Source organism: Tachypleus tridentatus, chromosome 1 (assembly GCF_004210375.1).
Source record: "Tachypleus tridentatus isolate NWPU-2018 chromosome 1, ASM421037v1, whole genome shotgun sequence".
In the NCBI taxonomy this organism is placed as follows: Eukaryota; Metazoa; Arthropoda; class Merostomata; order Xiphosura; family Limulidae; genus Tachypleus; species Tachypleus tridentatus.
The window spans coordinates 118450146-118594324 of record NC_134825.1 but is presented as its reverse complement, the minus strand read 5'-3'; positions in this window follow the sequence as shown (position 1 = coordinate 118594324).

The following is a 144179-nucleotide window of genomic DNA, read 5'->3' as shown; positions in this document are numbered from 1 at the left end:
GTAATGAAGCGAACATTTGTTTATATGTAAAAAGGTCGAGTGGATACTTTAATATTGATGGTATATGAAGTGCCTAAACATATTAACTCTTCAAATATGTAAAAGAGAAGGCAGTCAAGTTGTCCACGACAAAATCAGAATCCAATATTGATCGTTCTACGATTGTTATAAAATGCAAATATAAGGATTTGATGTATAGTAAAGTGTACTTATGAAAGTCATAAGACACAAAAGTAATAAACATGACAATATGGAAACGATTTTATCGGCATGAGTGATTTGTGCAGCTGTGGTCAAAAATAAAATTTATATATAACTTAGAAGTGGAGCAATTGGTTCCTTTCTTATTTGTGATTTTAAGATAATCTTAAAAAGTAAAAGAAAATTAAAGTCCTTAACTCAATACGTTGCTCTGATAAGAAAATAAAACAATATAGATAAAATCGATTATAGATACATTCATTTACTTTTTGTGGGGCTTAAGGCATTCGACTCGTAATCCGAAAGTCGCAGGTTTGAATCCCCGTCACGCCAAACGAGCTCGCTTTTTCATTCAGCAGTGGCGGGTGTTATAATGTTACGATCAATGCCATTATTTGTTGGTAAAAGAGTAGCCCAAGAGTTGACGGTGGATGGTGATGACTAGCTGTCTTCCTTCTAGTCTTACACTGCTTAACTCGGGACGGCTAGCTTTGGGCAAAATTAAAAAAACTAAAAACAATACGAACTGAATCATTCAACATTTTATAGTTTTTTGGAATATTTATTTCCCCCCCGCTAGTACAGCGATATGTATAGGGATTTACAACGTTAAATTCAGGGGTTCGGTTACCCTCGGTGAGCCCAGCAGATGGCTTGATGTGGCTTTGCTGTAAGAAAACACACACACACACTTTTTCTCGACAAATCAATATTTTTCAAATGTTTTTTGCTTCATGAAGGCATAACTTGCATTTATTTTTGTTTCTCTCACCGACTTTACTGTTAATGGACTGTAATATTAGGATGGTTGACACTCTGACTTCGATTCATCTTCATTTTGGGTCGCGGGTTTTGGGTTGTTATAATGTGACGGTCAATTCCACTATTCGTCGGTAAAAGAGTAGCCCAAGAGTTGGCGGTGGGTGGCGATGACTAGCTGTCTTCCTTCTAGTCTTACACTGCTTAACTCGGGACGGCTAGCTTTGGGCAAAATTAAAAAAACTAAAAACAATACGAACTGAATCAGTCAACATTTTATAGTTTTTTGGAATATTTATTTCCCCACTAGTACAGCGATATGTATAGGGATTTACAACGTTAAATTCAGGGGTTCGGTTACCCTCGGTGAGCCCAGCAGATGGCTTGATGTGGCTTTGCTGTAAGAAAACACACACACACACTTTTTCTCGACAAATCAATATTTTTCAAATGTTTTTTGCTTCATGAAGGCATAACTTGCATTTATTTTTGTTTCTCTCACCGACTTTACTGTTAATGGACTGTAATATTAGGATGGTTGACACTCTGACTTCGATTCATCTTCATTTTGGGTCGCGGGTTTTGGGTTGTTATAATGTGACGGTCAATTTCACTATTCGTCGGTAAAAGAGTAGCCCAAGAGTTGGCGGTGGGTGGCGATGACTAGCTGACTTCTCTCTAGTCCAATAAAATCTGAAATGAATAACATGTTTGGTGCGACTGGGATTCGAACCCGCGAACCTCTGATTACGCCTTAACTAAGTGGCTATTCTCAGGCTTGCAGTTTCAATGTTATACTCAACAAATAACTCTCTCAAGTCGGTATGAAATATATTTAATATTCATATTATCTGTATTTCTAGTTTATTTAATAAATATATATTGAAACTGTCTCAAAAGCTTGAATTATACAATACGGAATTTCAAGTTTGTTTTTCTTGTGTATAGAACAAATTAGTCTTTCTTCGCAGGTGGTAAGTTTGTTTTTCTTTAAAAGACAAAAAAACTATTTATTTCATAGATATATCCTAGATGTTAATTGCATTATTTTTTTTCTACTAAAAACAGTATTAAAAATACCCTGAAAAAGAATAATTTTGTTAATTATCGCAATTATATATGGGTTGTAATATTAAGTGTGAGATATTCTTGAAGTAAAAACAAATATTTTAAATAATGCACTAACATGGAATAATTTCTACGCACGACGCGCCATCTATAGAAAAGTGATACAGTGACGTTTATTACAAATAACGCAGAAATCTAATGAGAGCTAACTGTGCTGGTTATCTCTAATTTAGCAGTTCAAAACCAAAGGAAAGGTAGCTAATCATCACCATTCAATTAGGGTTATTATTTTATCAAAGGGTGTTACATTGCAACACCCCCATGGCTGAAAGGGCAAGCATGTTTGGTGTAATGGGATCTTTGTCACCCGCAGATTGCGGGCTTTTAGCGAGGTATGTTTAAGTTTCACTGAACTAAAAGTGTAATATACAAACTCGTAATTATTTAAACTCTTGTGATCTTGATCTACATTTTCAGCCGCGGCATATTAGCTCATAGAAATGCTTTGAGTTTTCTTTGAAGTACAAACGTTTAGCCCGTAACTCCATCACTCGATCGACTTGAGATTTAATTGCAGCCGCGGTTCTTGAAGATTCCCCTTTCTTCCATATGTTTCAGGACTGCCGTTTTGTTGTGAAAACGTGTTCGTCCTATGTGATACACATTTATCGTTTCTGGTAACTGAATATTTAATTCATATCTTCAGAAAACAAAATAAAACCAGCTGAAATTAGGTTTTCAGTCTTCGTCTTTGCTTTATTCGAATAATTTCATTATATTCACTTGTTAAGATACAGCAAACCCATCAAGGAAGAAAAAAATGATATAAAACATTTCTTTATCAAAATTCATAAAATGAAATACATTCATATAAAGTTAACCCTATTATGTCTAATATTCAAGTTCACTTACATAATTTGTCAAGCTTAAAATATTAACAAATTACATTTTGTATCATTAATTTTGTTACAATATTTCTGATATGTAAGTGTGATATAAAATATGAAAATATAACTTCTTTTTTTATATATAACGTAGACAAAGAGCGAAAAGATAAAGATACAAATATTGGATATCATTAGCTCTAAACATTCAAAACGTACTTTGATGACGATTTATTAAGATCGTGATATATCGTTTTAAAGAAAAAACACCTTTCGAGACAGCACTAACTGGATGATACTGATGTTCAATACGTTCACTTGTGTTTAATACTATATGTCTATAGTATTATTGTATTCTCCTGTATCTAGTATTTTCTTTTTTACGTTTACATATATTACTTATTAGGCTTAGAACAGAGAATATTTTTCTATGTTACTCAGAAGTTATTTAAGGATATTTATTCCTCATCTCATAAGAAAAATATATTGGATTTCTTTTTTGCAACTTGACATCAGTGCTCGGTAGGATCTTAATATAAGTCTCATTTGGAGATTCACTAATATTTCTTAATATGAGTATCATTTGGAGATTCACAAATATTTCTTAATATGAGTCTCATTTGGAAATTCACTAATATTTCTTTCTTTGAAATAAAAGTGTTGCTCACACTGTCAGCAATCGGTAGATTTGTTTGTTATCCAGATTGTTTCTTAATGTGAATAATTACCTAAACTGTATTAGTTATTCCCAGTTAAAACCACCATGATTTATGGCTGTTTGCTTGTTAATCACTTCTTGATGCAGACCGTTAACCTATCTCTTATCACCTGACTAATTAGACGAGAATAGACATGTAATTATTTTTTTTAGTTTCTCATAATCTAGATTAAACACCGTTGCGCTAATAAACTCATTGTTCGTGTTTCTAGTTCTTAGTTAAGTTTCAAGTGAGTGTGTAAGGTTTTTAATATCTTCATCAATGAAACTTAAAGCCAAAAATTATTAAAAATAGTTAATATTTTGATTCTATCTTCATATTTTCTGCAATTATTTATTTGGGAAAACTAATTATTAATTAATATTGAATATTATGTAATTTATTTGATTTTTTAAATAAATTCCAGTACATGAATCAAACAAAGCATATTTATTCGTATGGCAAGTTACAATGGTTTTGAAGCGGTTCGAACTCAAAATTAGCTTCATTTAGATCAAAATATAAGGAACAAATTTATGGGTTTTTTTTCTTTCTTATATTTATGACAAATTGGGTGATGATGTGCAACCAGATCCAAATCTTTATTTTGGAGATTAGGGGTTTGAAACAGAATAGGGGATTTATCAATAGATACCTTTACTACGATAGAATATAAAGTGTAGTTGATCATTAAAGGAATTTCATGAACATATTAATTATAACATCTTACTCATATCATCCAGAGAACTCAAATAGAGAGCATGCGTACCACGTAACGTCCTCGAAGTCAAATTCGTGACTCGCATTATAATCATATATTACCATTCCACGCAAAACCTTATTTATAGAATTAGGTATTCCAGACAAAGCTCTGGCCCGAACGACCCTTGGGTTTGTAGTAATTATCCTCTCCTTAAAGGAGAGGGGCACGGGTATTGCACTTAGGTCTCTATACCCACACTATCTCCAAAAATAATAAATCTATTTATGTGAATTTTTGTTACAGGAGATGTAGTCCTTAGGAGGGTGTTCTCCAAATCTGGTCTGGATCCAGTTTCGGATATTAGATACTTTGATACAAGTTTACAAAGGATGTATAGGAGGTTTTCTCAGTTTATTAATAATAAATGTGTGAAGATAAATCACATTAGGATCGAATTTCAGTAAAATATTGACTCCAAAAATCCGAAAATGTACGGCTGGTCGAGGGTTTGTAATTTCTCTCATTGTTCTTTTTTTTATATTGCGCAGTGTTTGTTTGTTTTTTGTTTGAATTTCGCGCAAAGCTACACGAGAGCTATCTGCGCTATCTCTCCATAATTTAGCAGTGTAAGAATAGAGGGAAGGCAGCTAGTCATGACCATCCACCGCCATCTCTTGGGCTACTCTTTTACCAACGAATAGTGAGAATGACCATCACATTATAACGCCCTCACGGCTGAAAGGGCGAGCAAGTTTAGTGCGACCGAGATTTGAACCCGCGACCCTTGGAGTACGCCTTGAACGCCTTAACACACTTGGCCATGCCGAGCCACTATTACAACATAAACAAAATAATATTTTACCACTGAAATCAAGTATGTAATATTTTTATTAATATTTTTACCACTGAAATCAAGTATGTAATATTTTTATTAATATTTTACCACTAAAATCAAGTATGTAATATTGTTATTAATATTTTACCACTAAAATCAAGTATGAAATATTTTTATTAATATTTTACCACTGAAATCAAGTATGCAATATATTTATTAATATTTACCACTAAAATCAAGTATGTAATATTTTTATTAATATTTTACCACTGAAAAAAAGTATGTGATATTTTTTTAATATTTTACCACTAAAATCAAGTATGTAATATTTTTATTAATATTTTACTATTAAAATCAAGTATGTAATATTTTATTAATATTTTACCACTGAAATCAAGTATGTAATATTTTTATTAATATTTTACGACTGAAATCAAGTATGTAATATTTTTATTAATATTTTACCACTGAAATCAAGTATGTAATATTTTTATTAATATTTTACCACTAAATGAAGTATGTAATATTTTATTAATATTTTACCACTAAAATCAAGTATGTAATACTTTTATTAATATTTTACTATTAAAATCAAGTATGTAATATTTTATTAATATTTTACCACTGAAATCAAGTATGTAATATTTTATTAATATTTTACCACTGAAATCAAGTATGTAATATTTTTATTAATATTTTACCACTGAAATCAAGTATGTAATATTTTTATTAATATTTTACCACTGAAATCAAGTATGTAATATGTTATTAACATTTTACCACTGAAATCAAGTATGTAATATTTTTATTAATATTTTACCTCTGAAATCAAGTATGTAATATTTTTATTAATATTTGACTATTAAAATCAAGTATGTAATATGTTATTAATATTTACCACTGAAATCAAGTATGTAATATTTTTATTAATATTTTACCACTGAAATCAAGTACGCAATATATTTATTAATTTGTCTCGAAATTTAGAAGTTTACAAAACTTCAGAAATTATCTCGTTTAATTTCTTCTCATAATGAGAACCAACTTAATATTATTTGAATAAATCATCTGATCTGAGAACACCACAGTTCTAATTTGCAAGCAGTAACGTTTTAGTTCTTTTTACTCCGACAACATAGAAGTTGTGTATTTGTAATATTCCTTGCTCATCAGAACGTTAATTTTAGAGAAAATGAGACAACGTGAGTCTTAGTCTAGTCTGTGATACACTTGGAGTAGGATAATAGGACTGAAATCACAGTTTATCAGCGCTACTTTGAAGAACGAATAAAGTAGCTAAACTAGGCCTCACAGAATTCAATTACAAAATCCAATTTTTATTATTTATAGCCCTCTACGGATCGCTAATACCCTATAACATTTCTGTATAATATATTATTTGTTATGGCTGTACAAACAACAACTCTTATATTTTATTCCTGCTTGCAAAATTGTGTTCTCAAACTGTCTTTATTTTACCAAAAATATCTGTTAAAAATCGAACTAAGCCAATCAGACTAGCCTCATTCGAGATGTAGTTGAAGTAATACGAAACTCGTGATTAGAAACACGTATATCTTAACAAATCAGTTGCTTCAAATATGGCTTTTTTCTTTTATTATCCTTCTTGTGTGATTTTTGGATCATGACGTAACGTGTTTATGTTAAAGAAGCTGAACTGATGAAATGTGTGTAAGTTGTTTCTCTAAAAGAATAGTCCATGTTATTTCTTAATTACTTATGTTGTAAAAGTACAGAAAATGACCATTAGTCACTTCAAACTTTGCTTTTGTGACCTGGATAATGAAATTTAGAAATTAACCTATTTTCTCTGTAAAAACAGACAAATTTGCACATTTTCATTTAGATAAGGTCTGAATAAAACAACATATGAATCAAGATTTTCATGTATTTATACCAAAGTTATACAAAAAATGTTTAGAAGTGAGTAGTTTTTCGAGATTTGCGACTGTAATGTAAATCACTTTCACGTATCAGCCCCTTAATATAGTTTCACATCATGGTTTCGTTATACGCTCCCAGGTCACAAAAGCAAAATTTGAAGAGAAAAACAGGTCTTTTCCATTTACTTTAGGCATAAGCAATTGGGAAATACCACTTTCTGTCCAGGAACAAGAAAAAGTAAAATTTTTTTACACAGTGTAATCAGTAGTAATAATTCTTCACGTATAATTTACATTTTTATCCCCTCTTTATTTGGAACTAAACAAAGATTTGGACTGAGTTCAAATTACTTCATTATGTCCAGATTAAGTAATGACAGTCATTTTCCATTTACGTTGGTATTGACTTAGTCCTACGGGAGAAACCTAATTGTATTGACGTCTTTCTGGCTGTCCTAATGGTCTATTAATTTTATTTATATTAAGACCTTAATTTATGGGAATATCTGTTTTATTTATCTGTAGCTTGAGATGAGGCCCGGACATGACCAGGTAGTTAAGGGGTTTGAGTCGTAGTCCGAGGGTCGCGGGTTCGAATCTCGGTCGCACCAAACATGCTCGCCCTTTCAGCCGTGGGGACGTTATAATGTAACGTTCAATCCCACTATTCGTTGGTTAAAGAGTAGCCCAAGAGTTGGCGGTGGGTGGTGATGACTAGCTGCCTTCCCTATAATCTTACACTGCAAAATTATGAACGGCTAGCGCAGATAGCCCTCGTGTTTCTTGGCGCGAAATTTAAAAATAAACAAAAGTCTCAGGGGTTTATTTTCCTTTTTGTTCTGATATTCCTTTAATGTAAAACTTTTCAATTTTTGCAGTGAAAAGAATAATAGTATCTTAGCATCGACATTTTGTACAATAAAAGTGTTGTAATGTACAAGTATATAAGAAACAAATATGGATGTTGCTAAATACTGGTGATAGCCGACATTTGTTTTCAAAAGTTGAATGTAATGTGGAAAAATTAAGTTTAGAAAATAACTGATGAGTGAATTTGTCTTTAGTTGATTTTGTTGAAGCTTTTATTTTGTTTTATTAGGAACTTAAGGTTCGAATTCTGTAACAACTGTTACATTCATTCATTAGGCTTAGCTTTCCTCCGTAACATATTGCAAATATTATTATTATTGAGCTTTATATAGAAACACAGGTTAACAGGCTTTGATTTTAACAGTTAGCATCAAACAACTTTCAAACGTATCTAATTAATAATTTATTAATAAAATTCTGCATGTATACGAATGGATAACAAATCATTAATATAAGTTTGCATATACAGAAACTGGTATTTTATCTGTATATATATAATAGTACTGTCTGTAGCACGTGCATGTTCCATACATCGCGGCCCGGCATGGCCAGGTGGGTTAAGGCGTTCGACTCGTAATTCGAATATCGCGGGTTCGAATCCCTGTTGCACTAAAAATGTTCGCTCTTTCAGCCGTGAGGGCGTCATAATGTGACAGTCAATTCCACTTTTCGTTGGTAAAAAGAGTAGCCCAAGAGTTTGCGGTAGGTGGTGATTACTAGCTGCCTTTCCTCTTGTCTTACACTGCTAAATTAGGGACGGCTAGCGCAGATACCCTCGAGTAGCCTTGCGCGAAATTTAAAACAAATACTTTTCTACATCGTATTAGTATGAATGGATTTTCACCAAAATTGGTGTGGAGGCTCATCAGGAGGTATAACAAAATTTGTGTGGAGGCTCATCAGGGAGGTATAACAAAATTGGTGTGGAGGCTCATCAGGGTGGTATAACAAACTTGGTGTGGAGGACCATCAGGGAGGTATAACAAATTTTCAGTTCTGCCGTTGATGGTCCTTCATCAATTTCGTCACGAAAGTTTATTACAATTCCACATTTTCTTTTCACTTTCCCAGGGTCGTTTTGTACAATTATTACATATCAAGGTAGCAACTATTAATGCCCTAAGATAATCTTTAATTATTCGTGAATTTACATACAATTAATAAAACTTGTCTCATATGTGAATAGTAAATAAATAATTACTAAAATAACGTAGGATGCTATGTATAGATATGAGAATGGACGATAAGTCATGGACAAAAGTCTACATATAGAGGATTGTAAATGATTTCATTATTGTTATTGTAATGATAAATAACGTGTTTTCGAACAACAGAGTGTAGTAAATAAAGATATGTTTGCTATAGATATTGTTTGTTCTTAATTTCGCGCAAAGTTACACGAGGGCTATCTGCGCTAGCCGTCCTTCATTTAGCAGTGTAAGACTAGACGGAAGGCAGCTAGTTGTGGCAACTAGCTAGTTGTGCCACCCACCGCCAACTCTTGGGCTACTCTTTTACTGACGAATAGTGGGATTCACCGTTACATTATAACGTCTCCACGGCTGAAAAGGCGAACATGTTTGGTGCAACTTGGATGTGAACCCGCGACCCTCACATTACGAGTCGAACGCCTTGACCCACCTGGTCAAAGGATATAAAGCACAATCAAATAAATAAAAGTCCAATAAAGCAAAAGGTACATTGTTGTTAAATGTTGTGAAGAATAGAAATGTGTTGAAGAAAAAGTAGTAAAGTCTATTGTTTATTGTAAAAAGTAGTGAAGTCTATTGTCTATTGTAAAAAGTAGTGAAGTCTATTGTCTATTGTAAAAGTAGTGAAGTATATTGTCTATTGTAAAAAGTAGTGAAGTCTATTGTCTATTGTAAAAAGTAGTGAAGTATATTGGCTGTTGTAAAAAGTAGTGAAGTCTATTGTCTATTGTTAAAAGTAGTGAAGTCTATTGTCTATTGTAAAAAGTAGTGAAGTCTATTGTCTATTGTTAAAAGTAGTGAAGTCTATTGTTAAGTTTTTGGTTCTCAGTTATTTATTATTTTGGAGTTTGTTTGTTTTTTCTTTATGGTTTGAATTAAAACTCAATATTTAAACAGAATTTTAGATGAGGTTCTATCTATCATAAAATGTGAGCTGTTTAGAAGCTATGATGACACATAAGAGTTGAAATGTAATGCGCGTTACACCGATTTTTTAACTACTTTCGCGTGCACTGTTTAGTTAGCTTTAAAATCGATTTATAAAAGATTTTTTTTCATCAAAAAGTGAGATGGCGTTACGTTTAGGGACTTAAACGGTTAAAAAGAAAGAAGTGAACTTAAATATTAGAGTCAGTTGTTAAGCCGATGAAAGATGCCCTTCTGGTATATATTAGATAAACAACCAGATTAAGAACCCCTAAGTCTCAGTCATGGCTATTAGTAAGTTAAGAATGTGAGATAATTGTGACACTTAGTAGAAAATACGAAGTGTATTCAGAGGCACTCTACGTGTCGAACCTTGGACCTACAAATCTAAATCGAGACACGTTAGCTAGTTGGCCAGCCTTAGTGCTATTCTACTTAAGACAATGCCATAAATTAGAGGTTAGAGAAAAATCAAACAGTAGAGTTTGTGATTTGACATTGAAACTAGAAGATTAAAGAAAGAACGAAAGTTCGTCTGTGATCTAGCTTAGTTAAAAAACGTATATCAACAATATTTTTTAGATTAATTTATCGACACAATTTTATGTTTGTTTGTCGATTAATTCTATTGTATTGTTTATCAAAAAATGAAGTTAGAAACCTGGTGACTTCAGTTTGAATTAACTCTAATTAACTCTAATAAGTGCAATTGGAAAACTGTAAAACAGCGCATACATCGTGAGAGGATGAACGTGGTACCACTGTGTGCAGTCTATAGCACTTGTAGGAACAGTCCAAAGAGTGGGATGACATGCTGTACAGCCTTAATCAATAATCGGGACGTGATTTCAATCATTTGTTGCATATAGTGGTATCAAGGGTTTTGAGGTACCTAATATCCAAGCATTTATAAAATTTGAGATTTAGAAGCCACCAAGATGTCACACATACGAGTGTGATGTCAGTTCTACTTGACGTACACGAGTCAAGATACTATAGTTGGCCCGAAACAGTTTGTGCTGTTCAAAGGAAAACTAGCCTAGACTATTTTTTTTTTTTTTAGAGACTAGAGCAGAGTACCGTTAGTGTTCTCTGAAAATCATTTCACGTTAGCTGTCACGTCACTAAGTAAATCAAGGTTTATTCATTGGTCGATACTTTAAATTACTCACGTGTTGACATGACACTGAATCACTGGATACTTAACACCCAAATAGATTCACACAGACAAGGAAAACGTTTTCAAAACCAGTTGTTTCCTGGATCATGTAGAGCGTTGGGTGTGGTGAAGATGACCACTTCATTTTACCATACTCAGTCTGATGGTTTGACAGAGTGGGATATACAGTCTTATAAAGTTTTCTAGTCTTGCTGAAACCAACTGCATCTTGATGAGTTACTACTGTATATTTATTTCAATATTGATGTTTATTTTAGTTAAATATATATTTAAAAATGAGTGTAGCTAATACCATTAAATATGTGTTACGAAAGTCCCGCCTGTTATCTGAATTTGTAGAATATTCTCGAGCATAAGAATCAACAATGTACGATGTGTCTGTTTGTGTAAAATATTAGTAACTGCCATTATTACTTCCACCTCAATTTTAGAGTGAATTAACTTCGAACGTTAGTATTCCTCGGAGGACGTTAAACATCTACGTCGGAGAAAAGTCAGCTTGTAAATGGCGTGAAGCTAGCCATTGAACGAAGTGTAAGAATATCAACATAAGAATCCGCTCCTGGTGAACTGACGATAAAATATTTAGTTCCATACCAGACAGAAGACTCAGTACAGTTTGTAACTTAGTACAACTTTTGTTTGGTTTGTTTTGAATTTAGCGCAAAGCTACACGAGGGATATCTGCGCTAGCCGTCCCAAACTTAGCAGTTTAAGACTAGAGGGAAGGCAGCTAGTCATCACCACCTACCGCCAACTCTTGGGCTACTCTTTTACCAACGAATAGTGGAATTGACCGTCCCATTATAAGGCCCCCACGGCTGAAAGGGAGAGCATATTTGGTGCGACTGGGATTCAAACCAGTGACTCTCGGATTACGAGTCAAGTGTCTTAACAACCTGGCTATGCCGGATCGTCGATATTTGTATTAACTGTTTGTAATAACCGTTATCATAAATTGTATTGTTGTTTGTATATTAAAATATAAGTTAAGAAAGAAACGCTTGTGTATCAATCTTGTTAGCAAATATGAAGAAAATGATACATATTTACGTTCAATTAACTTCTAAGTCTAAATTTCCGACTATTTGAAATCCTAAGACGTACCATACGTAATATAATCTATCGAAGTCTCGTCTGCGATAAATTATATTTTGTAACTCATATAACGAAACAAAGATTAGCTGGGCGTTCGCCACTCGTGTCCGTATTTGGATAGATAATAGTGCTGCTTGTGGGTTTGAAGTACCGCTCTACCACTAAAGCATGCATGTTAAAATGTTTAAAAAATATGTGAAATAACCAATATCTGTGTGCTAGTAATTACGAAAGGCTGCTATATAACAGAGAATTATTAGAAAGAAAGGTCAAGGATTAGAAGTTCGAGTGTATAACGTATGATTTTGATATAAACAAGTTGCATGGAAACAACTTACTTCCAGTTAGACTGATACACACCTGGTACTCTGTCATATGGTGCTACTGATGTTTAAGATATAGTGATCATAAGCCACTGTAAGTTAATTAATGCAACACATTGCAACACTACGTTACAGTCAAACCTCTTGTATCCTGGTTTGAGCAACACATTGACTAGCTACAACACTACGTTACAGTCAAACCTCTTGTATCCTGGTTTGAGCAACACATTGACTAGCTACAACACTACGTTACAGTCAAACCTCTTGTATCCTGGTTTGAGCAACACATTGACTAGCTACAACAGTACGTTACAGTCAAACCTCTTGTATCCTGGTTTGAGCAGGTTTCTGTGTTTGAGACCAAGATGTCACGGTAAGAAGAAGAAAAGCTGAAATGACTATAGTGATGTACAGTGAGTCAAATAAGGAACACCAGATGAAAGATGTGCCACACAGCTCTAATGGAACATTGAATAATAATTTATTATTATTACAGATGGGAGTAGTTGTACGATCGTCACCTTGTTTTATTGATAATGTAATAACTGAAAGAGATTTGTAATATTGTCCACAAGGACAGCATCTTGTGATCGATTATTACAAGTTAGGATGGTTGTTAATCATCAAAGATTCGAGACCAACTTGGCTTTGTGAGACATCTGTGAAAGATATTTTAAAATTAAGAGATCTGATGTCAGACGATAGGTGCTTGATTATAAGAAAGTTTGGAATGGCTGATCCAGTAGATGTAATTCCTAGATCCAAGTAAAGGAGACTGTTAGGAATTTGAACACTCACCCATGATTACATTAATAAATGAAAAGAAATTTCGACACTGGGGCTTTAACCTAGGACTTTTGACTATCAGGGCCAATGTTTATATCCAACATAAAGAGCTCTTGTCTTCCTTCACCTACAATGCTTTTCAGCTACGAGTATGAAATGTTTTAATAGTTTTATTTCGTCTAAGAAATGATTAATCACCAATCATAAAATTTGTTTATGATGTATTATCGTTAAATAAGATACCTGTAGCTTTACGTTAAACACAGTATAACACACCAGATTATCACACAGGAAACAGTCGTTAAAACAAACCATAACAAATCCCAGATTTGTAACTAGTCCCTAGGTTTCCCAGACTTCGTATTAGAAGAATTTGTTTTCTACTGTAAGCATTTTTGCTAGTCGCTGTCTCACAAATCACAAAATACTGTTTAGCTCTCTTCACTTACTCCGCATTGAGTTAAATAGACAGGGACATGTTAACTGATATTATTATTTGATTCTAAGACTGAGATGTAACATCATAAAAACATCACTATGTAGGGTTGGTGAAATAAGATTACTGAGAAGAAAAGTAAGTCACATGAGAAACAAAACCTGTATAAGTCTAGAGAATTTCACGTTCTGAGTAAAATACAAACCTACTTCTTGGGATTGGCATAAATACTTCTAAAATCGTATAAAGACGTTGTTTGAAAATTACATTAAATAAAGTACGTTAATTTATAAACTATCAACTGTCAAATAGTTTTGAATGTATAAATATGTTTTAAAATAGAGTTAATGTTGTTATTTTAATTTAATTGTAAAATTGAAACGTACATTTCATTTATGTTATAATAATTTTTATTATAACAAATTTTATTTTATTGATAAAGTTAGAAACAAAAACGAACTTTATTTTCCGGAAAACTGGGAAAAATAAACCTTTCAACTGTTGTTTATTTATCGTGACTTCACAAGGACTAGTACTACAATAATTGTCACGAGCCTCTTTTGATATTGTAATATTCCACAAGCATTGGCTTTTGTGAAAGAACTAATTCTGAAAGATGGACCCGTGTTACAAACAGTAGCCAGTGTCATGTCCACATGAAGAAACGGAAAGCTTAATCCATCAATACAATGCCAACAGTGAAGACAGCAGCCGTCATTAATAATTAGGCATTGACTTCCATCGCTGAACTAGTGAAGACCTAATAAATGTGGTTGGACGAACTGAAATCACCAACCAGCCACCTGTAGATCATGGCTGTAAACACCCATGATTAAGATCAGGTGGTCAACTTAGATGGAAGAATGGGTGCAGATTCGATAGGTTCTCCAAAGACCCCGAGAGTTGTCCACCAGACCACTACGTCTCACACACGTTATCTTCATTTGAAGACCTGGAATTAGGTCTTCCATAGATAAATGACTCCAACTTCTTTAATAGTTTGTACATATTTGTATTATTTATATTGCCTATTAGCCTATTTATTGTTTTTATGTAAACATATGTACTTTTTCATACTTCGTAAAGGTTTTATTTAGATTATGAAGGGTTTTGTTTATAACTTTACGTATTTTAAGAATGTGTGTGTTTTCTTAGAGCAAAGCCACAGGAGGCTATCTGCTGAGCCCACCGCGGGTAATCGAACCCCTGATTTTAGCGTTGCAAATCCGGAGACATACCGCTGTACTAATGGGGGCATTTTTAAGAATGACTTAATATTGTATCCTTTATGTTACTAAGGTAACTTAAATTATATTGGTTCATTTTGCTTAAACTTTAAATGAATATTTTTTGCTTTTATTATGAATTGTTTTCACAGTATTTGCCTGAAATACAGAAATGATGTTTACAATGTAATATTTTAAGTTCGTATAAAACGATCTTTAATTCTTGATGTGCTCCGTACTACTGTTGTGTTGAAGGATGTGTATGTGTGACTGGAGTTTGTATCAATACCACAGTTTTTATATTTGTATTGTGTGTATTTATTGTTAATTATTCCATTCTTGTATTGTCTATTCTTTCCTAAAGGCCCCGGCATGGCCAGGTGGTTTAAGGCGTTCGACTCGTAATCTCAGGGCAATTAAGGATAGCTAGTGCAGATAGACTTCGAGTAGCTTTGCTCGAAATTCCAAAACAAACAAACTTTCCTAAAAGTTGTAGTTTACTGTTGTTAATATATTTGTGCTTAACATGTTTAACTTGCCTTGAAATATTTAGGACTAGTTTTTATAACACGTGTTTCATCGATTTCCTTTATTTGTATTTTAATTAATTTTAATGAAATGAGAACGAATTACGATCTCTTGATCAATTTAAGTTATCTTTAAATTTGGTTTTAACTTTTAAATGTAGATGGACAGGATCAGCTTGAATATAACGAGGGCAGGAAAAAAATCAGTCAGTGATGCTACACATGTTTTCTGTCTGGTTTGTTTTTTTTTAAGTTCAGAGTACTTTTGTTTACGTTACATTAGAACATCTCTAAAGAAAGCTACTACGTTTCTATTATAAGACAGATGAGTCACCAAACAAATCACAGCCTTCTTCTATCACAATACATTATTGTAATATGAAACACGATAAACTGTAACAATGGTAAACGGAGATATGTCTTAAGGTCTTGAAATTACCTTGCTGACTTGAGAGCGGCCTTCTGTCAGGTGAATAGGGCGTGGACCCGGAGTAAGCGAGTGTTTACTGTCGACAGTATAATGCTTTCGCTCACCCTTGAGATTCTAGGAGATTATGAAACTTTAACTAAATTGATTCTCTTTGGCTCACTTGTATATTTTACTTTATATTATTTTGTTGTGAGCAGTTTAAAAGATTGACCCTCATTTGCTAACATGTTTATATTGATGCTTAATTTTAAGTTAAAATTGTTGAGAAAGGAATATTAGAGGTCTCTATCCCTATCTATTTGTCTTCCCATGTTGGTGAAACTTACAAAGTTTAGGTCCAAGGTTTCACTCCGCGTCGTGGTCAAAGCACATATAACTACTAAAAGCCACCCACAAAAACCATCTCTGTATATCCAGCTCTTAACAACACGTCAAGCAGTGCTGTTTGTATTTAATTTTAACACTGTTTTTATTTTGTGCAGTTTTGTGTTCAGTCTCTTACTTTGCGTCGTACTCGTTCAGCGTCAAGGAACCTCAGGCCTTCACCTCATAATATATTATCTAACTGATTTCCTTTTTCAAGACAAACAAACCAATAATTTTGAAAAAAAAAATGTTACAAAGTTGCTATGTTACTAATTACAAGTTCTTTAAGAGAGTGACTATTGTGACAGGAGACTGAAATCACTATATACGTTGTACTGATGAAACATTTTGGCCCGGCATGGCCAAGCGTGTTAAGGCGTGCGACTCGTAATCTGAGGGTCGCGGGTTCGCATCCCCGTCGCGCCAAACATGCTTGCCCTTTCAGCTGTAGGGGCGTTATAATCTTACGGTCAATCCCACTATTCGTTGGCAAAAGAGTAGCCCAAGAGTTGACAGTGGTTGGTAAAGACTAGATGCCTACCCTCTAGGCTTACACTACTAAATTAGAGAGGGCTAGCACAGTTAGTTCTCGTGTAGCTTTGCGCGAAATTCGTAAAACACGCCAATACTTTTATTTATCTTTAGAGACCAGAGTAAGACTTTACTTGCCTTTGTCAGAGGTGTAATTCAATCTCCGTTAGGTAATGCTTGAAAGATTTACTGACCTTGATACTAAGACTGTGATGTACCTTATAAAATGAATTATCGATTTCCTGTGAGCATTTGTTTGATTTTGAGTTATATCTTACGTCTCTTGTTCGAGTAATAGAAAGAAAGAAAACTGCGCTGAAACTACACGTGTTAGATATACTTAAACAAAATATCCAAGTTCTAATGACTTAGACAAGATTATATACACTTTCACTGCTTCACACATTACTGTTAGAAGAAACGAATTTCTACAAATGTTACTATTGTTTCCTTATATCTCTGCCCCCCAAGTGGCTCAGCGGTATGTCTGCGGACTTACAAAGCTAAAATCAACGTTTCGATACCCGTGGTGGGCAGAGCACAGATAGCCCTTTGTGTAGCTTTGTGCTTAATTCAAAAACAACAACTTATATCTCTTTGCGTTCATATGGGAATTTCTAAACGTAAATCACTGACAAATAAGCTAAAAAATATATATATTTTAATCTCAGCTTCTCTTTAAAGGTTTGTTAACCAATTCACAAAGTGAACATTTTGTTGGTAATTAGACAATTAAACCGTTTAACACAAGTGACAGGTTTTAGAAGCGTTCTGTGTAGACACAGATATTCCACTGAACAATTGTTAAATCGATTGAAACTGTAGCAAAGATTTTAGTGATGCCGAGAAAACCCAATTGTAGAGAAATATATATGTAAAAACGACTACTCTACGTAAAATATTTTCTCAACCTAAACGAGCCGTTTTTACATATATATAGCAAAGATTTGTTTATGAAATTTTTGAGATAAAATAATATTATCGAAATGTCTAAATAAGTTCTACTTTTGCATAAAAGCTGATAACATAATCCATTGTTGTTGTTTTTGAATCACGCACAAAGCTACAAAATGGACTCTCTGTGTTCTGCTCACCACAATTATCAAAACTCGCTTTTTTGTGATGTACATCCGCAGACTTGCCGCTGTGCTACTGGTGGGGGTCAATTGTTCATTCGTCAAATATAAGGCCTCAAAAATTATCTCAAGACGGCTGGTATGGGTATTAGAACTTTTATTAAAATAAAATAGAGAACAACGTTTCGATCTTCTTAGGTCATCTTCAGGTCATCTTTGTTTAATACCATTACCAGCCGTCTTGAGATACATTTTAGTTCAAGTGGGTTTCTCGTCATCACGAAAGATCCCAGTTTATTCTACAAGGTTCACCATAACGAAATTCACGAACAACAATAATTATAGAAGATGTACATCTTACTCTTTAAGTAATTTCCTCATAAAACATGAATATATTTAACTTTAATTATGTTGACAGTTTCGTAACTTATTAAAAATCAACAAGTGCTAGACAATTATTTGACTACGAATCTAACCCTAAAACAAATAATGAGGAAAGGTTTAGTCTGATTGAATAATATTTGATGACAATAAATACACATAAATTAAATGTTCTTAAGCTCCCGTTATGAAACATCACAAGCGTTTCTTAAACAACTCGTTATTTAGTAGCTTAATGGATGCATTAGTGGAGTGTTTGCAGTGATTAGAAAGAAGTAGGTATACACTAATGAATAATTTATTTTTGTTCAAGCGTACATTTAATTTATATAAAATGTTTAGATATATTTCGTCTCTGCTGTTTATATTAGAGAGAAAATAGAATATAAACCAAAAGAGTATTTACTTAAGAGTTTATCTACGCACGAATATATATATATATATTTGACGTATTTCATTCTCTATTTGAATATATATTTTTCTTAAGAACATAAGAGTTACATTGACATTGGATACTTACAATTGATAGATGTTAACAAGAAACGAGATGTTTATCACAGCCGAAAGAAGTTTTAGTTCTACTTTAAAATTAAGTTTATTTTTAACTGAAAATGCGTTATTTGTATCGTTATTAACGCAATATTTCTGTTTCAAAATGGAGTAAATTAGTGTTATTATTAAATAACATCATACGCGCTGAAAACGACTCCAAGTGGCTCAGCGGTGTGTCTGGGGATTTGCAACACTAAAAACCGGGTTTCGATGCCCGTGCTTTGTGCTTAATTCAAAACAACATCGTCGTGCTGTAAAATGAAAATAAACTTTAATTCTATGTTTATTTTCCAATACACTAATTAATTATATTTTTCACGTCTGTTTTTTCATCTTTGTCGAGCGCACATTTTTGTTTAACTCGTATGAAGCTATATCGTTATAATACAGCAACAATTGTACAAATCCTTAAACTGATAGTAGCCTAGAAAATACAGAGAGATTATGCTATTTTTTTATTTCGCGCAAAGCTGCACGACAGCTATCTGCGCCAGCCGTCCTTAGTTTTGCAGTGTAAGACTAAAGGGAAGGCAGGTAGTCATCACCACCCACCGCCAACTCTTGGGCTACTCTTTTACCAACGAATAGTGGGATTGAGTGTCACATTATAACGCCCCCATGGCTGAAAGGGCAAGCATGTTTGATGTGACATGGATTCGAACCCGCGACCCTCAGATTGCGAGTCGAGTGTCTTAACCACCTGGCCATGACGGGCCATTTGTTCTTTAAATTTCGCGCAAAGCTACACGAGGGCTATCTGTGCTAGCCGTCCTTAATTTTGCAGTGTAAGACTAGAAGGTAGGAAGATAGTCATCACCGCCCACCGCTAACTCTTTGGCTACTCTTTTACCAAAGAAAAGTGGGATTGAGAATGACATTATAATGCCACTATGGCTGAAAGAGTAACCATGCTTGGTGTGACGGGATTCGAACCTACAACCCTCAGATTACGAACTGAACGCCTTAACCACCTGATCATGTCGTACCCGGATTATGTTGCGCTTATATTGTGTTAGTGTATTTAAATCATAGCGTATATGTTCACATACCATTACGACTTATCTGTTTTTCACGTACACTCATTATGTTCTATGTTTTTATTTACCCCCACTAGTCCACGTATTTACAACGTTAAAATCAGGGGTTCGATTCCCTTCAGTGGGCTCAGCAAAGAGCCCGATGTGGCTTTGCTATACGAAAAACACACACATGCATACACGTTTTTATTTTCATGGTAAGATAAACGAACAGTATAAAATCTATTTGGAACATAAATCTTCAATGTAATAAAACTATCATTTAGATCCACAGAAAAAATAAAACATCGATATAATAATAATTTGTTTCTCGGTAATCATCTCCATAAACGTTCATTGCAAGTCTCTACGGATTACGTTATGTTACTCTTCGTTTTCCTTGTCCGAACGTTTCAGTTGAACTACTTTGCACTCGAAACCAGATTGCGAAGAGAGTAGATATTGAGGCATCTCCATCAATGAAAATTCTATTAATAGCAGGTTGTTTATAGCTTATTATTCACTGTGTAGTAAATAAAACATTAGATTTAAAGTAATGACGAAAAGTGGCTAGTGTGATCTTTGTGTAGATAGTGGAGAGGTCTAGATGAATTTATTCAGGTTTTATGGCAACTCAGTTCTTTAAAGAGTAAACAGAAACACATACTTCAACAAAAATTAATATTACTCGATATTTTGTGAAATGTGGAAGTTCCTTCTTTGTTTTGATGTTTCACATTAGAAAATAATTATTGTTATTTGTTTTCATTGTTTTCTTTCCTACTGAGTTCACATGATATTTCTGTAGATAAAATATTAACCTACGAACAGATAAGGCCCGGCATGGCCAAGCGTGGATAAGCGTTCGACTCGTAATCCGAGAATCGCGGGTTCGAATCCCGGTCGCATCAAACATGCTCGCCCTTTCAGCTGTGGGAACGTTATAATGTGACGATCAATCCCACTATTCGTTGGTAAAAGAGTAGCCCAAGAGTTGGCGGTTGGTGGTGATGACTACCTGCCTTTCCTCTAGTCTCACAGGGCTAAATTAGGGACGGCTAGCGCAGATAGCCTTCGAGTTGCTTTGCGCGAAATTCAAAATAAACAAACGAACAGATAAGTATTATTCATTCTTGGTGTGTGTTAACTGACAGACAGGTCCTGCATTTTTTAAATTAGTGTTAACGTTATTATTAAAATGTAAAAGTTAGACCTGAAGACTGGTGGTCTATATTAATATAAAGTAAATTTTAATGAAACAGGTAAATTTCGCTTTCTTTTTGGCTCAGCGGCAGCCGTCCAACGTTGATATAATATTTCAAGTTTGTTTACTTTGTTTTGAGTTTCGCGCAAAGCTACACCAAGGTTATATTCGCTAACCGTCCCTGATTAAGCTGTGTAAGACGACAGGGAATGAAGCTAGTCATCACCACCCACCGCAGCTCCTGGGCTACTCTTTTACCAACGAATAGTGGGATTGACCGTTAAGTTATAACGCCCACACGGCTGAAAGGGCGAGCTTTATTTGGTGTGACTAGGATTTGAACCCCCGACTCTCGGATTACGAGTCCATTGCGTTAACCACGTGGCCATGCCAGGGCCCTCTGAAATAATAGCAAGATAATAATATCACGTGGAATGTAAGTGATGAATTCTTAGTTTTCGACGTTAAACCCTAGTGCACAGGTCTTTCGATCAGTTCGTATACTTGACAGCTTTGGATCCATTATGGTGCTAAAAATCAGGGTTCGATTCTCTCAGTGGCGACAAAGCAGGTAGCCCTTTCCGCAAGTTTCCTCTAAAAAACAAACTTGATAATTTTATTACTTTTGGCCTTAGAGCAAACGATCCTTCAGTGATTCCAAGAACAGTTATTAATATCTATTCATTCTTATATTAAAATGGAAAATGTTTAAATTCATCTTTAAGATAAACAGTTGTCAATTTTATAATAGTCTCAAACGTCGTTAAGTCTTCGGTCAATCCGTTTCCTTAAAAGAGTAGCCCAAGAGTTGGCGGTGGGTGGTGATGACTAGCTGCCTTCCCTCTAGTCTTACACTGCTAAATTACGGACGGCTAGCACAGATAGCCCTCGAGTAGCTTTGTGCGAAATTCCAAAACAAACAATCTTACGCCACCAAGTGTTGTTGTTTTTTAAACCAGCAGTTGCTGACATGGTGACGTAAAAAAAAAAAAAAAAGATATGGAATTTCTAGTTTCTGATAAAATATAATCCCTCAGGTAAACATGTTGAAGCCAAAAGTGGAAGTTGTTTTAACTCGTGGCAACATTTACACAAGACAGTCGATGCTTCCCAAACGTCTCTATTATTATTGTGTTGACAGGGAAAACATAAGCCTAAGGTATAAAAATAATACCAGCTCGAACCAAGACAGGTCTATAATATTTAATATTATAAAACACAGACTAGAAAACAATAAACTGGAACGACCAAAGCCTCAGAAGACTCGTAAAAATCAAACTGGGCAGTGTTTTTCTATTATTATTTATTTCTACTGTAACTATAGCAAATAAGGCATGACTGTTTTCTTTGAGACACATAACTGTAAGCAGTCATTAATGTAGTCATAAGTCAAGTTAAGTTTTGTTGTTTAGCAGATTTTCGATGAGCTCTTGCATTCTACACATATGTTTATGTGCACGAGCAGTTTCATACTCACGTTGGAAAATAGATTCATTTCCAATAATGCTACTTTGTCTTTAACCAATGTTTGAGTTTCGTTTGTTTCAGAACAAAGCCTCAATGGTCGATCTTCTATAGGAACTAGAATCTCGGATTTTCGCGTTGTAAGTCCGTAGTTTCAGCGAGGATTGTTTGTTTGTTTGTTTGTTTAATTTCGCGCAAAGCTACTCGAGGGTTAACTGCGCTAGCCCTCCCTAATTTAGCAGCGTGAGATTAGAGGGAAGGCAGCTAGTCATCACCACCCACCGCCAACTCTTGAGCTACTCTTTTACCAACGAATAGTAGGATTGACCGTCACATTATAACTCCCCATGACTGAAAGGGCGAGCATGTTTGGTGCGACCGCGACTCGAACCCGCGACTCTCAGATTACAAGTCGAACGCCTTAACCCACCTAGCTAAGCCGGGCGCCCAACAAGGAACAAACTGCTTCCTCTTTTTCTATTCCATAAACAATTCTTCGAAAATAATTCACTGAATTTCTACCATATTTACACTTCGGGACGACTAGCTCAGATAGCCCTCGAGTAGCTTTACGCGAAATTCAAAAACAAACAAATCTGTAGGGAATTCTAGAAATGGACTGTGGAGGTAGTGGTCGAGAATATAGCTCTGTTTTCTTGACAGAAAACGTGGTTTGGTATTTACTTAACTAAGGTATACCATATTAAAGTCGACATGGTGTCTTATTGGTTTTGTAGTTTTCGAAAGTTTCTATTCCCTTTCTGTTCTCTTTATTCTCCAAAGTATGATTATTATTCTATATTATTGTATGGTTATCTTTATTGTATGGCTATCTTTATTGTAAAGATGAGCTATTGCAGAGACTTATTGTACACTCATACAAAGTGTCTTGTATGTCTTCTCTGCCTCTGAATTGTGTGCACGATTTATGAAAATCCGCACTCAACAGAGATGTTGTAAATGATGTTTTATTTTTATTTACTTGAGACTATAAGTGGCTTATGTAACTTAACTGTGATCACATTGTCTTATGAATTATGGATACTGTTCTGATTTAAAATTTTTATTTACTTGAGACTATAAGTGGCTTATGTAACTTAACTGTGATCACATTGTCTTATGAATTATGGATACTGTTCTGATTTAAAGGGAACATAGATGTGTGTCACTAGGTTACGCCCAGCTAAAACTTATGTTCGTGTCATAAATGGTATTGCTCATCACATACGAAGGCTATCAATTATTAATGTAGACTGTTATATTGTGTATTTCCTGAGCTCACTCTAGCATATTTTTTATTACTAATATTATTATTATTACTGAAAACTATGCACTCTATGATGTCAGTCTTTCCAACGTTAAGGTAGTTTGGTTTTTAGTACAGATATTTTCCGATATATACAGGCTTCCATTTGTGTCTTAACGATCACCATGTTTGGAACTGGGAAGAAATCAAAGGTAAACAAAGCCTTCTACTCTATATAACTGATAATACCATCAGTCAACTTAATGTACAAATAAAAAATTAAGTATGTCGTAGAGATGGCAATACTAAAAAGACCAAAAGCAGATCCCCAGATTCCCCCTGATGAAGAATGGTCCATCTTGCGATATCGCTCGGGTTATAAGGGTTTCTATTTCGGTTTTATCAAACTTCTTGGACCTACGTATTTTTAGCACATCACGAAAAGACCAAAAGTAGTGATGCATATACAGAAACGTACAAAAGTCACCACACCCAAAGTTTTTTAAGTATAGCTTTTGTTTAGAACAAAATGTTTAATTCAACTCAGTTGCACGAATTCAGGTTTCAGCAGAAAGAAACTAAACAGTCTTTCAGTGGCTTGTGTTCTTCAGGTTGTATTGGCTAACTTATGTAGTGATTTTTGTTTGGCTTTATCTATTTATATCTTTCTTCTTGTTCTGTACCTTTTAACATTTGAAGTGGGTTGATAGGTAAATGTGTGTTTTATTTTTGTTTATTCCAACGATAATATACGTTGTTAATTTTATGTCAACGTATCTAGTTTTTGATTACACTAGAGGCTAAATAAGCTGAAATAATTCCTCCAGGATAGTATAAAAACCCTAAACCGATGGACCAATGTTAAAGGGATAATTACAGGACCTATATCTTCCAAATTAACTAAATTTGCCTCATATGAATACAATGTTAAGGGAATAATTACTTGCTGATTTATAGCGAAGACATCATACAGATCCCAGGTCACGCAGTATGTTTCCATGCATACACAGATAAAATGTTCGGCTCGACACCAGAGAAACTTCGGAAAAAAATAGACATTTATTGTTTTGATAATTAACAAATCTGTGTTTCCAAATACACGCGTCAGCGTACACACATCTGTCAGCTGTGTATGTACTTCATCTCCTTGATACAGATAATGGTAAATTCGATTAATATTTCCTTCTTAATTTATTATTACTGAATCTTTTTTCGGCAGATATCATATTTATGAAATGAAAAGTCACAAACTGTTATGATATGAGAACAATTTGTAGTTTCATTCAAAATTAACAAATCGGTGTTTCAAAACACACAGATCTGTCAGTTGCATATGTACTTCATCTCCTTGATACCGTTAATAGTAAATTACATTAATATTTCTTTTTAATTTATTTTTACTGAATTTTCTTTGGTAGATATCATGTTTATGCAATTAAAAATTACAAACGGTCACGATATGAGAACAATTTGTAGTTTCATTGAAAATTAACAAATCGGTGTTTCCAAATACTCAGATCTGTCAGTTGCATAAGTAGTTTCATGTAACGATCAGGAATGAAATTTTTATTTATAAAGCATGGAAATAATATATACTTACAATTTGAACCACAGTTGTAGCAGAGGCATTTTTATTTTTCTTATTACTCCACAAAAGAACATAAGTGATGGAAGAACAGGATAATATAACTGTTATACAGCTGTGAAACACTCGATAATGAAAACTGTGTGCTAAAAAAACGCTGTAACTCAACTTTACCAGTTATTTGTCAGCATCACATAGTGATAAATCGAATGCATCAACCATTTTCTTTTTCCTCAGCTCATCTGTACCTCGCTTAATGATAAGTCAATAAGACGTTCCTGTCCATCTTGAAACCATTTAAAGAGTAAGTTCATTTTATCTCCAAATGAAGAATACACCAGATGTATATATATATATATATATCAGGCATTCTATCAAAAAGACGCAGGTATTCGACCCATATTATTATAGTCCTTCACATAAGTTCCCTAATAATAGATGCAGATTAGCAGGCGAAACACATTTCTTGGTAATAATTATTGGTAACAAGGAAAAAATAATGACTAATTAGTAATTAGACTTTCGTAATTTCATAGGCTACTAAGAGTAACAATGATTAATATCTGAGTACCAGAACCGAATTGTAAGTGCTTGACTTTGCAATACGACTTTATCACTAACTAAACCCTTCTACCACACAATGCACTAATAAATCTTTATTAACAAGACTGTAGAATATAACAATATAGATTTGGCAGTTATTTACTGTTTCTGACAAATAAAGTGTCCATTCTCAACTCTTTTAACACCACAACAAGAAACTGTTTCATAACCTTTAGCTTGTCTGTGTTTACACCTGGCATTTTGCCTATAATTTGTTAACCTGGTCACAATGGTTGTCTGTTTCTTATGTGAACGTCCACTTGTTTCATATGCTGTTGCAAAGCTAAACAAGTCGCATTTGTGCTCAGCATTTCTAATTTAGAAATGTTAGATACGATTGAAAGCAGATAATCAACAATACCTATTTCAAACACTTGGACAACTCTAATCAAAAACTGAAACTCACAACGTGGAAAGAAAATTTGTAAGAATAAACCCTGAACCATGAACACTGAAATTTACAATTCGCCATCCTGACAGCTGAGCAATGACAGATTTATTATATGAGGAAAGAAAAGACAAAAGTTTTGTATCTCATTTCTATTAATGTAGCTTTCTTGGTAGCTAAGCTTTCTAATATTATATTCACATTTTTCTTCATCCTGTAAAGTCCAGTTTTTCATTTATTTTCATATCATTACCTTTACAGAGAATCCAGCCTCGGGTAATTCGACAAGTGTTTTAACTGTAATAAACATAGTTTTATGTTTTCTAAAGACGACTGGTAAGTGTATTAAAACTTTGATTAAAATAAAGTACAGAACACCCCCTTGGACCTTCTTAGGTCATCTTCAGGGTAACCTGAAGCACTTTTAAAATGGCAGTGTTTAGAATAGATTTTTATTTCAAATAAATTTCTCGTCATCATGAACAATTTCAAGTTACATGTTTAATTCTGAATATTCTCAATAGATTTGTGTCCATTTCCTAATAAAACATCTATTTCCGGTTACATACATCTAGTCTTATTGAACTATTTTATTTTGTACAAACATTCCGTAATTTCTTGTTCCGTATAACCAATTCTTATCTTCTAGTTCATCTTAATTATTGAATGCCAAAGCCTAAGATATAAAATTATAGTTTTTACGTCGCACGTGATGAAAGTTTCAGAACACGAATCGAATCATTTCCTTCTGTTCATTCCATTTTGTTTTGAATCTCACGTAAAGCTACACGAGGACTATTTGCGCTAGCTGTCCCTAATTTAGCAGTGTAAGACTAAAGAGAAGGCAGCTAGTCATCAAAACCAAAACGCCAACTCTTGAGCTACTATTTTACCAACAATTAGTGGGACTAACAGTCATATTATAACGCCTCCACAGCTGAAAGGACGAGCGCGGTGGTGTGATGGGGATTCGAACCCGTGATCATCAGATTACAAATCGAACGTCTTAACCCAACTGGGCATGCCAGGATAATTCTTCATTCTTACAAGAAGTGGATGTAGTTTCTAATTCTATCAGGTTACATTGGCTCGACATAGCCAGGTGGATAAGGTACTAGACTCGTAAACCGAGGGTTGCGGGTACGAATTTCCAGCACACCAAACACGCTTCGCCCTTTCACCCGTGAGGGCGTTATAATGTTCGGTCAATCCCACTTTTCGTTGGCAAAAGAGTAGCCCAAGAGTTGGCGGTGGGCGATGATGACTAACTGCCTCCTTTCCAGTCTTACACTGCCCTCGAGTAGCTTTGTGCTAAATTCAAAACAAACAAACAAACACTGCAGTGCACTCATATCTGTTTGAGATAATGTTTTATCTTGGTTATGGCTTTAATTTTGAAAACTCATTTATTTTTCTCTTACACCTAATTATGTAGTTTCTCACCAGAGTTTTTTTTTTAATTTAATTATAACCTGCTCATAACTTTCATTGCAGTTCCATTATTATGACTAAAATGTGCCTGTTCATTCAATACGTTAAAACTACACGTACATGAATTGGATACTGAAAACAAATCTCTGGTATTTTTTTTTCTGTATTCGAGATGTTTTGTATGCATTTAGTTTATGCCATTGGCCAGCCTGTGTTATGCACCTATAAGATTCATGCAACTGATGGAAATAACACTTATGAGGCTTGTAACGTGAGATGAACTATATTTAAATAGATGAAATACTTATATTGTGCTTGTTATTCCAATCTACTGAGAGTTTGAGAACAGTGTGCCAATAGTTAAAGCAGGAGAAATTGAAACTGAAGCCACTTTCAGGTAAACAGATGAAAATTCTGAATCACAACACGTGTAAGGTCTTTTGAAGATGATAGTAGTTAACAACTATAATAAAAGATCAAATGTTTGCAGGCTGTTTGTCACATTACTAAAGCTTTTTGTACAATTACATCAAAAAACTGCATTACTGACTGGTCTGGAAAACAGGAATTTTCGTTTTGGATGGATTAAAAGCTGTGACCAATATTTTAATCCATAAAACGTACTTCAATTGTAGCTTTTGAAATGGTGCCATAATTTAATGTTTGTGACTATGGAAAGGGAAAAACAATCAAACGTGCAGGAAGTTATGTTATCAGTCATCAGTCGTATGTAGTTAGCTTCAGATTGAAAATAATGCATGATTCTGTAAATAACTATTTGTAGTATTAGTGAATCGTACAACAGCGAAGTGACTGATGTATTTAAAAACCCATAAAACATGTATACACGTTAGAATAAACCTTTGAAAACAGCGTCATTCATTAGGGCTAACAATTCACGGTAATCTTTTGTTTTTCTGCACCCATTGTCAGAAAGGTGTCGAGGGGTGACATAAATATTACACGATGTGTGCTGCTTGACAACTTTTACAGATTATTTCAGGTTATCCATCACTATAAATAATTCTGCATGTTATTGTTGTACATTTCAGAGAGAGATGACAATAATTGCAACTTGTTGACCTTTATTGATTACTTAACCAAGTAAATTCAAGTTTATCTATTGGTTAATACTCAAGTGAAGCCGAATCAATAAATCTAGGACGAAACCAATAGGCAGTTAGGATAAGGTATGGAAGTTTTGTCATGGTACGAGCTATAAAAAATATTTTATCTCGTGCTGTGGAGCAGACATGGAGTATCCGTATTTGAATAGAGATTTGGGAGTATTCCTACTTGTATTCGAATACTTTGGTAGAGAAAAGTTAATTATCCCTATATTTGTTTGTTTGTTATGTTTTTTAAATTTATCTTAAAACTACATGAGGGATATCTGCGCTAGGCGTTCCTAACTTAGCAGTGTAAGACTAGAGGGAAGACAGCTAGTCATCACCACCCACCGCCAACTCTTGGGCTACTCTTTTACCAACGAATAGTGAGATTGACTGAAACATTATTACGCTCCCACGGCTGAAAGCCTAATTATCCTTATACATTGAATGATTTAATGAATACTTAACATTATAATATTAAGCTTCAATTCCTGTACTCATCAAATTACTAGATTGTCATTTTTACATCTGAAATACTTTATTTTCGATTTCAGTAAAAGTTTCGATCCCACGTAACAATGAAGTGTGTACTGAATGAAAATGAAGACTTTTTAATATAATACGTCATTTGATAAATGGAAACTTGGCTCTCATTTGGTTAAAAATTATATAATATTGATAAATCCTGAAAGAGATGATGTGACAGATGGTTATGGCAAGAGGGCTCTGATTCTGAAAGAGATGATGTGACAGATGGTTATGGCAAGAGGGCTCTGATTCTGAAAGAGATGATGTGACAGATGGTTATGGCAAGAGGGCTCTGATTCTTTTTTATCTGATTGTTATGTAGTCAAACGACACTGAAAGCTGCGAAAATACTTGAACGTAAAAATGAAATTCAAAATAACACAAACCAATTTCACAAGTGAATATTTAATCAGAATTCCTGTGGATTTGAGTCTCACATGATTTTACTGAGTTTAAGCAGATATTCATGAGTGATTGGTTTATATCCTTTTTTGAGTACTTCAAAGAGTTCACATTACGTGATCGACTTGTGATCTTTCATTAATCGGTTTAACTCAGCCTATAAATTTGTAATCGGATTTATATGTAGTGATGCACCTGACCATTCCATACCATCAAATGTCTTATTACTAAGATAGCTTTTAACGACTTTTCAATCGCGGAGAACGGTCAGGCATGGCCAGATGGTTAAGGTGCTCGATTCGCAATCTGAGATTCGCGGGTTCGAATTCCCATCTTGCCAAATAGGTTCGATCTTTCAGCCGTGGGGGCGTTATAATCAGACGGTCAATCCTACTATTCGTTGGTTGAAGAGTACCCAATAGTTAGCGGTGGGTAGTAATGACCAGCTGCATTCCCTCTTGTCATACCCTGCTAAATTAGGGACGGCTAGTACAAGTAGCCCTCGATAGCTTTACGCTAAATTCAAAACCTAAACTGATCGATGGTGACTACCTCTGCTATTTTCAGACTTCCTGATTTGCAGGTTAAATAACACAGTTTTTTGGATAACTTTATCCAATAATACAGTAACATTATCAGCCTTTGTGACAAAATAATCTGACTGTATCTTTAGAATTAATGATAAAGCTATACAATGGGCTATCTGTACACTGCCGACTACGGGTAACCAAACCCGCTTTTTAACAATTTGAGTTCACAGCCATCCCGTTAATGTGATTAATCGAGTATTCTATTTGCAAATATAAATCAATTATCCAAATATTCAAATCAATGTGTTTACACTTTTTCGTTATTCAAAATCATACCTAAAACGATTGCTATGGAATAAAAATATATTTATCTTATAGAAAACGTTAGCTTTACAAATCAATCGTATTATAAATCTAATAAAACAACTAACGTATATTTTAAATGTAAATATGTTAAATTATAAACAAAAAAATCTTTGATCAGGTAATAATTAATATTGTCTATGAATATAAATAAACATGATTGTTTCTTTGTTTCTTGCGGTATGTCTCCGGATTTACAACGCTAAAATCAGGGATTCGATTCCCCTCGGTGGGCTGAGCAGATAGCCCTTTGTGGCTTTGCTATACGAAAAAAAAACACACACACATTCTTTGTTTCTTTGAATTTCGCGCAAAGCGACACGGGGGCTATCTGTGCTAGCCGTCCCTAATTTTGTAGTGTAAGACTAGAGGAAAGGCAGCTAGTCATCACCACCCACTGGCAACCTTTGAACTACTCTTTTGCTAATGAAAAGTGCGATTGATCGGAACTTTATAACGCCCCCACGGGTGAAAGTACGGCCTTGTTTGGTGTGACGGGATTCAAACCCGCGACCCTCGGATTATGAGTCGAGTGCCTTAACCGTCTGGCTAGGCCGGGTTAAATAAATTGTTTGAATTTTTCCTGTTGCACAAATTGATTTTCGTTTAACGATTTCGATTGGAAAGTTTTTTCTAAAGAACAAACAAAAAACGTACCATAGTTACACGTGTAGTATCTTTATTGCTAAGAAGAATAAAAGTTCACACAAGCTTTTAGGATGTTTACGATTCCCCTGAACACCATATTTTAGGAGATAAATGCTGTATCAACGTTTATTTCTTTGTTTAAGAAAGAAATTGTTAGATTCTCTTTCTACTGTTGTTAGCTTTTTCTTTACTCTGTATTAATGTTAGTTCACTACCACGAGTTGTTCAGAATTAATAAAACTTTGAAGAAAGACAAGCTTTCCAAAATGGCGAATTTACTGAAACTTATAACAAAGGAAACAATTGTGCAATATCTCAGAAGTTTTGAAAATGACCCTCATAAAATCTTTGAGTTTTGGTTACAGACACAACTGTAGATGTTATAATTTGTTGTATTCGTTGATATATCATTCTATAGAATAAAGAAAAGGTGGATAGTCAACAATATTCAATACAAAATTATGGACTATTTTATTTTGCAAACAGACGGATTTATCAACAAATTTTGACGCTTTTAAAGGTAGTGGACTAACATTACATGCCCCGAAGACTGCAAGTCGAGCACCATTACCATGCCAGGTCATGTTGTAGGAGGACACACTTAAGTTTGTTTGTTTTTTTTTAATTTCGCGCAAAGCTACACCAGGGCTATCTGCGCTAGTCGTCCCTAATTTAGCAGTGTAAGACAAGAGGAAAGGTAGCTAGTCATCACAACCCACCACCAACTCTTGGGTTATTTTTTTTACCAACGAATAGTGGGATTGACCGTAAATTATAACGACCCCATGGCTGAAAGGGCGAGCATGATTGGTGTGACGGGGATTCGAATTGTTGATCCGCGGATTTCGAGTCGAGTGACTTAACTACCTGGCCATGCTGGGCCATCCATACGTTAAACTAGTTGTTCTACGCATCGCCTATAATGAATTGAATGGATGAATGCGTACTCTTTTGTTGAGTGTGAAATATTTCACACCAAAAATATGTGGAAAACGAAACGCATACAGAGCTTCTTTTTGAAAGATTTTTATGAAAAATTATCGGTAACGAACGAGAATCAGTGTTAATACCGTCGATAATGATGAAACAGTTCCAGATATATTAATTAATTATATTAATTATATATTAATTTTAAATTAGAAGTTTTCTGATCATTTTTGAAACTTAATTTTTTTTTTTCTGATAATAGATGAAGTACTTCTAGATAACTTTTTGCTAGATGTTCAGTTGGGAAGTGATGAAACGGAACATGAGCTCTGTAAGAACTTGTAATCAGTTTGAAACGGAACATGAGCTCTGTAAGAACTTGTGATCAGTTTGAAACGGAACATGAGCTCTGTAAGAACTTGTGATCAGTTTGAAATGAAACATGAGCTCTGTAAGAACTTGTGATCAGTTTGAAACGGAACATGAGCTCTGTAAGAACTTGTGATCAGTTTGAAACGGAACATGAGCTCTGAAGAACTGATCAGTTTGAAACGGAACATGAAAGAACTTGTGATCAGTTTGAAACGGAACATGAGCTCTGTAAGAACTTGTAGAACATGAGCTTTGTAAGAACTTGTGATCAGTTTGAAACGGAACATGAGCTCTGTAAGAACTTGTGATCAGTTTGAAACGGAACATGAGCTCTGTAAGAACTTGTGATCAGTTTGAAACGGAACATGATCTCTGTAAGAACTTGTGATCAGTTTGAAACGGAACATGAGCTCTGTAAGAACTTGTGATCAGTTTGAAACGGAACATGAGCTCTGTAAGAACATCAGTTTGAAACGGAACATGAGCTCTGTAAGAACTTATGATCAGTTTGAAACGGAACATGAGCTCTGTAAGAACTTGTGATCAGTTTGAAACGGAACATGAGCTCTGTAAGAACTTGTAGAACATGAGCTTTGTAAGAACTTGTGATCAGTTTGAAACGGAACATGAGCTCTGTAAGAACTTGTGATCAGTTTGAAACGGAACATGAGCTCTGTAAGAACTTGTGATCAGTTTGAAACGGAACATGATCTCTGTAAGAACTTGTGATCAGTTTGAAACGGAACATGAGCTCTGTAAGAACTTGTGATCAGTTTGAAACGGAATATGAGCTCTGTAAGAACTTGTGATCAGTTTGAAACGGAACATGAGTTCTGTAAGAACTTGTAATCAGTTTGAAACGGAACATGAGCTCTGTAAGAACTTGTAATCAGTTTGAAACGGAACATGAGCTCTGTAAGAACTTGTAATCAGTTTGAAACGGATCATGAGCTCTGTAAGAACTTGTAATCAGTTAGGTCTGTCGATTCTACGTCACAGTAGCTAAAACTTGGAAAAAAAAAATTTTAACCCTAAAGCTTCAGAAAGACTGTCTGTCCTTGGCTTGTCGAGGGTATCGAAAACTGACGTTTTTATCGTTATATAAGATTTTAGACTTAACTCTAAGCCATTGGGGGCAAAACATGGAGAATTACAACTTATCTTGCATTTATTAATTACATCCATGTTACGAGCAGCAAATAATGGATTTCATATAAAACAATACACATTTTTATAACAATACATCCTAACATTTTTATTCCAAGTCTGAAACTACCCATATTTCTCAACAAGAAGAAAATCCCTTTCTGTGTAGTATTTTGTAAACTTTGATTTTCACTGCTACTTAGTCTAGATTACATACACCTGATGTATTTAGCACAGATTTATTAGTTCAGATTACCCGTTAGAACTGTACTGATACTTTACATGTCATGTATTCTTATAACGTATGTATATATATATTGATTCAGTTTTTATCTTGCTTCATCCTCATAGTCGCAGATGTAGGCTACAAAATATGTGAATTTTCTTGAATCTCAACACCACTTACTTTTATAAAATACTCACGATCTCAGATGTAACTTTGTGGTTTTCTCCATAACGACAAACGAAATTTTCTGTCTACACAACTTACTCAAACAAACTTCCTGTTGTAAATTTTAAAATCCCAAAATCCAAAGTATATATATATATTTACAAAATCATGTGTTAGGACGTATGTTGCTTCACACATAAATGTTTTGCTCGGCTAAAATTCGTATATATATATATATTGTTCTAGGTTATGAGCTGTGTAATGCTCAGAGAAAAAACCCTGTAGAATCACATTATACAATAAATACATTTCAGGGAACGTTTAGTTAACATCTTATCCTATGTTTTTTGACAAGGACTCTAATACCAACAAATAGAACATACTGTTTTCTGTCTGTGGTCTTGTAGTGAGTAATATATATTTTATCATTAAAGTACAACGCCTCAAGTATTGGCCGATATATTTTCTCAGAGAATTAACCGAATTTTCTTCAACGTCTGTGGAAGTTGGTTTATATTATTCCTTTAGTATACATATAACTAAAGGTATTCTAGATATTAACATAGAATACAACACAACTTACCATGAAGAACCAAGTCGCATATTTTGGTTTGGTTTGTTTTGAATTTCGCACAAGGTTACTCAAGGGCTATCTGCGCTAGCCGTCCCTAATTTAGCAGTGTAAGACTAGAGGGAAAGCAGCTAGTCATCATCATCCACCGCCAACTCTGACGCTACTCTTTTACAAACGAATAGTGGAATTCACTTTAACATTATAACGCCCTCACGTCTGAAAGGGTGAGCATGTTTGGTATGACGGAGATTCAAACCCGCAACCCTCGGATTACGAGTCGAGCGCCTTAACCACATGGCCATGCCAGGACGAACGAACTGATCGACGCAGTTTAAAAATCAAATCATAAAATGTGTTTTTTATTAAAGAACACTGGTCCTACTAAACTTCAAGTAAACCTAACTAATCAAAATAACTGTTAATTTGTCAATCTGGGACAAAGACATTTCCTTTGGAGTTAATGAAAACAGGCAAATTTCATACATGATTCATGTTAAATGCTACAAGTTTGCTGCTACAGAATGAGTTGTTGTTTTTTTTTCACTTCGTAAATGTTTGAAAACAGGATTATGGCTAATAAAAGATCACCGGGAAGACTAATTGTGCCAGAAGTGAGCATACCAGAGAAACTCAGAAGAAACTGTTTGTTGAACTGGCACCCAGCCAGACAAAACATCTTCACAACTGATGGGTAATAAAGATTCATCACTTCTCCCAAGTGAGTGTAATAGTAAGAGGCTTTTGTGCTAGAAATTGAGATGAACTCAGAAGTATGCCCTGAAATTGATTACATGGTAGCTATCACAGGTCTTTCACTTTCTTCCTTCAAATCCGATAGGAATTTAAAAAAAATAAAGGAAAATAAAAGAACTATAAACGTTGACGTGCAGTGATAACGTTAGTAAAGTAAAAAACATGAAGAAGGAAGAGAAGACGTGCTTTTTTAAGACTTTAATTAAAACCATTTCATTCATTTCGTAGCTTGAAAATAGTCGACTGTTTTCTTTGTCAAGATTTGTTTTATACATTTCGAGACTTCTTTCCTGTGGAATATTTTTCCTTCAACTTTTATAATTTTTTTTAAGCGGAAAATTAACTTTTGAGAAGAATACAAAGCACGTTTTTTTACTTCGTACAGAATCTAATTATAATTTGATTTCAGTATGGAAGTTTCACTGTCATTTCCAAACAAATGGAAACCGCATATTTCATTAACTTGCTTTTTAGAGACAAAATTAATTTATTGTTATTGAGTTTTGTTTGTTTGATTATCGGACTCTAATCGCGATTTTGAATGTTGAGTACTATTATTAACAGAGTGAGACGAATGTTTACATTATTCTTGGGACTCGTAATTTGAGGGTCGTAGGTTCGAATCCCGGTCACACCAAACATGCTCGCCCTATCAGTCGGGGGGAGAGCGTTATAATGTTACGATCAATCCCACTATCGTTGGTAAAAGAGTAGCCCAAGCGTTGGCGGTTGGTGGTGATCACTAGCTGCTTTCCTTCTAGTCTTACATTGCATAATTAGGGACGGCTAGCGCAGATAGCTCTCGTGTAGCTTTGCGCGAAATTCAAACCAAAAACCTTATTATTGTTATAAATAATTTTTCAAATTTATTATACATTCTGGTTTGCCTGCTGTAACTGATTGCCATGTTATGGCTGAACACTAAATATTGTCTCTCTACTCAAAACAATGCTAAGCCTATTCCTAACCTGTCATTGAATTCAAAATATTCGTACCACCCAATATCTCTACTTCAACAACTGCTACACTGGACTTAGATCAACTTACATCAACTGTCGTTGTTTTTTATGAATCTGCTATCATGTCATTCTCTAATAAAGTGACATTTCGTGTACTGCTTGCCGTTTTTTCTTCTGTTATAACAATACCAAACAATTTATATTCATTCATACCGTTTTCTGTGCTCCATCCATTCAGTGCAATCTGTCATTGACTGTTATTGATTCCAGCTCTATTCCAACCTACCAGTATTATTTACTATCTGAAATAGGCCTAACTACTATATGATTCATAAATTCCCTCATTATAAACTGTACAAACCAGCTTTAACTCAAGAAGCAGTGGGTTTTCTGGATTTTCATCTTCATTAGTTAAGTACTTTAGTGGTTTTCATGACACCTTTTTTTTAATTATATCATAAAAGTCTTCAATTAATTGCTGAGTAAGATGTCATAAAAGTCTTCAATGGATTGCTGAGTAAGATGTCATAAAAGTCTTCAATGAATTTCTGAGGTAAGATGTCATAAAAGCATTCAATGGATTGCTGAGTAAGATGTCATAAAAGCATTCAATGGATTGCTGAGAAAGATGTCATAAAAGTATTTAATGGATTGCTGAGTAAGATTTCATAAAAGTCTTCAATGGATTACTGAGTAAGATGTCATAAAAGTCTTCAATGGATTGCTTAGTAAGATGATATAAAAGTCTTCAATGGATTTCTGAGTAAGATGTCATAAAAGTCTTCAATGAATTTCTGAGTAAGATGTCATAGAAGTCTTTAATGGATTGCTCAAAAAGAAGATGGAAATGGCTCTAAGTTGCAACCATTTTCAACATTCCCCAAATCCTCTCCCATACTGGAACAAATTTAAAATCCTGAACGTTCCTTTAATGATCCAATTACGTATATGGTACTGTTTCTTCTTACTCACTTGAAGAGGCTAATAATTTATCCTATAAAATGAAAACACCTTTACGTATCCTGAATAAGATCCTCTGGACTCCACAAACAGAACAAACATGCTTGGAATGATCAATCAGTATTTTCCTGACTCACCTCTAGTAAAGGACATGATATGGATACTAATTATGTGAATGATTCTTTAAATCTACTGGATCTCCAACTGCCTTTAAGGGAAGACACAATAATGCTTCTTTTCCAGATGGTATGAGGTTGATGGTAGCATTGCTTCTGGAGGGTCGGCTCGGATTGCTCATCATTTTAAATATCTCATCAACAGGTCATACAAGTTCAAGGTCATAAATATCATAGCAGATATATTGATTTTTGAGGTATCATGTAATAAAATAGAAGCAGAAGAAAGAATAACAAGAAATTTGAAATTGGTTTCAACCAATTTCACTTAGGTCACAGTTTCAAATAGAGTGTCTGTTGTTGTACGTATTATTATTAATTTAAACAAATCATATTTTCAAAATTCTAAAGTAAATGATGTTCCTTGAAGTTAGCTTTTCAATATCAGTCCTAGAAAAAACAATGCAAATAACATGGTAGGGATAACATTTGTCTTATCACAACATAATGGTACAGGCAATAATTAACATACAGTAATATATTCAACCCAGTCCAGCTTAATTAATTTAATTTGTTTTTCTCTGAATACATTTAACTACAATGTGGGCCTGTGGTACTATGTATGAATGACACAAATGCCACCCCCTTCTGGTTTCCTTGTTACATAAGGTCGTTTCACGTTTTGTGCTTATAATGTTTTATATTTTTCTTGTTTTTTTTGATAATTTTATTATTGTACTATGTGAATAAATAAACCACAGTATATACACATGATGAAATACAAACCACAGTGTGGACACACTGCGTTCTGCTCTTTTGGAACACAGCGTGTACTTCTCCATACTGTTTTTACAAGTGTGTTTTTTTTTTCTCGAGCGTTTCGCAGTGTGTTTCTTATGTGTTTTTTTTCCTTCATGGAACTAACTCATAAAAGTAGATTGCAACGAGATGGCGTTGAGAACTGACTTTTTGTTAGAAATATTGTAAACCTACAACTCTTTTATCTGAAATATAACAAAGATATGTGACAGAAAAGCTCACTACAATAGTTCTTTAGAACTATCACAGCGATAGTCTTATGATTAATTATCTAATAAATATAGAATTAATAATTTATTGATAAATTCAAAAAATATATATATTCGTAAATGAAACAAAATAGGGCCCGGCATGGCCAAGCGTGCTAAGGCGTGCGACTCGTAATCTGAGGGTCGCGGGTTCGCATTCCGGTCGCGCCAAACATGCTCGCCCTTTCAGCTGTGGGGCGCTATAAAGTGACAGCCAATCCCACTATTCGTCGGTAAAAGAGTAGCTCAAGAGGTGGCGGTTGGTGGTGATGACTAGCTGCTTTTCCTCTAGTCTTACACTGCTAAATTAGGGACGGCTACCACAGATAGCCCTCGAGTAGCTTTGCGCTGAATTAAAAAAAAAGAAACAAAAACAAAATATTTAAATTATTATATGTAAGGAAGAATTATTATGAGTGGCATTGACGCACATATAGATCTTAGTTAGTTTCTATTAATGGGTGTAGAGTTGAAGAAATAATAAGTGGACAACTTATCAGAACCCAACAAGCTTTGTAATTCCAATAATAACAGGTAAGACAAACTTAACACATTGTATTACGCAGACATAGCCTCATAGCTAGAATCTGCATTCTTTTCATATAGGCTCGGCATGGTCAGGTGGTTAAGGCACTCGAATACCACCTCGCACCAAACATCTTCGCCCTTCAAGAGTTGACGGTGGGTGGTGATGACTAGCTGCCTTCCTTCTACTCTTACGCTGCTAAATTAGAGAGGGCTAGCGGAGATAACTCTCGTATAGGTTTGCGCGAAATTCAAAACAAACCAATCTTTCCCAATTGCCTTAAAGCCAGAAGGCAATAAGTGTATACACCATATGCCTTTATAACTAGGTGACTTCCGTTGCTTTCACTGAAAATATATAGTTTCCTATATAGTCGCTGATGGACGAGCTAGTTGACACGTATAGCAAGACAATGTGTAACAGCTTTACCCATTTAACGAGAGTACCACACTAAGAATATATCTTCTGACACAAAGAAAAAAATTTTTTTTTTGTATGGTTGATAAAGTAAAAAGACAGGGGAAGCAAATAGATACACTTTTCAAAATTTATTTTTTATATTGTAGAAACTAACAATAATAGACACAAGTAATAATAAAACTAGCCATATGAATAAATAAATAAATTCTGTCATACAAAATTAACCCACTTAATTCGATAACAGAATATTTATATCCGAGACAAGCAGATACAAATATTTTGCAATGTATTCCGTTAACTTCGGAATTCGCTAAAACCCTTACTTAGAACAAAAAATTGATATACAATGCATTGTTCACTAAAACCATTACTTTTACTAACAACCATATTGTTCGCAATGATGATCTACATTTATCAAACGCAGTTTGGACTGAGATGATAGATAACATATGGATCCAGCTAATACACAGCGTTGACTTTCATTATTACAACGTTTGCAATTAATCATTTTCGTTGTTTACACAAATCGGACTCAGCAGAAAGCCTGATGTGGCTCTGCTATAAGACAATACACACACCATTCAAGGCCCGGCATGGTCAGATGGTTAAGGCACTCTACTCATAATTCGAGGGTCACGGGTTCGATTCCCCGTCGCACCAAACATGCTCGCTCTTATAGCTGTGGGGGCGTAATAATATTACGATCAATCCCACTATTCATTGGTAAAAGAGTAGTCCAAGTGTTGACGGTGGGTAGTGATGACTAGCTGCCTTCCCTCCAGTCATACACTGCTAAATTAGTGACGGCTAGCCCTCACGTACCATTGGGCGAAATTTAAAACAAAACAAACCACACTATTTACACAAATAAAATCTCTCTCTCTCTTTACAACCTACTCTCTTGAGAAGTGTAGGAAATACATAAATATGTAAGATACGTTTTGAGATAATTTCAAATATAAAGAATAAAAATGTAATTTCATAAGAAGATAAAGGAATCATGTTATCCATGGTATGACAACGATAACAAGTTAGGGAAAGAAAGAGAAAAAAAATGATTGGATTGTGTCTTCTAAAAGATCAAACTTAGAAGTTGAAGAGACCACTTCGACATGGCCATGTGGTTAAGACACTTGACTCGTAATCCGAACGCCGCGGGTTCGAACCTCATCACTCCAAATTTGCTCGCTCTTTCAGCCGTAAGAGCGCTATAATGTGACGGTCAACCCCACTATTCCTTGATGAAAGAGTAGCCCAAGAGTTGGCGGTGGATGGTGATGACTAACTGCCTTCCCTCTAGTCTTACACTGCAAAATTAGGGAAGGTTAGCGCAGATAGCCCTTGTGTAGCTTTGCATGAAAATTCAAAAAAAACAGATCAATCATAGGAACTTGCTAGGAATACTAGGTTGTGTCTTTTTGGTACTCGTATTAAACTGTTACACGAAAGAAAGACCTATTTGAATTATTGTTGCACCAAATAAACATTAAAATAGAGCACAAAACAGTGTAAATTAACTGAAACTTATGGCGGTATAAAGATAAAACAATTATATTTTACGCTACACGATTTTGCGATATAATTCATGTGCTAAATATGACATCCATAGTTTGTAGCCTAACAACAATTAAACAAAGTAGTCATCGAAACGAGATATGATAATAAAATAAGTTAAATAATGACAAATGAGTAACAAGATTTCTTTCTTATATTAATCTTTCATTAATTTCATGTTAATTAATTAATTAGAGTTGGTTTGTTTTGAATTTCGCGTAAAGTTACACGAGGGCTATCTGCGCTAGCCGTTTCTAATTTAGCAGCGTGAGACTAAAGATAAGGCAACTAGTCATCATTACCAACCGCCAACTTTTGGGCTACTCTTTTACCAACGAATAGTGGGATTGGCTGTCACATTATAACGATCCTCCGGCTGAAAGGGCGAGCGTGTTTGGTGTGACAGGGATTCGAACCCGCGATCCTCGAATTACGAGCCGAGTTCCTTAACCACCTGGCCATTCCGGGTCTTAATCAGAGTTATATCATATTGTATATTAGGATCTATTTACTCTCACTGATCAGAAAATCACTGCAGTATGGATAAAATAACAATAAATTAAGAGATATTTCTTTTGGTATTTGAGTAATACTCAACAACTTACCATTTTTGACATTTTTTTAGATTGTGTGCCTTTTATTTAGCATATGCCCATTGAAATAAATTTTGGAGAAAAAATCTGGCCATTCGGAAACGTTGCCATAACTTTACGGATGTACGTCATTCATGTAGTTCTTTTCCTGTTGCAATACTTGCTTCATTGGTTCAAGTCTGCACGAGCAGAGCGAGCCAATGAGCCGTTCTGAGACAAATGACGCAAGGATAAGATATAACCTCTACACAGCAGTTAATTTTCACGACGTGTCAGCTTTATTCCATAAATCAAAACTGCGCTATCCTAACAAACACAGTTAGATGCTTTGAGAAATAGAATTAGTACAGAGAAATAGTTCGGGATAAATCATTCGATACGACAAGATGTTTATTCCTCGAAGTAATGAAACTTTATTTTTATTATTATTTGTTTAAGGCTTAACTATAAAATAGTTTATGTTTAGGTATAAAGATAAATCTTGTTTTTTTGTTTGATTGTTTTTGGTTTGTTTTGAACTTCGCGCAAAGTTACACGAGGGCTATCTGCGAATTTTTGTTTGAAAGAAAAAAACCTATAAAAGGTATTAAAGAGCACAAGGGCTAAAAACTACAATAACCAACTTATGTAAATGTAGGTCAGAAACATTTTTCTTTTCCAACAAATAATTTCATTTTTAACTGTATTTGTTAATACTATAAGTAATTGATTTCATTTTTAACTGTATTTGTTAATACTATAAGTGATTAATTTAACATTAATGTCTTTAAAGTGATAAGGTCTTTAGTTTATTATTTCAATATATGATTCAATTTACAATCTTCAAACTATGAGTTATTTATTTAAGAAATATTTCTGTTAATATAATGTTGGATTAAAACTAGAGTGTATAATGTTTGTTTGAAGTTAATTACAAGCTATCTGTGCTCTCCCTAATACAAGTATTGAGATTATCTGTGCTCTCCCTAATACAAGTATTGAGATTATCTGTGCTCTCCCTAATACAAGTATTGAGATTATGCCAATACGGCGTCCATGTATTAAGCAGGGAAAAAACACTGCTAGCGATTATTATCTGGGAAATGTTTTATTTTGGCGCCAAGCTACACGAGGGCTATCTGCTCTAGCCGTTCTTAATTTAGCAGTATAAGACTAGAGGGAAGGCAGCTTGTCATCGCCAACTCTAGGGTTAGTTTTTTATCAACGAATATTAGGATGGATCGTACATTATAATGTCTCCACGTCTGAAAGTGCAAGCATATTATTTGTAACAGGGATTCGAACCCGCGACTCTCAGATTACGAGTCGAGCTACGAGCTCTGGGGAAGTGAATAAACTACATTCTACCCCGAAACTCAATTAAAGGTGAACTAATAATTATTATTCATGATGTCAGAAAAATCAAGTGATATAGAAGTGATATCAAGTTTCGATATAGAATAATAAAAACCCTCTAACCTGAGCGTGCGCTTTCGAAAGGTGAACCTTTCTTATCCAGAGACAAACTGGATTACTATTATTTTATTAATTGAGCAGTTCTCACAATGTCATAACTTTGATCTTGTTTATTTATGAGACCGTTGATCGTCTCATGTTAATATCTTATATATTTCTGCGTTAAGATACCAAATGTTTGAAATGTTCTTGTCGCCTGCCGTAATGTTTAGTGTGTAGTAATTTATCATAAAATGAAATACCACATTATCCATCACTCTTTCTAAGTCGTTCAAAATAAAACACTATGTTATTTCACGAAGATTTCATTTTTAAGGTATTTTTAGTGGTTATTCTATAATATATGTATGTATATATACACATAGTGCACTATACAAATAAATATGTAAATTTATTTTACTCTATATGGTACCCTCCATATGTGCGGGGTGCCATTGTATCATGAACTGTGGTATCATAGAAAATCAAATGTGGATTTCGAAAGAAAAGCACACACAAAAACAAGAGATTAAAATCAATCAATTCACTCGAAGGATTCATTGCATAATTACAGAATCTCAGAATGTATGTTATTCGTAAAAATTTCTGCACCTACAAAAACTGACTTAAGCGACTGTTTGTGTGTTTTCCTTATCTGGTGAGCCCATCAAGGGGAATCGAACCCCTGATTTTAGCGTTGAGTTCAGTTTATTTACACTATAATGTATAAAATATCCCGTCGCACCAAACATGCTTGCCCTTTCAGCCTTTCAGGGACGTTATAATTTTACGGTCAATCCCACTATTTTGATGGTGGTTATACTTACTGATGATTTAACCTACGTTTATTGAGCCAGGCACACACAAAAAAAAAAAAACATAACATGTCTCTCATAAAACTCTACACTAGAATACAAACTATATTGTGCAAAGGCTGAAAGTCCTTAATAAGAAAGATATTACAAAACTAAAGCCTTTCCGATGCTTGGGTTCATTAAAGTTCATTAAACATAATGTTTACTCACGCACCTTAAACATGAATTAAAAATAACAACATGTTTAAAACCAAAGAAATAAAATAAGAAAATAAACAGGTTACAACTTCTGTAACCCTTCGTTTCTTTGAAGTTAAGTACAAAACTATGCAATGGGTTATCTCTGCTCTGCCAATCACGGGTATGGAAACCGCAGACATATCGCTGTGCCACTGAGCGGGATTTAAAGGTCTTACAGGTAAAGAAAAGCAATTATAACCACGAAGAACGAAGAAAACTTTCTAGTGCCACTAGGGGGCAACATTCTTGTCACTAGGGGGCGATACGTAAAATATATATATTGTGAAACTGGTGTTACTCCTCCATTTAAATCGCGTACTTTTACGGACAGCGCAAAGAAACGTAAGACTTCTTAGTCAATTATTACAACTAGTGGAAAACAAAAGATTTTATTTAAAGTTTAGGCCCGGCATGGCCAGGTGGGTTAAGGCGTGCGACTCGTAATCTGAGGGTCGCGGGTTCGCATCCCCGTCGCACTAAATATGCTCGCCCTTTCAGCCGTAGGGGCGTTATAATGTGACGGTCAATCCCACTATTCGTTGGTAAAAGAATAGCCCAACAGTTGGCGGTGGGTAGTGATGACTAACTGCCTTCCCTCTAGTTTTACACTGCTAAATTAGGGACGGTTAGCGCAGATAGCCCTTGAGTAGTTTTGCGCGAAATTAAAAACAAACAAAGTATAAGATATCTTACAAAACGCATTACAGCTACAGTATAACAGGTGTTTCTCCAGTCGATATAGGAAGTTATCACAAAACTTATTCTTTGCCGTTGTTTCAATATACTAACAACACAGTGTTGATTTTACATTCATGTATGTGTTTGTTCTATTTATTTTAGTACTTTTTGTTCGTCAGTGTTTAGCTGCACAGCTGAGAACCTACAACACAAAATTCCTAGGTTCGAACCATTATTCCAATATCTTACCAGTCTTCAGTCTTATCAGTCTTCTGATGACTAGCTGTCTTTCTTCTATTCTCACACTGCTAAATTATGGACGGCTATCCCATAGAGCCCTCGTATAGTTTTAGGCTAAATTCAAATTCCGTACACTTGATATATCACTCGGTGTTAGGAATTTTGGCGATTAAATTAATTTGGTACTAAGTACTGATTTCTGTTGATTAGTTTATGTACTAGAAAGAAAATTAATATTGAACTTGGTAAATGACGGACTTTTTCTCATAACTTGTTGATTATTAGATATATTAAAAACGACTTCCAAAAGTCAACATTTTGTTCCTTTGTTTGTGTAGTACAAACATATAGATGTGAAGCCTGTTTAGTTTTGAATTTCGCACAAAGCCACTCGAGGGATATCTCCTCTAGCCATTCCTAATTTATCAGGGCAAGATAAGAGGGAAGGCAGCTAGTCATCACCATCCACAGCCAGCTCTTGGGCTACTCTTTTACCAACCAATAGTGAGATTAACCATCATATTATAACGCCCCCATGGCTGAAACACACCTGGCCATGCCGGGCCGGAGGTGAACCAACAGTGATATTTATAAATATAAGATCCACAAGAGTTTTATGAAATTGATACGAATAGTAATCAGTTTCTAATTTATTGATTATTATTTTAACAGGTGCTCACGTAAGAGCTAAAACCTGCATGAGTGTTTTGCAAGACAAATGTTTTACCATTATGGAATAATACTTTAGTTCAATTGCATTATATCTACTGTGAGGTCGTTCATCAGCTGAAGAAACACATGGCAGTGTATATATTAATATATACTAATTCATAAAATAGAATTTTATTATTCTTTTAGATAGAATTAGAGAGATTCAAGTACTTAAACAGTTTTTTCATTATTGTGATACTAATGCGAGTACCTTTCATTAACAGAGAGCATATGTATACCTAACACATTCAACAACGTAATACTTATCACTAGTCTTGGGGGATTCGAAGTTTGCTGTGTTAAATAATTACTTGAATTTATATAAAGAAAAACGACAGTAGTTTAGTTTGTTTATATGTTATCTAAAATCAATATTGTTGGTAGAAACTTTAAACTAAGCAAAGAGAAAAGACCATTAATGAGGAATAAGAAATCGATGGTTCTATTGCTGGACTAAACACTTTCCGTTTGTACCGCTTGTGTCGCTAAAATGACCATTAAACCAAAAACTGAAGTGTGTAAGCTCCAGCTAAATTATTTAAAATTGGTTTCACTTTAAAAGTTGTTGATAACAAAGAAAAATCAAGTTATGTTATTTGTCGGTAAATTTTAATTAATGTTAGTACGAAACCAAATAAACGTATAAGGAGTGTAGAAAAACATTTTGAAGGTATGGATAAAAGCGACAAGCGAAACAACTGAAAGTGGAAAATAACTTTGGTTGAAATTAAGGTCAATGTTTTATTGTAAGCATCATATTTGATTGGAAAATACACACATGATATAGAAGAGAAAATAGTTTTAAAGATATATGAAATACCTGAGATCTTCAATTATATCCTTTTTCTTTCACGTGGCACATTCTCGAGGCAGAAAGATGTAATATATGCTGACGTAACTAAGCAATTAATAACACGATTCAGACTTGATGAACTCGCAGATGGTGCAAAAGTTAGCCCATCCTTTGGTTTGTTTGTTTGTTTGTTTTGAAATTTCGCGTATAGCTACTTAAGGGCTATCTGCACTAGCCGTCCCTAATTTAGCAGTGTGAGACTATAGAGAAGGCAGCTAGTCATCACTACTCACTGCCATATTGTGGGCTACTCTTTTATCAACGAATAGTGGGATTGACCGTCACATTATAACGCCCCCACGGCTGAAAGGGCGAGCATGTTTGGTGCGACGGAGATTCGAACCCGCGACCTTCAGAGTACGAGTCGAACGCTTTAAGTCACCTGAACATGCCAGGTATGATGACTTTTTCACCATAGACAATCCTTTTTAGATCAATTGTGTTTGAATATAAATTGATAAGATAGCTACATTAATGGAAAACAAGAAAGGGGTAATACATACAATAAATACGATTCCTTCAGGTGTAACATTTATATATCGTATCGTACAACTTCAAAGAAAGTTCAGCCCGAAGCAGACAAAGTGCCTCAAGATGTTGTGAATATTGCAGAGTTTGTGTAACAAAACCAGGCTGCTTGTAATTTTTAAGAAAGAAATAAGATTCAGTAACACATGTCTATTCAGCATACAGACGTGTGATGTGTGTCTCTTGGGAAAGTATTCATTCAAACTGTGCTGTTGAAAGACGAAATACATGTTTGTTTGTTGTTTTGTAGACTACAATCTCGCTGTAGCAGTATATTTTATACACGAAAAGTGGCTTCTAGTACTGTGCTGATACTCTGATATGTTTATTAAACTATATTACCTTAACTTCCTATTACAAGCTTGAAATAGTAATAATTCACAACTAAGTAACTAGTTTTCTCTCTTTTGCAAAACTAGTTTGAAGAAGGAACATGTGAATTATATATTTATTCGTGACCTTCTTTCTATTTATCAGGAAAACTACCATTTCAATTTGCAGCTAAGTTCTGAGAATCAATGGGAAAACACGATTGTATCTAGAATCCACTGACTGGAAACGTTTCTTCTAATCTGCCAATGGAAGCGCTGGAAATAGCCATAGAGCTATCCAGTGATAAAACTCTTCAAACAGAATCTAAGTCAAACCTCTTGGGAATTTCTGGATACTAGCTCATAAAGAATACCCTGACCTCTCAAGATAGAAATGGGCATGTATTATCCTTTCACATCAGGGTACTTGTGCGAGTGAATGTTTTATACTTTCATAGCAATCAAAACAGAACGAAAGAAAAACAACGACCTCGTGTGCCATTAGGTGGAATTTTCAAGCTACTGCGTTAACGATTCAGGCAAATACAAACTTCATCTTGTGTCAAACTCAAACGTTGTTCAGTCTAAATTGACGAGTAAACTGAAACTGTTTGCCTTATATTATATAATACTTTGAGACGTTTTTTTTTTATGGTGTGCGAATAAAACATATATTTCAAATGTGGAAATAGTATAAGAGCACAACTTATCTACAGTATCTTAAGGAGATAGATTTGTTTTACTCTACAATCAACATATATAGAGGCTTACACATGTACATAGAGTCAGAATATTTAAGATTTGTTGATTTATGTTGAAAAAAATAAACGCGTAATCTTAATCCATGTTGCACATTCTCAAACATCGAGTAAACGTAATACAGAGAATCAGTTGAGATTGTTGCTTGGCTTGTGGTTGTTTGTAACTTTATCCTACACTTACTGTTATGTTATAACATGTGTTATTTTGATAGAATGACAATGATCGAACATAAACTAATATAATAAATTCATGTAATGTAAATGACGAGGTCTATCTTCAAAAAAATTAAAGTGTTAGAGACATGCCAAATATGATATCCACACACAATTCATGGGTCATCCACAAATTGCCCTATTTTTATGTCCATCTAATAATCATTCAAAGTCAGAGCAAAAGTATTAATTGGAGAATCCTGGTGTTGTTTAGTGGACCAACTAAAGGTCCATTCACTTCTCCCATTTTATTTTACACTCTCCAAAAAATATGCAAAGATGGACTTTTTGCCATTTAGGTAGTGTTAAGTGGTTTTAAAAAAACATAACTTCCAATTATTCTATATTCATTGTTTAGTATCTTTATTCAGGAACAATAATATGAATATAGGCTATTGTATGTTATACCCCATCCTCTAACTGTGAAAACACTGCTTTGATTCCAGCGTTAATATCAAATAATAATTAGGCCACTCCAGACATTTGTTTTTGCTGATATGCATTGTTAAATGTAACGCTATCAAAATACTGAGAGAAAACATTGGTAGAAAGATCTTGGTGGAGCTGGTTATGTAGTTTTTGTTATATGAAGTGCAATCAGTAATTTGTTTTTACTGTTTCTCATGTCACAGGCCGAAAATATTCCTCAACAATATTATTATTTAGAGTCATAACCGAAATTTCTCCTTCCTACCTACTCTGCGTAGCTCCATCCCTCACAGTAAGTGGAGTATGTGTTTGTTTGTTTTGAATTTCCCACAAAGCTACACGAGGGCTATCTGCTAGAGGGAAGGCAGCTATTCATCACCACCCACCGCCAACTTTTGAGCTACTTTTTGCCAACGAATAGTGGGACTGACCATCACATTATAACGCCCCCACGGCTGAAAGGGTGAGCATGTTTGATGTGACGAGGATTCGAACCCGCGACCCTCAGATTACGAGTCGAACGCTTTAACCCACCTGGCCATGCCGGGCCTATGAAGTATCTATTAAAGAGAGCAGAATCATGCGAAATGTAATGTTTCTTGAGGCAACTTTTCTGTTTGTTTTACTTTTCACTAGTTTTTTTTTCGTAAGAAAAAGACCAGACATAAATTTCTACACATGATAATCTGTATTTTAACAATCAAAGGCAGGTTTAAAATGTGAACAAGTTGCTGTGTGTTTTACTTGAAAAGACAGAGATCCTTGTTTCTGTACTGTAAACAACCTGCAAGTGCAAAACCTAAATATGCTATAATGAGAGGCGAACTAAGAGCTGCGAATACTAAGCTTAGCTTGAAACACAAAGAAAAAAATACTCTTAGCTCTGTCAATTTCTCTGTCAACTTTGCAATCTATATAAATCTATTTCAGTCTATACAACAAATAAAATATGGCAACATATATATTAAGTTTCCTCACTCTTTACAGGCACGTACATTATTCAAGTGACTGGGATATTGTCTAGAAGGGTGTTATACCCTTGGGATATCACATGAGTTGATAGTAGAACAGATTACTATTTATAGTATATTTCATGTTATAATAATATCCTATGATGGATATTATCACCTTAGTGATATCCTTGAGGCATAGCTAGTTACTGTTTGTTTGTGGAATTTCGCACAAAGCTACTCGAGGGCTATCTGTGCTAGCCGTCCCTAATTTAGCAGTGTAAGACTAGAGGGAAGGCAGCTAGTCATCACCACCCACCGCCAACTCTTGGGCTACTCCTTTACCAACGAATAGTGGGATTGACCGTCACATTATACGCACCCACGGCTGGGAGGGCGAGCATGTTTAGCGCGACGCGGGCGCGAACACGCGACCCTCGGATTACGAGTCTCACGCCTTACGCGCTTGAGCTAATTACTGAAGGAAAATAGAGTTAATAGTCTTGTTGTACGACTTATACATCAAGAAAACCTAAAGCACTTTAGAAATCTGAAGAAATTATCGAATAACTAAAGCACAAAGGTTGTGGTATACCTACAAATCTGTCTCATTTGTTGCTTAAAAGAAAAAAAAATAACCTCGTATCTTTTAAATAAAGGTAAGATATTATTTTCCCTTGTATTAAGATTAATTAGCTGCTCTAACATTTACTGTTCATATTTTTGCTTCAATAAATTGTTAAAGTGAGCTTGAAGTGAAATTTATTTTACACTTTTTCTATATAATATACTTAGTTACTATTTGTTACATATAATATACTTAGTTACTATTTGTTACATATAATATACTTAGTTACTATTTGTTACATATAATATACTTAGTTACTATTTGTTACATATGATATACTTAGTTACTATTTGTTACATATAATATACTTAGTTACTATTTGTTACATATGATATACTTAGTTACTATTTGTTACATATGATATACTTAGTTACTATTTGTTACATATGATATACTTAGATACTATTTGTTACATATGATATACTTAGTTACTATTTGTTACATATGATATACTTAGTTACTATTTGTTACATATGATATACTTAGTTACTATTTGTTACATATGATATACTTAGTTATTATTTGTTACATATAATATACTTAGTTACTATTTGTTACATATGATATACTTAGTTACTATTTGTTACATATAATATACTTAGTTACTATTTGTTACATATGATATACTTAGTTACTATTTATTACATATAATATACTTAGTTACTATTTGTTACATATAATATACTTAGTTACTATTTGTTACATATGATATACTTAGTTACTATTTGTTACATATGATATACTTAGTTACTATTTGTTACATATGATATACTTAGATACTATTTGTTACATATGATATACTTAGTTACTATTTGTTACATATGATATACTTAGTTACTATTTGTTACATATGATATACTTAGTTACTATTTGTTACATATAATATATTTGTTACATTAGTTACTATTTGTTACATATGATATACTTAGTTACTATTTGTTACATATAATATACTTAGTTACTATTTGTTACATATGATATACTTAGTTACTATTTGTTACATATAATATACTTAGTTACTATTTGTTACATATAATATACTTAGTTACTATTTGTTACATATAATATACTTAGTTACTTCACAGTTCTTTTCCATTGAATTGCAACAAAAATACAAAGACCAGATGCAAAACGAGATTGTTAAGTTACAGATGATATTTGATACTTCCAACCTGAACTTTATATGATGAGACAAAAAAACTAAATATCTGAATAACGGAACCATTTTTATGTAGAATTATAATCAGATGAAGAACAATCACTCAGTAACACTATAATCAGGGTTAGTATTAATTGAATAGCAGGATGTATTGTTGTATTTATCGAGCCCGTAAGTTGCAACTGTGTATGAAAAACAAGTCTGGCTTGATTTGAAATTTTGCTGATAGTGAAAGGTATCTAGGTTGTCAGACCATCCTTCTAGAAACTTGCTTTGAACCACCTACAAGACACAAGAGGACAAGACCAATCAGGGGAACTGAATAGCTTCGCCTCGTTGATCCTTTCGAGATTGCATGCGTTTATATTGGACGACATCAAATTTGGTGTAAATCCAATCACACTTTACAGAGTTATTAACCGAAAACCACGAATATCTTCTTCTTCCCATTATAAACCAAGAAAAAAAAGGGTTCAAATTTATCCAGAATCCAGATTAAGAGATGGAACCGTACTAAATTTTAGGAGGATTGTCTCATATTATTGTCCATTTTACTGAATATTTTCCAGTATTTCAGTCTTTCAACTTTTGAGATAAGCACGTGAAAACACAGACAGATTAGCACACAAACAGACGTCTTTAGTTCGACGTATTAAAATAACAATGAAGTACTTGTTTCCAAATGCTCTTACAGAAGTGAAAAAAAACAACAACATAAATTCTGACTCAAGTATTAGAATGAGCAGGATGTACAGAGGGTTTTATGGAGACTAAATCAGAATGTTACTTGTTATATTGTTTATAATATATTAGCATATTCTATGTTTTGTTAATGTTTGATTACGCTTGTTAAACCTGTGATTTTTCATTGTTGTTGTAATAATACAGAGTTAATATGTTGGATTTATAAATATGAAAGAATAATTACACGATGTTTTATTATAGGTCATTTTTAGACTGTGGTTGTCAAAGGTTTCTAAGACGCGAAATATGTTTGCTTGAGAAAATGTACTTCATGTATTGGTTAATTATAAAGACTAGATGTTATAGTGTAATGTAATTTATTATTTGCAAATGAATTTATATTATATGCACGTTAATCATTTTAAGATAACATGACTTTAGTTTCGTATATGTGCGTGTGTTATCTGCATCGGGTTATCTGCTGAGTTCACTGAGGGAAATCGAAATCCTGATTTTAGCGTTGTAAATCCGTAGACTTACCGCTGTACTAGTGGGGACAGTTTTGTACATATCATTACAACTGGAAGTAATATATTTAACCAAAAACAAAAATGTTTGTTTGATACAATTTTTTTTTCATATAAGATTTTCCAATACCATTAACCTTCTATTTTGCCAGTATTATCACAGACCTATTGTCGCTGAACACGTGCCATAATTGCTCGGATAGGTGAATGGTAGAAACACAGGTGTAGAGTTCAGTTACTTAATTAAAACACATGAAACTGACAAAGTACCTTCAGACTAAATAAATAAATACTGCAAAATCGTGGCAGATAAACGTGTCTCATTGCATTGCTGACTTCGTGATGGTATTTCACGTTTTTATACAACTAATAGCAGTGTTTTAAAATATTTTATTTATATTGCTAATTTAAATTACTGATAAATTTGACGGTTTTAACTAACACATATTACGTTATTTATGTTTGATTTTCTTCTTCTGAAAAGTTTCGTGCAAATTCAAAAGTAACACAACTTTTATATCTGTGAAAAACGTGTTCTAGCATACCACGTGCGAAGTTTTGTTATTATTATAACTTTTTCTTTTTTCTCTACAATGGAGAAGCACAAGGAACTTGAACATCAGATTTTCTGTTTTTGACGATTACGAGTCGCACGCCTTAACACGCTCGGCCATCGTACGAATGATCAAAGAAAAGTCTTCACAGACTGTCTTAATAGGTATAAATTAAAGACGAAAAACCAAACTAAAAATAGTCAGTTTTATAAAATCAAGGCCACTTAATGTGAGGATCTTCAGTTCACTCTATGAGGATATTGGAAGTTTACATAAAACTTTGCTGCTTTATACGGAAGTCCGAAGAAAAGTGCTCGTTCGGTCTTCTTGAACTGCATAAGGAGATTGAGGGACAAATGATGGATACAGAAAGTGGCTTACCTTTCAGACGTATTTACCTACAGAAAGTGGCTTACCTTTCAGACGTATTTACCTACAGAAAGTGGCTTACCTTTCAGACGTATTTACCTATCTAAATGAAGTGAATGCTACAATGCAGGGTACCAGGGTAACGTACTTCAAAGCTCAGAGTAAAATGGAAGCGCTTCAACATAAGCTGAAACTTTGTGGTGAATGGAGACGTATGGAAGATCTTGATTGCTTCGAAAATCTCAGTGGTTGTTTACTTATGAACAAAATTTCCTTAAGTGAAGATGCAAAAGTTTCAGTCTTGCAACACATATCTGATTTGTATACAACTACTGGGGAGAACGTCTCTCCTCATTTATAAAAACTACTGTGGATTAAAAAATCTTTTTGTTGACTCTGCAAATACGAACGATTTGCCTTTGAAAGAGAAAGAACAGCTTAAAGAAATTTCAACTAATTACACCCTAAAAACAAAATTTCAGCAGGAATAAATTACACAATTTTGGATTCAAATGACCATAGAATACTTTGGAATAAGTAACATGGAATACCTTGGAATAAGTAGCATGGAAAACCTTGAAATAAGTAACATGGAATACCTTGGAATAAGTAACATGGAATACTTTGGAATAAGTAACATGGAATACCTTGGAATAAGTAACATGTAATATCTTGGAATAAGTAACATGGAAGACCCTGAAATAAGCAACAGAGCTTTGAAAAATTTGATGCCTGTTCCAACAACATATCTTTGTGAGCAAACATTTTCACTGTATACAGCTACAAAGACCAAATTCAGAAACAGGATAAATATTGATGATTTGCGCTTACAGGTAACAACCATAACTCCAAATACTGAATTACTTCGTGAACAAAAGCAAGCCCATTCGAGTCACTAATAAATGAATACTCTGTACTTTTACCAATACAATTTTCTCAAGCAGAAATTTTTGAACAAGTAGAAGAAAACAATTTCTATAAATATCGATATGTTTAATACATTTATATTTTATATAAATATATATATTTATATTCTAAAAGCTTGAAATAAGCTTTATCTGGTGCTAGTGACCGATTGCCCCCGCTAATAGAGCTGTAAGTCTGCAGATTTACAGCGCTAAAATCTGGGGTTCGAAATCCCTCAGTGTGCTCAACAGATAGCCCGATGTGGCTTTGCTATATGAAAACGCAAGCGCAAGTGACCGATTGTTTCTAATTTTAGTGTATTTTTTTTATTAAGGCTTCGAGATATTCCTTCTTATATGAAGCTTCGCAGGTCCAAAGAGTGAAGAACCCCTACCTCATCATATCATAAGGCATTAGCATCAAGTGGTCACTGATTGCCACTTTTCTCAAGAAATCCAACACAAAATCAACATACTCGGGTCTCGGCACGACCAGGTGGATTAAGGCGTTCGATTCATAATCTGAGGGTCGTGGGTTCGAACCCCGGTCGCACCAAACATACTTGCCCTTTCAGCCGTGAGGGCCTTATAATGAAATGGTCAATCCAACTATTCGTTGGTAAAAGAGTAGCCCAAGCGTTGGCGGTGGGTGTTGATGACTAGCTGCCTTCACTCTAGTCTTACACTGCTAAATTAGGGATAGCTTGCGCAGATGGCTCTAATATAGCTTTGCGCGAAATTCAACAAAGAAAGAAACACCAGTTCGCTTCTTTACACAGGTTTATGTTAGTTGAATTAAAAATATTATTAACAGAGATTACAGTTCAAAATATAGTTTAGCATGATCTTAATATTGGAATGTGTTTCTGATTATTATAAAATTAAAAACCTAACTATAATGAAATTTATCACGTAATATATAGACAGAAATATATAAAATAATATGTACAAATATATTTATAGAAATGGAAGACAGGTTAGAATAAAAGATAGGCATACGGTCTGCCTAGACAAGCTAATACTTCAAAACTATGGACGGTAAAACCTGAGCCTCAGGTTACGCTAACGAATTTTGTATTTTATTGTAATCATCAAAGTAATTATAAAATTAATTAAAATCGGAAAAACAAATGTAAATGTAGCCATCTCTTCTATTGTTAACCGAAATATGACTGTTACGCTTATTATGTCCCTATTAACGAAAGTGCATATAGTGTTCACGACGCATAAGGCTCGAACGTTGGATCTTCAAATTTACAGCAGCAACCAGCTAACCATTAAATCAAACCAAGTTCTGTTGCCATAAATTTAAATTTGATCTGGGATAACATGACAGAATGAATACATCATACATATTAAAAGTTTAGTGATCATACACACTTACTTCGTTCAATTAATACCGTCTTTTTCATATATTTTAATTTAGCATTTCAACATGGTGATGGTGGATGGTACCATTTATTAGATTAAAGTTATAGCCTTTTGCTTTTTCAGGCTTGACACAGTGAATGATTGTTTATCGCAACTTCTGTTTGTCAACGTCACATTCACAGTACTATTGGCGCCATCTATAGTGAATGATTCACTATAGATGGTGCCAACGGTATTAGGTTAGTGTCATGGTGCTGCCAGCCTGCCACGGTGCCACCTACTGTTTATTTGTGAAGTTAATTCTTGAAATCCAGAGAACCTGATATTTGAATATTGATTATAGACACTATACATATATTTTTCACTCTCCTGAGTGACTCTACATTTTATATACTTACTAAATATACTATATTTAGGCCTACTTTGCTGGACCTGATAACTTAAAGTTATATATTATATATATAGGTCTATATATTTATTTATGATTTAAAAAAATAAGACAAACACCTCAGTGTGCCATTCTGAAATTTGCTCAAAAGGTTGTCTCAGAATGTATAATTCATGCTTTTTTTTATGTTTTTATTAAAAAATTTCCCGGGGGGGGGCATGCCTCCGGGCCCCCTGGCTTCACGCCTGCGGCAAGAACTCAAACTACCTCTCCCCCAAAATAGCCATTTCTGGTTACGACCCTGTGGACAGTTACAAAGGGTCACGAAAAATTATTCATTTAACGTCAACGAATTTCTGCTACTTCACAGTACTCTATATCTTAATTATTAATATATTATGGCATGGTAGGAGAGTTGAACTGAACCTCTTTCTTTGTGTTCTCTAAATGGTTCACGTAAAACGGACCCATTGCACGTGTTTTTCGAACTCTTGAAAGCTATTGAGTGGAACATACGTAGCATACAAACTGCACACTTACACACTAAAACAATGTACAGCAACGTTTGAGAACACCTTAGGTTGTAACAAACCAAAATCTCTCGTATTGTACCACACTGATTCTTGTTCATTTAGCTACTTGAATAACTATACTGTTTCTTTGTCAGTTTCAGCTGATTTTGGCAAATTGGTGGATTCTCATTCGTTTGATAGCTTTAAATATCAGGGGAATGTAAACATGTCTTTTTTCATGTTTAACTGCGACTAAAGAACGAGACAGACCAATTTACTCTGTTTGAAATTAACGAGTGGTTATTCATTTGTTTGTTTTGAATTTCGCGCAAAGTTTCGCGAGGGCTATCTGCATTAACCGTCCATAATTTAGCAATGTAAGACTAGAGGGAAGGCAGCTAGTCATCACCAATCACAGCCAACTCCTGGACTACTCTTTTACCAACGAATATTGGGATTTATCGTTACATTACAATGTCTCAAGTGTGAAAGCAATCATGTTTAGCGTGACGGAGATTCGAACCCGCGATCCTGAGATCACGATTCGGGCGCCTCAGCCGTCTGGCCGTGTCGGGCCTAAGAAACGAATGAAACGATTTTATTCAAGACAATTATATAAAGTATAGGAAGTGAATTTATGGTTCAAAGGTATATTAAAATATTAATATTGTTACCGAGTCAAAACATTAGAAGAGCTTCTAATCTGTTTGCTTGCTAAAATCGAAATCCGTCTCTTCAACAGTATACAGTTTCTTTTACGTATAAAGAGGATTTTTTTCTTGTTTTTCATTAATTCGAACAAACTAAACGATAGGGCATTAAACCACAAATGTGATGGCAGAATTCGAAACATTTTAGAAGTGGAAAAAAGAAAACGTAAATGAAAACCACAGCTGATTGGTTATTTCTAATAAAGACAAACTATTTGAAATAAAGTTAATAATAATAAAAACAACAAGTTAAAAGAACTCACCTAATTCTGAACTCATAGAATCTTCATGAATCACGCCATAACTTCACTTTTGATATTTTCGGCTAATAGATCTTGATTCATTCCCATTGTAAATTTCAACAACAGTTAGTTTTACAAATTGCACCCCGCTAGTACAGCGGTATGTCTCCGGATTTACAACGCTGAAATCAGGGGTTACATTCCCCTCGGTGGGCTGAGCAGATAGCCCGATGTGATTTTGCTATAAGGAAACACACAATTACACTTGTTGTAATTATACTTCATATAAATATACTTTGTGATTAAAACAACTCATATTCCCTCTATTTGCACCACAATGTTTCAAATTTGGACAAGTTTCAGCTATGACATCATGTTTCATTTTGCTTCATTTCGTTCGAGATTTAGCCGCTAACACAGTTGGCATCACTACCCATGGTTGACGGATATTTCTCCAGTGAGGCATTCAGTCTTGAGATGGTGTCATATCTACTAGCAAACAATAGTGCCACTGTCGAAGATAATTGAGATTGTATAATACCTTCATCGTGAGAACTTCCCCTAAGCTAAATAAAATCGTCTGGCATTAGGCAGAATAAAATATTAAAAGGCCCAATACGCGATAAACGTGTTATATTAAAGATATATTTTACTTTTTGTACAGCGTATTATGTATCAATTTTATAGTTTTAGGACAAAATATTAACGTTCTAAGATTTCCTCGCGGTGCCCCAGATAACAATGGAGGAGTCCAAGGGCTCCGCGGAGCATAGTTTGAAAAAACAAAAAGTAATAAGGTACAACTCATCCATCTGGATGTGTCAATTCATTCATGTTCAATGCAAGTGACTTTCTTGTTGGGCTCCGAATCTGCAATGTTGCACAGTATGGTATTATGTTGTTGTAGCAACGTGGACACTTTGGTTTTCATGACCCTTTCTTTACTGATAACCTAGTGAAACACTCCATATGTTAGCACTTTCAAGACAGAACCAGTTTACCTCATTTTCTCTGTAACTCATTCAATAGACGTAACACCAAGATTTTCTGGTTGTAGAGGAGGTTAACTGATGTTACATGTAGGCAATCTTCGAACAGTTCCAGACATCAAGGATGCGATTGTACGGGAAGTGACAAGTATACCATACTAAATGACCGTTGCTGGTATCATGACTGTTGTCACACACAAGCTATTCATTTTCTATACTGTAGAAATACATGATTGATCGGCCCGGCAAGGCCAGATGAATTAAGGCGTTCGAGTCGTAATCCGAGGGTTGCAGGTTCGAATCCCTGTCGCCCCAAACATGCTCGTCTTTTGAACCGTGGGGGCATTATAATGTACGGTAAATCCCACTATTTGATGGTAAAACAGTAGTCCTCTATTCTTACACTGCTGAATTAGGGACTGCTAGCGCAGAGAGCCCTCGTGTAGCTGAGCGCGAAATTAACAAACAAGGAAACAATACGTTATTGATCATCGTTTTTGTGGTATTCCCATATAAATTGATTTTCGCTAAAGTATGAGGTACGAACATTTATAATGTAATTAAACCTAAATGTATTTAAATGACTGAGATTTTAGCCAAACAGACTGATCACCGACATAAAACTAAACATGATATTTATTCATTGTTAAAAGCTAACAAAGAACGCGCGTGTTCACTTTCTCGCACACTGGACGGTCGCCTTCGAAGTGAATTAATTATTACCTCACACGAAGTCTCTCAGTTTATCATATCACGTCTCTATCCAAATAAAACGACGCATGATTCTAGTGAGACTAAAACTTACATTGTGCTAAATAAGAAAACTCTGTTTCATCTATAAATAGTGAGTGGTCCGGCATGGCCATGTGGGTTAAAGCGTTCGACTCGTCATCTGAGGATTGCGGGTTCGAATACCCGTCGCACCAAACATGTTCGTCCTTTTAGCCGTGGGAGCGTTACAATGTGACGGTCAATACCACTATTCGTTGGTAAAAGAGTAGCCCAAGAGCTGGCAGTTGGTGGTGATGACTAGCTACCTTCCCCTCTAGTCTTACACTGCTAAATTAGGAACGGCTAGCGAAGATAGCCCTCGAGTAGCTTTGCGCGAAATTAACAAAAAAACAATAAAAACAAACAATAAATAGTAAGCAATAGCACGCGACTTGTCACACTTTGAAAATCAGACAAAGGCTGTGAACTACAGACATCGCATGTTTCAAGATAAGCTGTGTCGTTACAGCGACATCTATGTGCTAAAGATAACAAAGAAACAAAGCAGCAAGAACGAAACAACTTCAAGGGCTTTTATGGCCGACATAATCACAACAAAAGAAACTATATATTTTAAAAGCTCTTATATCAACAAAAGAACGCGTGATAGGCATGGCATATTTGCATGCATTATCCATATTTGGGCACAACGGGTTCTTTGGTTCACCAGTTATAAGCTGACAAACACACACATATTCAAAACCGGCTTTTATAAAATAATCATGATAACAATAAGATGATGTTTTATAGATGATGTTATTTCATTTGACTTCCTGGATTACTCAGAATTTTTTTCTACTTACAACACAGACAAGAAACTTAAAAATTTACTCTATATTTTGTACCGGTTGATTCACGTTCGGAATATCTCATAAAAGTAAAGTCAAAAGTAGTTTGCCTCTTTCTTTTTGTTTGTTTTGCATTTCGCGCAAAGCTACACGATGGCTATCTCCGCCAGCCGTCCCTAATTTAGCAGTGTAAAATTAGAGGGAAAGCAGCTAGTCATCACCACCGACCGCCATCTTTGGGCTACCTTTTACCAACGAATAGCGGGATTACCGTCACATTATAACGCCTCTGTGGCTGAAAGGGAAAACATGTTGGGTGCGACGAGGATTCAAACTCACGACCCTCGGAATACGAGTCGAGGGCCTTAACCCACCTGGCCATGCCGACCCGCCTCCTTCCATGAAGTAGCTAATATGACAAAGTTAGTTTGATTATTTTATCCGTTTAAAGGTTCGTAAAGCTTACTGTAGAGTGTACGAGCAGAGTAATATCACTAAGAGAAAAGTAAAAAAGTTTTATGCTGTATATGTATGTGCTTTTTCCCTGCTGAGATTATATTCCAGTCCAGAAGAAAAGAGTACTTTGATTGATGACAAAGAGTTTTCTGAGTTCATAAAGCGCATTAATTCGTCCATAAAACCTAAAGGAAAATACACCACTCATTTGCTTCTATGAAAACTCTAAATATAGCATTATTCTTATTATATATTTGCTGTCAAATATCCCTAATGGATCTATCTAGCTAGTCGTTATCCAGGCCACTGAAAACACAGGGACAAAAAAAAATTTGCCTTTCATGTTTTAGTGCTAGTAAGAATAATATTAATAATGTATCATTTAAGTTGATTGCATTTAAAACTTGGTGTTTTCAACATGAAGTTATACTGATAAAATATAAAGATGTATTACAATGGTAAAACTGCATTTTTATATTACATTTATAATAACAACAACGCATAACAAAGTAAAAGCATTGTTTCACACAAGCTGTTGGAAACTCGGATCTACTCACTGAATCCGATTGGCGTGTATTAAATATGTAAAATTCTGCAACTATAATGTTAAAATTCTTATATGAAGTGACGCGGCCTGTGATTTATGTTTTTGAGTGTAAAAAGACTAGGTCTAGCCTGAGATGAAATTTAGGGTTGACGTTTACATAATGGAAAATAGTTTTTTATTTAATATTTCTGTCGTATGTTTGTTTGTTTTTTGAATTTCGGGCAAAGCTACACGAGGGCTATCTGCGCTAGCCGTCCCTAATTTAGCAGTGTAAGAGTAGAGGGAAGGCAGCTAGTCATCACCACCCACCTCTAACTCTTAGGCTACTCTTTTACCAACGAATAGTGGGATTGACCATCACATTATAACGCCCCTAAGGCTGAAGGAGCGAACGTGTTTGGTGCGACGGGGAGTCGAACGCCTTAATCCATCTGACCATGCCGGGACTTGAGGTATGTAATTAGGTAAAGAAAAAAAAAGGCAGATTGGAGTATGAATAGGTGGAAGGTGGTGAGGGTGGAACTTTTTTTGTGAGTAAACTTGAAGGCTAAGTGAGGCAGAAGGAGAGATGTGTAGAAGAAACTTAGGAACAGTTTAACGTGACAAGAGAACGAAAGTTTTGGTTCGGGGTGAGTTAATTTAATTAGAGAATCTGTCGGATATTAAAAATAGAGTTTAGAAGAACTGAAGATAAAAATGTAAAAATTAGTGTTAAAGTCTGTTTACTATAAAAGGAGTAAGTGTTTATCTTCTTTCGAACCCCAGATACCTAGGAGTATAATCAATTTATCTCATACGTGAACTTAAAATTATTCGAGGTTTAAGCAAGAAATCTCTGACCCTGACATTCTAGTTGTATAAACATCATGGAAGCATTGCATTAATATAACGGAACACGAATGAATTTGTGTGGACAGTTTTCTATCCAGTTGCGTCCGTGGTAATAAAAGAAGTCGTTGGCTAAAGCTGGCTCCATGGAGATTCTATCTATCGGGTTATAAACGGCCTTAATAAAGAGGAAATGTTTCAGTCTCGTGGTGAGGGCAAGGAGTTCCAGGAATTGTTTTGAGATGAAACCTAAATACGCTCAAAGATTGCACTGAGGGAAATCTTCACGATCAAGTTTAACGTTTCATCAACGGGAAATTGGTGTAGATATATTGAATATCAGAGCTACCCATGACATTTTCAGCAGCGAAGGATCTTCCCGTAATTTCAGAAGCAAAGGCGAGTCAGTAAAGGTAAATTCCTTAGAAGTTAAAGCATTGAGATTGTGAATAATACATTTATCGAGGTTGAAATTACAAAAACTTACCAGTGAGAATGGAACTCGCAGAATACCATTTTAACTTCTGTGATTTATTCGAAGGTCGTAAAGGATACCAGTTATGTACCCCATGGGATAATTTCGTGGAAAACTGGTTGCGAAAGAAAATTATGATGTTTTACGGACTTTATTTAAAGGCGCCGGCATGGCCAGGTGGTTTAGGCTTTTGACTCGTAATCTGAGTGTCGCGGGTTCGAATCCACGTCAACCAAACATGCTCGCCCTTTCAGCCGTGGGGCGTTATAATGTGATTGTCAATCCCACCATTCGTTGGTAAAAGAGCAGCCCAAGAGTTGGCGGTAGGTGATGATGACTAGTTGCCTTCCCTCTAATCTTACACTGCTGAATTAGGGACGACTAGCGCAGATAGCCCTCGAGTAGCTTTGCGCGAAATTCCGAAAAACAAACCAATCCAACCCCATGCCACACTGTCCACAAATTACATAACCGGTTTATCTTATTATATAGGCTTAACTGAGTAGTAATATATTGAGGTTGGTATTTGAATCTGACCTCTTTAATCGTGGTTTATATTTTGTACCACGTGATTTGTTACTCTCGTTTAACTTCCTATTATTCGAATATTTGTAGTTCCTTGCTTAATATAAAACTACTTAACCATATTAAATACAATTGTAACTTCCTTTTCACATTACATTCCGAATCGTTTAAACCTTTTTGTAAATAAAAAACGTTTATCTAATCTGCGGTCTTCAATACTGAACTTGATCTATAGTTTCAAGAGAGCAAGATAATATAAGTAGCTTTGTTTTTTGTTTTGTTTTAATATCGCGCAAAGCTACTCGAGGGATATCTGCGCTATTCGTCCCTAATTTAGTAGTATAAGACCAGAGGGAAGGCAGCTAGTCATCACCACCCACAGCCAGTTCTTGGGCTACTCTTTTACTAACGAATGGTGAGATTGACCGTCATATATAGCGCTCTCACGGCTAAAATGGCAAACATTTTTGGTGTCACGAGGTTTCGAACTCGTAACCTTCAGATTACGAGTCGAGTGCATTAACTACTGGCCTATATACAAAATAAATGTATATTATACTAACAAGTGTATTCACTTTTCTGTTTCCCTTGAGAAATGCATCCACTGTTGGGCCAAGATGGATGATGTATTTTTGTTTAAAATAAATAATATCATACAACAATCTGCTTCTTCACTCCGGCCATTGATGACGTAACAACTTGAATAAGAACTCTATGTATTTTACGTATTTCATTTAAGTTTCTTGGACATCATGTTGGTTTAGCAAGATTACAGTAAACTCAATTTCAGAATGAAACTGGTTAACTGTTCTTTCTGATTACTATATCTTCCTATCTCCTTTTTATTGAACATGATTTATCTACCATTTAACATTTTGATGTTGTTTTGAATTAAGCATAAAGCTACACAATGGGCTATCTGTGCTCTGCCTACCACGGGTATCGAAACCCGGATTTTAGCGTTGTAAGTCCGCAGACATACCGCTGAGCCACTAGGGGCTTAACATTTTGAACAAATATCTTCAGCATTAAGCTAACTGGAGCTGAACTCCTTTGCTGTAAAATTCTTCCAATGTGTGGTATTTATTTCTTAGTCAAGGTTGTAGATGAATGATTAATTTTTGGTATGTGGTAAGAAGCTCCAAGGCAGGCTGTATGTGCCAAACGATTTTGTATTTTTGATTATATTAAAGTTGATTTTATTTTCACAGAAGTTTCATTTCAAGATATAATTTATGTCGTAAAATGTCTGACGCATTATTTGATTTGCTGCCTTGTTATTGTGAACTGAAGTTTCGTCAATTCAAAACTCATCAGCACAGCTTGAGCCAGTGAACAAAAGAAATACAGCTAGGCCTTTTATGATGGCGATATGTGGAAATTATTTATACATTGTACAAGCCCTTCGTAAATCACTGTATAGTCACCTAATTAAATTGAAGTGTGAGAACAATACTATGTCATTGCACCTATTCTTATATTATGCAGAATTCCAGCTGTTTAATCATTATATTACCAATTTACTTTCTTTCATCTAGGGTATAACTGAAAATAAAATTCTAATGGCATTCATTGATTGGCCTTACTCTCTGTTGTGGACTGCAGTTTCGTCTATTCAAGGCTCATCAATACATCTTGGGTCAACAAACCAAATAAATACATTTAGACCTCATATAATGGTGATGTTTATATAATCCTCTTAATTCATTATGTAGTAACCTGAGTTAATTTACTGAACTCGATCTACTGTACTGAAGCTTTTAGTTAACTGGTGTCCCTTAACGAATAGATCTTTATAAAAACACAAAAAACAATACGTGTTGCAGTTGAGGTTGTTTTATACAAAACACCAATAAAAATAAGTATTGACCAGCCATTCCAAAACATTTTTTAGACAGCAAGTCAAAACAATATACACCACTGGCTAAAATCTTAAGGCCAATTAACATAAAGAAAAAATATGCATTTTGTATGGTCTTGTAGCCTAATTTCATAGTGTTCATATTTTCCCTAATAAATACTAAAACGATATATGTATTAAATGGAATATTGGGACCTTTTTTAAGATTTAGAAAGTGGTTTAAATATCATAATGACATAAATAAGGAGCTCTTATTCTTTGTAAATTTAGTTAAAATGGATAAGACGAAGACTGAAAATGGCAGAACAGAGGTGACACATCCTGTCATAGTGTGAACCATCTGATGAGAAAGATGTACTCCTTGACCCATGTACAGCAAGTTTGAGTTCCACAGAAAGAGTGATATTTGTAACCAATGACACGATCAGAAGGAAAATGGATTTGGATTTTTTGTCCAGTTTATGACAGCTAAGAAAGCAAAAAATATGGAAAAAGAGCATTAGAAGGATATTGAATTACATGAAATTCTTGATCACATAGATGCCATATTGAAAAAAGTTGGATGCATGATTCTCATTTTCCTCTGTTCCAAACTACATTGGAGTAGCTGTTGTAAGACATAATGAAAAGGATGATGGAATGTTGCTTCCTGTTTTAACATCTGTGCTATAAAGTGTACTTGCGAGATTATTTTTGGAGGTTTTGAAGTAGCAAATGATGGGATAAATCTGAAAAAAAAATGTCATTCTTGATTCTGTGCCCACCAGGACCTTTGGCAATCTGGAGACCTTTATTGACCAGAATATCATGGAAAACAAATAAGGTTTATAGAAACATTGACTAAACATTTTGGACAACGTAATTCCATGTTATGGCAGGTCAAAAGGAACAGCTCTGAGGCATAAAAGTTGGGTGACATCAACTGTGTCTCACAAATATCATGTTAGGCACAAGATCAAAAGTCCTAACCTGTACATCTGCACATCCTAGCAGTGAAAATCGAATTTCCTCAATTCGTTCTGTATGCCACAACAGGAATTTCTTTCGAACTACTGTTGACATGGTGTCTAAAAATTGTTTTTTGTTCTTATGTTAAAAATATGAAGAAAATAGTTCCTCTCTATTTTCTTGAAGCCATTTTGTTGTGAGGAACATAGAAATAAAATTTAAGCTGTCAATAAACCTTGTCTTGAGGCATTGCAGCTCCAATGGCATTCAATTTCCTCCACTGACGAAGACATCTGATTTAGTACCTTGACAGATCAAGTAATTCAATATAAAATGCCAGTTAAATCACCACATGCCCCTGGTGTTCGAAAAAAGAAAGTTAATGATGTCACTACGTTCACAATTACCTTAAAATTAATAAAATCATGGATAATAAAATGGCTGACTTTTTGTTTTTTCATAAGTCTCAAAATCGAAAACAAAATATTCCCCTGAATAATCTTTGACGTCTCTAGACTGAAGAAAATGTAATTACTTTTGTGTTGTGCTGTAACACAAGTGTTAGAGTCTTGCACACTTAATTTTACCACATTAATGATTGTTTGAAAAATCTCTGCAGGATGTTTTAAAAATCTGGTCTGCATTGAAAACTTTTCCCTAAAACGACAGAGTTTGGTTTTTATTTTTAGTTTGGTTTTACGTCTTTAATTTATATCTATTAAGACAGTCTGTGAAGACTTTTCTTTGATCATTTGTACATTTTTTAGAGTACTAAACATCGCATTAAAATATAGCAATTATGATAGTTTAAGTGTAGAAATCTTTTATTACAATCTGTGCAATAACAATTGAACAATTGTGCAATTGAACCCTAAATAGTCATTGTGATATTCGCAGAAAGGACCTTTGTATGTAGTAGGACTCAAATTATAACATTGCACAACAAAGTTTTTTGCTTCTTGAACACTGTTGGGTGTTCCGTATAGATTTTTGGCTGCTGATTACGAAAATCACATCCAAATTTGCCCATCACGTACCGTTTCATCGAAATCTTCAGTTTTGTTACAATGGAAAAACGATATCAGGACAACTGGAATCCGTCAATGTTTGCTGACCACTGTTGGACACTGCAACGTGATGCACCGGACGTTGAATACAAACGAAAATCAGGAGCAAAACACTTTTAATTACGTTGAACTTAATAGCGTATTAGAAACATAAACGCAATTAAATACGTTATTGCCGGTAAACAGTTAACTCTCTATTTCTCAGAGTTTCTACGTTATGAAGTAAAACCAAAACTATATTTGTACATACCCACCAGGTACCTGTTACAATCAGCAAAAACTTTTCAGGAAGCGAAACTTTTCACAAAAATTGTTGTGTAGTGTTATTTAATATTTCCCTCATCTGGTCTACCTTAAAGTTACTGAATTTATTTCTTAAAACACGTCTTGAATTTGGACCACTAGATGATGCTCGAACTTGGATTTCAATTCAATAGCTTTCTGGCCCAACTAGACTTATGCTGCTTCATGTAGATCCTTAGCAATACGGGTTGTCAAAGGCTTACATTTGTTTTTAATGGATGTACATTTAGAGTTCATTGCGAGAGAAGTTAAAATAACATTAATTGTTTTAATACAGCAAAGCCATCATTAATAGAAATGGTTACAATAAAACGTTATTTTTATATCATTTAACCTGCGCTAATGTTAACGAACTTATTACTGTCACCTTCAAAAACATAATTCTATGTTAGTTAGGGCAGCTGGTTATGGCAATTTGCTGATCACATGATCGAATCCCTTTCCCACCAAAGATGTTTGTTTGTTTGTTTTGGTTTGGAATTTCGCACAAAGCTACTCGAGGGCTATCTGTGCTAGCCGTCCCTAATTTAGCAGTGTATGACTAGAGGGAAGGCAGCTAGTCATCACCACCCACCGCCAACTTTTGGGCTACCCTTTTACCAACGAATAGTGGGATTGACCGTTACTTTATAACGCCCCCACGACTGAAAGAGCGAGCATGTTTGGTTGACGGGGATTCAAAACCGCGACCCTCAGATGACGAGTCGAGCGCCTTAACCCACCTGGCCATGACGGGCCAAGTTTATTAAGATGAAATAAAAATAAGTCATTCGAAAATACTGCTTTATTTTTGTTTTATTTATGGGTTATTGTATTCAGACTTGACTTCATTCCTTAAAAAGGACATCTATTTGTTTAGAAAGTATTTAAAGTAGGCCACTATGATGACATTGGAGATGCAAATGTTATCAAATGAGGAAAGGTTAATACAGCTGGCCCTTAAAAAGGACAGTGGTAAGTATTCCAAGTTACAATATTAAAACCTGGGATTCGATTCCCGGCGACGGGCACAGCAGAAAGACTAAAAATTCTAAAAATCAAACTAATAATGCGCTGAAATGGTTTATAATAATACAAGAAGAAATATAGATATATATCATTTTCAGGTTAAATAATTTTTATTTTCTAACAGTGTAATTAACCTTTGAAATATTTTTCCCCCAAATATGGTGGATACAGTAAATTGAATGTAGTGTGATGTGAGAACGACATCAGCCCTACAACATCGTTGTTTTCCCTTAAACGCAATGTTACGTTACATATTATCAAACACTTCCATTTAACACAATCAAGCCTAACAACAAACTGTTTTCACTCACGCTTTATCACAAAGTTCTAACTACACATTAAATCACACAAACTCTCCAAGTTGGCCAGGTGGGTTAAGGCGCTCGACTCTTATTCTGAGGGTCGCGGGTTCGAATCCCTATCGCACCAAACATGCTCGTCCTTTCAGCCTTAAGGGCATTATAATGTGACGGTCAATCCAACTATTAGTTGGTAAAAGAGTAGCCCAAGAGTTGGTGGTGGGTGGTGATGACTGAATGCCTTTCTTCTCGCCTTACACTGGCAAATTAGGGACGGCTAGCGCAGATAATCCTCGTGAAGCTTCACGCGATACTCAAAAACACACTTTCCGTTCACTTTATGTTTACACTATTTTTTATTCCTATACATCTAGAGGAACAAGATAGAGTTGAGCTTTTATCAAATATTTTATTTCTATGATTAGATTTAACTGGTATACCCCATGTGATATCAAGGCCTTCTGGTACTATAGTATTCGTAGCAGCCATGCCTTGAAGGCAGTGACAATCACGTGACAGAGTTGACCATTTACTGTCTTATCCGATTCGATGGCTAATCCAATTTTTTTCCAATCAAAAACATAGACACACCAAATTTAGCTATCACGTGTTTCCGTGCAACTTAACAAACGTAACTTCCTGTTGTTTTTTTTCAACCAAATATTCGTCACTTCCAAATTCTTCCAATTATAAACATAGACCCACAAAATTTAGCTATGACGTGTTTCCGTACAATTTGACAAACGTAACTTCCTGTTTTTTCAACCAAATATTCGTTATTCACAAGCGTTTAAAAATTAAGGTTTTAGGGCAATGGAACAGTAAATAATCAAAGTTAAAAAAATACTAGTAATTATTCTTAGACAAATCATACATTCATGAACAAGCATTCGTTCTCTCAAGAAAATATATCAAACAATGAATATGCCAAACTTAAGATATGTTTGTTTCGGCACAAAGCTTCACAATGGTCTGTCTGATTGGCGTCCACTTCAGAAGTTTACCTACCAAAATAAGTTTCAAGTCACCAGGTTACATAGTTATTTATAGTCTATTTTTTAAGTATTAAAATAACTCCCAAAACCATTTTGCAAATTCGCTGTGAAAACAAATTTCTATCAGAGTTGTTGCACTAAGACAAGTACTTCAAGTTTTGAACTTGGAAATTGTATTTATACTGAGGTAAAACATATTACATATATCAATGCGTTCTACAATATACAGACCAGCATGACGGTATTACATATACTACACCTTATTTGTATATCCAAAGTGAGGCTTAAATAAGATATTTTTAAAGCACAAATAAAAATATGAACACATAATCTTAAAGCCTGAAATAAAGTTATCTCAAAATTCTTAAGCGTTGAATTTATTTTTACATTACGTATGGATTGCTATGGAAGTTCAATTAATTCTGCATAAATTATATCCTATTGATTATTATCTCCGATATCTTGTTGTATCCTAATTAAAATCTCATAACCTATAAACTAAAGACAAATAGAAACGGCGAACGTCTGACAGGCTTTATTTCTCATTACCCCCCACGCATTGCAGCCTGAGCAAAGGCTCAGAATGTTATAAGCATATAATGTTTGTTCTCTTACATTGAAAACATGTTCGAGTCCCTGTCACACCAATCAAGTTCGCCCTTTCAGCTGTGGGTGCGTTATTATATTACGGTCAATTCCGCTATTCGTTGGAAAGAGAGTAGCCCAATAGTTGGCGGTGGGTGGTGATGACTAGCTGCCTTCCCTTTAGTCTTACACTGCTAACTTAGGGACGGCTAGCGCAGATAGCTCTCGTGTAGCTTTGAGCGAAATTAAAATCAACACATTGAAAATTTTCAATCCTGAACATAATTAAAAAATATGGTTGTGTGATCAATAAATATTTGAAGGGTACAGAACCTATTGCAATACACAATAATTTCTTTGTTTGTTTTGAGTTTCGCGCAAAGCTATTGAAACTAGTCGCTCTTAATTTCAAAGTTATACCCAGCCAGTAAACACCGCCAACTTTTGGACGCGTTCCACCAACGTTTTATAGAACTGATCATCGCTGTATAAAGTTCACACTGCTAAAAGGGCCAGCAAGATGCAACACGAGATTCAACCCCGCAAGCTTCAGATTGCGAGTTGAACGCCCTAACCATCAGGCCACGCCACCTCTTTCATTAAGTGAAAACTATTGCTTAGTAACACCAGTCTTCCAACATAGTTTTGGGAACGTTTGCGAGGAGGTTTTTACACTGCGATAAATACATTAAAATATATTATTATTAATAAATATATTATTTCAAACTTCAAAAACACTCTTGAATTTTCAAAATTCAAAAAGGTAAAACAATTACTCGAAGCTCAGTTTATAATGAGTTAATTTTTTTTGACTGGTTGGACCATGATGTTATGTTCTTTAATTACATAACATTTACTCTGAGTGAAACAATTAATAAGCGGTACAATGATATACAGACATTTTTTTAAGAGAGAGGAAGAATTGTGTCATATTGAACTTGAAACATCCACAGTGGAACATATTTGGTGATAAGTATGAGCCCAAGTCAATGTCGTGGATATAGCAGATTTATGGACGCAGTTTGTAGACAATCAAAACTGACGAACTGAGAACTGTCGCGCTACTTATGAGAACCTCTGACTCTTGTTAAAAGCAAAACATTTGATGAGCTCTCTTGGAACAAATACCCCACCATTTATTTTTATTCCAAGAGAAAACAGACACTTAAATTAAAAAAGAAAGTTTTCTAAAGTTGGAAGCTGGTGTCAATAGCACTTACTTATGGCAGTAAAATAGGTCAGTCTTATGGAAGCACTAATAAAAGGTTTGGTTTGTTTTTAATTTCGCGCAAAGCTACTCGATAACTATCTGCGCTAGTCGCCCCTAATTTAGCAGTGTAAGACTAGAGGGAAGGCAGCTAATCATCACCACCCACCGCCAACTCTCGGACTACTCTTTTACCAACGAGTAGTGGGATTGACCGTCACATTATAACGCTCGCATGGCTGAAAGGGCGAACATGATTGGTGTGACAGGGACTCGAACTACCTACCCTCAGATTACGAGTCGAGCGCCCTAATCACCTGACCATGCCGGACCTTTGCCATATGAAAACAAAGACACACACAAACTCTTTACAAATAAAATTTATATTCTATAAGATACACTTATAACAAAGAACAGTAACCAGAATTTTAATTGACACATTTGTAAAAACTATTTATTCCAGTAGAGCTGATTTCACTAATTTAGCAACTTATTTCACAATAACTTAGCAGCAAACCTTTTAAATATTTCTGGATGAGATGAAAATTCGACCATTCAAAACAACGAAAAAAAAAATTTCACAATGTTCTAATTCGTCATGACGTCCATTAAATGCAACGAAAACAGATTAATAAATAGGTGTTCTATTAAAAACAAAACAAATTATTATATGTATACAACGCTCTGAAGGTTAACCCTGATTCCCATATGACTGATTAGAACGAAAATCGCATTTCAACCATATTAAGTATGTCAAATCCTGTACCAGGAACCGACTACTGAGACATGACTTATTATGAAATAATACTAATATGAGTCCCCTAGTGGCACAGCAGTATGTCTGCGGACTCATACCGCTAAAAACTAGGTTTCGATACCCGTGGTGAGCAGAGCACAGATAGCTCATTGTGTAGCTTTGTGCTTAATTCAAAACAACAACAACAACAACCTCCTTGTGGCACAGAGGTATGTCTGTGGACTTACAACGCTAAGTACCGGGTTTCGATACCCGTGGTGGGCAGAGCACAGATAGCTCATTGTGTAGTTTTGTGCTTAGTTCAATACAACACATCTGTTTTTCGTGTTGTTGTTTTTTTCCAAAGACTGAAGTTATACCTCTGTGTTTAGAATACCAAAAAAACGTGGCTCGGTGCCCTGAGGTGATCATTTTTTTTTGTTTCCGCTACTTTGTTGGTTATCTACCATGATTGAAGTATAATTTATTCTAACCATAATTTTAAATTACCTAATATTTCTTTAAGTTAGAGATAGATGTTAGCGCTGTGTTTTTAATCAGAAGTTTTAGTGGACAAAAGTTCATTTTTTGCGTAAAAAGCTTTAAGACTAGCACATTAAGATGCGCTAATGATTTAGGAAAAAGACACTAAGAAAAGACACTAAGTTAAAAAAACAACACTGTTGTTGAGTGACTTTATAAATCACATTATATAAGTGCTTATATGGCACTCGTTCAGCAATGGTTGAATTATTAACATAAACGTTTCGGTAACTTGTGCTTATAATTATCTAAATAAAAACAAAATTTTCAAAAGCGAATGAACTGGGAATTCTAAACAATAAATGTATTTTTCTTTTTCTTTTCCCTTAGGGAAATAAATTAACTGAATAGAGCAAGCATGTATTCTAAAAACGGATGATATGAGTATTGAAACTTTAATCAAATTAGAGTACAGAACAACCTTTTGACCCTAGGTCATCTTCAGGTTAACAAAGAGAGTTTGCAACTGACTGAACACGTGTCTTAGGGGAGAGAGTGTAAACATGTACGGGGATTACAATTGTAGGGGTCGTTGCAGTCAGATGTTAGGTTATTAATTAGTGTGTGTTTTTCTTATAGCAAAGCCACATGGGGCTATCTGCTGAGCCCACCGAGGGGAATCTAACCGCTGATTTTAACGTTGTAAACCCGAAGACATACCGCTGTACTAGCGGGGGGCAAATTATTAATTAGCACAGGTATAAAGGCGTTCCTTTATATTGCTTTCAGTTTCGGTTTTAGTTGTTATATAAGTAAGGCTTCTTTGATATTGTGTTTGTTTGTATTTGTTTCCCTGCCTAGCATGCTGGTGTTTAAATTGTTACGTTGTGCTTATTTGATTTGCAGTGTTCAAAAATGTGCGAATGTGTTTTCGTGTGCGCGTTAATTGAATATAGTTTCTATTTTTCTTCTTGCTTCTCCAATATAGAGGTCGTGGCAATTGTTACATTGCATTTTATAAATAATATTGTTGTGTTTGTCAATGTAGTTTTTATATTGTATTGACTTTAGTTTTATAGATGAAGTTTCAATAAATTTGGCTTTTAATGGAATGTTGTGTTTTGTAATAAGTTTTTTCAAATGTTGGTTATTTTTTCGCTTAAGTCGGGAACATATGGTATGCGGCAGAGTAAGGTTTTGTAGTTTGTTGTATCTTGGGATTTATTGTTGTTTGTCTAGGTGTGTGCGTATAATTTTTTCAACGGTCTTTGGTGGAAACTTGTTGATGTTGATAAAGTTTTGTTTTATTTTGTTAATTTCATCAGGTGAGCATAGTTTTATGGCTGTATTTATTTGGTTTCTTTATACGTTGAGTTTTTGTTTTGTTTCATGTGCTTCGTCCCAGGTAATGTATAATCCAGTATGAGTGATTTTTCTATGGATTTCTGTTTTGAATTGTGTATCGGTTTTTGTGACTTTGAAGCTAAAAATACTATTTGGTTAGTTTTCTCCTGTTCTCAGGTGAACTTAATGCTGCGCTGTATCGAGTTAACGTTACTGGAAAACCTGAGTGTGTTTTCTGTAGATGTTAATCCATCATTTGTATCATCAACATATCTGTACCAGTATAGTAATGGGTGTAAGCTGAATTGATCGCTTAAGATTCAATCTATGTCATAAAAATGTTGGCTAAAACTGGTGACACGGAACTGCCCATACTTAAGTCATTTATTTGTAGGTAGTTTTTGAAAATAAAGTTAGTCTTGGTGGTAAGGGATGCTAATTTGTTTCTGAGGATCAATGAATGGGGCTTTGATATAAAGTTCTAAAGCTATTTTTGGTAGTCGGGACTTTAGTGAAGAGGGAGATTGCATCAAAACTGGCCATTAAGGTTTTAGGTTTAGTTGATCAAGAATACACTTAAGGTTAAAAGAGTATTTGAAAAAAAAAGGCTGAAGTTACATATTTAGAAAATCTCACGCTCCATATTTACCAAGGTATTGGAGAAACAAGCATAACAATGGAAACCAGATTCAAATAATACAATAAAAACACCTTCACACCTTTTTGATTATTTGTTTTTAATTTCACGCAAAGCTTCACGAGGGCTATCTGTGCTAGCCGTTTTTGAACATTGCAAATTAAATAAACACAACATAACCACAGAAAACACCCAGATACTAAAAGGGGAAACAAATATAAACAAAATGAAATCATTATAAAGGAACACCTTTGTACCTAAACAAATTAATTACCTAACATATGCTGCAACGCCCCCTACAACTCAATACCCTTTTATACTCTCGTCCCTCCATCGATCAGTTGCAGTCTCTTTTTGTTAATCTGAGAATGACCTCAGAAGGTCAAAATGTTCTGTACTTTATTTTAATAAAAGTTTTGATTTGATACCCAGAATGCAAACCCATCTTTTGCTATATCGTTGAAGAACACCATAGCTGACAATTAGTGTCTGGTACATTTTCAAATAGTTAGGTGAATTACGTATTGTACTACCCCGAGAACTGTTCCAAACGCGTTCTTTCCTCCATAGGTAATCGAACTCTGGGACTCATTTTTGCAAATCGTAAATTTACAGTTCACGTGTCAGTGAAATAACATGGTAAAACACAATATTGGAAGTACGAACAGAATAACCAATTTTTGCAATGCGTAACACCTTTTTATGCCTACAAATGTCAATAACATTCATGTTTCTACACTGCAGTTATTTATATATTACCATCAATGATAATATATAAATTGACTCTATTTCTTTCATATTCGTAGACCCCAGTGGCTCAGCGATATGTCTGTGGACTTACAACGCTACAAACCGGGTTTCGATACCCGTGGTGGGCAGAGCACAGAGAGCCCATTGTGTAGCTTTGTGCTTAATTCGAGAACAACAACATATTCGTATATTTCTATTATCCAAACTGTCTCTCTTGATATTACACAAATTGAGTCTCTAGATCTGATTAGTTCTTACTTGTTAATACTCGTTTGTAATTATTCTAAGTACCTGGTTGCAATGGTTTCCATAAAACTTACACCAATAGAATCTACATTCCAACAATAACATGGATCAACACTAGTAAACGAAACCAGGAAAACAACCCATCTGATCTTCTTGAACTTAATTAGTATTTTATTTTCTCGTAAACCTGATCAGCAACCAATACGTGAGATGGGTTCAAGGGCTAAATCAGAGACCTTAATAACTTTTCCTAATTTTAGCAATTGACAACAGATAGATTAACCAAACAGTTATACCCTTAACCAAATATGGGAAATGACATCTCAGTTAAAAATTCTTTACAGTTAAAAATTTAAAACGTCTTCAGGGTTCTAAATTTCGATCCACAGTTCAAAATCAAACACACTAACAACTAGGCCTCACCTGACCTGTCCAGCATAACTGAACTGTTATTAACATTTTTAGCAACACCCCTTATTATTTCTGGCCAAATGGTTAGGGCGCTCAACTTGCAATCTGAGGGTTGCGGGTTCGAATTCCCATTTTCTCAAACAACTCGCCCTTTGAGCTGTATGTCAGTTATAAAGTGACAGTCAATCCCACTATTCGTTGGTAAAAGAGTAGCCTAAAAGTTCTTGGAAGGTGTTGAGGACTAGCTGCCTTTTTCTATTCTCACACTTATAAATTAAGGACGGTTATCGCAGATAGCCTTCGAGTAGCCTTACGCGAAATTCAGAACAAAACAAACAAGCCTATGGTACCTGCCCACTATTGAAGGACTGGCAAGAAAGGTAAGAAGTGGCTCACATATCCTATTTTTAATCTTCCTCAAAATCCTTGTGGAAATATTATCTTGCCCAAGAACCTTATTGTTTTTCAAACTTCTTAATTGTTTCTTAACCAGCTTCGTTAGTAAAAACCAAGAAAAAGCAAAATTTAGTAACTCAGTCATTTCATAATCATCAAATACAAACCATCTTTTACCATCTCTCAAGGGTCCTACCACCATCTTTCATCATCTCTCAAGGGTCTTATCACCATCCTTCATCATCTCTTAAGGGTCCTACCACTATCCTTTATCATCTCTCAAGGGTCATACCACCATCTTTAATCATCTTTCAAGGGTCCTACCACCATCTTTTACCATCTCTCAAGGGTCTTACCACCATCCTTTATCATCTCTTGAAAGTCCTACCACTATCTTTAATCATCTCTCAATGGTCCTATCACCATCCTTTATCATCTCACAAAGGTCCTATTACCATTCTTTATCATCTCTCAAGGGTCCTATCCCCATCCTAACATTTTGTTTACCCTTAATTCATTTAAATAAACCCTTACTGTTAATTTTTTACCTTTTCAACCAACCTTTTTTCACAGATCCTATCTGATATCCTAATTTTCTGTTTCAACAAACTTTATTCAGGTTCTATTGAATCTCCTGTCATCCCATTTAAGAAGCAACTTTGGTTTTGTTTGTATCTACCATTTTATTTCTATAAGGAATATGTTTATAATGAATATTAAAAAAAATTCAACATCTGATCAATATCTATAAATAACTCAGCTTCCCAATTCTTGTCGCATTCTTTAAAAATTTACTTTTTTAAATATTTGTAACCAAAATACCATTGTTCCTTATCTCCATAGGCCCGGCATGGCCAGGAGGGTTAAATCATGCGACTCGTAATCTGAGGGTCGCGGGTTCGCATCTCTGTCGCGCCAAACATGCTCGCCCTTTCAGCCGGGAAGAGTTATAATGTGACGGTCAATCCCACTATTCGTTGAGTAGCCCAAGAGTTGGCAGTGAATAGTGATGACTAGCTGCCTTCCCTCTAGTCTTACACTGCTAAATTAGGGACGGCTAGCGCATATAGCTCTCGTGTAACTTTGCGCGAAAAATCAAACATATGGAGAAAAACATTGAACCTAATGGAGCATCTAATAATAATTTGCACCCAAATGTTTCCCACGTTCCACCAACCAGTTTATTTGTATATGTAAAGTTAACTATAAATCTAGAATAGCATTGTTTCTAGTAGGTTCCTTGGCTAATTTGTGAAGAAATCCATTATGAACAGTTTACAAAACCTTTGTGCCTCATGGATTGACGCTAGCATTTCACAATCAATATGCCTGTGATTAAAATCACCCCTAATTATGACTTTATTAACAGCTGCAATCTTGACATCAGTTCTGAAGTTTCTCAGAAATTTCATCAAACAAGAGCCCCGGATGTACATATTGAAGATCCATAGAGAATGAAGTTGAAATACTAAGGATAATATTTAACGATAGATGTCGTTATGTTTCACAGAAAATAATTAGCCATCTGAGAAAAACAAATTAATTGCTAATTGCTTGTTCCTCTACTTCAAGAAAGTGCATGTGTAATGCTTGATGCACAGTACTTACACATACACCCACGTGTATATTTATTCCAATCTTATACACTTCTATAGATGTAACACACGAATTTATTAAAAAAATAAAAAATATTAACAGACCTTGTAAAAAAAATTCTACCCAGAGTAAGTGGTAAAAGCCATCATCACAGAGTTATGTTTTATTAAACATAATAACATGCTCTATACTACCAACATACACTTAGATTATTTCACTATACTTTAAAGACATGTATATTTAATAATAATGTTTGTTTATTTGTGGTACGTAATTAACTGGATGCTTTAATTCCATAATACGTAATTGGTGTTGGTTTGAACTTAGTGCAAAGCTACACAAGGGATATTTGCTTTAGTCGTTTTGTAATTTAACAGTGAAAGATCTGAGACAGTTAGTAACTCGGACCCACTACGACATAGTTGGATTGACGGCTCTAATCAATATCTCCAATTTATCACAATTAAATTTATCACAGTTATTGATATAAAAAAGATATAATAAACTAAAGAGAAACAATCCCAATGTACGAAAAAAAATTCATTTTTTTCGTAATAAAATTTCGTTAATAATTATATTACGTTAAATGTTTAAATTTGAGTTAATGGAAGGCTTGCTTGTTTGTTTGTTTTGGTTTTTTGAATTTCGCACAAAGCTACTCGAGGGCTATCTGTACTAGCCGTCCCTAATTTAGCAGTGTAATACTAGAGGGAAGGCAGCTAGTCATCACCACCCACCGCCAACTCTTGAGCTACTCTTTTACCAAAGAATAGTGGGTTTGACCGTCACTTTATAACGCTTCCACAGCTGAAAGGGCGAGCATGTTTGGCGCGACGGGGATGCAAACCCGCCACCCTCGGATTACGAGTCGCACGCCTTAACACGCTTGGCCATGCCAGGCCCGAAGCTACACAATGAGCTATTTGTGCTCTGCTCACCACGGGTATCGAAATCTGGTTTCTAGCTGTGTGACTCCGTAGACATTCCGCTGTGCCACTGGGGAGCATTCATGGAAGCAAACTTTGAAAATGTTTACTTGTTATAACATTCAATACAAGTGAGGTTTGTATAAAGACATTCCAATACTTTTGTTCGTAATTAAAATGTCATATAGTAAATACAAAAAAAAAAAGACATTTTCTTTTAAGAATTTGTTACCACGATATGATGAGAAAACACCAAACTGTTTTATTCTGCATCGTACGTTTCATTGCTTTCCAATAAAATTAATAACATGTATTTTTAAGACGTCTTAAGCTCACGTGTTTCAGATTGTAAGCACGTTTTGAAGTCAGAAATTGCCAGTTTAAACAAATATTTCCACAAACGTTTAAACATTATATATATCTCATGTATAATTTATCAACTATTTTGTTCTTAAGTTTTCACGACTCCAAATACGATCATACCTTCCGAAAGATGTCACCCAATCGACTTTTACAAAAAGTATAATTTCGTACAGTTAATAATGACCCTTACTTCTTATATACCAAAAGTTCTGCATTTTAGGATTTTATTTTTTTCCAAATATTATGCTGGAAATTTTTGAGAGACCTTCAACAAGAAGACAATGCTGCCTGAATTGAAGTTAAAATGAACAGCTGGTGCGAGTTTACAACGATTGATAGCATGTGGCACGTGAACAAGATGTGGCACGTGCGAGGTACATATACAAATAAGGATGGGGAAGAAAAACAAAAAAAACTCAATTTTAATGATCATTTCGAAAGCGAATGATTATAATCTTGAACTTAGGCAGTTTTAAATGTCGCTTTCATTGAACGTATGTACACACTTCTTTCAGGCCCAGCATCGCCAGGTGGTTAAGGCACCCGACTTGTAATCCGAGAGTCGTGAGTTAGAATCCCCGTCACACCAAACACGGTCATTATTTCAGCCAGGGGAGCTTTACAATGTGACAGTAAATCTTGCTATTCGTTGGTAAAAGAGTAGCCCAAGAGTTGGCAGGGGATGTTGATGACTAGTTGCCTTCCCTCTGCTAAATTACGGACGGCTAGCGCAGATAGCCCTCGAGTAGCTTTGCGCGAAATTCAAAAACAATCCTACTAGTAACAATAACATTAGAATACAGACTGAATAGTTGGCCTAAACTTAAGAGCAATAGGAATGTAGAAAATACCGGAAAAGTGCTGTCTCAGTTTGAAACACAATGTCATTTTCATTGTAAAAACAATACGTCAATAACACTTTATGCGACAAAATAATACCTGTTTATTTTGAATTCGCACAAAGATAGCTCTCGTGTAGTCTCAACACTGCTAAATTAGAGGAAAAGCAGCTAGTCATCACTACCCACCGCCAACTCTTCTACCAAAGTATAGTGTGACTAACTCGGCTGAAAGGCCGAACATGTTTGGCGTGACGTGGATTCGAACCCCTAACCCTCAGATTACGAGCAGAGCTCCTCCTAACCAGGAGCCATTACAAGCCACGAGAAAATGTTATTCGGCTGTCTCTGAAATTATGTTTAATATGAAAACTCTCGCATAGAGGCTTTTGATCGTAAGATAAAATTTGCCTAAACATTATATAGTATAAAAAGTATCTTATTTGAAAACGTTCTTACAAAGTACATAATGCAAAAATATAGTACTGGGCTTTCATTTTTCTCAAAATAAGTCACAAAAATGTTGACACTGTGTAATTAATTAAAGCTAGAAAGAATAATGGAAGATAAAAACCGAAACTTTCTTATGATTTGTTGTTATATTATTATGTTGTCAAGAAACTTTCAGTGTTAGATCAGCCACATAGGTATCAGAAAAAATACAATAGAGATTTCAAACACATTATTTGTTTTTTTAGAATTAAGCACAAACTATACACCGACGTCGAACCACGATTTGTAGCGGTGTGAGTCCGTAAAAATACCTCTGTACTACTGGGACACTTACATATAAGCTCAGTGGTTTTATTAGCTATTTCACACTAATATTACTTCATAAAAGTATATATGTATAACAATTAATGATAAAGTTTTATTATTCTTTAGGAATTTATCAAGTTACTCCGTAAAATCGAAACTACAGTAGTTCTGCATCAATTGAAACTAGGTGAATAAAACTACACCGTTAGTTTTTATAATGACAGTAGATCGGAAGTTTAAATTATAAATAAAGTTTTCTGTCCTGAACAACTATCATTGCGTATGAAATAGCAATACATTTACATAAATGTGCCGTATTAGAACTTGCATAATTTGTCTGTTTTTATTTCAACACACTGTGATATAATGGGCTGTTCTTGATGTTCTCTCCATACGTAACGAACCACAGTTTTTCGTGGCATGTGTTTCCTAGCATACCGCTTTGCTAAGGACGAGAAACTTAGGAAAATTACTTTCAATATATAAAGCAATATTATGCAATGTAAACATGACACCAAAATGAATCTAGAGTACGTAATTAAGAAAGTGATGTGTCAAGATGTTGACTATTATTATAGGAGATTCTGGTTTTCCACATTCAAAACATTTTTTTTGAAAGAATAGACCAATGTAAAACTGGACACGACGAGGCTTACTTTAACTACGTATGAAGATAAAGTGTTTGATATATATGTCGTGAATGACGGCAAATATCAAATAACGTTATCTATTTTTGATTAACAATACAAATTAAAGAAATAATTTTGACTTGCGAATTACTTTATATACGGATGTACCAGTCCAGTAACAAAGAAGTTTCATTTTCAATGACAGACATAACAAAAACGGATATTCATATAACACCTAAAAATTCGTTATTCGTTTTCGTTCCATTTCAATAAGATTAATGTATGGGGATAGCTTGTTTGACCCGTTAGTACAGCGGTATGTTTCCGGATTTACAACGCTAAAATCAGGGGTTCGATTCCCCTCGGTGGGCTGAGTAGATGTGGCTTTGCTATAAGAAAAATAAACAAGTAGCTTGTTTGCTTAGAACTTTGGCGGAAGGTTACAAAAGACTTGTGTGCGTAAACTAACTTTAGTTTTGAACTAATAAATGGGCAGAAGGCATCTAGCAGGCAGATCTTATGGCTGACTATTACACAATTATTCTCTGAACGAACGAGGCGGTTTGATTGTTAGCCTTTTGGCTCACTCACAACCCGATACTGCGGAGTGCGTTTTCGTACAATCGAAAAGGAAATCAGAAGTCCTTGAATTCACAGCTTGAATTCAGGACTGTCTATAACGTAGCTTAAATATTTGAAATGTGCAGGTTGTATATAAATGAAAAGTTTGTTTTCTACGGAACGAACTTTCTCTCACGATAAGGGGATAGGCGGAGGTTTATCGAAAACCGTATTATAAAAGTTTTGTTTGGTTTTGAATTTCGCGCAAAGCTGCACGAGGGCTATCTGCCCTAGCCATCTCTAATTTAGTAGTGTAAGATTAGAGGGAAAGCAGCTTGTCATCGCTTTCTACCGCCAACTCTTGGGCTACTCTTTACCAACGAATAGTTAGAGTGACCGTCACATTATAACGCCCCCACGGCTAAAAGGGCGAGCATGTATGGTGACTCGGATTGCGAGTCGAGTGTCTTAACCACCTGTTCATGTCGGGCCAAGCTTTTAATAAGGATTTCTTCAAAGAATAAAGTAATTATAAACAACACGTGGTTGTTAAAGCAACTTTTATTAAATTAGGAGTAAAATCGCTGTTAAGTCCCGTTGGTAATATTTGTTAAAATCAGAATATATATTTTATTTTAAATGCATTATTTAAAACATATTTTTCTCTGTGATTTATAGTACAATCACTTTAATCAATAGATTAAAATATCAGTATAATGTAACATAAAGTTTTCGACCTATAGTAACAACACTAAATACCATATTTTTACATAATAGCATAAACTTTCAATGTTCAATGAGCAGTTATTTTACTATTTTAACTGTCGTTTTTAAATTCAAAGACAATTAATTAAATAATCTAAAAGAACTATCATTGCGAAACGAAACATGTGTGGGATACTTATATAAATATTTTTCTTATAAATCAGAATAAATATAATGGTTTTGGTTCAGTGACAGCACTTTCAATAAATGGAGTGCTCATATTCAGAAAGCGAATGCTGATGTATATCTCCATTAAAAAGTTTAATGAACCTTTATTTCATGAATTTATGTCAATACGTTTGGTATCAAAGTATAGATGGTATAAACTTTAATATTGTTTATGAGGTTTTGTTACTTTAAAAGTAGTTATTAAAAGAACACACCTAAGTATCGAATTTTGTGAGTCACGTGGTATGTTGAATGCGGCACTGCTTAAAAATACATGTATCTTATATCAAAATATTAAGTCTATACTTTCGTACAATTAGGAACTAGCATTACCATTAGTGACCAGATGGGATATAAAATAAGAACCACATATGTTTTTATTTTGCTGAGATATTGCTTATGTACTGAATGAAACACAATGGCACTTTTACCTTTTCATTTTTTGAAACGGTCCCTTATATACACTTACTTTAATATATTACATGTGAATAATCAATGGACAGCTTAGAATGTCACCTGGTAGTTTTTCAGCCATTTTATTCTGTAAAAGTTTTCCACGTTTTTTCGAACATAGATTGCAATGAGATAGATTGTGTCTTAAGTCTGATCGAACTTTCCCGTGTTTTAACCCTAACTACAGTTTAGTTTCTACGTTTGATCAATTATAGCAGAACTGTATGCTATAAATATATTAATTTATGATTTTTTTGGTTATTCAACAGTGTGTATAAAATCTATAAAACGTTTTGTTTCATATCCTCCATGTGTTCTTTTAAAAGGCTTAGCAACCTCTGTCCAGCGCCAAACGAGTTCAAAAGTCTTAGCTGAAAGAGATAATTGTTTTCTTTACCTTTAGGGTTTTTGTTCTATAATTTCAGAAAAATAAATTTAATAACTTATTTTTAAATAGTAATAATTTATATATATGTATATAGATTTGTAAAGACTAAAAATCAGTTTTATATTACTGGATACGGTGAAGGCAAATTATATAATTTTATCAAGGCACGATTGGAAGATCATTATTCTAAAATAATACACATATATATATAACATTATGAGACTTACAATAATTGTTCTAAATATTTCAATTTTCGTGTTATAATACGAAGTCAATCCAGGACAAAACAAAGCCGAATTTATGTTTTTTCCTACTCTTTTTGTTTCTAAGATTATTACGAGGTCGGTAGAATTGACAGACCCCACATACTAAGAATAAAGAAAATAACAGAAAAAATATATAAAGTTTCAAATTTATTTAAGAGCTTTGAGATATTAATATGTGTGCGTGTGTGCTTTCTTACAGCAAAGCCACATCGGGCTATGTGCTGAGTTCACCGAGGGGAATTGATCCCCTGATTTTAGATTTGTAGACTTACCGCTGTATCAGCGGGGGACTTTTGAAGTATTAAACATAAATATTTGATATTATTGTTGTGAGGAATAGGTTTTTAAACCATGACATGAAATCACTCCGCACTTGAACTTATAACGTAGCAGGATCGGTACCTTAACAAACAAACATTCAATATAAATACTCTGTTAAAAATTATTATATTTTTTACTTACAAAGAACTTGTAATCTTTACTAAACGCCTACCAAGTGTTATGAAGATACACATACTGTATCACAAATTGTAGTATAAATACTTAACGAATGCAAATGCGTATACGAACTCGTGTATAAAATAACGAGCCTGGTGCGAAAGGGTCTGGTTGGTATACACGCTAAAGTCATGATATAATGTTACTGTAAATCATGATTTTAGCGAAACTTTTATGGCTGTTCCTCAAAAATTTATAAATATACATGAACTAGAAAACAGGTACCCATTATGCCTTTAAATTTTTATAATTTTGTTGCAAGATGTTTAAAATATTAAAACACTTGGAGCTAAAATAAATTAATTTTTTTATTCAACTTACGTGGAATGTTTTCAACAATTACTCTCAGCCGAAAGCTCTCAATGTGAAATAGCTAAAGTTCATATGTTACTTTTTGTTCTGGTATAAGGTTTGGTTTTTGATTCTCACGCAAAGCTGCACAAGGGCTATCTGTGCTAACCGTCCCTAATTTAGTTGTGTAAGACTATGAGAGAAAGCAGTTAGTCATCACCACTCACCGCCAACGCTTGGGCGACTCTTTTGCCAACGAATAGTGGGATTGATCGTCACAATATAACGCCCTCACGGTTGAAAGAGTAGGCATATTTGGTGTGATGGGGATTCGAACCCGCGATCTTCGTATTACGAGTCGAGTGCCTTAACCGCATTACCATACCGCACCTATGATATATAAAAAGTGAAATGGTAGAGCAGTCAGAAGTATTTAGATGTGGTTACTTTTTATGTGTTGGTTATCAAGTGTACTATCGACAAGGAATGTAACCATCATTGTATTGATACGTTCTTTCTGTTATTAAGTAGTCAATTTTAGTTGTCTTAATTTATTAAGGAAAGTGTGTGTGTGTTTTTCTTATAGCAAGGCCACATCGGGCTACCTGCTGAGCCCACCGAGGGGAATCGAACCACTGATTTGAGCTTTGTAAATCCGTAGACTCATTGCTGTACTAGCTGGGGGCATTTAGGAAAATCAGTTTTATACACATGCAGATAATTAATCAAAGTGAGTTTGTAAGTTAAATAGAAAATACCGAATTTTATTCGCCTAATAATAATGATTGTTAACTTAGATGTCCAGGTTTTATTATGTTGTTAATATCGGCATGTAGCTGATATATAAGCTTGAAATAAAAGATGTATTTTTAATTATACTTATAGTAAAACATTACTATAATATAATTTTAAACACTGTACTCTTTATCGAGTTATTTAAACATATCCAAGAATTAGACGAGTGTAATAACAATATTCCACACATTGTATTACCATATCCATTGTCATAACAACTGTAACACATATAAAGCGAAACGTCAGCAACTGTTATGGCGAACACTCAATTTGTTCTTAAAATGCACTGAGGAACTGGATAAAGAATTCAGTATTTAAAAAATACTATTAAGGCAGACAGTCATCACCACCCACCGCCAACTCTTGTGCTACTCTTTTACCAACGAATGGTGGGATTGATTGGTACATTATAACATCTCAATGACTGAAAGGGTGAGCATGTTTGGTGCGACAAGGAGTCGAACCCGCGACCCTGTCGAGTCGAACGCTTTAATCCACCTGGCCATGCCAGGCCTTAAGTTCCATTTGTATATATATATACTGACGCATGAAACTTCTTACGAGATATGAATTTCATACATAATGAAGCCTCACTCTATATTCAAAGCTGCAGATATTCCATTTACTAAAGTAGAGTTACCCACTCCAACATGGTACTTTGTGCCAAGTTTCATTTGCGTTTTTTGTCATGTCAACCAGAATTTGTTTTCCGCTTGTTGTAAGAAAAAAAATATTATATACAAACAACAGAAGTTACAGTTTTTAGTCTATTTTTCTTCTTTAGATGTTAAAATTAATATCTCTATACATGTCTTCATTTTTTATACTTTCTCGTACCTTTAATGGTCTACCACTGGATCCGGCATTGTCAGGTGGGTTTAGGCGTTCGACTCCTAATCTGAGGGTCGCGGGTTCGAATCCCCGTCGCACCAAACATGCTCGTCATTTCAGCCGTGGGGGCGTTATAATGTTATGGTCGATCCCACAATTCGTTGGTAAACGGGCAGCCCAAAAGTTGGCGGTGGGCACTGATGACTAGCTGCCTTCCCTCTACTCTTAAAATGCTAACTTAGGGACGGCTAGCGAAGATAGCCCTCGTGTAGCTTTGCGCGAAATTCAAAAAGACAAAACAGATAGTCTACCACTGATCTTACTGTTGTGAGGTTCATTGAAATTATGATTAAAAGAGTTGCTAGCGAATAAAGTAGTAAATCTTTGGTGTTTCATCCCGTTGAATATCGATGGAAGGGATTTAAAAATCTAACCAAGAAAACGTATTATGAATATATATATATGATATAGCTGTGTTTGTCATATTAAGCAATCGCTCAATCACTATATACAGTAAATGCCTTATGCCACCCAACGTTATAATCAATACTGAATAATACATTTAAGAAATTATGAGTAAATTGTTTGCTTTGCTGAATTTTATGGCTGAAAGCAAATTTGTTCTTCATGGTTGATGATTTCTTCAAGTAAACGTTAAAGGCATTTGTAGCCTGAAGATTTACTGTGAAGGAAACAGAACCTTCATTGATCGTAAATCTATTGACTAGATCGTTATAACAGAGAAACACAAGGAACTTTCGCAGTAACTGTTATCTACCAATTTAATCTAGAGATAATGTACAGTCCGATAAACAGATGTTAAAAGTGAGTTATATTATTAAGTATGTATAATATAAATAAACGCAACATTTCAATGACATCTATAATTAAATATACTCCAACAGTATATTCAAAGTTCGTAAAATAATGACAAATAATATATATAGCAATGTATCATAATGGTAGAGAATATGCTAATAAAACTGAAATGTTATTTTCTTTGATAGTTGGCAGTTGTCTTCCATTGAAATACGTTTTGTCATTTGTTTGTTTGTTTTGAATTTCGCACAAAGCTACTCGAGGGCTATCTGTGCTAGCCGTCCCTAATTCCAAATAATAAACAATTTCCCTAAACAGCAGATTATTGCTAGTGCAATATATATTAGTTACTTGTCTCGTGGTCGTTTGCTTTCGATAAGTTAATTCAAGTTAACGCATTGCTTTTGACGAGGTTTATCCTAATTTAATTTCGTATTACCAAGCAGTATTTATGTACAAACATATCAGAAAGTTCGATGTCATCTTTCTACAAATTTGATAATTAGCGCAGCTGACGAAACGTTGCGACACAGACGAAACCAGTTTCACTATAGAACGTTTACCATAACATAAAAGGTAACGAACGAAATCGGCTTACCAGTCTTTGGCCTTATAAACTTTTAATACCATAGAACTTGCTGAAAGCAGCATACCAGCAGATAAGTGTCTGTATATATACACTGCAGTTATAATCACCCATAATCACTTTAAGTGTACTTATGTTCTATACTGCATGTGTTAGTCTGATCTTGCTCAGTTTGAGCCACAGAGAATTTGAATATTTCCAGTCTGAAAGCTTATACAAATAAGTGATATGTGAATGATATTAAATTCAGACATATTAGTATCATACAATTGATATAATAACATATTTCAAGGCTTAACAATCAAGTGGCAAAAAGGATACTGATATAAAACAGATAGTTTGTCTGTGTAATAACTCTTGTTTTTTTAGATTATTACTGTTAAGGTTACAGATATTTTATTCGTTTTCAAAAACTCATAAGACCCCAAGAAACCCAGGAAGAATCAACTTTAGTTTTTATAATCAATAATATTTCTCGTATCGGTATTTTAAAAATACTGTGTTCGCCATATATGTTGTCGACGGCGATCTTTGCTCAATACAGAGGTCATCAAGTCAGAAAGATTGTGTTTGTTTCTTTGATTTTGAATTTCGCGCAAAGCTACTCAAGGGTTATCTGCGCTAGCCGTCCCTAATTTAGCAGTGTAAGACTAGAGGGAAGGCAGCTAGTCATCACCACCCACCGCCAACTCTTGGGCTACTCTTTTACCAACGACTAGTGGGATTGACCATAACATAATAACGCTCCCACGGCTGAAAGGGCGAGCATGTTTGGTGCGACCGGGATTGGAACCCGCGACCCTCGGATTACGAGTCGAACGCCTTAACACATTTGACCATGCCGGGCCAGCAAGTCAGAAGAACCATAGTAGTGGTCAGGTAATTATTGTTTATATAAGCTGTCTGTTACAGCAAACTTTTTATGACGATAGCCATCCTAAACTGACGAAGAATTATCATAATTATTCATTCTGGCCTTAAGTCATTAGTATTAATCCTAAGCGATTAAATAAATATTGTAGTGTTAAAAATGTAAAAGGCCCAATAATGGTGTCCTATGATAAGTTATAATTGAATATAACAACGCTACACCAGTTTGGTAATACCTTTCACTCTACCGTTTGTCCTCATTGTACTTAAGTAATAAGCAAACTAGATGTTAGGTGCGGATGGTAATAAAAATCTCAAGATTGACAAAACATTGTAGTTTACTCATGTTTTATAAAATATAGATTTTGAAATATGTTTAATGAACTGCTTTGACCTAACATCTTTATGACAAACAATGTTTAGTTATATTGATTAAAATTCCCGTAATGTACTCTAACTCTGAACTGTCATGATTCGAGGTTCGTTTCCCACAAAAAAAAACGTGCTCAACACGTTAGGTGTTGCATCCATCGCGAATTTATCAACGCGTCTGTTTGCATTAAAACATTTTTACAACTGTGGTCGTTACACGTAACATGTTTAACACTTTTTTTTGTTTTTATGGGAAACGAACCACGAATCGTGACAGTTCAGATAAAGTATTGGACTCTATACACAGATAGTTTCATTTCGTAGCCTTGTGGAGTAGATCTGAAACAAATAATCAATCGAGCATCTGTAGAAAAACCACGTCAACTTATTGAAAGCTCAGAAACAGGCAATTGAAAATATACCTAGAATACTAGGCAAAAAATATCTCACCATTATATCATGTTTAAGATAATAATATACAAAATCTAGCAGTAAATTATGTTTCTGTTTACTAATACCTAAAGATGGAATATCTTAGAAGTTAGGTAGTATTTTTACCTGCTCTCAGGTTCTATTTTTATCCTTCATTTTCGATTTTACTTTGAAAACAAACAAAGGTTTAGCAAGATTAGAGACTAACGTCCCCAAACAAGGAATGTGCGCGTACACGGTTTATGTTGCTGGTATTTGTTGAATTGAAAGGAACCATATGCGCAAATTGGCAAAATAGACACATATGAGACCTGTATTATTGTATCATTGCCTGATTTTGAGATAGAAAGATAGACATTTACCCGCATCCGTCATCACAATAGCTTTTTGGATCTTTCAAGCAATTAACAGGATTAAGTACGAGTTTTATTATGTGCTCACAGCTGAAAGGACAACGTGAGTTCACTAGAACTGGGCTCATTTCGAACCCTAGACTCTTGAAACCAGGAGCTGATATTCTGGTTCCTTGACTGCTCTTTGTAACTTTTCACACTGAAACTGTGAAGGGTGATATAGATGTGGAACGTTGTGAGCTTGAGCACCCACATCTCGCTCTCTTTATTTCTAATTTTCTTATGTCAGACTAGCGAATTGGAGGTTAAGATTGATAGACGGTGTATCCCCACCGCATTGTGGGTCCTACTTCCCTGTCACCTCCAAAACCTAGGATACATTTCATAATCCCACATTGTAGCTTGTACCCTAGGATCCTTTTTAAAAATATGCAGCGTATTTTGTTTCATGTTGATGTGTTTTTTTGTTTATGGCTTTAAAATATTTAATTTGGGGATCTATTAAAGCTTGTTTGTTGAATAATTCGATTAATATATATATATTTTTTCCAAATCCATTATAAATATAGTTTCATGTTGGTGAGTAAAAGTCAAACAAAACAGATATACATACAGTTCAACATTTTAACAGAACTGTTTTATTTAAATAATAATAATTTGTCTCTCTTACGCCGTTAAAATTCCCTGAAATATGTATAACTTGATGGTAAATGATATCTCAATTTAATCAATTTTTAGCTTGGTCTTCATATTACATATATATATGTGTGTGTGGTTAAGCTTAAGATATTAAACACCAAGTAAAATGGCTTATTTATAATAAAAAGACGAGTTAAAAAATGAAATAGATTTAAAAATTTTTGGTATTAAATAAAATAACATGATTTATACTATCCAGCTTCAAGATTCGAGGTTAAGCCTAAATATAGAACATGTTAATCCAAATTCTAAATATTTTTTGTAACATACTCAATATACTGTAATACTAATATTCTCAAACCACTGATAATTTTGTGTTACAAGAGCAACTTTAAATATATTTAGCCAAGTTAAACTAAGACTTTTCTTTGAAGCAATCTCTTATATATATCTATATAAATTTTGGATTACCACATTATTCACTTATTATCCAATGCAGTCGACTAATAATTGCACTATTGTATTTGCTGTGTAACAGAATTAGTTCTTCGGAAATGAAATATAAAATGGCTCCACCTACTGGTTACTCTGGATAATTTTATTATAGTACTTTTTCTATTGTTTTTCGTAATTGAAACGAATATATAAAATAAATTCATATTCTAGTTAAAGTATTTTCACTTCCAATGCGTCTTCTCTACCTTGATGTCCAATTATTTTAGAGTTATTTTATAAAAATGGTATACATAAAGGTCCATTTCAATATTCATAACCATTTTTGCACAATCATATACATATATAAAATCATAGAGAAATAAGGATGAATTGGTTCGGCTGTTATGGCCTTCTTCGTATTCAAATGAACCTTCTTGAACTGGTAACACTATTTATTGGCACTTTGTTCACGAGATTTTGCACTTATAAAATGAAATGGAAGTACTTCATAAATATACAATGTAGATACTTGATGGCTTAATTTAATGAATGTCAAATAGATGCGTTTCTAAGTGTTTATCAGTTGAGTAACTGGAAACATGTTAGTTATAACCACTAAGAACCCATTAACGGTAAAGCAGATAAAACGTTGTTGTTGTTGTATATTTTTCAGATTGGCCATTAATTTCAGCTTTAATGTTCTAATATGTTTAAAAATTGTTTCACTTTGACATATTAGATATCCTAGATTTATGATAGGTAATTACATTTGTGTCTAAATTTACAAAAAAACACTCTCTAAACTACAAATATATTCGATAATCTTTATTTGTTTAAAAGAAAAACTAAATAATACTCTACATACATTACTATATAGCCATAAAACATTAAGAGCCATAGATTAGGCTACGTATTTCTTATTCTTCTTAACGACCTCAACTTATTAACAGCAGTAAATACATAATTATATCATTACAACTGAGGCCTAGTTCAGTCCTTATCTCTTAATATTTCCTGTTTACAGCAACATTTAAGATTTTAGTTTCTATACGAGAATAAACACTTTAATCAAAAGCTGTAAGAAAGATTTTACATGTATAAAATAACAAACACTTATACAGATCTATGTGGACCCGGCATGGCCAGATGGGTTGAGGCGTTCGACTCGTAATCTAAGGGTTGCGGGTTCGAGTCCCCGTCGCACCAAACATGCTCCCCCTTTCAGCCATGGGGACGTTATAATGTGACCGTCAATCCCACTATTCGTTGGTAAAAGAGTAGCCCAAGAGTTGGCGGTGGGTGGTGATGACTAGCTGCATTCCCTCTAGTCTTAAACTGCTAAATTAGGGACAGCTTTGCGCGAAATTCAAAACAAACCCAAACTAACTATGTGTATTTTATTAATATTTTAATTTCTAATGTGAAAACTGTCACTACTCATTAAATACTTTCATTTCTTTTAAAATTTTTCATTTAATAATTTTTCTATGATTATATGGACATAGAAGTATTTCAATGAGATTTGAAACATAAACGCATTAGAAGTTCTTGAGTTCAGAAAATAAGTGTTTTCCCTTTCACTGTAATATGTGCCAACAGTCTTTCAGGCATTGTTGAAACATGTTTAATCAAAGTGTCCTTTGGCAGTTTACTGTAAGTGTCTCTGATATACTTCCATTGTTTTTCTTTAGTTGTAACTTTTGATTTTGATCTTTCAAATTCCAGTACTGCTCCATTTGGTTGAGATCGGGGGTCGTTGTGTCATTTCAGCAGTATTTGTCTAAGCTAATTAATTTATGAATATGTTGGATGAGTGCTTGGAATCATTATTTAACTGGTAATAAGCAAAACACTGTACTTACCATGACGGATCAGAATCTATTACACTTCCACTAGCGAATTATGCCATCAATTTTGTAAATATCTTTTGTCGCATCAACAAAAAATGAAACACCTCCAAATCATTACACTGCTCCCACCCATGTTTCATGGTAGGTGCTATAAATTGAGGCGAATATATATAATTTTTTTTTTCCACTGGAAGTACAACGTACGATATTTCAAAGTTGCACACATCCATCTATAACATCAATCACCTATAATCTAATTTTCTTTTATTTAGCAAATATAAGCCTCCAGACAATATTTGGAGATCGAAGTAAATGTTTATTACCGGTTACACGAACAAATATTATATGACATACAATGATGGATCAATATCTGATGGTTCTTGTGCTGATCAATTATTCCATCTATTTTACAAATATCTACTGTTGGCTCAGAAGAAAAACACCCCCAAATAATAACACTCTTTGCTTTATTGTGAGATACTTTGCAAAGAGGTCATACTTTCCAAACTTGAACTCATCTGTCCATAATACCCATTTCCCAATTATCAACAGTCCAGTTTTTGTACTTTTTAGCAAATTTCGATCTTTTTCCAATATTTGGAGATAAAAGTAACTTTTTAATCTGCTACATGACCCAATATTCCATTCTCATTGGGTCTTCATGATACTGCTACACTACCCAATATTCCATTCTCATTGGGTCTTCATGATACTGCTACACCACCCAATATTCCATTCTCATTGGGTCTTCGTGATACTGCTACACCACACAATATTCCATTCTCATTGGGTCTTCGTGATACTGCTACACCAACCAATATTCCATTCTTATTGGGTCTTCGTGATACTGCTACACCACCCAATATTCCATTCTCATTGGGTCTTCGTGATACTGCTACACTACCCAATATTCCATTCTCATTGGGTCGTTGTGATACTTTAGGTCTGGACACATTTCTGTCATGTGGTACATGGTTGTTTATCTCATGCTTGAGATCAGTAGCAATCCTCCTTCTATAAGGTTGCATACAGGAAGCTACTTAACATCAGTTTAGGTGTTCTGACTCTTCCTTCACAATTTTCAAAGTTCCTTGTATCGGTCTAGAGTGTAACCAGCATTAGCCCATGGCACGAAAACAAAACACAACACATAGTGTTAAACACTATTTTTTATCACGGTTTATTTGTTGAGTGCTATTAAAATGATTTCTTCTAGCGTATACCAGTACCACATGCTACCTTCTTTCTAACTATTTTCTATACAGTTAAGGCCCTGTAGGAAGTGCCATGACCATTATTTCAGACCCTAAATCTGTTCCATTGAACCAGAGTCCTTATGATATATACCCTTGATTCAAGTCTATGGGAATACTAAATATAATGAGCATTTACACTCTAGTTCATTCAGTTGTCAACAGGAGTCAGCGAAGCATTACCTTAGGGTTCAAATTTACTTTCTGTAATGCCATTTGTTTGTTTGTTTTTGAAATTTCGCACAAAGCTACTCGAGGGCTATCTGTGCTAGCCGTCCCTAATGTAGCAGTGTAAGACTAGAGGGAAGGCAGCTAGTCATCACCACTCACCGCCAACTCTTGGGCTATTCTTTTACTAACGAAAAGTGGGATTGACCGTCACATTATAACGCCCCCACGGCTGGAAGGGCGAGCATGTTTGGCGCGACTCGGGCGCGAACCCGCGACCCTCAGATTACGAAGCGCACGCCTCAACGCGCTAGGCCATGCCAGGCCCTGTAATGCCATAGAAGAATTAGACTCATGAAATAGTGATATATATATATAAAATACTATTTTTTTCTTAACACTTTTATACGGTGCTGTATATATATTCATATTCAAAAAAACGAGTCTGTCTATTCAAATTGCGGTTACTAAAATACATTTGTCACACTTCATCCGTTCTTAGGGAGAAGAAACCTTTCTTAATATATAACGCTATTCTCCAACTTCAGTTGCTACATTGAGCGACACATCTGAATCTGACAGTTTTAACTGAAAAAAAAATCGTTTATCGAATTTCTCGAGTTAAAGTTCAGCGATTTTTGCATTGAAGACTATATTCAAAATCGCATATTAACGATAACGACTAAAATGGTTTTCGCGAATTTTACGATTCAATGTCGTAGAATTAAAGCAAATAGAAAACTACCAAGCTGTAAAATTATATGAATAATAAAATTCACTTTGATATAATTCTTGGTCTATCGATTGGCAAGCACATAAGTAACTCATTCTCTCTGATATTTGTTTATGACAAGGTTAGAGGTGTGTGTGTGTGTTTTCTTATAGCAAAGCCACATCGGGCTATCTGCTGAGCCCAACGAGGGGAATGGAACCCCTGATTTTAGCGGAGACATACCGCTGTACTAGCGGAATGCAGGCTTATAGAAAGTTGACTTTTAACTTCTTTCAAAACTGAATGCTGATTTGCTGGCTGCATTATCAGAGAGAAACATTCTATTACATTTCTGTTATGAATCCGATTTGGGAAAGAGCAAAGATAAAGTACGCTCTCTTAAAGACTCGATTTTATGAAGAATATTGAAGATAAAAATTATTATTTTTTCTTTAAAAGCGTTTTATTCGAGTATATCGTTTTGTATTGGTAATAACCAAATAATTTCAGTAATCTGAAATAACTGCTTCAATAACGAATAACAGTACTAGAGAATATTTTGTAAACACAAATTCCAATTGATTCTGGGATTTGTTTTTTTTTCTGGTACATTTAATACGTGTACATTAAGTAGTATATTGTAACAAATATTTACAATTATATATGAGATAGATATATAACTCTTTAAACTTATATAACAATTCCTAAAAATAATGAACTTGATATTTTCTATTGTGTTTTGTTTCTATTACAAGTTGCAGAATAAAAATCTTTAAGTTTCCTTCTATTCCATTATATATTAAGACAATTTAAATTATATGACAACAATACAAAATGGTTATTAGAAATTTAGAAAGCTTAAAAAATATTATTATTATTTTTTAATGAATGTTATTTGTGCTCAAGTGAGTTACAATTATTGGATTTTCCTTACTATACTAATCGTTATATAGAAGGTTGAAGAAACTAAAGGCAAAGAGAGAAAAACAGATTAAATCAGGTATGTCTTATTTTATAAGTAAAGCTAAACGTATAGAAGTATTTATAATTCTTTAATTAGGCTTAGAAATTCCAAATTTAAATAAAGATTTAAAGGACTGAACGTAATATATAAAAAAAAACAACAACGAGTGTGAAACTTTTCAAATCCGTCCAGAAATCACTGCAATATTTATATTCCTACAGGACACGAATGTGTTTTTTAATTAGCTTAAACGTTAAACATACATGATTAATTATTCAACTTTTAAGGATTTAAAACCTACTTTTTTATGAGAGCAAATGCCTTAGGGTTGAGTAAATGTTTAGTTTTAAAACAACCCGTAAGTTTAGAAAAATAATCAAATTTTTTTTTCACCCATCAAATGCATTTATGAATACGTAAGATGTGTCAGGACCACTGGCTTCGATTTTTCCTCGTACAGCACTTTACAGTTTAAATTTAAAAAGTGCATTTTTCTCTCTGTTAATGAATGTGCAGTAAGCTCCATATGAGATGCTTTTAAATAATAATTAGCAGTCAGATGAAACAGATTAGTTCTCGATAGGTAGCAAAAACCTCATACAGTGACGAGTTAAGGACCATACTTTGATTAATATGTGCTCTCAGCAACCAAGGTATGTCGACCTGACTGCTCAGAATTTATTCCATGGAGCTATTACTAAAGAAAATTAGAATAAATTGAAAGGTAGGACATATGTAGAGTAAATATGATTCTTTCTGCAACACTATACTTCTCATGTCAACTATGTACAACTTTAACTAACATTAACCTGTTGACTGCCAAGTATTTCAGCTGCTACAATACAACTCTAATGCTTCTTCATTTTGTAACTTTTTTCGTGACGCCATTTTGGATCGAAAGTGAAACTATTTGTAAGTAGTTCAAATGCATGTATGGTCCTGACATCTAGCGTTGAAGTTAAGTATTATTGAGAACTGTGTTACCTATCAGCTTGGACGAGTTATCTCGTCTACGGCACTGAACAGGTTAAAGCTTTAGTATTATCGCTACTTTGATTTCTGTTTCCTTGAATCAGACACTTTAAAAGGGCTCAAAATGTTCGTTAAAATTACGTTTATACTATTATTTTTAAAAACATAACATTTTTTTATGAAGTACATGATCACGTTGTCTCTGTATTTCCTTGTTGTTCGGTGGTAAATTTTGTTTTGTAAAACTAAGCCAAATTAGAAGTTATTGGAAACATTTGATCTCGTTTTTTACATAACTTTTTGTTAGGCCAAGCCTAACAAGAATTTGAGATAATTAATAAAGAACCATACCAGCAAATATGGTTATAGTTGGTAATGAGAAGATATGATTTACAAGTTTTGTGTGAAACTTATAGAATTTATTTGACAGAATAGGGTTATTTATCCCTACATCGAACTGGCGTAATAAGACCCAAAATAGTACGGTTGGTTTTCGGTTGAACATTATGGTTTGATCTGTAATTTAACTTAAGATTATAATGTATACTAGCAAAAAACTTTTGCTTCGCATGTGAAAGAATTTTTAGCTGAGGTAGTTCGTTATTGAATGAATAAAAACAATGAAATATAAGACAGTTCTGTGTAGTTAAAATAATTAAACCAGTTGACTGACGTTCCAAGAATATATTCGCATAAATTTAGGTACGCAGAATTCTTAATGAATATCATGGCCGTGAGGGGCGTTTCAATGACTGTGAGGTTAAACTTAAGTTAGTTACGCCTATTCCATCACTGATAGTACCCATCAATCACGTTTAGTGGAAAAATAAAACACCTTTAAATTCTGGCCTTTGGGAGAAATCACTAACACTCAAAGTGCTTGTGGCAACGACACTCTAAGTGTTTGTAAGCAAATGAAGAACTTCACACATACATTATTAAAACACATTTCCCTTTGCAATGCATAATACTATATGAACTCACACCGTGTAACACATATAGCAATGTTGTCCGAATCCCCTTGCAACAAATTTCAGTTTTGTATATTTTAATGAAGTTTAACATTTTTTTCACACGTTACCAATTTAACCATATAGATGGCGTTATATTAAATAGAAGTAAATAAATAAGTTTTTTTTTTTTTATTTCGCACGAAGCTACACGAGGGCTATCTGCGCTAGCCGTCCCTAATTTAGCAGTATAAGACTAGAGGGAAGGCAGCTAGTCATCACCACTGGCCGCTAACTCTTAGGCTACTCTTTTTACCAACAAATAGTGGGATTGATAGTCACATTATAACGCCCCCCACGGCTGAAAGAGCAAGCACGTTTGGTAGGACCGGGATTCGAATTCTCGACCCTCGAATTACGAGTCGAACGCCTTAACTCACCTGCCCATGTCGGACCCTAAGTAAATAAGAAAAATTTATCTTGAAAATCGCGAAATAAGTTCTAAAGTTAATTGTATAAATTTAAAACATTTAACAGAAGAAAGAGAAATCATTGTAATTGTTTAAGCATGAAAATCTTTGATTGAAAACAGCTGCAGTAACTGACAATTTAGCATTAAATATGTTTCAGAAAGTGTTATTACAAAATAAAAGAAAAAAAAAACTTTAGTGAAAAATCAAGGAAGTGAATGAAATTCCAACAGCGAAAAACTTAGGAAGTAAAACATATGCGTGATTTTTCCACCATTTTCAGTCATGAGAACTTGAAAATTAGCATTTTTAATCAAATAACGATGTCATATTGATTATGCAGTAAAAAATTGTTATATATCAAACTTTCAAACGACACGTTTAAAATTTATGCACGAATAACTTTCTATTTGTCGGACGTGTATTAATTTGCTGAAGTAATTTCTTCGTCGTATTACTCTTTCAATAGACCACAGTAAAATTACAACTCTGAAGTGATACTACACGGCCCGGCATGGCCAGATGGGTTAAGGCGTTCGACTCGTAATCTGAGGGTCGCAGGTTTGAATCCCCGTCGCACCAAAGATGCTCGCCCTCTCAGCAGTGGGGGCGTTATAAGCGACAGTCTATCCCAAGAGTAGGCCAAGAGTTAGCGGTGGGTGGTGATGACTAACTGCCTTCCTTCTAGTCTTACACTGCTAAATTAGGGACGGTTAGCACAGATAGCCCGCGAGTAGCTGCGCCCGATATTAAAAAAAAACACAAAAATACTGTTACTATATAATCCGAATATCAAACCGAATCGAAACAAAATGTTTTACGTTAGTAAATTAAAAAATTAGCCTGTGCGATATAAGTTTCCAAATGAGAGACCTCAGTATTGAGGTTTATGCTAATCTAGTGCAGAACTCCCAATTAGAGGAAATACAAACACGTACAAGCAAGTGGTTTTCGTATAACACTTCCATAATAGCATGTACGAACTGTCATCAGTTGTATATTGAAGCTGGAGCCTTGAATCACCGATGCGCAACTCGGCATCTATCCAAATATAACAAATGAAGAAGCCTATATAACAACGCTTCGAAAATAGAGACGAAAAAAAATTCACCAACACTTGAATTCACAGCTTGTGTTGTACTTCCTGTCTTAAAAGACGATGGTCATTCCAAGTGCGTCATTTAAGCCTTTGAGTCCAAGAGATTTGTTTGCTGTATTGGGTTTTGATCTTTTAACATTTTCCTTTCACTAATCAGTTATCTGTTTTCTTATTTGTCTGCTTATGTCAAGTCAAAACTCATGTTATAAGAATTAGGTTTTTGTACTGCATTGTGCAATGTATTATATATACTCGTATAAGCAGTAAAAACAATATATATATAAAATTTTCCTATGGTGTTCAATAAGCTTGATATCTAAATATAAGTTTAGATTTTATAAGCCATCACGTTTTTCAACTTATTGAAAATGTATACTTAGCCACACAACAAGTTATTTGCATTCCTTCTTCCGCAGGGAGTCGAACCATGGACTATATCCTTGTATGCGCCAAACTTTCCGTTGACCCACTGGTGGACAGTTTTCCTTAAATTACTAGCTGGGAAAAAAAATTGACTTATTTATATTTAAAGTTGCTGATATACCATTATTTATTGAGCGAGTTTAGTGTAATAACTTATGTCTCCAAATGTACTTTGGAGTAGTTCTAAGGGCAAATGTATTTATTTATTGCTTTTCCCCGCCTCTCTTCGATTTGTTATATGTAATGAGTGTGTGGGTACGTTATAATGTGACAGTCAATCTCACTATTCGTTGGTAAAAGAGTAACCCAAGAGTTGGCGGTGGGTGGTGATGACTAGCTGTCTTCCCTCTAGTCTTACACTGTAAAATTAAAGGTAACTAGCTCAGATAGCCCTCGTGTAGCTTTGAGCAGAATTCAAAACAAACAAACCTGACCAAACCCAGGACAAATAATTCCCAGTATCTACGTTCACGCGCCACTCTTAACCGAATAGTAGGATTGGTTGTCATGGTAATAATTGCTTCACACTTTAAAGTGAGGTACTTGTTCGACGATATATTGTCACTTCCACCAAGATACATTAACCATTAGGCTATACTACACTACAAAATAAAGGGTAGAACAAACTTTCGAACCGTTCAGACACATCTACAGGCTTTCAAGTAGAGGCTTTAAAGTTACTATGGTAACTGACGTAATTTGTAGTGAAGCATTACTTGTTTGTGTACCTTATTCTGACGAAACAAGTACACGATACTGGTGTTTTTGTTTGTTTTCTTGTATTGATCAAAAATGATTGTATAAACAAATAACTGTTTTAATATATATATATATATTAATGTCCTTATTCCGAACGTCGTATATAACGGTAGGTTGTTTGTTTTAGCGTAAAGACACATTTGGCCAATTGTTGTATATTGGACATACTTTTATCATTTATTAATAAAAATGTAAATTTTTTAAAAGGTAACATAATGATAGAAAAGTTTTAAACCAATATTGCTATGCACAATTTCTCATATCATTTAGTAATTATCGTAGAGAGTTTATTTTAATATTCTATGCTATGGATCACTTTCATAAACAAGGAAAGACAAATAGCTACGTAAAATAGAAATAGAACAAAGACGAATGACGTTCAGTTATTATGCTAATAACTTTTGACATGTTTTCCACGTGTCATTTGACGTTTACACCAGTAATGTAAAACATGAGAGCATTGAAAGCAGTACCCTAGAAGTTTTCACATTGTGGTATGGTAAAAATATAGTTGATTTTATGTTAACTAAATTAATTTAATAGGTGAAAAGAAATGTAACTAAGTCATGTGTCTTAAAACAATAACATTTCGTGCATATAACTTTATCATAAATAAAATATCTTAATTCTATATTTTAGAAACGAGGATGGTTCTTCTGGTTTAAAAGAACCTATTTCTAGATGTTCATTAACAAACCTAATGTTTAATACAACGTAGAAAGTAATTAATTATGTTTCGCATGCCGTCACATATTGTACGTATAATTCCATTTACATATATGTTTAAGTTTGTTTGTTTCTGAATTTTGCGTAAAGCTATACGAGGGATATATATAACCTCGTATATATATATATAAACGAATGACAATAATTTGTTAATATTTAGCAATATTAACATGTGCTAAATGTTAATTTAGCAATCTAAGACCAGAGAGAAGGCAGCTAGGTAGTCATCACCAACATAGCCAACTCTTGGGGTCTTCTTTATCAACGAATAATGGAATTGCCAGTCACTTTATAACGCCCCACGGCGGAAAGGGCAAGCATGTTTGGTGCGACAGGGATTCGAACCTGCGACCCTCAGATTACGAATCAAGTGCCTTAACCACCTGGCTATGTCGGAACTGAGGGTTATAAGGAAAACGTAAAAATCGATTTTACTTAATGACTATTTATCAGAAAAACGTAATTTAGCTCGAAGTTAACGAGTTAGAAGTGCCTCAAAATTACATTAAAAGTATGTTCTTATAAGGATTCCTGGACGTAAAACTTAACTATATAAAATGAGTTATTTATTAGACAGATTACCTCTTAAACATTCTCTTAGAATTCAATATATATATATATATATATATGTATGTGTAACTAATATGACAAATATAATTCTATTAAACAAATAATGAAAAAAAGATATTATATTTATTAGTTACCATAAAATTCTTTAGATTTCAGATATAACCATGTGACAGATATATCAGGCGTATGCTATTGTTTAGCAAGTCTAACTTTAGATCCAAGGGATACGCACTTTGCAGGTATAGATGCATTACTAGACTAATTTTCAAAACCCATTATCTCAAAAGTTGAAAGTTGATGATTCTGATTAGCTATGTCCCCTGTGCTTTGTCAAGTATAAATTGGGGTCGTCTAACCCTCATGTAGCTTTCCACGGATGCTCAAAGGAAACAAACAAATTGTACTTAAATATACCACATAGTAACTTCATTTCGTCTCTTTACATGCGCTGTTTCATTTTCTACCGAAACCTCTTTTGTTAATTATAACTTTCACTCAACTGGGTGTCAGCCAGAATAAGGACTCCACCAAAAATTATGTATTTGAAAGTTACGGGAAAACAGAACAAAAACTAGTTACAGAGTTACGATAACTATTATAACATCTCTTCAGATGTATCCTCTTGGAAAACTTCACAAACGTTCTGTGCCGACAATGCTTGTGATATTATATTTTGTTAAGATATAAGTTACTGGAGATTCTTTAGTGAAAACTAATTACAACACTTTATAAAATATTATATGTTTAACAGTTGAAATAAGTGAAGTTTCATACATTGTCCAGATATCAGCTAAAATCTCACTGATGTATCACCGGGACAATCGATAATGTAGACAATAAAATAACAACTACAAGGTAAGTTTTGAGATACTGGAGAAAATGTTTTCAGCTGTTCTCAAAATGTAAATAAAAATTACATACTAGTTGACAAGTAGGAATAATAACAAAATAGATGTAATCAGAGATAAATATAAAATCATTATGTAATAAATAAGGGTGAAACACATCCTAAACTATCATAATGCTTGGTGAACGGTATAAATGCCCAATTAGAGACCTCAATATTTAGGCGTATTTTGGTATGATATAGAGCTCCCAATAAGAGGAAAGACAAACAAATAGAAGCATTGTCAGCCTACACAGCTGCCGTTAAAGAAGAACGGTGTTTGCTTTAACGCTTGGAACACTTTCATTCTAGCATGTGCAGTGACTTACAAGATCTATGTTAACATAAGTAAAGCAAAGAGATGCAGTGACAGCTGCAACATACACAAAATAACAGACAGGTAATCTATTAAATATTGGATTAACAGTAAATATTATATCCTAAACAAAATACCAGAGAGGTTACCTATTAAATACTGGATAAATAGTAAATATTATATACTATACAAAATACCAGACAGGTTACCTATTAAATACTGGATAATTAGTAAATGTTATATCCTATACAAAATACCAGACAGGTTACCTATTAAATATTGGATGAATAGTAAATGTTATATCCTATACAAAATACCAGACAGGTTACCTATTAAATATTGGATGAATAGTAAATGTTATATCCTATACAAAATACCAGACAGGTTACCTATTAAATATTGGATGAATAGTAAAGGTTATATCCTACACAAAATACCAGACAGGTTACCTATTAAATATTGGATGAATAGTAAAGGTTATATTCTATACAATATAACAGTTGGGTTATCTATTCTATGTAAGTTTTAACCTTATAAGTTATCCGATACTTAATATCTAATTTATGTGATATTTTACGAAGGTTGTAGACTTTACTATTCATCCAATAATGAATAGACTACACGTTAAGATTGAGTTGAGTAATCGTTTTAAATAAATAAATCTTAAATGATTTTGTTTTGTTTCTAATTCTGAGTTATTCTATCTTTACAACAAACAGAAGGAGAAATCAAATTGTGAAACAATGCAAAAATTCTCAGAAACATACCGCGCGCTATCTGTTCAAAGAATTAGTGTTATTATTACAGACTCATCGCTTGTTCAGTGTGTTCTGTGTGTTTTCTCATAGCCAAGCCACATCGGTCTATCTGCTGAGTCCACGGAAAGGAATCGAACCCCTGATTACAGCGAGTAACCCCGTAGACTGTACTTGAGGAGGACGGATTTATCAGAACTCTGGTGGGGGTTTAACTGACCCCTACAGCTATAATAATTTCTCAAGGTGTGGAATTTCTACCAACATTAATAGTGTAGCAGTGCAAGACACAATATGTAATTCAATGATGTTTTTTACTGTTATGAGGTTGGTATGTTAATTCTCATCCTATTATAAGTACCTATCTTTAGACAGTCAAATGTTTGTAAGGTAGGTATAACTATTTTTAGGTGTAAAAACTAAATGCTTTATTCAACGAGTCAGAAAAAGCAAAAATTAACTTGCCTAAAGGCTCCAGCGTAGCCAGGTGGGTTAAGACGTTCGACTCGTAATCTGAGGGTCGTGGGTTCGAATCCCCGTCCCACCAAACATGCTCGCCGTTTCATCCGTGGGGCGCTATAAAGTTACGGTCAATCCCACTATTCTTTGGTAAAATAGTAGCCCAAGAGTTGGCGGTGGGTGGTGACGACTAGCTGTCTTCCCTCTAGTCTTACACTGCTAAATAAGGGACGGCTAGCACAGATAGCCATCGTGTAGCTTTGCGCGAAATTTAAAACAAACAAACAAAGCCTAAACTAATAGAGTAAATTAAATAATTATACTGGTAGAATTTGGGAAGAGTTGAAAACAACAACTCATAACTACCGTATGATACCAAAATTAGATTGTTAGGACTATAAATAACAGCGAGTGAAATGTTAGAAAATCTACAAAAAAACAAGATTATTACGTAACAACAACTGTCGAAGTCTAAGTGTATCATTACTGAGTGGACTGAGAGATTTATATCTAATGGAGTTCACCCTTCTTACTGTGGGGTAAAGAATAAGTGTTTACTTTAATTTTTCTTTGGTAAGTCATTCCAATATAAGCATTAGACCAAGTGAAATTTGAGAAACGTTAAGTGAACCTTGCAAGTACCAACCAATACCAAATCAATAATTTGTTTCGTGTGAAATCCCGTGATTGTAAATAAAAGAAATAACTGGTCTGAAATCTTGTAATTGTTGAAAAAAACGAACAAATATAGCAATTGGTTTTCTTTTATTTTCACAAAATGTATTTACTGCAAGTAATAGAGTAAATATCACAGGCACCAAAGCTTATTACCCTTGCCTAAGGGTTTGCAAATGCATCTTTTTTCCTTCTGTGATCTCTGAGGGTCGTGGGTTCGAATCCCCCTGCCTAAAGTTTTTCAAGTGCATTTTTTCCCTTCTATGATCTCTGAGGGTCGTGGGTTCGAATCCCCCTCACACCAAATATACTCGCTTTTTCAGCCTTGGAGGAGTTATAATATTACAGTTAATCCCACTATTCATTTGTAAAAGAGTATCCCAAGAGCTATCGGTGGGTGGTTATGACTAGCTGTCTTCCCTCTAGTCTTACATTGCTAAATAAGGGACGGCTAGCGCAGATAGCCCTCGTGTAGCTTTGCGCGAAATTCAAAATAAACCACAACCTTCTCTAATCATGGCCTTAAGTTTTTTTCAGATCTTTTTCCTTCTCCAAACACAAGTATGATTGTTATAACACTCTAATTTGACTGAAGAATTATGTACATATACAAATATCCATTTTGATAGTATATAGATTTCCTCCATAGGTATATTTGCAATACATTATTAACAAGCTATGGCGTCGCCTCTGCCGCCATCAGCCAAGCTATAAAGTCATAACAACGTATTGTATATTTGAAGGTTTGCGGCAATGTAAGAAAACGTCGTATTTTCACTTAAGCGGTATTGAGTTACAATTACCAACTTATTTGGTTATTAAATAAGGTTCTTCTAGTCAGATCCGATTACAATAAAAAATAATTCTTATACAAACACTTTATATCACACAAAAATACATGAATAATAAATAAACTATAATTGTTTACTTAACGAAGTAATACAATTAACTAAATACATGAATTAATTAATAATTAATATTACAGATTTTACAAGGAGAAGTTATGTTTTTTATTTTTGTGCTTATGTATAAGAAGGCTCGAAACGTCGAATTTTTATTTCACTTTATTCATGCTCTAAGAACATTCTGTAACACATTCTGTTATTTATCTTAAATGTTCTTTTCCTCGATAACATGTTAAGAGTAGCATTGTATTTATAAACGTTGGTTACACATTTTTCAAACTTTCACGCAATATATATTAAAATAAGAACGGAAAAATACATTTTATGTCGTGTGGTTTGGTTTATTTTGAAGCTCGTGCTCAAAGCTACATGAGGGATATCTGCGCTAGCCGTCCCTAATTTAGCAGTGTAAGATTAGAGAGAAGGCAGCTAGTCATCACCACCCACCGCCAACTTTAGGGCTACTCTCTTACCAACGAAGAGTGGGATTGACCATCACATTATATCGCTTCCACGGCTGAAAGAGCGAACATGTTTGGTTGACGGGGATTCGAACTCGCGACCCTTGGATTTTATATCGTATATGCTAAGTGTCGTTCGTAATATTGAAATTGTTTAGTTTATTAAAAACTTTGAGGATGTAATAATGAAATATTGCATAAGACATGACGCCTAATAATAGAATATTTTAATTCACAAGGACAGCTAAAAGCAGGTATTTAGGAAAACCAAAAATATTATTTATATCTTTCTCAAAAAAGTTCTTTTAACGCGAAATTAAGTCGTAACTTTCTTACTTTGGATATTAAATAAACACTAAACGAGTGTTAGTATTTATGTTCATGGAATTATTTGTTCTGATAATATATTTCTTAGGCCCGGCATGGCCTAAGGCGTTCGACTCGTAATCCGAGGATCGCTTAATCCCCCTTTATCTCAGTTGAAGAACGTAAGTATCACTTGTTATGTAGGTAACTGGTTTTAGTATTGCTTTAGGCTTAACACCTAATCTTGAGTAGATGAAACGCAAACGTTCATAACTGTTTTAACGTTTGTTGTTTTTCAATAAAATGACAATACTTGAAATATGCGAAATATCTGAGGGATCCTTGTCAGTGTTAAGTGTTTTATATCCTTTAATACGAAACATTCGTAGGACTATATATCTTGTGTTCGAAACTGCTTTAGTGTTTCATTCAATTTAAAAGTAACTCTGATTACAAACAATAAAAAAGGGCCCCGGCATGGCCAGGTGGGTTAAGGCGTTGGATTCGTAATCCGAGGGTCGCGGGTTCGAATCCCGGTCACACCAAACATGCTCGTCCTTTCATCCGTAAGAGCGTTATAATGTGACTGTCATTTTGTTGGTAAAAGAGTAGCCCAAGCCTCATCGCACTAAATGTGCTTGTCCCTTCAGCCATGGGGGCGTTATAATATAATGGTCAATTCCACCATTCGTTGGTAAAAGAGTAGTCCAAGAGTTGGCGGTGGGTGGTGATGACTAGCTGCCTTCCCTCTAGTCTTACACTGCTAAATTAGGGACGGCTAGCGCAGATAGCCCTCGTGTAGCTTTGCGCGAAATTCAAAATAAACAAACAAACAATATATTTCTTGATTAAATTAATTTAATATTTCACAAAACTTTTCTTAGGAAAAGTAGAAACACTTTTTATCTTTAACTTATTTTACCGTTTTTTTCTTCTTGTAAATGAAAATGGAAATAAATAAGTATTTATTATTATCTGTTTAATCCGTGGGTCCTTACAGTGTTATGGTCAATCACTCTTGTCGTTAATAAATTGTAGTACAAGAGGTAGCTGTGGGTGGTGGTGATCAGCCACCTTCCTTCTAATCTGGTACTTTTAAATTAGAAGCAACTAATGTGTATAGCCCTTCAATGGCTCTGTTGGAAATTGAACAAAGACAAACAAACAAAACTGAAAGACACACAAACTATTCTCAGAAAATATTTCTAATAAAGTTACCGTGAACACTAGACTATATTTATACTGTCACAATGTAAAGTAAGTAGAAACTGAAATCTTCGTATCTGTTTATAAGGTGAGCTGTAAATAAGTAGGTCCACAGTGTGATTGATTACTGCTTCACTATAAAGTAATTCAACCACAGTGTGGTTGGTCCAGTGGGTGTTCACAGTAAGAATGTAATGTAAGTCAACCGGGGTCGTTGTTCCTCTGGGTAATAAGATTGATTGTTACTTGAAGAGCACTTAGTTTTATGAAATTACTAAAAACACGAACTGTTGAAAGAACACAATATTATCAAAATAAGTTAAAACCACTTTGTTTAATTGAAAGGTTTCAAAGGAAACGTGTTTTTTTTTGTATTTTGTTTCTGTAATACTTTCTTGGAAGTGTGGGTGCATAACCGTTCAAGTTCTAATTAGCACAGTGTGGTCGTCAAAATCATTTAAATTTGCTTCCCATAGGTCTGAATACTTTTAATATAACGCTTTTATTATATAGTCATAAAGTCTATGTTCTATAAAATATTATAGAGTAGAATCACAAACATGTATATTTTTTAAACTTATTTCACGTAAGACATCGTATTACAGTTTATTAAATTAAGTACATGAATGCGACTCTTCAATAAATAAAACTCGTAATATTTAGTATAATTTGCTTGTAACTGAACCTTTAACTGTCAGAAAGAACAGTACCCCTCTGGCACAGCGGTAAGTTTGCTGGTTTTCAACGCTCACGTAGGCTGTTCGATTCCACTCGATGGACTTTGCAGATAGCACAATGTGGCTTTGCTATAAGAAAACATACATATTGTTTCTTCACAGAATATTTTCAGGAAACGTTAACTATTTATTTTGATATAATTTGTAAATGTAATATGGTATATTTAAATTAAACGAGCACATGTAAAAAGAAGGAAAACACAAGTAATGTACTAATAATCGAATTGAAAAGTGTTTTAGTTAGCATTTTAAAATAAGTAGTTCACACATGTGAGTTCTTTTTATCTAGTCTCAGTGGCACAGCAGTATGTTTGCAGACTTATGCTGCTAGAAATCGAGTTTTGACAGCCGAGGTGGGTAGATCACAAGTAGCCTTTTGTGTAGCTTTGTGCTGAAATACCAAACAAGCAAAACAAACAAATAATTCTTCAGGTGTATAAACAGCATGAAAATCTGTTTCATCACAATGTGAATTATCGTGTGTGTGTTTTTTTCTTCAACTAAATACATAGTAAAATATTGTGTTATTTCACGTAGAAACAGACGACGTTGAAATAACATAAAGTTAAACAAACACTTTTTGAAACAGTACGTGTGATGTTTTCAACTGGAGTTCTGTTGTTTATAAAACAAGAGGACTTGTATTTTTTCTTTCTGTGTTAAATAATAATTAACAATTTTTACTTATTTTGTGTGTAAAGTTATTAATTAAATGGCGAAGAACAAACGTACAGTAGTTTGTGTTCTTTCTGACGTTCGCAGAAGACTACACCTACATTATCTATAAATAATTTTGTGCTGAAAAGCTAGACTCCAGAAGAAAAACAATCAACAACACTCAGCGCCATCTACTGCGCTATTCTACCCCAGTATTAGGATTTGACTATTATCCATATAACACACCCATAGACATAAAAATGCAAAACTCAATTTATAGGAACGGAACACGAATCATTTACCCTCGAATTCACATTTTGACTGGCTAATCAATAAGCAACAGACGCATTTTTTTTTTTTTTTACTGAAAAGAAAACGCTCAGACGTTTATTCGTTTTGGTTCGGCACGGCATGGCCAAGTGTGTTAAGGTGTTCGACACCTGATGCGAGGGTCGCGGGTTCGAATCCCGATCGCACCAAAACATGCTCGCCCTTTCAGCCGTGGGGGAGTTATAATGTGACGGTCAATCCCACTATTCGTTGGTAAAACAGTAGCCCAAGAGTTGGCGGTGGATGGTGACAAATTGCTGCCTTCTCTCTAGTCTTACACCGCTAAATTAGGGACTGCTAGCACAGATAGCCCTCAAGAAGCTTTGCGCGAAATTCAAAACAAACAAATAATTTTGGTTCTTTCAAGTATGGATTTTTTGTTGTAAGATTCTTTCGCCTTCTGAGGCAATGTAAATATTTATTTGTTCTGATTTTTAGCTAAGACATAAAGGTTCAACTACGTGTTAGTCCATCTCTATCAAGAAACAGGATAGCATGAGACCCGCATAAAGTAAAGCTAACTTCTGGATCAAGATCACCCATCAATGTTTGAAAATGGATATTAGGGAAAAAGAAACAACAAAAAACATTGATGTATTCAATATACCGTAAGAATAGTTTTTGTAAATGTAACCCAGAATGCTACACGTGTTTGTTCCCTGTGAGACATCGGTAAGTACATGGATTTACAACGTTGTAATTAGGTTGTCCTTTGGGAGACATAGCAGATAGTTAGGTGCAGCTTCGCTATGCAACAAAACACATATGCACGTGTTTAAATATACTTTAACTCTATCGATTCAGTAGCACACGTGAAGGCTTATAATGCTAAAATAACGGGTTTTGATACCCGACGTGCATATCACACATAACCAATCGCGTAGTTTGCTCTTAACAACAAACAAACAAACAACTTTAATAAGAATCTGGTATTCAAATCATATGCTTTGACTCGTGTTAACGATAAGAAATGGAAAGTTATATAATGCATTTGCGTGGAATTGACAATTTGGTATTCTCAAATTAAAGGGCACCTACTGAGACATACGGACTAAGCTATCCCAAGTACAATACAACTAACGACAGGATGGGAAAACAGTCTTCAGTATAATCCGCCTACTCAATAGTAAAAGTGTTTGTCTCAGTAATAATTCGTTCACATGAAACACAAAGTGTATATTATGGCACACGTGCACTATTTTATGCTGCAGAATTTTATTATATTTATTTGTAAAAATTTTTCATATGAATAGATCAATCAATAACAGCGAGGTAGGATAGGACATTGGTGGAGAAGTATACAAATGAAAGCTTGAATAAACATTAAAATATAAAAAACTGAAAGACATTTAACACTCTTAGGTAGGTGATATTTGTTTCCACAGCTTTCACGCTATCAGGATTGATATCTGCTAATACAAAATTGAGTGATCTGATAATACAGTATTCTCTCCTACAGGACATGATGGGTCGGAGAAATATTCACTCTTTTTTTCCCATCTTAGGTACAATAACTTTATGGCAGTTTGAGATACAATAATGTTGTTAGTTGGATGCTCAATGGCGTCTCAAACTATGATAAACATCTTTGCCAAACAATCAAATTCATTACGTGTGTCAAAATGCGTGTAAGTGGTGGAACTGAACTGAAAAAAAAATTGAATTAAAAAGATAAAATACATTTCTTTATCTAGCTAGTGAATCTCTCAATATGGGTTTCTTTTGTTACTGTAATATCTCTTACATATTATATAGAGAGCAAACAACGAAAGAAATGTGAATGGATTTCCACATTTTGTATAACAACTGCACAGAGCAAAACGTAAAAATGTAAAATCATTCAATATAAATAAAGAGACGAATAAAACATTCAATAAAACATGCATATCTCAGGCTTGTTCTCCAGCTCAAAATTAAACTTAAAACCAACAGCTTTTAAACTTATGTCTTGGCCAGAGAGCACGTTATGTGTTCTTTCTCGTTAAGAATGTGTACTCATTACATATATGACACTGTCCTTTAGCTAGATTTGGTCTGTCGTGAATTTCGCGCAAAGCTACACGAGGGCTATCTGTGCTAGCCGTCCCTAATTTAGCAGTGTAAGACTAGAGGGAAGGCAGCTAGTCATCGCTACCCACCGCCAACTCTTGGGCTACTCTTTTACCAACAAACAGTAAGATTGACTGCAACATTTTAACGCCTCCAACGGCTGAAAGGGCGAGCATGTTTGGTGCGACCGGGATTAGAACCCGAGTCGAACGCGTTCACTCACCTAGCCATGACGGGCACTTTACAAAGAGACAGACTAGCATGATACACCAGATTGCCACATATAATTATGTGTCTTTAAAATGATTTCCTAGACGAAAATAAAGGAGGCCCGGCATGGCCAAGAGCGTCAAGGCGTACGACTCGTAATCCGAGGGTCGCGGGTTCGCATCCCCATCGCGCCAAACATGCTCGCCATTTCAGCCGTGGGGGCGTTATAATGTGACGGTCAATCTCACTATTCGTTGGTAAAAGAGTAGCCCAAGAGTTGGCGGTGGGTGGTGATGACTAGCTGCTTTCCCTCTAGTCTTACACTGCTAAATTAGAGACGGCTAGCACAGATAGCCCTCGAGTAGCTTTGTGCGAAATTCAAAAAAACAAACAAAACAAACAAACGAAAATAAAGTAAACTTTACAATATTGGTATCAAAACACAAATAAACAAACATCATTGTGACTTATGATCATTACAATGTATCACGGTAAAAAAACAACTAAAATGCTTACAAAACAATAACACAACAAAACACCTGTCCCTCAATGGTAAGCTAATGCTCTTAGAATGCTTAAATTAGGGATTCGATTCTCCGCGGAGGACACAGCTACATAATACGCATTTTTAAATTTCAATAAATTTATTATGTCTAAAATACATACTTACCTCAAAGTGCATCCAAGATCTCACTTATACTCTAAGTCTGTCATTGTCTTGCAGTTTGTCACATTGATGTCCACAGATCCACACTGATATCAACAGATCCACTCTGATGTCAACAGATCCACACTGATATCAACAGATCCACACTGATGTCAACAGATCCACACTGATGTCAACAGATCCACACTGATGTCGACAGATCTTCCTCTAATTTACTAATCACATGCACTACACGTTTTTATCTTCTTGTACTTAAGAGACTAATCATTACATCTGTCAGTCTTCTATCATTACAGAACATTATCACTTGTGGTGATTTGATTGGAAGGTTCATCCTTGTCAAGTTACTTCTGATGAATGCATATATCCTGTTTAAGCAACTAGTTGTAAACATAAATACCGTTAATCAAAGGCTCCCTAGTCGATGGCTGGAGCTCGACCATGAGTTTTGTTACTGGTTTAAGTAAGTGTTATTGGTTTCTTAGATTCAACCATACGGTCGTCTTATTTTTTCGATGACCTACCCCACCCATGGTTATACTCAGCATTTACCATCTGAATTAAACAGTAACATCAGTGTTGGTGAACTTGTCTGTATTTACTGTGTTTTCAGGTTTTATACGGATTAGTGGCCTTTCAAATTCCATTTACGTTGTAGATTTTCCTTGGACTTGAACAACAACAGAAACTTGAATTTCATATTTTTGCACGCATCATTTTTACCTAGTACACTTTATACTATGATGTATTCTTTGTTTCATTTGTAAAAAAAAAATTATTAAAACTGATGCAGTACTCGTACCGTACTCTCAAACAAATAGGTTATGTTTCCTAAGAGCAAAAAAGAAATGAACACGAGATCTGTCGTATGCATTAACTTTATTATAATTGTGTAAATATTTCGTTTATTAATGTAAAAGTAACTACAATTAAACAATAAATTAATTAGGTTTCGTAAGAAAACATAATTGAAATTACGCAACACAAAATATTTCATAGTGAGGTATTCGTGTAAGCTCCCCGTGTGTTATGTCATTCAATACTATAACTTGAGACATGCGTAGTTTAATAGTTTGGAACGATTTAAAGAACAGTAAAACAATAAAAATAGATTTAGATTATTATATCACTAAAATTCCACAATATTAATTTTCTGTGAATAATCTGCAGTCATTAATGAAAGAACAAAGGGATAAAGTAGATTTATTTTCAGTTTTTTGTGACGAGGTCAGTTACATTGATTGAATCTATACAGTGTCAAGGTAGGGAAAATAACACATCATATATACAGCCTTTCTAAAAAAAATTGATGTTGTAATACTGAGCATAACTAAGAGAGCTGAAAACTAGTCATTTTCTCAAAATCCTGCCTATTTTTTTAGTCTTTCTTAGACAGGTCTTCTGAGACTTCATCTTTCCATACAGCATGGCCCAGATACTTCATTATTATTTATAAATGTACATTTTTCTGGTTTCAGTTTCCAACCTGTTTTTTTACGTGTTTGAATACCATCTACACGATCTCAGATACAGACTCCAAAATGTAGCCAAACAGTAAAATGTTGTTGATATGGATCAAGCATCTCTCTCATTGCAGGCCCTAAAATCTAAGCTTTACCTTTTTTTCTCCAGCTCTAAGAAGAAAAAAATACTCCTACTCAAAGGTAGCTGTTACATTACTCAGACAGTAGATGTACCGGTTTGACCTAACAGGAACAGTTTAGCGCTAGCAAGCGGTCATCAAGTAAAACGCAAAAAGCGAGTTTCTTCTGTTTAAAACCAACACAGAACCGTGTCACACTTTTCTTTTTTCTGATAATAACGTTTATAGACTACGAGGTCTGTTCAAAAAATACGCGGACTGACGTCATAAAACAAAATGTACTTTATTTAGAAGCTACAGGTCTGAGACCCCTTCAAAGTACTCTCCTCCCCAACGCACACATTTATCCCAACGGTGTTTCCACTTGTTGAAACAGTCCTGGTACGCTTCTTTTGTCATGTCCTCCAGCTCCTTCGTCGCATTTGCCTTAATCTCGGGAATCGTCTCAAATCTTCTTCCTTTCAAAGGTCTTTTGAATTTAAGGAACAAAAAAAATCGCAAGGAGCAAGATCAGGTGAGTAGGGGGGTGGGGAAGAACAGTGATCGAGTGTTTGGCCAAAACCTCACGAGTTCTGAGGGCTGAATTTCGCAGCAACGCGGTGCATCTGCAATTTTTCGGTCAAAATCTCGTAACAAGATCCAACTGATATCCCACACTCTTCAGCAAGCTCCCTGACAGTCAGACGTCGATTTGCCCACACCAGGGTGTTGATTTTATCGACGTGTGGGTCGTCAGTTGACGTGGAAGGACGTCCAGGACGCTCATCAACTTCAATGGACTGTCGACCATCCTTAAAACGTTCATGCAACTTGAAACATGCCGTACGATTCATAGCAACATCACCGTAAGCCGTGTTAAGCATAGCAAAAGTTTCAGTCGCCGATTTTCCAAGTTTAACACAAAATTTCACAGCAAGTCGTTGCTCCTTCAGGTCATTCATTCTGAAATCCGCCAAACGAAAAAATCGCACTTCACTTAAAACCGCGTAGCTAATACACAAATGAAGATATCTGCAATCGGGAAATGGCATCGTAATCAGCTGATCTGTGCGAACTTAGCGACACCAAGCGGATTCCCCTGGAACCAACTGGAGCCCCGCAATTCAAACAGTCCGCGTATTTTTTGAACAGCCCTCGTATTCAGCGTGATAAAGGTTGTATTATTACGTCCTGCAGCATCCAGTGTATTTGAGCGACTTTGTTTGCTTTATTTAAAGGGCTATCTGTGCTCTGGCCACCACGGGTATCAAAACCAGATTTCTAGCTTTGTAAATTCACGGACAATCCGCTGTGACACTCGTGGACATGCACCAAAATAAATGCTATGGCACTTGTTTCACTGGGCATGAATTTCCTGTTTCTATGTGGTGCAAATACATTGACTTGTACAACCATTATATCTTCTTTCCACCATGGTGTTATGGATGCATTCCTTGTATTACCACAAACACTGATTACATTCTCTTGGACATTGTATCTACAAACATTCCAACATCCATTTGGATAGCCAATCACTTATAGTTACATGATAATAAAATGACCTTTTTCCTTTCTAACTGATGACTGTCCAAGTCAGTGCTTCTGTTCTATTGGGTAGGAAGCAGTTACGTTCATGTGCTGCTTCCATAACTGCATTACACAGACACATTAAGACTTCATCTGTGTTAAATTATGAAACTCCACTTGTGTTTATGGAGACAATGTCATTCGATAAACCACATACATCCACACACATCATTTGTTCTTGAGGTCAACTTCGTCATCAATGAATTTTTCCAAACATCATCAGGTCACACATTGACAATAATGAATGTCGAGCTCAGCAGTACATCTAGACCAATGACGTCAATATACATTTGAGAACAAATTCTTTTGTTCTGCAGACAAAGAAACAAATGGAGCCAAATAATCATTAATATTCAACCCATCGCTATTTCCCACAATGACGTCATTACTTACTGACCATAATGGTAATCTCATTGAAAGTTTTGGAAACTTACTCCTATGCCCACCAGGATTTCAAACATTCCGGAAAACTAGAAAGTTCTGATTTATGTTCGGCTACTGGCTTTGACCAAAGAGGTTTGTTGTCGACCAGGCTTTATCCAGGTTAGAATGAGTAAGAGATGAGTGAATGAGGGTGAGGGTGTTTGTTTCTGGTCATTCCAAACCAACTCATCCCACAGCTTGACTGCCCTTACTGCCAGGAAAAGTGCTGATGTGGTGGGCTAGCTAGTATTTGACAAAAATTATAATATTGTTATCTCTGTTGCTCGCCAAGCCAGTTTTGTTTTACAGCAGCGCCCCATTAGTTCGCAATATAAAACAATACGTCATTTTTTACATATCTGGATCACGTACGGGCAAAAGCACTGGTCTTTGATATGGTGTATATGGCATTGATGGACCTTGTAGTGACATGCACCCTTCGGGTAAGCCATGTTGTTATAATTACTAAATAAATAAATTTTGTTGTAGCTTGCATCTGTGGGGTAAATTTGCATGGCCCTACCCATTCTTGAAAACCAGTGTGTCTTTATCACAGTACTAAAATTTATGTGTGGTTGGATGTTAACTCTTCTATTAGGTCAATACTGATATTATAGAGTTATATGAAAACAACTACTACTGGCAAAGTTGCTACAACAAACACTGTTTTTACTTCTGATTCTTACGTATTTGATGGCCCGGCATGGCCAAGCGTGTTAAGGCGTACGACTCGTAATCTGAGGGTCGCGGGTTCGAATCCCGGTCGCACCAAACATGCTCGCTCTTTCAGCTGTGGAGGCGTAATAATATGATGGTCAATCCCACTATTCGTTGGTAAAAGAGTAGCCCAAGAGTTGGCGGTGGGTGGTGATGACTAGCTGCCTTCCCTCTAGTCTTACACTGCTATATTAGGGACGGCTAGCACAGATAGCCCTCGAGTAGCTTTGTGCAAAATTCAAAAACAAACAAACAAACTTACGTATTTGACCATGTGGAAAAAATAAAAGTTCCTTCATTAACTTCGTGCTACGTCGGATAACTCAATCTGAAGGTCGCGTGTTCAAATCCCCGTCACACCAAACATGCTCGCTCTTTCAGCCATGGAAGCGTTATTATGTGATGGTCAATCCCATTATTTGTTGATAAAAAGAGTATTCCAAGAGTTGGCGGTGGGTGGTGATAACTAGCTGCCTTCCCTCTTGTCTTAAGCTGCTAAATTAGGGATAGTTAGTGCAGATAGCCCTCGTGCAGTTTTGCACAAAATTCAAAAACAAACAATAAACAAACAAACAAACCTATATCAATAAAAATAGGTTTATTGTAACTTTAAAATCTTGATTAACCTCATTGTTTAACAGTGATTAACATTATTGTTTAACAGTATTTTCATATGAAAAAATAAGGGTTTAACGCAGTAACAGTATTTCATGTAAACATGTACAAGATGATAGCAAGAAAATACATAGTGTTAGACAAATATAAATAATCAGAGCGGCTAAAGGTATATATTATTGCATCTTTAATGTTCATCAAACGAGGAATATTTTAATGTAAATCATGTAATAAACTTCTCACCTTGTTTCATATATCAGGTCATCCCTTAAGTGATGTCCGATTTTAGGTTCAGAAAAAGAGAAATGATTTCAAACCCTTTTAATGTTATTTAATCAATAATGTATGTTCCATTATTATTAATTACTTCCTGTCAACCATTCACAAACTTCTGAATGCCACTTCTATAAAATTCTTGGGGTTTGGAGGAAAATAATGTAGAGATGGTAGTTTTGACATCTTCATGTGTTCCAAGCTCTTATCCATCAAGATAGTTCTGTAAACTTCAGAATAGATGATAATCAGATGGGACAAGGTCTGGAGAATAAGAAGGATGTGGAAGTTTTTCCCAGTCTAGCTCTTCAGTCTTTGTAGATGTGATCCTCGCTGTATGGGGCCGTACATTATCTTGGTGAAACACAACACCTTTACGACTGATCAAAGCCTCTTTTCTTTCAATAAAACATTCAAGTGTTCTAACTGTTGACAATAGAAGTCTGATGTAATAGTTACACCAACAATATCCCACCGAACGTTTAAGAATACTTTCCTAGGGTGGAGATCCATTAACAATATCCCACCAAACGTTTAACAAGACTTTCCTAGGGTGGAGATCCATTAACAATATCCCACCAAACGTTTAACAAGACTTTCCTAGGGTGGAAAGCCATTAACAATATCCCACCGAACGCCATTAACAATATCCCACCGAACGTTTAACAAAACTTTCCTAGGGTGGAGATCCATTAACAATATCCCACCAAACGTTTAACAAGACTTTCCTAGGGTGGAAAGCCATTAACAATATCCCACCAAACGTTTAACAAGACTTTCCTAGGGTGGAGATCCATTAACAATATCCCACCAAACGTTTAACAAGACTTTCCTAGGGTGGAGATCCATTTTAAACTGTGCGTTATCCAGTTTACCTGCACTGAGTCATTGTCTGCGGGTATTAACATTTTTATGATATATCCATTTTTCATCTCCAGTCACTAACCTGTCCAAAAAAGATGAGTTATGTTCACGGGAGTGCAGAGAAGTGTAAATGTCTACTCTTGCTCTAACGTTGGCTTCTGTCAAATTATGGGTGCCAATTTTCCAAGTTTTGACACCTTTTAAGCTGTTACAGATGATGGTGAAAACTGTTGAATGGGTTGAATTAAGCTTCTGTGCTAGTTATTCAACTGTTACAGCACAATCTTCATCAAGTGCAGCCAACAGCAAGTCATCATTAACCTCAACAGGATGACCTGAAGGTGGCGCATCACGTAAGCTGTAGTCACCTGATCTGAACTTCTAAAACCACCTTCGACACTTTCATTCATTGAGAGACTCCGTACCATAAACACCTTGAATGTTTAGTGTAGTTTCTCTTGGGCTATTGTCTTTATTAAACTCATAAAGTATTGCATGTTTAATGTGCTCCCCAGATACATCCATCTTCATAAGGGATTAATGATCTGAATAAGTGGGGTTGGGTTACTTTCTTTAATATGTCTAAACATTGTTATACACATCCAACTACATATTTTAGTCATTAAAACCTTCTACAAAGAGAAATGTCATTATGCACTTTCTGTATTAAATTTTCATCCATTTCTTATGGGATGACCTGATACTAGAAGTAAATACGTTTCAACTTCTGGTGTGAGCTAAAATGAAATGAAGCCATAAAAGTTTAAACTTGGTGTAAATGTTTGTTTTTTTTTGTTATTGGCGCAAAGCTACACGAGCTATCTTTAGTTTAGCAGTGTAAGACTAGAGGAAAGGCAGCTAGTCATCACCACTCTTTTATCAACAAATAATGTGATTTACCGTCACATTACAACTCCTCCACGGCTGAAAGGGCGAACACGTTTCGTATAACGGGGATTCGAACCCACGGCCCTCAGATTGTGAGTCGAGTGTTCTAATTATCTAGCCATGCCGGGCCGTGATGTTCATAAATGCGTTTGCTCGTTAACGTTGAAAGTCAGTCGATGCACTTTCATTTTCCACTATCAATTGTATCCTATTGGAAGTTTTTATTCCTGATTGAAACATTACTTCTTTGGAAAAGATTTGATAAAATACGGCATACCATATATCAAATTTATATGTGAATTTTTATTTAATTAAGTAAACATGTATTTCTAATATATATAAAGCGTTCGACTCGTAATCCGAGAGTCGCGGGTTCGAATCCCCGTCACTCCAAACATGCTCGCCCTTTCAGTCGTGGGGGCGTTATAATGTGATGGTCAATCCCACTATTCTTTAGTAAAAAAAGTAGCCCACGAGTTGGCGGTGGGTGGTGATGTGTAGCTGCCTTCCTTATAGTCTTGCACTGCTAAATTAGGGACGGCTAGCGCAGATAGCCTTCGAGTAGCTTTACGCGAAATTCAAAACAAACAAACAAACAACAATATCCCCCTCGCGGTAAGTTTACGGATTTAAAACGCTAAAATCAGGGGTTCGATTTCTCTCGGTGGGTTCACCATATAGTCCGATGTGGCTTTGCTATAATAAAACACACATTTTACAGGATATATTATACTAATTTATTTCTATTGGGACATTTGAATACCGTTTGATTAATTTCATTGGTTTATCACGTCTACTGTACATAATGTGATTGCGTCATAATATGCTTGTACTCTATTAAAGAAAAAAGTGTCCTTGATTTATACTAACTTGCGTGTTGTTTTTTTTGTTCCAGGAAATGCACGAGTGTACATCTTAATAGAAGTACACGCCTTTATAGATTGATGGTGGACGCCCCGGTGAGAGAGTTAAAATCGTTCTTTAATATCTCTACCAAAATTAGACTTTGGCGGAAACTGTTAAGAGCATTTTTTTCTAAGTTTACATAAAGGAGAATTGTCCTGCTGAGCCACAGTAAAGAGCTGCAAAAATTATTTCAGAAAATATATGTTAAATCTCAGCTGGATTCTGTAATTTCATATATGTGTTTTTGTCTTGTTTTTTTTAATTTCGCACAGAGCTACTCGAGGGCTATCTGTACTTGCCGTCTCTAATTTAGCAGTGTAAGACTAGAGAGAAGGTAGCTAGTCATCACCACCCACCGCCAACTCTTGGGCTACTCTTTTACCAACGAATAGTGGGATTAACCGTAACATTATAACGCCCCTACGGCTGAAAGGGCGGGCATGTTTGGCGCGACCGGGATTCGAACCCGCGACCCTCAGATTACGAGTCGAACGCCTTAAAGCGCTTGACCATGCCGGGCGAATTTCATATATGAGTTAGTTGTGAACACACTATATTATGTCAATAACGAGCCTATAAAATGTGGTTTTAACACAAGTTTCACAAAGAAACGTAGTTTGTAACACAATATCCTCATAATTTCGTGTTTCCTCGTCGTGGCATTAAATTTCTTTGAAGTTCGGCTACCCGGTTTTAAATGTTGTAAGACCGCAGACATAGCTCAGAGACACTGGGTATGCATGTCATTTAAAAATCAAATGTCAGTTGGACACTTCATGATTAAATGTTCAGAACAAAATATTTCTTTTGGCACCAGACAAAAGCTAAACGAAATTTACCTCTTTTTATCTTTATTTAATAACCAGTATTACCCTAGCATTTCCAGTCGAAAGTAATTTTAACATATTCTGCAAAAGAAACGGTTCCCAATAAATAGTAAAGAAGACATATGTAGGTAACTGTGAAGTACTACAATATAAGTCCACAAAAAAATATATCGTTCAATGAATCGATTTACACTTTAAAATATTTTATTTGTAAATATTGTCTGATAAGGTGCGTCATTACTTCTGTGGTCTCTGCCATATGATCACATTTGCAAATTAACTTATATAAAGAAAACAACAAAGTAAGACTGATGGTACGTTTTGATACCTAACTATTCAGAAGAAAATTGTATTTTATAACAACAGTAATAACTTGCGTTTTTTATGCTATTTCTTTTAGTTACATATTTATATAACTTCTGAAAATTAAAATTCCAACACTATTAAACATGCCTTCCGCTAGTACAGCGATGAGTCTATAGAACTACAACGCTAAAGTCAGCGGTTCGATTCCTGTCGGGGGGCTCAGCAAATAGCCATACGTGTCTTTGCTATCAGAAAACACACAGTATCAAATATATATTTCTTTAAAAATAATGTTAAGCAGTAAGAAAAAATAAATTTCTCATAAGTTCATTGGGTATTTTTAAAATTACGTTGTTCAACTGACTGAAATATTACAATACTATATTTATGTGTTAAGCTTATTTCATTCATTATACATTTGTAAGACGAGGTACAATACTTAACGTACTGGTGTAAAAAACCTATAGGCAGTAAGCTTCACTTTGTTAAAACCCATGGAAAAGGGCTTTAAAATAACAAAACGGTTTCGTAATATATTAATAAGGTCTCTTGGGACTGGACTTTCAGTAGGTGTGTGGTTATTTCTTCGAATTTTTATATCTCTAGAATATAAATTACGTCTGCTCTCCTGTTCAGACCACAGTGTAAAGGCAAAAAAACCTTGCGTTCAGAGAGTGTTACTAAATTATATTAAAATATAAGGTCTACATTCTAGAATTCTACGAAAAGATAAAACTATAAATACAAAAGAATTATCAAAGTTTAATACTTACTAACAATGTATAACGAATCTTTATAAATAAGCATATCATTTGAACAAATCAAAAAATGAGTTATGGACCGTGTTCTTATTTAAATTTATTCCAGGAATATATGGAAATTCATTTATATTTTATATTATGTTAAATACACAGTATAAATGTTGCCTTTCAGTAACACAGGTTTTGTGTTTTACTTTTTCATGTAAACATTGAAAATAAATAATAAAAGCAAAACAGTCATAACTCTACTTGCAACCTAGCCATAACCTTTGCAACTGTACACTTATATATATCTCTCTACAAATATATATATATAATGGACACAATAATGCTCTGTATGAAATAGAAATTTGTATTTCTTCTCGCGCGTCATCATTTTTCTACTAATATTACGTATAAATCACTTTAAATACACTTTGTGAACTGGTGCTTTTTGGATACCGGTCGATAATACAAACTTATTAAACTTGATATAATACAGTCTTATCAGTGTCAAAGTATCTAACTGTAGTGAACGTAGTTCGTATTTAAACTATTTTACTACTAAACAAGCCTGATACGTTTTAAGAAGACATATGAAAATATACATTCGAAATATAAAGAAGGTGATGCTGAACAAAGACCAGACCTTAAACCATCTTTACATGGACCATTGAAATAAACAATTTTATGTGTTGCATAATAAATCATGACCCAAAATATATGTCAATAACTCTATACAAACACAATTTATTGGCCTTTAAAAAGAACTAGAGCAATCTGGAAATTTTCTATGTAAGAATAATTTCTTTAAGTGTGGTTTTAAGACAAATTTTTGTGTTCCAATAAAGAGGAAAAACGTACAAGTTTTCTGCGGAGTTTCTTGCTATGTCTTTGTACGTCTACCTGCATGAACAATGTGCTGACAAAACTTGCTCCAATAGAAAAACAGAATAAAATATAGTCGGTTCGAAATCAGTCATTTCAAAGAAACCAGGCTCTAGTCTTGGTACACGATGTGGGTTGGCGTTATTTCTTTAAGCTCCGGCGTAACATTATAATTCCACAGACGTTTCACGCCAATCTAATTGAATGGCCCACTTAAATTAGGAAACTTATGCAGGACGTGCTTTTATTATACAAAAGGAATTGTGTTAATTTAGAGAGACACTGTAATAGCGTTGTCCATGTCATGTTTATTAACGTTTTTAAATGATTTAGTCTAAACTCGGAAGTCCTATACACTATATTTGCTAAATAAAATAATTTTGACAATTGTGTTAACTGGGATATATATATATACAGAGCAATTTTACGATCCAAACGATTTGGAAATTAAAATCTAAAATCATGTATTAGTAAATGAATCGTATTATCTTACCCATAAAGGCCCGGCATAGCGAGGTGGTTAAAGCGTTCGACTCGTAATCTGAGAGTCGCGGGTTCGAATCCCCATTACATAAAACTATACGCCTTTTCAGCCGTGGGTACGTTATAATGGGACGGTCAATCTAACTTTCGTTGGTAAAAGAGTAGACAAGAATTGACGGTTAGTGGTGATGACCAGTTGCCTTCCCTCTAGTCTTACATTGCTCAATTAGGGATGGCTAGCGCATGGCTAAGGCACTCAACCCGTAATATGGGGGTCGCGTGTTCGAATCCCCGTCACACCAAACATTCTCACTCTCTTAGCCGTGGGTACATTATAATGTTAAGTCAATCCCACTATTCGTTGGTAAAAGAGCAGCCCAAGAGCTAGCGATGGATGGTGACGACTAGCTGCCTTCCCTTTAGTCTTGCTATGCTAAATTAGGAACGGTTAGCGCAGATAGCCCTTGTGTAGCTTTGGCAAAATCAAACTTACCCATAAAATTATTTGAGGCGAATAGTGGGTAAAACAAATAAATGTATAAATAGATACCACAACCTATCTCCTCTGTTTATCGCATGTGCTTGAAGAAAGACTTTCCTTCTCTTTAAAAGATTGCGAAATTATATTAGATATTATATTATATTAATTAAATTAAAACTGTACAACAAATAAATACATTTATTTAAAAAGTACAACTTTTTTCAAAAATGAAAAATGAGGACGAGTCGTTTTCCTTTTACTAAGTAAAAAGCTATAAATGATAGTTAAAAATACGGAATCCTTTACAAATAAACCTGTACATCTGCGGACTCAAATTGGTAAAAACCGGGTTTTGGGCAGAGTATATATAGCCCATTGTGTAGCTTTGTGTTTAATTCTAAATAATCAATCAACAAATAAGTACTCGTAAATAATTTCAAATTAAGTGTGATTAACAAAAACAATTGTGAAGAGAAATGTCTGTATGTTCAGTTTCTAGTGTGTATTCAATTAAGTAAGAAAAGACAAAAAAATAAACAAAATATATTTCTTACCAAATAAATTACCAGAAAATATGAACACAATTATAGCTTCACTTGATAAATTTAGAAATAAACAACAAGTTATGGGTTCTTAATTTTGTTTAAATAAAAAAATGTTGCTTAGTTAATAGTATGTAAAATTGTTGATGGAAATGACTATTTATGACTTACATTAACAAGTAAGGACCAACTGGTAATCAGATGTATATCTATACTGTCTTCACATGCCAATTGTTTTGTTATATGACCAATGTTTCTATGTTTTTTGTTATATTTATAAATAACTCTCTGGTATTAAATTTAAAACTTGTATGAGGTTCAGCTGCTAGTTCGTGAAGATATAACTATTAATAGACCTTTTTATTTGTCATTCTGTTTTTCTCATCCTAGGTTTTTAATGTCAGTCTTCATTTAAATGAAGAAATGTTCTGTTTGTTTTGTGTTCAGATTTTATCGAGTAATTCTTTACGTATATTCAAATATTTCCTCTTGTTTTTCTTCCTACCACATCAGCAAAGTTCTCTTTTAAACCACTTATCGTATTTTTTGCTATAAATATTAGATCTTTATGTATTGATGATAAACTGTTTCACTGCCAAGTTTATTGTGTCAAAATTCATGATGGTGGTCTTTTCTTCTCATGTGCCTATTCCGTTACTGCCAAGTTTATTGTGTCAAAATTCATGATGGTGGTCTTTTCTTCTCATATGCCTATTCCGTTACTGCCAAGTTTATTGTGTCAAAATTCATGATGGTGGTCTCTTCTTCTCATATGCCTATTCCGTTACTGCCAAGTTTATTGTGTCAAAATTCATGATGGTGGTCTCTTCTTCTCATGTGCCTATTCCGTTACTGCCAAGTTTATTGTGTCAAAATTCATGATGGTGGTCTTTTCTTCTCATATGCCTATTCCGTTACTGCCAAGTTTATTGTGTCAAAATTCATGATGGTGGTCTCTTCTTCTCATGTACCTATTTCGTTACTGCCAAGTTTATTGTGTCAAAATTCATGATGGTGGTCTTTTCTTCTCATATGCCTATTCCGTTACTGCCAAGTTTATTGTGTCAAAATTCATGATGGTGGTCTCTTCTTCTCATGTACCTATTTCGTTACTGCCAAGTTTATTGTGCAAAATTCATGATGGTGGTCTTTTCTTCTCATATGCCTATTCCGTTACTGCCAAGTTTATTGTGTCAAAATTCATGATGGTGGTCTTTTCTTCTCATATGCCTATTCCGTTACTGCCAAGTTTATTGTGTCAAAATTCATGATGGTGGTCTTTTCTTCTCATATGCCTATTCCGTTACTGCCAAGTTTATTGTGTCAAAAGTCATGATGGTGGTCTTTTCTTCTCATATGCCTATTCCGTTACTGCCAAGTTTATTGTGTCAAAAGTCATGATGGTGGTCTCTTCTTCTCATGTGCCTATTCCGTTACTGCCAAATTTATTGTGTCAAAATTCATGATGGTGGTCTCTTCTTCTCGTGTGCCTATTCCGTTAGCTCGTGTGAATAATTATTCCAAGAAATTTCTCGTGATTTTTCTAAACTCTGGCTGAGAAAACTAAATTCTGGTAAGGAAAGAACTTTCGGTTGTGGCTATTGCTCTAAACCTGATGAAAAGCAAAAAGTCGAAACAGTAAAATTGCATATAAAGATGTTTGAATGATAATTATCAAGTAAACATTAAAAGTTTATTATTACTCTAATTAGCAACAGTTCCATATTTTTACATATTGATATCACTGCCCACATGAATAGAGTAGTAACTGAGTGGGGCCCGGCACGGTCAGGTAGGTTAAGGCGTTCGACTTGTAATCTGAGGGTCGCGGGTTCGAATTCCCGTCGCACCAAAAATACTCGCCCTTTCAGCCGTGGTGGCGTTATAATGTGTAGGTCAATCCCACTATTCTTTGGTAAAAAGAGTACACTGCTAAATCAGGGACGACTAGCGCAGATAGCGCTCGTGTAGCTTTGCGCGAAATCCGAAAACAAACAAAGCTACTAAGTAAATGCCCGAGTAATAACAGAGAAAATAGCATATGATTGAACAAACATGTACCAGTTATTATTCTATATTTAGCAAGTTGTTTTGAGCATTTGTTCATTAAAAACACATTCACTCCTGTTTTGTTTAAAAATAGTGTGCTTTTGGTAAAATGTTTTTTTTTCGAAATAGATCAATGATTTGTTCAGACAGTTCCTCTGCGCTTGGTGTAGAGTCATGCCTCATCAAGTCCCAAAAGTTAGAGAGCGTCACGTTGTTCGATCCAGAAATGGTATAAAGCAAACGTACATAGTCAGAACAGTAGGGTTCCCCAGTGTACTGTATCGAACTACTGGAAAGATTGTTCCAGGAATGGCTGCTGGTAGACGCCAAAAACACAACGACTCGAGATGACCTTCTAATAATCAGGTTAACACATCAAGGTTAAAATAGGTCTTCCAACATCTTACAACAGGAATGACATGAGCACATTTATTCTAGGGTATCCAGAAGAACAGTAAATAGCAGACTGGCGAAAAAAAACAACAACTTTATTTGCAAGAATAGCTAGTGTAATAACAAGAATTCACCGTCATTACTTGGACAAGAAAGCATGACAGTATATATCAATATGTCGTGTTTTTTGTTGCTTTCTTGGCTTGTTAAAGCTGATGGTATAATTCATATTCGTCGTTTCTCTGGAGAACAGATGACAGAAGACTTTTTTTACTGCAATTATCACACAGAAAATGATGCAATACAAGTGCCATCTGCTAATACAGCGGTAAGTCTAGCGGTAAATGTTCCACTCGTAATCTTAGGGTCGCGGGTTCGAACCCCGCTCGCACCAAACATGCTTGCCCTTTCAGTCGAAAGGGCATTTTAACATGACGGTCAATCCCACTATTCGTTGGTAAAAGAGTAGCCCAAGAGTTGGCGGTGGGTGGTGATGCCTAGCTGCCTTCCCTCTTGTCTTACACTACTAAATTAGGAACGGCTAGCACAGATAGCCCTCGAGTAGCTTTGTGTGAAATTCATAAACAAACAAACAAACAACCATGATATTTCCACTACAAACCATATGAGGTTTCACATAAAATAATTGGACTAATAATTATTACAAAAAGTTCTAAAATACTGATGTTTTTCACTATCTTTAATCTTTCAATAATCTATTTAGGCCAATTTTTATCCTATCTATTTCTCTTCATAGCATAGTTTACTGCCTACGATTTACAAAAATAATTGAAAGAATGATTGTATTATTATGAATTTATAAACAAAGATTTTTATTATATATATTATTTTCATCAAAAAACACGAAATTTAAGATAAGAAATGTCTATGTGACAATTGTATTATACGTACAGATATTCTACATGAAAAGTTTCCTTTAAAAATGTATATTGTGTCCTATAGCAGGTAAAATAATTCTTTCTCTCAACGGAGATTCTTACAGTCACAGGTAAAAAGTGTGTTATCCCGTTTGAAAACTTGCATTAAATAAGTGTGATATATTATAATTCAGATTTAATTAATTAATTTTAATTAATTGTTAGTCAGACATGGATCAAAGATCGATAAAATAAAATTAATTATAGACGTTGAGTGTTATGTGACTTGAACCACAATTAAACTCAGCATTTGTGGTTTCATGTTATAATTTGTAGTCATTCTAGAACAAAAACAAAGCTTAATTTATATGCATTTCTTCATTTTATGATGGGTACGATGTCGGTCAAATCGACCAACCCCTTTCATGTACATTCTGACAACTTTTTGATGCAAAAAGTTAAAATTAAAAATTAATCTTAAATATCAGAATTGCTTTCCACGTTGAATATTCAATATTCGTAAAGCAAAAAGCAAGAGCAAATTATTACTTTAAAATATTAAAACGTAAACGCTTTCCCATATTGAAGAATAATAGGCTTTTTTTCTTGCAGCTACTATACACGATTTACCCTTTTCAACAATGTGCTTTGCATTAACTCTTTCTGAAACTGGACATTTCTACAGCATCATGTGCTAAAAAACAAAAAAAAAAACTGTTTGCATTAATATGCATAGGTCAGTAAAAAGCATATAATTTATCACTGCTGCATGAAAAAATTGTGTGTGTGTGTGAGTTTTCTGACAGCAAAGCCACATCGGGCTATCTGTGGTGTTTATTCACCGAGGGAATCAAACCACTGATTTTAGCGTCGTAATTCCGTAGACTAACCGCTGTTCCAGCGTGGGACAGATTTTTTATAATGTAAATTAGCATTATTTCATATGCACTACTTATAATTGCAACAACTAATTAGTTAAGATGTCTTACCTTACCTATGCTCTTCAGTGAAACAAAGACTGGCCAGGTGGTTAGGGTGCTCGATTCGTAATCTGAGGGTCACGAATTCGAATCTCCGTCACATCAAACATGATCTCCCTTTCAACCGTGGGAGCGTTATAATGTGACGGTCAATCCCAATATTCGTTGGTAAAAGAGTGGTCCAACTGTTGGTGGTGGTTGGTAATGACTATCTGTTTTCCCTCTAGTCTTACACCGATAAAGGAACGGCTAGCGCAGATAGCCCTCGTGTAGTTTTGGAAGAAATTAAAAGAAAAGAAATAAACAAAACACGAAAAGCCACATTAACAGGCCTGAAGAATAAAAATAGTAAAGTAACACAGAATACAGACACAGTTTATAAACCTTCTTAAATTTCGGCACTTAGATGATTCAAGATTATAAAACAACACTTGATTCTTTGTAATCTGCTACGAATGACATTTATCAACAATGTTTTGGTTTAGATAGTGATATATTTAAAGAAAACTCACTCACTTGAAACACTATCATGTCTGGTAAACACTCAGTTAATATCATTGTGAACCAATGACAGGAATTATTTTAAATAGAAAGTCAAAGTGTTTTTATTACATCCAACCTAGCCATATGTGAATATTTACGTATGTGAGGTCAGGGAGACGTGAGTTTGTTTGTGTTTGTTTTTGAATTTCACGAGGGCCATGCCGGACTTCGTGTATTTTCATTTTTTCTAATCTAAAATAAAAAAAATAACGTAAATAGTTGTCAGTTTTTGTATTTCTTTGGATTCGTTCCTGTATTGTACAATGTTTAGCTCGATTTATACGAAGCTCTTAAGGCAATTCTTCGTAAACGTATTATTAGTAAAAAACCTTTTTTCGTTTCTTTCTTAATTCAATGCTCCTTTGAAATAATTCCATATGGTATCAACCACTTCCTTCAAGAAATCCCAACACACTCTAACATTTTGAGGTTTGTCTCTCGTTGTTGTATTTGAATATCGGTTTGATTACTACTAAACGCGTGGTATTTTTTTAAAGAATATATTATTGAAACTCCATTGTGTTTGTTTGTTTGTTTTGCGTTTTCTGCAAAGCCACAAGAGGGCTATCTGCGCTAGTCGTCCCTAATTTAACAGTGTAAGACTAGAAGGAAGGCAGCTAGTCATCACCACCCACAGCTAACTCTTTAGCTACTTTTTTAACAACGATTAATGGGATTGACCGTACCACTATAATATCTCCATGGTTGTGGGGGGCAAGCATGTTTCGTGTAACGAGGGTTCGAACCTGAAACCGTTAGATTATGAGTTGATCGCCCTAACCACTTGGCCATACCGGGCCTACTCTTACAGCGTAACCTAAAAACTGACCAGACGTGCCCTAATTATTAACGTGTGAAACTACTGATTAGAATGCTTCCTGCTGAACATGCTAAGCATTACTGGGAACAGGATCTTCATAAAAAGAGCAGGTAAATCCCTGTTCAAAGTGCTCAGTAGCAGTGGGTGGTATTCGCTGGTAGCTTTTATCTTTGGTCAGTGGCTAAATATACAAAGCTATGAATCGCGGCCGAATAACAAATGTGCACATAAAGTACTTGTTTATATCGAAAATTACAATTCCTTGACCTAAAATATTCACTCACTTCTGCTTTAATGGGACTAGGTGTGCTCTAGTGAGGTTTATATACCTGGATTGTGAATCCAATGTTCAGTTTTCATGATCTGTATGTAGCTTTGAAGGAATTTAAAAAAAACAAGCTGTTCTGATGCCAAATAAATCTCATCCAAAACAGCGTTTGACAGTACTAAACAGTTTTCCATTTATTTTACGAACGATCTGAATGTCTTTTGATTGGTTAATCGACAACATGAAGAACTGAGGCCTAAAGTTTGAGGTTATAGAGCCAATTAAATCTGATACAGTGTTTGTATCACGTTAGAGTAGGAATTTGCTACGCTTTAGTAATGAAAAATTTGTAGAAAATTACCTGACGTTTACCACTGGAATATGCCATCAAAACATTCCACTTTCACAAGTCGTATTGTCTTTAACTTCCAGAATTATTACTGGTAACTTGTCATAAGTGACATGCTGTATTAACTTACTATTACATAGATGTTGCAAGAAATAAAAAGACCTCAACGCTTTTGTTGTTATTAAAGTGTTGATACACCGTAGAATTATTATAACTACAAGTATCTTTTGTTTATTTTAAATGTTGTGTTTCAATTTCATATTCTGTTTGGTCACTTTAATTCACAGTTCATATGAAGGTTCGGTTTGAACTTCGCGCGAAGCTACTCGAGGGCTGTCTGCGCTAGCCGTCCCTAACTTAGCAGCGTAAGACGAGAGGGAAGGCGGCTAGTCATCACCACCCACCGCCAACTCTTGGGCTACTCTTTTACCAACGAGTAGTGGGATTGACAGTCACATTATAACGTCAACACGGCTGAAATGGCGAGTATGTTTAGTGTGACGGGAATTTGACCCGCGACCCTCAGACTACAAGTGGAGTTCCTTAATCACCATGCCGGGCCTACAAAAACGGAAATTAAGATTTATTTAATTCTTGTTTCGAGTTTAAAATCTAGTCGCGTTGAAAACGGTGGTTACAATACTTTTCCCTGAAAGAAAAGAGCTGATTTCCTCGAATGTGGTAAATGACTTGTTTTCATGTAACATTTTCTATTTATTTTCTCATGAAGCTCATGACAAAAAAAAAGATAAAAAACATGGATGTCATTTTTATCTTTGTTCGTTTTGCACAATAGACTATCTTCTTTCTGACCATCATAAGAGATCAAAAAACAGTATTTTAGTGATGTAAGTCAATACATTTAACGCTGACCCACTGGTGACTAGTCATAAGTTTCTAATTAGACATTACAAAGGTTTAACCCTTACATAAAATATATATATATGTATTAATGTGATACGTTATAAGTAATCAGTATATCGGGTTTAGCACTCAAATAAAGGTAAACCTTAGAGTTATATTTAGATTACACTCAGAGCTCTTTATCTTAGCTATGACTTTCGGCGCTCATATCCCTTAAATTTGGAATTTGATCCTTTCGATGGACACACAACACAGAAACCTCATTGCATAATTTCGTGAATAAAATAACAAGAGACAAATCAGAGCTAGTTGCTCGTATTGTTAAAGGCTATTGGTTAAACGTGCTTTATACGAACAATACATTGTATTTTTTCATCGTCAAACGAGTTCGGTCTTGTCACACACTATTGTTTTCCAATTTTCATTGCAACAAACGTGTGTATTGTTCGTATAAAGTACGTTTAACCAATATCCATTAACTATACAAGCAACAAGCTCTGATTTCTCGTTTGTTATTTTATTCGCAAAATTATGCAATGAGGTACCTGTGTTGTGTGTCCATCGCAAGTTGAAATTACGTGAGATGTGGAATTTCAATATTATATCAAAGTACAGTAAAATGTACATACCTGTACGCAGTTAATTATGTATTTCCTTCTTTTATGTAATCAACAAAAATCAATATTTTATATTCCTTAAAGATAACTAATTATAAAGTATAACATTAAAACATATATATATATATATCTTATGTAAGGCTTAAACCACCTTAATATGTAATTAGAAACGTGTGATTGGTCACCAGTGGGTCAGCGTTAAATGTACTGACTTACATCACTAAAATACTGTTTTTGATCTCTTATGATGGTCAGAGAGAAGATATCCGATTGTGCAAAACTAATAAAGATAAAAATGACATCCATGTTTTTATCTTTTTTTTGTCATGAGCTTCATGAAAAAATAAATAAAACATGTTGTATGAAAACAAGTCATTTACCACATTCGAGGAAATTAGCTCTCTTCTTTCAGGGAAAGAAGAGAGAAAAGTTTGTAACCACCGTTTTCAACGCGACTAGTTTTTAAATTAGAAACAAAAATTAAATAAATCTTAATTTCCATTTTTGTAGGCTTGGCATGATCACGTGGTTAAGGCACTCCACTTGTAGTCTGAGGGTCGCAGGTTCGAATCCCCGTCACACCAAACATGCTTGCCCTTTCAGCCATGAGAACGTTATAATGAACGGTCAATCCAACTATTCTTTGGTAAAAGATTTGGCGGTGGGTCGTGATGACTAGCTGCCTTCCCTCTAGTCATACATTGCTAAATTAGGAACGGCTAGCGCAGATAGCCCTCGTGTAGCTTTGCGAGAAATTCAAAAAACAAACAAACATTCTGATGTCCTTGGATTAGGTATACTGGACTTAAATTGTACTGTACACTGTTAGATATTTCAGTTTAAGAACAATGATATATCCATTACTGAGCTATGGTATTATCCATATGAGTAACCAATAATTATACGAAAAGCACGATCATTATGAAAACGAAACCCTTGAGTCCTTAATGAATTTATGTCGATCAAAAGATATATACAGTAAGAATAAAATTACACTATGTTTAGTGTTTCTTAAGTTAAACTTACATAGATGTTTACATATATGTAAACAATGAATTACATTGCTTAAATTCTCGCTGTACAAATATTTCTATTACGAAAAACTGTCGTTTATCCCTTCAAGTGTTGGTGTAACTGTTGTGGTATGGCACTGTTTGTAATTAATTCAAGGTGAACCCAATAAATAATTGGTGAATATGTTATGACATCACGACTTCCATCTGTGACGACAATACACTGCATTAGCATTGTCATGTAGCTAAATCAAAGTGCAATTGACTTTTAGCAATAGTGTGTGTGTGTGTGTGTTTTTTTATAGCAAAGCCACATCGGGCTATCTGCTGAATCCATCGAGGGGAAACGAACCCCTGATTTTAACGTTGAAAATCCGTAGACTTACCGCTGTACCAAGGGGGGGACTTTTGGGCAATAGCAGTGTAACACATCTAGCTACAAGCAATTTCAATTTAAAAGTTGCTGAAAGAATGTTATTTAAAGCAATGTAAATATTTATTGAAATGTTTAATAATTCAGAATATCAGTTATATAATGAATCGTTTCAGTGTTATTATACTTATTTTAAGGTTTATTATTCGTCAAACTCAAAATAATCTGTTTTTTAATTATATATTCAATATTCAGTAAGAACATAAAATATTATTTTATATGAAAAAAATTAAAAATTGTCGATTACAAAAATGTAGGATTTTTTTTAGTTTTTTTTTTCCTGGCGCCATATTAGAAATGAGTAAACTTGACGTGGTCAAAACCTCGTGACAAAAACCCACCAATTAACATAACTGTAGTGTCTTACGTCATCGTTTTTTGAACTCTTCTCATCGATCTATTGGATGTTACAGCTAATGAGATTTTTGTCTTTCCATATGTGATTGACTTATTTATATAAAATAATATATTGCATAGTGTCAGCCATAAATAAGTCTCTTCCATGCGAACAATAGTCATAATAATATATAACAAATATATAAAATAGGTTAATAAATGGTGCTATTAATTTCTTCCATCAATACATTAGTTCCTTTCTTAGTTTCGTCATTAGTTGCATAAAATACATGATATATATGAACTTATAATTCACACATAAAGTAATTTTGGAGAAATACTCATATTTCATATATTTTAGCTTTCAGTTTCTGGTCCCTTTTAGTCTCACTTTAGGCTCTTGAAAGGTTCACATCACAAACGTATTATAGTCGCTTTAGCTAAATCCTGTCAAAACACAAACGTCATCAAAATTCAATTATCTGTTAGGACACGGCAGACTCGATAGGATCAGGTCTGATTAAGAGTTTGTAGATATATCTAGCGAACTGACAAAACAATCCCATTGGATTCGTCATAGAGGAAAACACTTAGAAGTGAATAATTCACTTCTGTTTATTACGTAGTGTATCAGAGAAGCCGTATGAACATCACTACGAAAACGAAAGTTATAATATCATTTTCATTTCTAGTAAAACAAGGTTTATATAAACTGGAGTTAAGACTCGAATGGAAAACAGAAGTCAACACAAACTGTATTTAGCGAAGTAATAACCCAACATTGTGATTTCCGTCGTTTCCTATAATATATGTAAAGAGGAATATAATAATGAATCTCAAAAATATATTTAATTAAACCAATTTACCACGGTCTTTCGAAGTATACCTCCGCGAATTTAATTAAAAACAGAAATTGTAAACGCAATCCTGGTATCATGTGTCATCTTAATGAGCTGAACCGAATACACTAGATTAAAATTACAGGGCACTACCTTGACTACATACCTAGAGGACTAAATATAGCGTGTGTTAAATTAATTAGGTGACACACGAATTTTCGTGAACTACCGAGAGCCTCAGTTTCGTTTTAAGTCTAGTACAGCTGGAAATGTGAAGTCCAAACTTACAGTTATTGGCTGGTTTCCTGAAGTAATGCAATACATATATTTTCTTTGATCCTGTAAGTACCAGAACCCGAGTTTTATTATATTATTTGAGAATACTAAAATGAAAAATATACAGTAACTAACGTACATCTATATGTTAATGTTGCGTGAGTATTATGTCATGATATTCAGGCCTACTGAATCTATAGAACACGGGTTCTAGAAATGTTGCGGAGCATGGACAAGAAAGGGATAAAAAACACTCTAAGAACGAAAGAAAACAAATATTCATAAATATTGGGCTAGGCCTTATACTTATTGGTCAACTTACAGTTTTATTTCATGTTTAGTGCCTGCTGGGATTAGACACTCTTGTATTCATTCGCCCTGGACAAAGAACGACAAAATGATATATTCCTACACACTGAAACTATAATTTTGCTTCGAAGCATATGTTAAAATGTGTAATACAAGAGTCTAATTCTAAACAAGTCTTCCAGATTACATTTAAAATGGAGAAAATCTGCTAACTAATACCATTTCTACCATAAGTTGTTCTACTCCTTAAAGTGAACTGTAACCTTAACATATCTCATTAAAGATTTATTACGAGTTTTTATTGTTAAAGAATAAATCTGATTATTTATGATCAATCGATAATTTATCCACACCCTTCGTTATCTCAAAAGCGTTCAAGTCTATATGTAATATAAACTGAACATTAATGGCCGAATAAGGAAATTAATTAGATGAAATAAAACGCTGTATTGGATTCTCTCATTGGATACACCCAACGTCACAACACCAACATGAGTACAACATACGAAAACACAAAGACTCCAGAAAAAACCCATGAAATATTTTATACTGTTTTGGAAAGGGATATTCTGAACGTTATTGAATGTTATAGGAGAAGACGTCTTTAGAATTTAAGTATCTAACCTAAAAACCTTACTTTCGTGAAAGCATAAAAACACACCTACTACGTTCAATTCTAAAAACCTTACTTTCGTGAAAGCATGAAAACACATCTACTACGTTCAATTCTGTATTAACGATCGTTCCGTGACAGCATTGTACTTTGCGTTGGGTTGCTTATTATTACACAATAATTTCGTATTTCAAGCTAGTACCCTTAATAGCCTCAATATAGATAACCCTGCATTAGGTAATATAGCGTTATAATTACTCACTGAGTTTGGCCTATTTTCCAGTAACAACGATCTCAGCAGGTAAGAGATTGTGATTTGTGTGATAAGACGACCATTTTGGTATTTTTGGCTTTATTATCTCTTTTTATACCACAATACCACAGAAACAGATTAACAGAGTTAAAGTGCTCTTTGATAGGCAATAAAAGCAATCTGAGAGCTTGTTTCTAATTTATTTTTACTAAAGATGTTGGAATCTCTTCTTGGCATGCTAGATTGATATATATATATACAATAGTTGCCTCTCGAAAACAATGCTATCAAAACAAACCTGTTTGTATAATATGTCCCTGAAAGGCATATTACAATTACTCTATCGACCTACAACGTTGAAAACTAGACCTTATATCACAAATGTAGAAGATACAGATTTGCATTGTGCTGTGATAAATTAGACAAGGCTTAAAGAATACATTTACATTTAGACACCTATAATTATTAAATCCACTAGACTATTACCTGTGGCGCCAGTGCTCACTTAGGATGCCAACAATTGTTAAGGATGACAGTGCTTGTTGGCTGTGAGTAATTTCTAGTTTTGTGTAGTAATCTCTGTAGAATTCTATTTTTTATTCCTTGTCCAAAGACATAATATATTTACTTGGTTATTAGTGAGCAGTGTGCATAGACAATGTAAGTATCTGCATTATATATTTATGTGTCGTTTCCTGAAATCTTAAAGCAGCACTTATCACATTGAGAATGAAATCAGATAAGCACTTTCTGTTACGTAAGTGTTTTGTGTGCGTTTGTAAAGAGAAATGATGTTTCAAATAATTTGGAAAGGTAAGTGTTGGTTCATGTATTGTTCTTACCTGAGGAGAGTTTATTTGTTCTTGTAATTCTGTTCAAACCTACTCGATGTTGGCTCATGTATTGTTCTTACCTGAGGAGAGTTTCTTTGTTCTTGTAATTCTGTTCAAACCTACTCGAGAGCAATTTGATCGAATCGTCCACAGCTAGAAGTGTTAGACTAATGGAAAGACAACTAGTCAAAATCACTAGCCCGCCAATGCTGAGTTGCTCTAATCGAGGAGTTGGAAAAGTCGTCCCATCTAACAGAGCGAGCATGTCTGATTATGGAGGTTCGATCGCATGACCTGGAGACTGCTTTAACCATCAGTCAATCTGAGGCCATCTATGACGTTGAATTCGTCTTAAAAGTGCACTAAGTGTTATTAGGACGATTTAAACCAGTAAAAGTATTAGTGGTTCAAAATCAATTAACTCTAAATGAATTTGTGTCAAAATTTTAGTGCAGGTTAGAATATGAATATTAGAATAGAACAAATATGTCTGTGAATCACAAACAAGAATTACAGAACAAACAAAATATACACAATATTAAAAGAGTACTGGCTAATTACAGACAAACAACTTGAATACATTACAAAGCAAAAGTAAAATTACATAAACATAAAATTAAACAAAGGTCGTATTATAAAATGGCGAATATGAATTTAGCAAATTATAAATAAATAATATTAAAATCTAATTTAAACGCAGCGTTCTAATCTAAAATGTTCATTTCACATGACCAGTGTTTGAAAAGCAAAATAATGGAAGTATGTCCGAAGCTCAAACTCGGTTACATCACATTTGAACACATGTTTCTTGATACTTAAATTATACTTGGCATTTTCTACTATATTATCACATAATTAACAATTATAGCAGTACAAAGGCACACCAATTTAATTTGAAACCTTTATTCATATACCACAAATTATATTTCTACAATCAGCCCAGGGACATCAAACATGCGTATAGCCGTGGGGACGTTATAACGTGACGGTCAATTCCACTATTCGTTGTTAAAAGAGTAGCCCAGGAGTTGGCGGTGGATAGTGATGACTAGCTGTCTTTCCTCTTGTTTTACACTACAAAATTAGGGGCGGCTAACGCAGATAGTTCTTGTGTAGCTTTGCGCGAAATTCAAAACAAACGAACAACCTTTGGTCTTTAATATTAAAGAAGTTATTTAGTCTCATATGAGGTTTAAATGCTGACCTCAAGATACTTTGAGAATAACAAAGTTTTGAAGATTACTTCATATTTAAATTGATTTGTTTTTTACATTCTAACGTGAGACAAGGTAGTATTTAGTGACGTTTTCGACTCATGAAATTTCGTATTTACAATGACGTACACTTAGTTTAAAAATAAGCTATTAATTACCTTGTCTCTTATTAATTTAGTACAGTATTAATTTAACATTAAAACCTTTTCGGTTCTTTGTAATTTATAAAGTAACATTTAACAAAGCGTCCCATAATTTATACGCCCAATTCACAAACACAATTATAATATTATTTCAAACTAACTCGATGTAAAACTACTCGTGTCTGAATATAATTCAGCACAAGATAGTTTGTGATACTGTGATAAATGTTTGTCATTTTAGTTAGTCACGTACTTAGGCATAGGAAATATATTTTGGACAATTTGTTCACTGCAAATTTAATACCATTATTTATACACTGTGTAAGCTTTCTGGCCTATACTTTAACAATGAACACCACAAATATGTCATCAAAATATGTTCTATACAGCACGGGTTTGCACTCACTGAGCAGAACTTGTGACACGTTCTTTATCATTTAACACCAGAAATATATCGACTATGTATCTGATGTTTAACAAAGGCTTGTTCTATAGGGAATATAGTTCTAATTACTAAACTAGCAGTACGTATATACTTGGTTTTAAATAAATAATAAAACTTTTGTTTTGTCGATAACTTACTAAAGACACGTCTTCACTAAAACGCGTGTATCACTTCGTATTTTAAAATTATATAACTTCTTGTAAAAGTATATTAGTATTTAACAAGATAAGATAAAGATAAGCATAAGATACGTTCTAATCCAATTATTTTCTTTATGTAGTTTTGTGAATAAATTACAAAATTTACTTCACCGTAATTTTCTAGATATTTAGTGCAGCCTGATGGTTAGGACGTTCCACTCTCAATATGAGTGTCACGTCATCGAACACCATCACCGAACATGGCCAGGTAGGTTAAGGCGTTCGACTCGTAATCTGAGGATCGCGGGTTCGAATCTTTGTTGTACCAAACATGCTCGCCCTTTCAGCCATGAGAGCGTTATAATGTTATAGTCAACCCCCCTATTCGTTGGTAAAAGAGTAGACCAACAGTTGGCGATGGGTGGTGATGACTAGTGTTACACTGCTAAATTAAGGACGGTTGGCGCAGATAGCCCTCGTGTAGCTTTGCGCGAAGTACCGAAACAAACAAATAAACACCGAAAATGTTCGTCCTTACTTAACCATGGCGGGGATTATAATATGACATTTGTTTAGTTGATGAAGAACAGACCACGAAGTATCGGAGGGTTATGTTGACTAGCTGCCTACTCTACATTATTTGATATTTATTTTTTTGGAAAGCTTTGTCTTATGAAAATTTAAGAAAATAAATTATTGAAAACAAAACCTGACATTTACCAAAATTCTTAAAGGAAACTCTTTACCTTTGATAGCCTGTTGATAGACAGCGGTATGTCTGCGGACTTACAACGCTTGAATTCGGGTTTCGATACCCGTGGTGGGCAGAGCAGCTTTGTGCCTAATTACAGACAATTGCTTTTGATAATAAAAGCTATAAATATATATCACATTCATGTTCTGTTTGATCCAGTCATCCACATGTGTCTCACGATTGAACGTCAAATGTGACAATAATATATATATATGTACGGTAAAAATGTTAATCCTCATAAAACATTAGGCCTAAAAAAATTTAAACTAAACAAGAGAAATTGAGCGTTATTTTTGTTAAGAAGGCAAATTTACAGGTAACTGCAACAGTAAACAGCACGAATATTCAATAATTATTGTATGTGTTTGTTTTGTTATACACTGGGGGGTACGATTTTGAGAAGAGAAAATAACTGAGCAACTATTATAAAATTGTCTTCAACTTAATGAAAGTGGTACTTCATTCTTAACTAGGCTATCTGTGCTCTGCCCTCCACTGGTTATCGAAACCAGGTTTCTAGCGGTGTGAGTTCTGTGGAGGGTAATTTATTTGTGATTTATGAACAAAAATGAGTCAAATAGCAGCTGACATAATTTGGGAGTGGCAAACGCCATCTTGGTTACCCTATAAAAATACAAAACAAGTTAGGAACCTTGTTCTACTAACAAGCACTGAAAAGTGATCTACCTCAACATCCATGGATTATGTAGATTTACGAAACAAAATAAATGAACTTTATTAGTTAATGAGAACATATTTAATAAAATAATATTAACTGAATTTAAGTTCCTAAAAGCCTTCAAGCATTTTGTTTTTCAAACATAAAGTTACGTGTAACTTTACAAAGAATATTCTATATACCCAACTGTGCCAGGATCTGTTGCATGCATCTAGATAGACGACAAAAAGTTGTTGAGATTTGTTTGCTTGCTTTGAATTTCGCGCAAAGCTTCACGAAAGTTTGTTTGTTTGTTTTGAATTTCGCTCAAAGCCTCGCGAAGGCTATCTGCGATAGCTGTCCATAATTTAACAGAGAAGACAGATAGTGATCACCATTAACTTTTAGGCTTATTTTCTATCATCGAATAGTGGGATTAAGCGTCATATTATAATGTCCCCACTGCTGAAAGGGCGTGCATAATTGGTTTGACGTGATTTAGAACCTGAGATCCTCAGATTACGAGTCAAGCGGCCTAACCACCTGGCCATGCCGGGTTACCGAAGACGTATTGAATCAAACTTACTCAAAGATAAACGATAACAGAAAAATATAAGTAGTTACAGAAGTAAGTAGAGACTGTCTGTTATGCCTTAGAGACATCGTGTCCTCAACTTGAGAACACAAGCATGTGCAGTCAGTTCAATATCGTAGGCGTATCAGATATACATTAAACTAATATAATAAACTGCGATAAAATAGCAGTCAACCCAAATCTTTATTCCAGTAGAACTGTTATTTACTATGATAAATTAACTTCATCAGAACAGCACGAAAAAGAACTCAGACGGAACCTTAGAAATAGTCAATATTTTGCTCAGTTCATTTAACTCATGTTAATTTCTAAACTTCCAGTTGTGAACAGTGGAACATTGCATCGACTTAAGAGCAAAATCGTTATTTCAATAGCAAACTGTTTACCAGCAAACGTTTGCAAGAGCAGTCAAGAAATGTACCTTAGAGTTCGAGAAGTGAGAATTATAAAGTAAGTTTAGTTTGTTGTAGAATTTGTAATTTCATTCACTTGCAATCGACAATCTCAAATTACCATTGTATTGTATCTAACAACTTAGCAGTCCTAATTAAGTACTTACATGTAGTTTCGATTTATTTGCTTAGCAAATATTCTGATACAACTAACTAGATGGATCAAGCTAGTATCACTAAATATCATTTTCTATTTCAGAATTTAGCCAACCAATCAAATGTCATTCTGTGAAAATTATCAAATGAAAAACCAGGTTATATTCAGAAACATTATTTCACAATGAGGAATGCCGTTTTGTTTTCACAGATGTAACTGCTAGAACTGTTGATGAAGTGGTTAATTCCACCAGTAATAAATCAGTAAAATCATCAGGTTAAACAGCTTTCGTCCTTGCTGGATTTATCACTTACTGATACTTTTATGGTCATTGTCCAACTCTCTGTACAGGTTGGAAATAAAACTGAAATTCGTGCTTTAACATACTTACTCTCCTCAAAAGTGCTTGGTTTCGAAATAGCTCGAGGATCTGTTGTCATCTGACAACGTGCCACCTAATTAGCCAGCAGCAAAGACACACTTTTAACTGGAAAAACAAAGCAAAAACGAGGTCTAACACTATTATAACAAATCCTGAAACTAAGTCAGACTACAAATAAACTTTTTCCAGAGGTATGTCTATTAAGCTATTCTGAATACATTGGGTTAAAATAAGTTTGTTTGTTTGTTTGTTGTTGTTTTTATAGCAAAGCTACATTGGGCTATCTGCTGAGCCCACCGAGGGGAATCGAACCCCTGGTTTTAGCGTTGTAAATCAGGAGACATACCGCTGTGCTAGCGGGGGGGGGGGTTAAAATAAGTTCAGCAGTGGTTGACTCTCTAGACAAAAGTCAGTATCTCCTGTAATAACAAAGAATATGTAGCCACAGTATCCTGAATAAATACAATAGGTATGTGATTAAAGTCATCCTTACTAATAAACACAAAACTCTCTAACACAGATTTCAGAACTTCTTTTTTTCACGAAATAAGATTCACAGTAAATCATGTGAGGAAACAAGAACATTAGTGACTCTTTTTTTTTCCATTTTTTATTAGAAACAGAAGTACCATGACCTAACTGACTGGATTTCGTATCTGTTCCTGGACTTGATTGATTCGACCAGAATTAGGAGCAAAGGAGAACTTGAGATCTCGACCTGAATGACCATAGGACATACTCCCTCAATGTCTATGAGGGGGAACCAAAGTGTTTGGGTTCACTGAGTTCAAATCAACAGACAATGTGGCTGTTACAAAGTTTCTACTTTACAACCGTGTTCACGTCATCGTTAAAGTACCTTTCAAGTTCTGCCGCCAAAATTAATTATTTCATACTTTCAACTTGTCAACCACCTTTCAAAATACAAATCTCGTAATGACGTTTAACCTACATGAAGAAAAATGTATCTCAATATCTCAGGTCATCTTCAGGTCAACTTTGTTCTGTATCTCATTTTCATAAACGTTTTAATAACCCATACCAGCCGTCTTGAGATACAAAATAAAATACAAAAATCTCTAAGGCGTGTTCTACATTTGCTTAGTTTAGTCGTCGGGTTTTGGATACTAATGAAATGTTTGCCTGCATGATTCAAGAACTAGTTCAAAGGCTTTGAAAATAACATAGTTTATAGCATCGGATTAAATTCAATCATAAGTCGAAAGTGCAATATAAGCTTATTGAGTTTTGTCGCTAATGGCACTTTAGAATAAAACTGGCCAGAAACTGTGAGGCCATACTGACCGTTGGTTACTTTCTCGAAAATATTTACTTATTTGATGTTCATCAAATGGCTTGTTTTGTTTTTTTTAATTTCACTCAAAGCTACACGAAAGCTATCTGCGTTATCCGTCCCTAATTTAGCAGTGTAGGACTACATGGAAGGTAGCTAGTCATCACCACCCACCGCCAATTCTTGAGCTACTCTTTTACCAACGAATAGTGGGATTGACCGTCACATTATAACGCCCCCAATGCTGAAAGGGGGAGCATGTTTAGTGTGACAGGGATTCGAACCCGCGACCCTCAAATTGCGAGTCGAGTGCCTTAACCAACTGGCTTTG